The 130,547-nt window shown below is 41.3% G+C and overlaps 2 protein-coding genes across 3 annotated transcripts; one reads left to right on the top strand and one right to left on the bottom strand.

Moving 5' to 3' along the window:
- The first annotated feature begins 9,078 nt into the window (after nucleotides 1-9,078).
- On the top strand, nucleotides 9,079-47,953 carry ACO1 (aconitase 1). The gene is made up of 21 exons (XM_030512763.1): nucleotides 9,079-9,185; nucleotides 20,965-21,085; nucleotides 22,811-22,979; nucleotides 25,937-26,074; nucleotides 29,224-29,293; nucleotides 29,402-29,585; nucleotides 31,514-31,653; nucleotides 32,691-32,862; nucleotides 33,330-33,430; nucleotides 34,428-34,544; nucleotides 35,859-36,018; nucleotides 39,511-39,646; nucleotides 40,161-40,245; nucleotides 40,514-40,670; nucleotides 41,229-41,353; nucleotides 41,780-41,884; nucleotides 42,576-42,718; nucleotides 44,127-44,274; nucleotides 44,682-44,804; nucleotides 45,808-45,993; nucleotides 47,244-47,953. The coding sequence occupies exons 2-21, from the start codon at nucleotides 20,989-20,991 to the stop codon at nucleotides 47,355-47,357; spliced, it is 2,670 nt and encodes an 889-aa protein (XP_030368623.1). The 5' UTR covers nucleotides 9,079-9,185; nucleotides 20,965-20,988; the 3' UTR covers nucleotides 47,358-47,953.
- A 993-nt stretch (nucleotides 47,954-48,946) lies between these two features.
- On the bottom strand, nucleotides 48,947-71,520 carry DDX58 (DExD/H-box helicase 58). Of its 2 annotated transcripts, none has more exons than XR_003995136.1 (18): nucleotides 71,332-71,520; nucleotides 71,099-71,230; nucleotides 69,466-69,644; nucleotides 67,464-67,614; nucleotides 67,150-67,275; nucleotides 66,258-66,371; nucleotides 65,136-65,289; nucleotides 63,981-64,239; nucleotides 63,311-63,473; nucleotides 62,792-62,893; nucleotides 60,544-60,701; nucleotides 60,122-60,257; nucleotides 59,153-59,301; nucleotides 57,831-57,921; nucleotides 56,963-57,133; nucleotides 55,408-55,559; nucleotides 52,378-52,712; nucleotides 48,947-48,956 (listed from the first exon to the last, which is right to left on the bottom strand). XR_003995136.1 is itself a non-coding variant. In XM_030512762.1 (18 exons), exons 1-18 carry the CDS (start codon nucleotides 71,435-71,437, stop codon nucleotides 50,537-50,539), a joined length of 2,790 nt encoding a protein of 929 aa, XP_030368622.1. In that variant the 5' UTR covers nucleotides 71,438-71,520; the 3' UTR covers nucleotides 49,365-50,536. The 2 variants fall into 2 exon arrangements, 1 of the variants encoding a protein (XP_030368622.1); XM_030512762.1 differs by lacking the exon at nucleotides 48,947-48,956 and adding an exon at nucleotides 49,365-50,836 and having other exon boundaries at nucleotides 52,566-52,712.
- Between the last annotated feature and the right edge of the window lie 59,027 nt (nucleotides 71,521-130,547).

Genomic DNA, 130,547 nt, shown 5'->3' with positions numbered 1-130,547 from the left:
CCCAAGATAGCTCACTTTAAAAATCTCGGAAAGCATTTAGAAACATTCTGGGAAAAGGCAGTATTTATCAAAATAATTTATCTATAATAACCTCTATCTTCTCACAAATCTTGATATTTTCACTGAAATCGCTGTTATTGATTTTCGTTTTTTCCAGCGCTAACAAGAATGAAAGATGAACTGTAATATAAAGTCACTTCTCTTTGTTAGTTACATTGATGCAATATTAGGTATTTTGAAAACCTGTCTAACGATACATACTCTTTCCAAGATAAAACCACTCTAAAGCTCGGTGTTCAAAGGACTTTAAAAAGGAGCCTTTTCTCACCCTTGTTTTCAATGCTCTCATGACACCGTCAGGAAATTCTTAGGAAACTTCTCAGATCTTCCACATTTATTCAATTTCATTTTAGATCCTCGTCTCATAAAACAGAGTGAAAAGTTCTCGGGCAGTTTACAGCACTATTAAAAACTGAACTAACTTTATTATTCACTTAATCTCCTCCATTATTTATCCCTCTTGATTTGAAAGTAGGACTCGCAACTGCAGCACTAGGAGTTTGCTGCGAGTCCCTGGAACGCAGCCCCGCCACAGTTAGCCATTGATCCAGCTTCTTGCACCACGACAAGGGAACGCAAACTCCCTCCTCCCTGAGGCTACAGCTCCACAGAGAAACCCTTCACACCACAGCCTTCTACCACTGCATTTCTTCACTCACTGAACAGCACCGGCCTAGCGGGACGGCGCGAAGTCACCTGACGGCAAGCAGGGGCGGAGCCAAGCAGTTCCCTCCCGTGCCCGCCGACCCGCCCCCCCCCCCCGCGAGGGCCAATGGCGGTGGCGCGGCGGGCTGCCCGGCAAAATGGCAGCGCCGGCTTGGGGTGTGAGGTGGTGCTGCTGTAACGCGCGTCGTCCTCGGTAGTCCGCGCAGCGGCTCCTGCCTCAGGCCCGCTGCCCAGGCAGACCCCTCCGCGGAGAACGCGGCTGCGGCCGGCGGCGCGGAAGGCGGTGCGGACCCGGGCCTCCCGTGGGTGAGGCGGTGCGCGGCGCTGCAGGTACGGCGGGAGCGGCCCCGGGACCCTGGCTCGGCCGCCACCCCAGCAGCCGAGGGGGAGGCGGGCCCTGCCCGTGAGGAGCGGGCCGGCGCTGTGAGCCCCCCGCCGTCTCCCGCCTGTGTGCCTTGGGAAGGGGCTCTTGGCAAGGAGTGATGAAGAGTATCTTCACGCGGCAGATCCTTAGAGCTGACGGAGGACGCTAATCCACTCGAGGAGAGGATAAAGCCTGTCCGTGCTAAGTGCTGAAGTGCAAAGCGTCTCCTAAAATGCTTCTCACGTAGCAATTGCATCTTTTAAAATTATTTCTGTAGGCTTCCACATCTGCAACGTCATTTCTAAAGGGCTGGGGTCTCAAGCTGAGCTTGAGACAGTGCGTTCAGTTCACTTAGCAATATCAAACACCCACAGGCTGGTTCGGAATAGCTATATTCCTGCTTTTAACAGTCCTAGATGGAAAGGCCCAGTGGGGGAAACAAAGACAAAGGGAGGTTGGAGGCCCATTAAACTTGTGACCCAAATCAGGATCTGGGTGAAAGATATAGAGCAAGCAAGAACACAAAAGATTCTCCTATATAGGTATACATATTTTATGTCTTAATGTAAGCTGAAATCAATATTCTCTCAAGTAGTAGGATTGACAGTTCTCACCCTTATATCAGGTGTTGAATGTATAGCTGTCAGAGCTGTAATGCTCTTATCTCTGTGGTGATGTAACTGTCAGATAAGAGTCATACGCTACATTAGATGTACAGTTGTGAACAATATTCCTGTTGAAAGTAGTGTTAATGTGAACTTGATTTTCCTAACTTAAAGTTCCTAAAGCATCTTATGCCTCCTCCTGTTGTATGTTCTAAGTTATGTTGGCCTTTTATTTGTTGTTTTTAATGAGAATCATCTCCCTGTTCACACAGTCATGTTTACATAAAACACCAAAGAGATCGCTGAGTAGGAAATCCTGAATACCTGCTTTCATCTCTCCTGTTAATGACACCGATGTACAGCAAGAAATCTTTTGGGATCCTCATTCACCAATTGCACACAGACTAGTAATGTTAACAGAATCCAGACTTCAGCGCACCTATTTGAGGCATGCAGCGGGAGTTCACTAAAAGTTACCAAATTTCTTGAAAAAGTCCCTTTCTGTTATCATGGGTAGGTTGTTTGGTGTTACTTTTGTTAAAAATCCATTAATAACCCATATTTTTTTTAATGTAGTGCTGAATCAAGCTCTGATTTTAACACATATATTTGAATTATTTTACATATACTGCACTTTATAAATTGAATTGTTTTGCAGTTTTTAATAAGGTTTTTTGTTTGCTTTCATAAGCAATGGAAAAACCAAACAGTCTACCAGTAGATGCACAGTAGAAATCTCAAGACACACTTAATCGTATTGCTCCTCAGGTAATTGTTACTTCCTAAAACAATGCTCTGCATATGCAGTCATCAGACAGAATAGTGCAACAGCCTTAGTGAAGGCTCAGGTTTAGTTACAGTAGTGTGTTTATTTATCCATAATCACTCATCTGTTAAAAGGTAAGAGTTTCTTCCCATACTAGATTTACTTGGCAGTTGTTTTTAAGAATTTTGAATGGCCTTGAATGCTGAAGTACAAGAACAAGACTCAGATGAGAGAGAGACTTCACAATAATATAAACATAGTAACATTGCTTTGTTATTCTACATAATTTGCCTTTTTACCTTAAATCTATGTTCTTGGTGTCTCCCTTTTGCTGTGAACCTGATGTCCACAGCCTGGAAAGTGAAAATAAGAGTGTTGGCTTATTCTTTGCTTTTTATTAAGTGGAAGAAGAGAACATGTCATTCCTATTTTCCTGTTCGATTGGGCCATTTAAAATGTGTTCACTATTTGGCATATTTGTGAGAAATTACACTTAAGAATTAGAAAATCACTGGTAAGGGATGCTACTTCCTTCCTTTTACATGATTACAGCCCTGTCATAAATGTAAATAATACCAGGATTTCCAACTATCTGTTGCTTGATTTTTTTTTCTTAACAATAATAATAAAAAAGAAAATTATAAAGAAAAAGAAAACCTATCCCAAACTACCATGGTAGTTAGTAAAGTTAAAATTACTTCTGCCTGCTTATATGCAGTAATTTCCTACATCCCACGGCTCTGGCACTCTAGACAATTTACCACTGCACTATTGTATCTCTTTAGGTTTCAAAATTCAAATCCAAGGCTCAAATTTGAAGTGGTGAAACAACTTCATTTAATTTCTAAACTTAATTTATTCCTGTTTAAAGGCTCCTTGTATAAATGAGTTGTAATGGAAGAAGTCAGATTTTTTTTCCTGGAAGCATACAGAATATGATTTCCTTGAAATTCTCTGATCTGTTAATGCTGCTTTAAGTGGATAGAGACCATGTATTTGAACCAGCTCCTTAGTAGTATACTAAACTAGATCACAGCTTGTAACATGAATATTGCAGATTATCTGTGAACTTGAAGTAAATAGAGTATTAGATTTGAGCACCAAAGTAAAATTCAGTTATTTTAATTGAGGTTCCTGTCTTCACTGAACTTGTATGGGTTTAGCTCCTATCTGTGGCTTTCAAAAGATTAGATCCAGTTTAATTGGTGTAGCAACTTTAATGCAGGGTGTGTGTCTAGTCAAATCTTTATCTGAAATCAAATTGCTAAACATTACAAATCTAATCATTGAGGATGAAAGAGCAGCCTGTAATGAAGGCTCCCTTTTAGGGACATGGATTGGTGAGGATGCTATTCCCTGTGCACCTGGAGTAGTAAAAGTGTGAGCTAGGACAAAGTTCAGTTGTACAAGGTAAGTTACAGCTTTGTCTTGCCCATCACTGCTGGGCTTTCATTAGAAAAAGGTTATGTGGTGTTCTTTTATGTATAGTGAACCATGTAACTGTACATTAGCATACAGAATGTTTTTAACTTTGGGCTTGTTATCTCTTCTTAATGGTCATTTCTTGGGAATTATCACAAAGATTGCATGTTGACTGTGCATTGAAAGTGGTGGGATTTAGTCATGTTCTCTGTGGTGGTTAAAACTAGAGAAGGAACAGCTCATACAGTCATTCTGTTGAGCTTAGCTAAACCTTTTCAGAAGTTCTGACTTTCTTTCTGTTTTGTTTTGTTTTTTAATCTAGAGATCTTAAAATAAAAAATCCTGAAGAGGAACTCATGAAATTGGCTAAGGAATTTGATAAAAATCTAGTAGACGAGATGCTATTCAGGAACAAGAGAAGCTTGGTCATGACTTCACCCAGACTGCCTCAGAGTCTTTAAATCATTCTAAACATGAAGTAAATAGGAAGAACCTGAAATTGCTCCTTGGTGAAGTTTCTGAAACAGATACTGCTCTCTCCTTGAAACCAGGTGAACAGAGCACTGGCATCCCTGCTGCAGAGCCCTGTCAATCTAGCAGTCAAAAGTCTGTAGACCTTGAGGCTGAAGTAGGCCTTCATGCTCTTTTTGACTGCTCTATCCAGAAGTGTAGTGAACAGTTGAGCCAAGGACTATCAGATATTTCTTTAAATAATAGCTACCATGAAAATAAAAGCACCTTGGAGGAGAAACACCTTCCTGAGCAAATTAAAGACACCCAACATTGTAATTCAGAGGCATAGAAAGAAAATATTCCATGTGCACTTGGAAGCATAAAACACACACACACTTTCACATACACACTATCATCAAGTCCAGAATTTTGGATATCAAGTTGTTACCACATTGCAGCAAAAATGTAAATGAAAGCAAAGACAGTGTTATTGTTTCTCCTTTCTATTTTTATAAGAAACCTCCCTGCTATTTAAGTGGAGTAACTCCTGAATTGTGAGCTATGAAAAAAAAATTCACCATCAACTTGCTTCTTGTAAGTGAGCGCACTCACTGGAATACGCCCCAGGGGATGTGAGTAAACCAAGTTCTGGATGTTAGGGCAACTACAGATAATTACTAGTCAGTACAGGGAATGGTAGGTTAGTGCTGTAGCGAATGCTCAAGGCTGTAAGTTTACTAGTCACCAAATGCATGACAGGGAGCATGTAGTAGGAAACATACCTCTCAGGTAGAAGTTAGCAACTGTGTGCAAGTTCTGTAGGCTGGTACAGCTGCAAAGTGAAAACAGGAGCCTTAGACCGGCCTCGTAATATATAGTACAGCAGCCTGGGCTCCAGAGTTTGTTTCTTCTGCAAACTTTTTGCATTGTTTATCCCCTGCTTCATCAGATTAATAACATTTTCTGCAGAGTCTTGAGCTCAGTAACAGAGCAACTGCAATACAAACTGTGAACAGCACAGATCCAGCGTAACTGTGTGCAAGGGTATTGTACATTGCATATACACCAACAGTTTAAAGTATGTTCTGAATGTGGGGTGTTTTAGGGTGAGCATGCCCAATAATTTAGTCCAGGTAAAATCCTCTACACCATTCCAGCTATGCAGAGAAATACACTGGTGGCCAGCAAAGACTTCTGCATTTACTGCACATTACTGTCAACAGGGACAGGAACTGCCCTCTGACTTCTGTAGTGCACACAGTTTTTCTGGTGGTCAGTACAGTGACTATAAACTGATCAGAGATTATCCACGTCTGAAGAAATTCTGCAGACCTGTAATGTAGTCTGGTGTTGAAGGCACAGTGCTGATGGTCAAGTGTCAGCAGTTTTACTAGTCTCAGTCTAAGTTTATGCTTTGATTTTGGGTACATAATCTAGTTCTAAGCTCCCTTTTCTTCAGTTCGTGTGGCAGAGTCAGACAAGTGCTTTTACTGAGCAAGAGAACTGTGTGATTCCCATGTAACCTGTGTGAATTCTAACTCAGGATCAGAATCGGGATCTGAACTCCCAAGCCAATGCACTCTTACTGGTAGTGAATGACACGAAGCCTCCGCAAAAACCCCATTTAACCAGTAGATGGCAGAACTTTGTTTTGATACTGAAACTGAACTATGAAGTTCGATAAGCATTTCTCCAATTACGTGTATTGAAGACTCATTTAAAGAAAGGCATTTAAGTAAATCAGTGCTAAGACCAAAAGAAAATTATATTTTTTATAATAATAAATTATAATTTATAATTATTTATTAAAATATGCTGACTACAGCATTTCCTTTACAGGATGCACAATTATTTAATTAAAGATATAGAAGCAGTAGGCCCCCACTTATTTAAATAACCAGAACCCACTTTGGTATTTTTAACCAGTCTTCTTAGAGACGCTACTACTGTTACAAATGACAATTCAAACAGCTTGAAACACCTGGGCGTATGTGACGAGTGATGAAATCTGAGCATGAACTCTTTGTGAGCTGCCAAACAAATTTATTTTCCTGTACTCAGAACAAGCTGTAGCCCATAGCCTGAAAGCTACCACCTCACCAGTTCCCAAACCTGTTCACAGATGGCTTCCTGGAGTGAAACACTTTTACTGAGTGCTGAATTCATTTGAAAATATTAATTTATATAATGTTCTGCAGAACATAGTATGTTATATAATGTACCCTTAGATGCTGCTTGCGGGGGCACAGCACTCCAGAGCAAAAATGAAATGAGGTGATTTCATTATACTGCAGATAGCCAGGAAAAGCAGGACATGTGCAGACTGTGCTATGGGAGGACACTTCTTTGGGATGATTACTTCAAATGGGAAATAGCTTTGGGTGCTCTAGGCTGACAACTGTAGTTTATTGTCTCCCCCTGACCTCAGTCCTAGCTCAGTTTAAGGCCAATTGCAGCAATCACAGGATTGCTGCAACCTCAGTGATCAGCTGAGGCTTCATGGAAGATTACCACAACACAGAAGTCTACTAACTACTGTATAAGGCTTTACTGACTGTAATGAGCTGAAAGCGTCCCTTGGAAATCCAAAGTATTTGTAACTTCTTGATAGGATCAGAATGACTAAAATGTCTTCAGAGAGAGGACAGTAAAGTCAGCTGGCGACTGAACAGACATGACAGACTCCCTGGATTTCTAGGGCACTGCTTGGTGATAACCTCAAAGTACACTCTGGAAGGAATTTGAGGTTAGACCAAGTCTCTTGTAAATGGATTTCCCCAGTAAGGCAGAAAGGACAAAGGGCTGACACACAGTTCCTCCTCTACGGTGAAATAATTTAATCTAAAACTCTAGAAAACAGGAAGTCACAAGCCCTGGGACACTCATGACTGCAACATGAAAGGCATTGTTATTCTAATTTGCATCCATCTTCGGTGCAAGAACTGAAAGTCATTTCCTTTATCCCTGATTCAGCACAATGCACGATTGCCCAATAAAGCTGTTGGACATTCTCGTAAGCCAATATTAAAACTAAAAACTCATTTCATTAAACATCTTCCCTAAAAACAATGGATCTACTGTAGTACTGCTTGCAGTCTTGGGAAAGACACAAACCAACAAACTTAATCATCTGCTAAGTAAACCATGTTATTGTAAACTCAGCCCTGTTGAGAAGAATGACAGCCTCAAGTACTCGTGCTGCAAGCACCAGCCTGCGATAACTTTCAGACAGCATTACCATAAACTTTTGAACGAGCAGCCTATCTTCCAATCCCATCACGGCCTCTGTGCCCTTACATATCTCATGGAGATTTTTACGCTAAACAGAAAACAGGCCAGCCAGGGAAAGATTTTTAATGGTAATACAAAAGTAATGTATTTTGTAAATAACAGGACATATAGAGGCATCAAGTCAGAGAATAGTATGTTTAACTACAGAGGGGCCCTAGAAGTCTTAATTGTACTAGTGAAATCAGTAAGTGTGCCAAAGCCAGGATCTCAGTATTTAGTTAAAAAATAGCGCCCTACGCAATGTATTTTGTTTGCTAGACCCTGACATCTTACCACTGATTTCCCTTGGTCTGCAAGTTCCAGCTGGACATTGTGTAGGCCGGAGGATATGCCAGCACAGGTCAGTGTGCCGGGATCCAACCTGCCAGGGGAGTCATCTTGGGCATTTTCTAGGTTTCATCCTTCACTCCTAGCAGAGCAAAGCACTTCCATTTTCACTCCTTCCTTTGACTTGCTCGCCTGAGACCTGCTCCTCTGCAGCAAAGCCAGCAAGCAGCCATTTGCTCTTAGCGTGAGCTTTCTTTAGGGAAAAAACCGAAACATTACTGGTATTCCATTTCTGAAGTTCCAACTTTTAGTGGTCAGCAAGTCTCTGAGCCACTGTTCTCTGAGACCTTCTCCAGCCTTGTAAGACACATCTACATTCTTTCCAAGCATCTCCCCCTTCCTACTTATATAATGATTTTCCTAGAATTTGATACTTTTTCGTGTATTCAGGCCCAAACCGTACACTGTCACGGGCACACTAGACATTGTCACACATCCCATAGCACTCCACTGCAGCCGTGATGTTCATTACGTTCTCTAGGACATCCTGTACTCTGACGTCGTTCTTCAATATTGGCGTCATGATATTGACCTTGACCAGTTTATAAGTAACAGGGTGTTTTTAACAACAGCCAGGGTAGTGGGCTGTCCCCAGCCCCAAGATGCAACCCGAGGTCCCTCTCCCACCGCACTGTGTAAGGAAGCAGCCCTGTGTGTCAGGCCATGTCCTGAGGCAGACCCATTTGTTTCCCCATCCTGGCCTCAGTGACGGGATGCTGGGACCCCTCCGAAGCAGAGCAGGTGCATGGCTGGGAGCGTGCAGAGTACAGGTCAAGGCACACCACAGCCCGTGCACCGCCGCCCGTCGTACAGGGCTCAGCTCTGCCATGGCTCTGCCTGCGGCAGAGGTCTGACCTGACCTAGCCCGGCCTCGGCCCCGCTGCCACCACGTTGCCCACCCCTGACCTGGCACCACCCCTTTGCACCGAGCACAGCTCCCTTGCTTCGCCTCGTCCCCCCGGGGAGAGGCGCAGCCCCACAACGGCAGCGGCTCCCCGCGGAGCGAGCCTGGGCCAGCGCTGCGGGCAGGAAGCCCGGCCCGGCTCGCTGGATGGCCAGCTTGGCTGCCCTCCCTCGCTCGCTTCCCGCCTCCCCTCTCGGCGGCCAGTCTCCACGCCGCCACGGCCGGCCTCGAGCGATGGGGCGGAGCCACGCCGCTCCCACCCCTTCCCTCCGTGGGCCCGGCAGCCCGTGACGGCAGGCAGCGGCGGTCGGTTCTTTCTCGCTCCCGGTGAGTGCAGGCCCCTGCTGCCACCGCCCAGCTCGGCGGCAGCGGCTCGGGCGCCTTAAAGCGGCTTCCCCCTGTCCGGCGGCCCCTTTCCCCGGCAGCGCCGAGGCCTGCCAATAGTGGGGAAAGGTGCGGGGTTGAGGGGCACCCGTTGGGAGAGAGCTGAGGCGGGTGCGGGCCCGGGCGGAGGGCGGGGATCGGCGCCAAGGCCAGGCCAGGCCGGAGTTGCGCCGGGACGGGGGATCCTCAGGCGGTGGCGCGGGCGGCCCCGGCTCCCGGGGAGGGGAACGGAAGGGCGCGCTGGTGTTGCGGGGCAGGCGGCTTCGTGACACCGGCCCCAGGCAGCGGCCGCGGCAGCAGGAGGCTGGTTGGCCCCGCTGCCTGGAGGCAGGGAGCGAGCGGCTGGACAGGCCCCCGCTGTTAAAGTCTGGGTTTTGAACCCGCGGACACCAAGTAGAGGAATCGGCTTTTGCAGAGCTGAGGAAGAAGAATGACTAAACTAACTAAAGGAAAAGAGCGGGAATGGGAGGGAAGTTGTGCTGCCCTATCTTCACCTGGGCAAAGCTTTTTCATTAATTTCCCTACAGGCACAGCTCCAGCTTTATCTATTGGTATTTCTGTAGTAACTAAATAGTAGAGGAGAGCGCATAGTGTGCATATCAAGCACAGAGCAACCCTGCAGTGTTGCAAAAACCCAATAAAACTGCAGCATAATTAAGAGAAGAGGTGGAAGAGAAGCATTAGAACTTGAAGCCTGTGTTAAGGTAAAGTGACAGGGTTTTAATAGTTTTGTTTTGGGTGACAAAATCATCTGGTTTACATTCATGGCACAGAGAGCAGGTGCGGGTGCTTCGTAACGGTAACAGTCGTGGAGGTTGTAGCATATATGCAGGTATTTGCCTTGTCATCTAACCTGGCTGACGACTGGGGCTGTGGAGATGCCTGGTTTCAGAGTCTGGTTTAGGTATATGTCCGGATTAATCCCTGTGGATCTCTTCAGTGCGTTGCCATGTTTCATAACACTACCATAGTTTCCTCTTATTTTTCAGCTGGAGGTTGCACTTTGAAACTTGGCTTCCACCTCTAAAGCTAGCTAGGTTGGGAGTGGGGGGTGGGGAAGACAGAGAGGTCTGGATTTCGGTATTCTTCAGTATCAGCAGGAAACTTGGTCTAAAACAGATGATTCTCTCTCCAAACAATTGGAATTGAATTAATATCTCTGAACATTCAGTGCTATTCTTATTGTTCAGACTGGCTCTATCAATCCACAATACTGAAGTAAAGGAAGACCACCCTAGAGAAATATTAACATTGGAATGTTTGTTTAGTATTGCTTTGCTTAAAAGCAATTGTGCTCCATCAGAATGTCCCAATCAACTTCTGGGGATTGTTACTGCTTCAAAGAAAATAAGAGGAATTTAATGGGTAGAATGTAGGAAGTGCAGCTGACTCTCATGCCCCCCAGGATCTGTGGGGCATGTGTGAGGAGTTACTTGGAAAATTGTCTACTTTTCTCATTCTGGTCTTTGTAAGATAGAGGAAATTCCTGAAGAGGTTTTCGGTATATGAAGGAGTCTGATTACTTAGTGGTGCTTTGTAGCATGTATCATGCAGACTGCTGTATCATTTGGACTGTAGGGCTTTCAAACTGAATTTTTTGTTTTATCATGTTTGTAATTTAACACCTTTCTTTCTCTCTGATTCCCTTTAGCCAGAGGATAATACACTTCCACTTTGATATTATTCAGTGAAATTTTTATAATAGTGGTGGAAGAACTGAAGCAACGATTGCAGAAAAGCACGGAAGAAATATTATTAACATTTAAATAGTAAGAGTAGCAGCAGATCTCTTGATATTTTTTCCAACATAGATGTTCACTATAGGATTTCACCATATATAATAGCTGGAAATTTTCTCCCTCCCTGGGGTAATGATCCATTTAAGATCACTGAAAGGATATTGAAGAGTTGAAGATAATTGAAGATTGGTCCCTTTTTTCTTTTGAGACAGAGAAAAGGTAGGCAAGAATCATAATTTCCAGTCTGCTCTGTTTGTCTGAATAGGAGGTAAGAATTTTTTAGGGTTTTTGCCTTCAGTGCTGCCTTAAGGGAGTGGTTAGTTCAGAAGATTTCCTCTAGGTATTTTGCACTTCCTTGCAGGAACTGGGACATCCCGCAATTCTAGGGTGAGGACTCCAGAAGCTTGTGAAAGAGGGTGTTCAGTTTTGGTTATTTTTTATTGTTGTTATGGGGGGTTGTTTGTGTTCAGTTCCCCCCCAGTCTTTTTGTTGAAAACTATTCTGAAGATGCCAGTTGAACTAAAAATGTTTTGTGACAACTAAACTTGCCTCCCCACAGAGCTTGGCCTGTGAACTCTGGTTATCAGCTAGTTGGAATTGTCAGATATGCACTTGTTCCACTTACAGACTGAAGCCATGGGTGTTTGAAAACTGGATTCATCTGCTTGAACAGTTGAATAGCTACTGAGATTGTAGGCAGCAATTTTTGTTGTGATAAAATTATCTTTCATTATTTCCAGAGCACAAATTCAGAATTAGTCTTGAAATGGCATGAAAAGTTAGGACTTTTTCCCCATGATGGCAGATTAATTTCACAACCGTAGTAATCCTCTCAGCAGTTTTTCATTCTGAAAGGACTCCTTCCATCTACATATCAAAGATAGCTCTGAAACAGTTCAGATGGAAAGTTGCACAAAGGTGCAGAGACAGCAGTTTACAGAGCTGGCACAGTGGTAATGGCATGAGTAGAGAGCTGATTCACAATACTCCCGCTTTTTTTTCCCTTTCCCATGCACCTCTGCAGTGTTCCTTCTCCTCTTCACATGAGCCTTGTGAAACAAACAGACCAATATGGAGATGTCTTTTAATCCTGCCTGCTGAAGTTGAAACCAAATTTCAGACCCAGCCTATGTACACGCTTACAGCACTCTCCGTATTTCAGACTTCTTGCAGCACTTACATGTTAACTTGTCAGTGGGAACATGTTTCTGTGTGTTACGCTGGATTTTATTTTACTTTTTCTTACTAACACTGAAAGCTGGTTCTTTAAAACTTGTCTATGCTGCATATTTGTTAATGAACAGTCTAAGACTGCTAACACAGGGGAAATGAGCAGCAAGTTTGTGCAGAGGTAGGAAGTAGGTTTGTCTGAATACCTCCTATTCAGACAAACAGAGCAGACTGGAAATTATGATTCTTGCCTACCTTTTCTCTGTCTCAAAAGAAAAAAGGGACCAATCTTCAATTATCTTCAACTCTTCAATATCCTTTCAGTGATCTTAAATGGATCATTACCCCAGGGAGGGAGAAAATTTCCAGCTATTATATATGGTGAAATCCTATAGTGAACATCTATGTTGGAAAGTTCACTGTTGCTCTTTAACAGGGAAAAAAAAATTCAAAGCTTAATTTTTCAGTGGTCTGTAGCCTCCAAATAAGCTTCCCTGTATTCTCAGGCATAACACTGCTCATTTTCCTGCAGCAAAAAGAAAATTAGTCTCTACTTTTTAACTAGGATGTGCAGCAGTGAGTCTGCTGATGTAGTGTTCCCTTAACAGTTACTTACGCCTGTTTAATTAGGACCTGGACTTTGTTAACTGTAAGGCCTTTGTGTTCCAAAGGCTGTCTGAGGATACTAGATGTGTGTGCTTGCCTGAGTCACCAAGAGCTAGTGAGATGTATACAAGAGAAGTGTTTTGACTGTCTCTTAAACAGTAAGTGCACTAAGCGTGTTGAAGTGAGGGAGGAGGTAGAAATTGGCTTTCCAGAGGGATGACTTGAGGAAGTTTAATATCTGCATCTTGGAACTGGGTACACATCTAAACTTCCAGCTCATTTAGAGCTGGAGTTACTTTAAGACCTAAAGGTTTGATTTGACAAGCTTTATCTGTGAACTAATCTTCAGTTCCTTTATGTGAATACAGTGCTGCTAACAAAGTGAAATAGTAGAATCACAGAATGGTTAGGGTTGGAAAGGACCTTCAGATCATCTAGTTCCAACCCCCCTGCCATGGACAGGGACACCTCACACTAAACCATGTCGCCCAAGGATCTGTCCAACCTGGTCTTGAACACTGCCAGGGATGGAGCATTTACAACTTCTTTGGGCAACCCATTCCAGTGCCTCACCACCCTCACTGTAAAGAACTTCTTCCTTATATCTAACCTGAACTTCCCCTGTTTAAGTTTAAACCTGTTACGCCTTGTCCTATCACTATAGTCCCCGATGAAGAATCCCTCTCCAGCACCCTTGTAGGCCCCCTTCAGATACTGGAAGGCTGCTATGAGGTCTCCACACAGCTTCTCTTCTCCAGGCTGAACAGCCCCAACTTTCTCCACCTGTCTTCATATGGGAGGTGCTCCAGCCCTCTTATCATCCTCGTGGCCCTCCTCTGGACTCACTCCAACAGCTCCATGTCCTCATCATGTTGAGGACACCAGGACTGTACACAATACCCCAAGTGAGGTCTCACGAGAGCAGAGTAGAGGGGCAGGATCACCTCCTTTGACCTGCTGGTCACGCTTCTTTTGATGCAGCCCAGGGTACGGTTGGTTTCTGGGCTGCAAGCGCACACTGAAGCCAGCTCATGTTCAGTTTCTCATCAGCCAACACCCCCAAGTCCTTCTCCTCAGGGCTGCTCTGAATCTCTTCTCTGCCCAACTATAGCAGTGCCTGGGATTGCCCCAACCCAGGTGCAGGATCTTGCACTTGGCTTGGTTGAACTTCATGAGGTTGGCACTGGCCCACCTCTCAAGCGTGTCAAGGTCCCTCTGGATGGCATCCCTTCCCTCCAGCCTATCAACCGAACCACACAGCTTGGTGTCGTCAGCAAACTTGCTGAGGGCGCACTCAATCCCACTCTCCATGTCTCCGACAAAGACGTTGAACGAGATCGGTCCCAACACCGATCCCTGAGGGACACCACTCATTACTGATTTCCAACTGGACATTGAGCCGTTGAGCACAACTCTTTGTGTGCGGCCATCCAGCCAGTTCTTTATCCACTGAGTAATGGTCAGAATGCTTATGACAGCCTGTGAAATATACAGATTATAAGAACATGCACTTAATAACCTGTCCAGTGCACTGGAAGTGTACCACATTATGGCTCTGAATAAATAAATATTTTAGCATGGCAGTTGAAGTTTCAGGCCTCAGGAGGAAGCAGTAAAGTCTGCAATCCAGAGTCCCATTTGTGTTCCAGTACAGAGTTCCTCTTGAATGTTCAAGTTGAAAGGGGCTTTTTGAAAGCTTAGAGAGTGTTTAAAAGAAAACCTTCCTTTACGTATTACTGCATTTTCTTCGAGTGTGTGGTAATGTGTACTTTATACCAGCAGAATAGTAGCTCAGTCATCAAATTCTAAGTAGACTTCTCTTTAAGTATCTCTATGTAATGATAGACTTCTCTGTATAACTGAGAAACACAAAAGGTTCTTAAATCTCTGTTAGCACTGAAATCTCAGCACTGACTGCTTACAGCACTGTTTATTCTTACAAAGTGGCCTTATCTGTCACAGATAGAGTAAGTGTTAAATAGTGAGAGCTTCTCTTAATGAAAACAAGAAACCTGTGTTTATTGCAGCAGTAGGTGTCCTCATCTGTTCTGCTTGCATCCAAAAGTAATTATGTTTAGATACATTATAAAGTAAGACTCTGCTTGTTGTGGTAGTGTTGAACCCTATCCAAATACTGGGGCCAGTTGTGGATTGGGGAGTGGTGGTGTTTTTTGGTTGTTTTCTTGCCAGTTTTTTCTTACGTGTGTGTGTTTGTTATTGTGTTGTGCTTGTTTACCACACAAATATCTGTATTAATTGTTTTTTTTCTAAACTGATGTGAGTTACGGATTGATTCACTTACTAAAGGCTTATTACTGCAGACACTTGACTAATATTGGAGAAAGTTGTCTTTCCATATTAAAAATGCAGACTTCTGGCAACATGTTGAACATGGATATTTTCCTCCTTGCTTTTCAAGCAAAGTAGGCATACCTTGCAGCATGCTTTATTTCTGATAGCACGGAAGTTCCTACATGTTGGATCTGCTTAGAGATCTTTGTGGCTAAGTGATCTATAACTTCAGTAAATTGGAAGCAGGTGTCAATGTCTTTAATTATGCCCATTGCTGAGTAGAATGTGAAGCCATGAGAAAAGCTGTGTTAGTTGCAGACACTCATTTTCTGTTGGGGAACTGGGCAATAGCTCTCGGTTTAAGTGCTGTTCAGCTATATATAACTCTTAGTAATGTCACAAAATGCATGCTCAGTATTGTCTTCTTGAATTTATAACTCGGTAGTCTGACGCTCTGCTGCAGCTCCCCTTGGATTTTCTAGTTACTTGCTTTTGCTATTTAGAGGTGCTTGTCACACACATACTTGGCAGCTAAGTACGGATATGTATACACACATATGCACATATAACGCATCAGTCAGTTGAGTGGACAAAACTAGGGGAAATAATTTTGGGGAGTAGGAGGAGTTATGGTAATTGCAGTGGAAGATGGTAAGATCAGATTCAGCATGGGTGGAAAATGCTGTATTTTCCAGGCAAGGCCATGAGTGTTCCCTGTGTCCTCTGCCTTACCACCAGGTGAGGGCTTTTGTTATCGCAGTCCTGCCGGCTCACCCTTCCTTTTCCCAGTTTTCAGTCGGAAACTTCTTCACAAATTTCCTTCAAGGACTGGCAAATTTGAGCCTTCCCCCTTTTCTTGATGGCTGACGAAATACCATCTTTGCTTTGGCTGAGTGTAACCTTTTCTATTATTTCTAGCATCTGTTAGAGTGTTGGAATTAAACTGCTTCTTTTCTGAGTGTGTGCTTCCCAGTGGTGGTTGAGAATTTACTGACTCTCCACGAAAAAGAGCTTTTACTACTACTACTGCATTTTAGTCAAGCTATGAGGTACTTTGTTTTATGAATAGATGCTTAAAATGAACTCTTCCTGTTAATAATGTAGACATCCTTCCATAATTTGGACGACAGCTACTAAGAAACCAAAGATGGAATAGAAAAGACAGTGGTGGAGACCTGTTCTTTTTCCCTGAGGGAAGTTAATGTCTACTTAAATGACTGTGCCTGTTCTGTTCCTACTTTGTGGCCTGAAGCTTAGACAGAAATTGTCTCATACAGAGGCCTTTCTTTTTCTTTTTTTTTTTTTTTTCTTTTGTGCAGGTCAGACAAGATGAATCTGTGTCCTTGGTTTGTCCTCAGGCACTTCTGTAATAAATATGGTTATTACTTATCAGGAATCTTTGTCAACATACATGTCACGTAATACAGAAAGAGCATGATTTACTACCATGTATTTTAGCAGAAAAGTACTCTTTGTGCTAAGGTTTACTATTACTCTGGATAGTTAGAGTTGAGTGGGCTCCCTAAAAAAACCAAAACAATATTGTTGCTGGTATTGATCTGATACAACAAATGAAAATAAGAGCAGTTTGATGTTGTTTTTTTGGTTTTTTGGGGTTTTTTTAGTGGCGTGAAAGAGATTGTTGCTTTTAGCCTGATTAGCTATATTCATTTTCACCTTCAGCCTTTCCTGCAGTTCTAAAAAGAGTAGATTAATATGTTAAAGTGCTGTCTAGAACAGCTCTGGTGTCTTCAGGTTCTCTCTTAGGTGTAGTGAGAGGCTAAACAGCATATCTTTTCCCTCTCTACAGTCTGCATGAGGTAATTTCTGCAAGTGCAGAACTACAGGATATATCAGGATGCTTTCCTAATTCCGTTCATTTTTGGTAAAATTTCAGCTTGTTGCTGTTGTTCCAGGTCACACTGCTGCTTTTAAAGGGGTCTGAAGTACAGTCTAGGACGCATAGCCAATCAAGAAGGTGCTTTAAATAGTACTTCAATTACTGAACTGAGTCCTTTTCTAATAGAAGGTGTTGTGATGTGACTAGTACTGAATTCATGTTGGATACTCAGAAAAGTTACATCAGCTTAAGATTTGGAATGAACACATGCAACATATGTTTAAATCTCCAGTGAATGCTCTTTTTTTTTTTTTTTTTCTTAAGAGAAAAATAAAACCTATTTTAAGTTACATACTTTAATCCTTTTTGTGGAGATCTGCAGAAGACTTTAATATGCTTTGAGTGTATTTGATTAAGTTGCTTAACTTTTAAGAGAAGGCAAGGACAGAGAAGGGTACAGGCATCTTTTTCCTTCTGTCCCCTTAGGCTTGTGCATACTTCCTGTGTCATCAGATGCTTTGCAAATTCGTGTACCATCAAATGGTGTGGTCTTCAGGCTGCCATAAAGACCCCAAGCCCCAGTAAGCATTTTTACACTGATCTTTTGTTGCTAGTAAACATCTGAGCTCTCATGGTAAAAGCTGAGTTTACTGACCCGCTCAGTACAGATGAAGCAAGGAATGGTGTTGTACTTGGTTTTTGCTAGTGCACATGCTTTTATAGAGTATCGAAGTGTAAAACTCATGTTCCCAGAGGAAGTTGAACCCTCCTGTGTTAACATCTAGGGTATGGATCAGCTATTACAGCCAAGAGTTCATTCTCTACTCTGAAGAGCAAATGTTGCATGCACAAAAACCAGCTTCTTTTTTTTATATTTGGAAAGTTATGACCTTATCCAGGTAAATTTGCCATGCTGGTATTCATGGTTAGAATCCCTCTGCTCTTTTGCTTCTCTGGGTGAGGAGAGAAGTGGAGCTGCAAGAATGGAAAGCAACAAATCAGGCTCTCTGTGATGAGCTGATATGCAGCCTGTGGGTGCATTCAAGGCATGCTCTCGTAAGAGATAGAGCTAGGTGACAGAGTGCCAAGCAACTGCATTGATGTAACAAGGTGAGTGGAAAACAATATTGGTAGTTAGGCAGTATAGATCTAAAGATGGTCAGTATTAGTGTTAGACAAATTATCAATGTTCACAGAATTGTGTTAGTAGGCACAGGAAGGGGTAAAATAAAGCTATTGTTTGTCTGATACACTTTAGACATGTCATGTAACCAAGTAACTCTTTAAGAAGGTTCCAGTAATGCGATTCTCTTCTTTTTTGCCTTTTTTTTTTTTTTTTTATATATATATTAACTCCCTAGTTCAACCTTTTTCATACATTTCAGTCAGCTGAAACCCCTGGTGTCCTTGAGCTGTTTCCAGAATTGCACAATGAAGAATGCGTGTCTGGATAATGGGAGAAAAAGAATAGCTCAGGCATGCGTTGCTGCTGTGTTCCAAGGCCGGGATGAGCGCAGTTCATGTGGGTGGCTGGTGGCCGTTACCATTAGAAACCTCTTAATCTCTGCTTCAGTCTTCCTGAGGGCCATTGTGTGGAATGCTATTTCAGATGTGACCTCCACACAAACAGTTTTGAGGTTGTTAGGCGAAAGATGAAGTGCTGTCTTGGGTACATGTGATCAGCTATTACAGTCGTCATGTGGCACTGGCCATGGTCGGTGTGACCCTGCGTACTGCACCAATCCCAGGCAGGCAGATATTGTCTCCCCTGCAAGCTAGCCTGTTTTCATATTTACATTTCTGAGTCTGTAGGTCTTGGATAAATGTTCTGTGCTGCAGTCACAAGTTAATCTGTCCATGCTGGACAGAGCCTTGGGTGGCATGGTCTAGGGTGAGGCATCCCTGCCCTTGGCAGGTGCTTGGAACTGGGTGATCTTAAGGTTCTTTCCAACCCAAACCATTCCCTGAGTCTATAATTTACTGTCTGGAAACAGCAGTTGGGATGACTGAGGCTTCACTTGCTCTGTGGAATTTGCTGCAGCAATGCAGTGAGTTGGGTTGTTTGCTACATTCATTACCCCTTTTCAGGGAATTCTAAATGGCTTACAAGATTGTAACAGAGTTCTTCACAACACTGTGACCAGGTAGGTGAAAAGAACATGTGTTTAGGCCTTGGTAACCCCACAGTTTGGCTTATTTGTTTAAATCACTGATGAAAGCAGGTTTGTACTGAAGTGTCTCATACTGTGAACTAAAAGAGCTGTGTTCAGGGAAGAGAGTGATGTCTGGCAAAGAAGTGGTAGCAAGTAGATAATGTGTGATAGCATCTTGAATTGCTGCGGTGGTTTGCCAAGACACTGACTTGGATGGGAAATGTTACAATTGCAATTTATACTAAGATAAAAATATGTGAACTGTGTGCATCATTATCAAAGTAATGATCTGCTTTATCTGTCAGGGGATATCCCAGCATTCTCTATCTTCAGCTACCCTTAGACTTTCCCATGAGAAGTGATTATGCACAAAACATAGTTTTGAAAACAAAGTTTTCAGCTTGGAAGGCAGAAAATAAAGCTCATTGGGAGCATAGCTGCAAGGAGAGAGGACACAGTTTATTTTGATCATGGTCAGTCATAGAAGCACTGAGTTTGCTTAGAAGAGGAATATCTGTGTAGTTCATGCTGTTTAAAGAAGATGATACTTAAAACTTGCTGTGCATGTGTGCAGAATGGGTATCTGTAAAGCTGGGAAGAGCAATCTCAGGAAATAACTTGTAGATGGGAATGTGAGAAGTGGTATGTTTGGGGGGTGGCAGTGTTTGCAGTCTGTTGGTATGCCTGCCTTTCTGCCTTCCCTGAGCATTCAAATGTTTATCTAGAAACTTCCGGGGTTTTGTTTGACAGAATTCTTGAAAATTTTCTTTGTTTTACAGTATCTTGCTGCTTTATACCCTGAATCTTCCTTTGTCACCATTTCTGCTCTCTCCTTATCTCAATTTAACCTCTAACTTGGTCAACGTCTCAAATCAAATGTGATTTGTGCTGGAATAGTTTAAAAATTCCCCATAAATATATTCCACATAATAGTATTCCCTAAGCAGTCAATGAGACTGATAGGTGAGATAAACGAATTCACTCTTTGGTCTTGCATTAACTGTTAACAAATACTGGACTTTGCGCATCCCTTTGCACCAAACAGGAAGATAATGTTACTTGAATGGAGACAGGAACACCGCTGTGGGAAAACAACAGATCTGGAAATCAGGCCAGTGATTGTCTTCCTTCTAAAAACATTTTAATCATGACTGGGAATGTTGCCAGGCACTGGAAGAGAATTGTCCTTACTGTTAAATCTTTAGCTTGCTCCTTCGCATGTGTTGGCCTAAACTAGTGCTCCCAAAAGAGCCCTGGGCAGAGTTCAGGCCTTAAGAGTGCCCTAGGAACTGTTCCATTTGCATGCAGTTAACCTGTTCCGGAGATTGAGATACCTGCCTAGGGTGAATCCGGGCCCTGCTGTGCTACTTGGCATTGATATTGGGAATATCTTGGGGTACTTTAACTTGTATAAGTGAATCCTAAAAGTCCAAGGTCCCAGTGGAATGCTTTATCTAATAAGCCATTAGGATAGCCACAAAAAAGAAAATATCTCAAACTAAAATGATGTTTACAATAGCATCTACTTTTAATGAAAATTTTTTTTTTTTTTTTTTTAATGTCAACCATAATGAATCTTCTGAAATCAGAAAAGTTCCTCGTGTCTCTGATAGTCAAGGTTTGTAGTCTTAGTCTGTAACACTTTCTGGCTCAAGTAAAACTATAGTGTTTTCTGGTTTGAATCGGTGTATCCATATTTTTCACAATGCTCTTATCTTCCTGCAGACCTTTTATCTCTGAGGATGGGTTACAAGTATGTTTGTAGGGGAAAGGTCATTACTAACACAGCCTGTGCAGTACCATTTTGTCTGGTACAGGCCTTGTATGTGGGACAGATACATTGTGGGAGGCTGTCAGACATGTACTTTGTATGCGGAACAGATGTCATGAAAAAGCTTTGATTTTTTTCTTCTGTGTTTTAGGGACAGTAAGGGTCTTGAGTAACCATGAGCAACCCTTTTGTACGGATTGTGGAGCCACTGGACCCTAAACAGCCTCTGAAGAAGTTCTTCAATCTAAGCAAATTGGAAGATGCGAGATATGGTATGTTGGCAACATAAGGGAAGCATTTCATTAACATTGAACAAAACCTGAAAAGACCTTGCAACATTGGCTAATACTTGGTCTCTGGAGGAAACTATGAATTCAAAAGGTGGTTTTTGAAAATGAAATATTAACAGAATTTAATTATGGAAATTTGGAACTACAGAAAACCTGGCAAGATCACAGTTTCATTTCTCAACATGCTGTGCACACAGCAGTTGTTTCTCTTGAGTGGATGAGGAGGACTAGGCAAAACTAAGAGCAAAAGTTTTCTCAAATACTGCTATGCCGCTGTGAAAAGCTGGAAAGGACCTAACACTAATATGACTGAATCATCTGTAGAAATTGCTCTGCTTTAAAAAGAGTAATGGCTTGAAAATCCTTTCTTAGGAGGCTTTTTCTTTTGTTCCTGTGATGCTTCCTGAATGTACTTGGGCATCTTCCATGTGGCACAGGTGAAAATCTTACAGTCTGTGCCACTGACTTAGAAAGCAAGTATCTGTAGCTTAGAGCTGTCTTTTTTGGGTATTTTTCCTCTTTCAAAAAGGAAACAAGTGAGTAAGAATTCAAGAAGCAAGAGGAGGAATGTTTTCTCTGAACATCAGCAACACATATCCATTGCAGGCGCAGATAGTGTGTAAATGAGAAATCTATTAATGTCAGACTTGATGTATGAAAAGCAGAGATGAGTCTTAAGAAATAGACAAATACATGTATGGTATTACCAGTTGATCCATTCCAGGATTCCAAGAATGAGAAACTCCAGAGTCTTTAAAGAAAAAACAGTTAAATTCTCACTGTCCCACAGAAAAATGGGTAACTGAGCAACAGAAGAACTGGGGGTAGGGGTCAGGGGTTAGAAAAAACGAAAACAAAACCCAAACACAAAACCAAAACCTCCTCCCCCCTCCGCAAATGATTCTGAATGACTTTGTCCTGAATAGGGTGTTTTTATGATAGCAGCAATGAGGTGTGATTTTGATTAAGTGATTTTTGTGTCTTGGGGGCCCTGTGTAGAAAGTTGGGACAAACTTCTTAAAAGAGTTTTGACTGTAAATATTCTGAGAGGAAATCCAACAGCTATGGTTACAGTGGACCACGGGAGGAAGGACAGAGAAACTTTTATTGTGGGGTTTTTTTTCACATCTATTGCTTGCAATAAAGCTGTCAGGACTGCTTTAATAATATTTTGTGTCATCTTCTATAAGTATTTCTATCTTGAAGTAAAAGAAGGTTAGCAGGTGCCCAGTCTTAATGTTGTTCAGTTTCATTCTCCACTTCTTGAGAAGAAGAGACTGCCGCGACCACTAAAGCTATGCCTTTCAACATGTCACGTAGAAAATTGAGTGTTTCTAGTGCATTTATATGACTATGTTCAGTGGTAAGAGTGAGAGGAAAGTGCAGAGAAACAGGGTGAGCACAGCATCTTCTCAGAATAGTATTGCTGTTGAGGATGGAATAGCTGTGGAAAAGACTCTGTTCAGCAGAGATGTCTACTGTCTCACAGGGGCTGAGATAATAAATCTGCTCAAAGAAGTAAGTGAAACAGGCCCGTTACCGCTGACCTCCGGACAAAGCTGAAGGCTAGAAAAGGGTGTCTGGTAATTTATGAGACTACAAGGACAGCACTTGAGGACCCATCTGCCCCAGGTGTCAAACTTTTTGATTGCTGACATATGCCTTACAGTAAAAACTGAATTTGTTTCTTGCCTCTTACCCATGCAGCACACCTGCCATTTTCTGTTCGAGTCCTCTTGGAAGCAGCAATCCGTAACTGTGATGAATTCCTAGTGAAGAAGGCAGATGTTGAGAATATTCTCAACTGGAAAGTGGTGCAACACAAGAACATTGAAGTGCCGTTTAAGCCTGCAAGAGTTATTCTGCAAGACTTCACGTGAGTGTGATGCTCTCCAAAGCTTGGAAGAGGGGATTTTGAAAGTGTAGCAATGCTCAGCTTCGGCTGGATGGGTGACCTGAGGGAAAAAGTAGCAGAGAAATGTGTGGAAAGACCTTTTTCACCTTTCCTGGATGTCATGATACAAACGTCTGTTGTAAAGGCAAACACTTGTGATGAAAACGTTAAATGAAGTGCTTCTGGGATGGAGAAATCAGTATCTTTATGAAACTTGTTTTAGAACAGAGGGAAAGAAAACGGGATGGATAAATTGCATCCAAATGAATGAATTCAGAGTTTAGAAGTTTTGTTGTTGTTTGGAGGTGGAAGGGTGGCAGGGTGGTGTCTTCCACCCCCACCTCAGGACTTTTGCTTTCAATTGTCTACCTTTTTCAATTCTCATTTGTAACCCACATCATTACTTTCTCTTCCAAGTAAACACTGTTCCAAATATATTTTTAAAGACTTCTCTGATACTGAAAAAGTGAGTGTCTACTTTTTCCCAGAAATGCAGATTGAGATTCCTACATAATAGCCTCTGAAAACTGGGCCTTGTTTTTGCAGTGTGGTTAGTCCCCATGTGTCAGCGTGTAAGACTCCCTAGTAGATGTTGAAAGTGAATTTTCAGGTGGAATAGTAGATTCTAAGTGGTTTTAATACAGCATTTGATTTGCAAGTGCACTCTCCTTTGTAAGAGAGTTTAAGTTTAGCTCATCCCTGGTAAGCACCATGCTGCTGAGATGTCAGTTGATATCATTTCTCAGAGCAGTAAAGTGTCTTAGCTTCCTTCTGTTCTGCGTTTTCCCAGAGGTTGGCCAGGTGCTAGAGACCCAGCACAGCTCAATTCCTAAAAGAAGTTTTGGGGGTTTTTTTGAGGCTTTGCCAATGTGGCAAAACGTCAACTGAAAAATGTGCTAATTTTCTAGCTATCTTCTACCTGCTCACTGTTGTTAACATTGTAAAAAGCTGGAGCACAGAGGAAGTTGAGCTTTCAAGCAGAGGTTGTTCCCTTTGCTGCTGCACTGTCCTGCTGAGTTTTAAAAATTTGCATGTAAATCTGTAGAGTAGCTGCATTCATGAAAAATGAGCTCTTGAACAGGCTCCTGAGTGGGATCTTTTGGAAAAGGCGGCTTTGGCAACTTTCCAGAAGCTGTACGGTTATGTTTTCATGTCCTGGATTAGAATTACTGAATTTCCTAGATCTGATCATTTTGTAATTATCCTGAGTTTTTCTAAGACAGTAAATGGATGTTGAATCTGTTCCTTTTCAATGGTATAACATTTGTAGGCTGGCAAAATAACTCTTATGCTCCCTTTCTCTTACCCCTGCCGTTCCCAAATGCACCTAAGTAGTATAACATGGTGTTTGCTGTTGTCCTTGGAAAATGCATATCCTAGGACAATGATCTGCTTCAAACATCTGAACAACATCACTTAATTCTGTTAAGTTTAGATAATGTGGACCCTTTTCTTCTGTTTGTTTTGGTGAACAGGATTTTCCAGGTAAAATTCTGTGGTAATTATAGAGCTTTTTCTCTTCTTCTTTATTGTTTCTGATAACATTTTAAAATCGTGGTAGCTTCCTTATAAACAGAGTTGCAAACATAAACTCTTACTGCTTTTCGCTGCTCTTGTGGCAACATAGTGTTCTGAGTGGGTTACTGAATTAAGCCAGATCCCTATGAGCACATCACAGACAGCTCAGCAGTCAGCAAAATCAGATAGGCTAGTGTGCAAGAGGGTTTGCCAAACTGATTGAAAAAATGTCATGGAGTATGTACCTCTGTAGAAGCTGAGAAGGTATGTGCTGAGAAGCACCAGAAGCTTTGTTAAGATAAATACGGGAACATGTATGATATGTTAGGTAAGATGGGTGTTGAAGTGCCAGAACTTTTGGTTACTACTCTGTGTTTGCCTAAGGCTAAACTTGGGTTGGAAGTGGAAAATGGACTCTGCATTACTTTGACGCTCTGCATAGTTTACCTACCTTACTTAGGAAGGAAGTCTTAATTTAGGGGTTTAAAAATCCTTTTGATTGATTGAAACATACATAAAGAAAAAGGCCTGTTAACCTTTTTTCTGAGTCACTTAGAGTTCAAAGGCATGCAGGATTGTCACAAGATTCATGAGAAGGCAGAAATGTGAACATTGGCTTATAGCCCGAAAGCATGCTGTTTGAATGTCATTTGTGATATAAGGTCTTTTGTCTGTTGTAAGTAGAATTTGTTAGTTAAGATGAACAGTACACCTCATTTTTGCCTTTCATGTGTGTCCAGTGATCTGCCAGGCCAGTTAAATCCAGTTCTGAAAATACAGTTATTCTGAAAATGTGTTTCGCAGTCATGTCCTTTGTAATTTAAGAAATCGAATGCCCTGCTCTGCCAGTTTCACTTGAAGCATTGAAGATACCAAACAGGCTGAATTATAAAGAAAATTCTCCCATGCTTTGCAAAACTTGGAAGAGACGACTCTTGCCTTAAAATCAGCTAAATAAACGTAGCAAGAAATCAAGGAAAGGACATTGTCATTTTCCCCCTCCCCGCTTCTTTCTTAAAACAGAATGGAGAGGAGAGAGAGGAAAAGAGCAAAAGAAGAGAAAGCTGTTCAAAGTCCCAGAGGAATGGTGACTAATTTTAAGTTTTCAGATTCCCAGCCAAGCATGTTAAACTGTATCTGTTACTTGATGAATTTTGGTTTTACTTTTTCATTCCTACTGTGCTCAGGATATAGATATAGCTCTGTTCCTTCTGCTCTCTTGGCGTTTTCTTCCCAAGGGTTCTGTCTCTGCCACAGAGTAATGATCTCAAGACTCTGGTAAGGCTGTTGTTTGCTTTGTATGTGACTGTAGGTGTCTGTTCCATATCTCAGGGTCTTAGTTATGTTTTCTTTCTTGGTTTTGAGTTTGGTTTGGTTTTTTTCTTTTCCAAATTGCTTCACCTTGCCTATTTCTCTCCTAGTGGGGTACCTGCTGTGGTTGACTTTGCTGCAATGCGTGACGCTGTGAAGAAACTTGGTGGGGACCCCGAAAAAATCAATCCTGTCTGTCCTGCTGACCTGGTGATAGATCATTCCATCCAGGTTGATTTTAACAGGCGGTAAGGATACAAAATAACTCTTACTTCTTAATAGTGATAGGTAAGCTGGATCCAGTTACTGAGAGTAGAGGTAGTTCCATTGGTGATATTTTTAGCATTTGGACTACAACGTCCTAGACTCTAAGACTTTTAAAGTTAGACTGTTATATCAGTTGCTGTGAATTAGGTGGGGGAATTTTGATTTTTTTCTGTTGTGCATCTCTCAGCAGCACAAGCCTGGATTAAATGTTAATAGAAACAGGCTCAGCCCAGACCTGTGGTGATCATAATTTTCCATAATAGTACTGCATTATTATTAGTTGCTCAGAAATAGTTTTTTTCCACATGCACTTCTTTGACCCTGGAAGGCTTTTTGGAAGTGACAAGCAAGAATGTCTCCTTTCTTCTTTATTTGTATAAGGCAAGCTTAGCTGAGCTCTGACAAACTGTTTGCTGGTTCACTGCCTCCACACAGAAGAGCACAAGTGATTAATATGGCCTGTATGCATACAGGAAAGAAGCGTAACGCTGTTCAACCCTTAGCATGCTACAAAAAGATGAGCACTCACTAGACCCACAATGAAATACAAGACCTCTGCATAGGGGTCATCCTACCCTCTGTGATATCTAAACATGAGCCTACTTCCATCTTCCAAACTCCTGAAGTTTTTTAGTCTGCAGTTACCTTGCCTGCTAAAATACTCTGCATATATTATCCTCTATAGGACATAGTTTTGAAGTGAGCTGCTAAGGTTATAGCATTACAAAGAATAAAATTCCAAGAAGGTGGAAATTGAAGAACATAAAGTGCACTTTCTCAGTGCCAGTATTTAGAGGCTTCTTTAGAATGAAAATACTGAACTTCTGAGCAGAAATGTATTGCTAAGTCTGCGTCAAAGAAGAATGTTGCCAGGCAGTTTTCAAATATAACTCTTTTCCTACTTTTTTTTTTAACTGTAGGCTAGTAAGGATACAAATTCTTGCTGATGCCATTTCATAGTTCTCAGGGGAGAAAAAAGGCCAAAAAATTTTACGCATGTAGCTGTCGAAATTCAGCTGATGAATACAGAACTGATGGACAGGCAGAGCAGTTGATGTCATCTGCCTGGACGTGTGCAGAGTGTTCGACACTGTTCCACACGACATCCTTGTCTCTAAATTGGAGAGACATCAATTTGATAGATGGACCAGTCAGTGGATAAAGAACTGGCTGGATGGCCGCACACAAAGAGTTGTGCTCAACGGCTCAATGTCCAGTTGGAAGCCAGTAACGAGTGGTGTCCCTCAGGGATCGGTGTTGGGACCGATCTCGTTCAACGTCTTTGTCGGCGACATGGACAGTGGGATTGAGTGCACCCTCAGCAAGTTTGCTGATGACACCAAGCTGTGTGGTTCGGTTGATACGCTGGAGGGAAGGGATGCCATCCAGAGGGACCTTGACACGCTTGAGAGGTGGGCCAGTGCCAACCTCATGAAGTTTAACCAAGCCAAGTGTGAGGTCCTACACCTGGGTCAGGGCAATCCCAGGCACAGCTACAGGTTGGGCAGAGAAGAGATTCAGAGCAGCCCTGAGGAGAAGGACTTGGGGGTGTTGGTTGATGAGAAACTGAACATGAGCCGGCTTCAGTGTGCGCTCACAGCCCAGAAACCAACCGTATCCTGGGCTGCATCAAAAGAAGCGTGACCAGCAGGTCAAAGGAGGTGATCCTGCCCCTCTACTCTGCTCTCGTGAGACCCCACTTGGAGTACTGTGTGCAATTCTGGTGTCCTCAACATGATGAGGACGTGGAGCTGTTGGAGTGAGTCCAGAGGAGGGCCACGAGGATGATAAGAGGGCTGGAGCACCTCCCGTATGAAGACAGGCAGAGAAAGTTGGGGCTGTTCAGCCTGGAGAAGAGAAGCTGTGTGGAGACCTCATAGCAGCCTTCCAGTATCTGAAGGGGGCCTATAAGGATGCTGGGGAGGGACTCTTCCTTAGGGACTGTAGTAGTAGGACAAGGGGGAACGGCTTCAGACTTAAACAGGGGAAGTTCAGGTTAGATATAAGGAAGAAGTTCTTTACAGTGAGGGTGGTGAAGCACTGGAATGGGTTGCCCAGAGAAGTTGTGAATGCTCCATCCCTGGCAGTGTTCAAGGCCAGGCTGGACAGAGCCTTAGGTGACATGGTTTAGTGCGAGGTGTCCCTGCCCATGGCAGGGAGATTGGAACTAGACGATCTTAAGGTCCTTTCCAACCCAAACCATTCTGTGATTCTGTGAATTTTTTTTTTTTTTTTTTTCCCTCTAGTCTTGCTGCATCTATTCTTAATCTTCACGTAACACAAAAGTAGAAATAATAATCTAGAAACTGGTTTTTGGGGCAGTGGGTGTTCTAGCACCAATTTAGTAAGCTGAAAAGCTAAACTTTTATATTTTTGATTTGCATCACATAATTTTTTGCAATCTTTGGGAAACAGTGTATTTCTTTGTAAACAAGGTATTTCATCTTTACCATGGGACAAAATAAACTACCATGATTCTTTTTCTGTCTTATTTTAATACCATTCATTTTGTGTTATCAGTAGTATCCAGGACTTCATTTAGAGAATTTTTTGCTAATAACTACTTTTTGTCACAGCCTTATTTTATTTCTGTAAGGCTATATACATCAAGATCATTGGCCAGCCCTATGCTTCAGTTCTTTCAAACTCTTTAGGCTCAATTTAGGCAGCTGTTTCAAGTGAAAAGTTTGTTAGTCCTGTCTGCTTTGAAACACAAGGGCATCAGGTAGTGCTGTATCATCAGTAAGAACCTCTTCAAAAATAAATTTGCAGGGCAGTTGTGTTCTGCAATCGCTTTGCTGATTGCTACTGGTTTAGGTGTTGGAAGTTTCACATTGCTCTAACATGTAGTGTAGCTTTTCTCAGGCTACGAGTTATAGGCCTGCCACGTATGTAATATGCAGACTGGCACTCACACTTGAACTAGGCATTAGTTATTATCTCTTAAGATGTCTTAAATCCTTGTCATTGATTGCCTGCAGTTTACAGCTGCAGTGAGATTAAAAATCTGAGATTGATCAGCATTAACATTGGCTAATAATTCTTTTCTTTCAACCTTTGGGTATATCTGACCAGACATAAATTTCAGGTGGATACTTTTGTTCTGACAGCAGATTATTTTCACTTGCAGTTCAGACAGCTTGCAAAAAAATCAGGACCTGGAATTTGAAAGGAACAAAGAAAGATTTGAATTCTTAAAGGTACCGAAAGAATTAATCCTATTTGCATGGAGAATAGTGCAATGAATAAAAATTCTTCTAGTGCTCACATGCATTGAAAATTGTTTATTCCAATTCCTTCTGTTTCAGTGGGGCTCTCAGGCTTTTAAAAACATGAGAATTATTCCACCAGGCTCTGGGATCATCCATCAAGTGAACTTGGAGTACTTGGCAAGAGTGGTGATGGATCAGGATGGCTACTACTATCCAGACAGTGTGGTGGGCACTGACTCACACACCACCATGATAGATGGCTTGGGAGTGCTTGGCTGGGGTATGTGCAGTAGTGTGTCGTGAGCAATCTGTTGTCTGACTAAGCTGTGTTTTAGACTGGTGAGCTGAGCCTGGCTGGCAGGCTAGCCCCCACCCAGTTGCTCGCAAACTTCTCCTGCCAGCAGGATGAGCATATAGAATCAGAAGGGCAAATGCAAGAAGCAAATCATGGGTTGAGATAAAGACAGTTTAGTAAGATAAGGAGGAGGACACAAGGGAAGGCAATGAGAGCAAGTGGTGCAGAGACAATCAGTAGCCACCTCCCACCAGCACACCAAAGCTCAGCCAGTCCCTGTGCAACAGCTACTTTGGAAAAATTCCCCCACCCACTGTCTCCCAGTTTTAATGCTGAGTGAGCATGATGTTATATGGCGTGGTGTATCAGTTCATCCAGTTTGGGTCAGCTGTCCTGCCTGTGTCCCTTCCCAATGTCTTGCCCACCCCAGCTTACCTGCTGAGGAGCAGAGTGAGAAAACAGAAAAGAGCTTGACACTGTATAAGCACAGCTGAGCAATAGCTAAAACACTGGTGTGTTATCAACAGTGGTTTGGTCACAGATGGCACTATATATGGGCTGCTGTGAAAAAAAAAAAAAGTTATTTCCCTGACAGCCATACACAGTACACAGACTAACCTCAAATTCAAAGAACCTGATAAGGCCTCTTACAGTTATTTAAGACTTTGTAACTAAGTTCCCTGTTCTGATAACAGCCTTAGATGGTTTCTGGTGCGTGTACTGTTTTGGGTTTTTTCCTCTTATATTTTTTTTATTCTGCATTTAAATCACCAGGAAGCAGGCAAGAAAAATACTAACTTAGACTTCTGGAAACATCATAGTCATTTAGGAAAGCAAAGGAGTTGAAGCATCAGTGAACATCCATTTTTTTCTTAGTCACTTAGCTACTTTCAAAGTGTTTCCTTATCTGAAAGTACTTCAGATAGTCTATTAGATTGAAAATGCTTAAAGTTGAATCTGAGTGAGTTAAATATGGCCAGAGAGGCTATTGTGAAAAACAGCACTATGAAGCGTATTCTAATACCAGTAGTCTTCAGAACACTTGTTACAGGAATAAATACAAGTAATTCTTTTTCTGCTTGTAGTGGCAAACCGCAGTGTTTGAATTATTGACTGAATAAATAGGTATGAAATGAAAGTGTTTGCAGTCATCCCACACGTGGCAGCACAAACTTTAGTTGAGCTTTTTATCTTCCTGTGACATGGTGATAGGAGTCCTATTGAAAGATAGGTGCAAATACAGAATGCATTGTGTTTATTAAATTAAACTTCACCTTGTTAAATTAGCAAAATGAAGTAGTCATTTGACTTCCATTTCTCTAGTACTGAAGGATGCTTACACATAGGTTCCCGCCTGCACATGCCTAAGCCTGTTTGAAACTTAATAGATAGAAGGAAGATATTTCTGTCTTAACAAGTAGCTTTTCTGTTAGTATTCTTTAGAACAGTCTGTGCTCTTGACTCTGATCTTTCCTTCCTTCAAAATAACTTCTTAAATTTTTGTTTAGTGACCAGCAGTCACGGTCTGCACACGTTTCACAGCACAGCACATTCAATTGCATGTCTTTGGTTACGCACTGAATGCTTAAGTTGTTAAATAAAACTTCTACATCTGTTACTGTAAAAGTCAAACGTGCTCAGAGTAAGTTACTTAGAATTACCTAATATCCTAGCTAATGGCTGAGGAACAAAGACGAAAGTATGAAATAGAAAGAAATTAAAAAGCCCAACCTTGCAGAAACAGAAGCAAGATGAGGAGTGCCACTTAGCAAAAGGCTAAGCCCTCTGACTGTCTGCCTTCTCTCTCCTTTCACACCTTAAATCAAATCATCATCAGTTAATTGTACTTTGTGGGTCTATAGTTGATATATTACTAACTGAAGAGTTGGATTATATACTTCTGTTGTGTACAGGTGTTGGTGGCATTGAAGCAGAAGCAGTGATGTTGGGCCAGCCGATCAGCATGGTGCTTCCTGAGGTGGTTGGCTATAAGCTGCTAGGTAACCCTCAGCCACTGGTAACGTCCACTGACATTGTGCTCACCATTACTAAGGTAATTAACATCACTTCTTTGCCATTACTGCTGGAAGCTATGTGTGTTCTGTAGGACAGAGCCACTGTACTGCATGCTTAGGAGCCCTGTGTGTGCTTCCATGTAGTCATTTTTGACTTTTCTTTAAGCTTTATCACTCTGTGTGGGTTGGAATCAGGTGCCCAAGGACAACCACAACTTTGCTAGACAAACATGATTCTCAGAAGCCAGACAAAATAGAACAGAGAGCTGGTATCTTATAGCTTGTTCAAATCCTCATGTGCACACCTGTTTTGGAACACACTGCTTGTAAAAGGATCTTGTTTCTCTACTGCCTCAAAAAACCCCACACTGACTTTCTTTTTTGAAGTCCCCATTTAAGATAAGGCAGTGTAAAACCTGAAAACAGACAGTAAGCGCTGCAGTCTGATTTCTTTGATCTGCAGCTGTTTGGCTCACGTATCGTGTTCATGATATGTTTATTCACTCTGTGGACTGTGACTGAATTAAGAGCATTACTGGGTCAGCATTAATGTTGTTGGAGCTCAGAAATTTGATACACACGTTCATCATGGGGTGAGCATGAGGTCTCTAGAGAGAGCTTCCAAATGGGGAAAACCAACATTTTGGGTTTTTTTTTAATGAGTTGGTCCAGATGTTGTGTGTTTTCAGTCATTTACAGTTTGATTCATGTACCTGTGCAGTTATTTCTTTCTTTTTCCTCATCTTCCTAGGTTTGCTGGCTAAAGACCCCACATTGTTCTCCTCTCCTTAGAACATCATGTTGAGAAAAATATTTGTTCTAAGACAGACTCTGGTTTAAATGAGAGGAAGAGCAAGTTTATAAGGAATAAGTCCCCGTGTTGTACCTTATTATTAAAACTTTACATCTCTGTGTCCTCATCTTTGTGATTTAGTTTACCAAAGCTTCCTGGTTTCAAATGGCTGTAGAAACCTTTGAAAAAGGTTTCTCTGAAGTTGAAAGCTGGATTTCGTAACATACATGCTCAGGTCGTTTGACACCTAGCAGTGACACAGACAATGTATTTTTATAACAGCACCTTCGCCAAGTTGGAGTCGTGGGTAAATTCGTGGAGTTTTTTGGTCCTGGTGTAGCCCAGCTGTCAATTGCTGACCGAGCCACCATTGCCAATATGTGTCCCGAGTATGGAGCAACAGCTGCCTTTTTCCCAGTGGATGATATTAGCATTGGGTACCTGATACAAACTGGTGAGTGTAAGAAGATAACCATGGGTTAAAGGTGTAGTTGAAAGCAAGGACTCCAGGTCTATATGGTGTAGTCAGCAATGGGGTTGAACCACGTGGAGCGTGAGTGCTTTTTTTTATCCATGCTTGCTTATTCAGGCTGTTTCTTGCTTTTAGGGTCCATGTTTTTTAGGAAGAGCCAAGTTTTAGACTGTTTTGCATCTAACTGCCTGCTTAGACCCACCCAAACCTAGCTTGTCCAGATGAAAAAAGCAGGAACCCAAGTTTTTGTTCTGCAAAAGCCACTAAGTCTGTTCATTTGCTTTGTTTCTAGCGAGTTTCTAATGTTTGTGCTGAAAGGGTTTTGTAAAGCAGTGTATACAGTGTGAACAGTGAAATAGCTTGTTACACATTTTTTTATTTTTCTGTCACATGGTAGCGCCTCAGTTTCATTTGTGTTTTGTTTTTGCTATATCTGTCTTTCATCTTAGGCCGTGATAAAGAGAAAGTTATGTGCACAAAAAAGTATCTTGAGGCTGTGGGAATGCTAAGAGATTTCAAGAACTCCTCTCAGGATCCAGACTTCACACAGGTTAGAAACTACTCTGTCTTCTGGCTCCTTTCTTTATGCCCTGACCTGTTTTAGTGTGACAATTGCCTGTTTTGCATAGAAACTCAGAAATAGACATGGGACTCCTTATTGGCTTGGTCCACACAGCTTAGGGCACAGTGGAATGAGTCAGCTGGCTCTCATGAAAACTGTGGCATAGGTATAGATTTGCTCTCAATTGAGCTGTAGCTGGTGCAGATTCTGCGATTTGATCCATGTAGTTTTGAGAAGTCCAGTCCAGACTCAGAGCTATGAAGGTAATGTGGATGGTGTATGTGCAAGCTTTGTCCCAGTTTTACCCTTCTTTTCAGTAACTTATTTTGTTGTGTGAATCAGGACACTTAGAAGCACTGTGTGGTAACTGCAGACCACACAAGCTGTTCTGTGTGCAAGAAAATCAAGATCTTACTCAGTGTCCAGGAAAATCAAGGATATTCCTGGTTTTCTCTACAGAAAGAATTTACCTTCTAACTTATGTTCAGGTTTGCATGATTATTCAAAAACCTTAATAAATATAGGAAGGAAGATGCAGCAAGAAAGTTGAAACATGGGTGAGGAACAGGAAATATGATAATCTCTTTTAGAATAGACGGAATATTTTCCCCAAGGCCAAGATGAATAGTCTGCTTTGGTTTATGCCAATTCCAGGATTTCTTCACATCATTGTTTTCTGAAGAGGACCCTGCTGCTAGCATGTGAAAGGACATAATTTTTGAAATTGTCTATATTGTTTAGATGCTTTAGTCACACTTTGGATTTTCAATAACAAGGGTACTTCTGGCAGCCATACCTGGGAGCTGGCAGGGTTTAAAAGTAGAATAGTTTCTTTTCTTAGGATCTTTCTCTTCTCATGTATCTTTAATTTCTGCAAACAAACAAAGATATGCAGACTTAGCCCTGGTTCAGCAGCAGAGGTAGCTTAACTGGCTTTAACTTGTCGTGGAGTGCTGAACCACTCTCTCTTCCTCTTACTGAACAGGTTGTTGAGTTGGATCTCAGTACTGTTGTGCCTTGCTGCAGTGGACCAAAAAGACCCCAGGACAAAGTTGCTGTTTCGGATATGAAGAAGGACTTTGAGACTTGTCTGGGAGCCAAGGTAGAGACTAGGAACCTTTGGGCGTACAAACTAATGCATGTTTCTAGAAGTTGTTCAGTATTCAGGAACTACATTCTGGTAAATGTCTGTGTTGTTTATTTGCATATGGAAAGTAAATGAGGATGTTTGAATACAGTTTCGAAGATTACATCAACAATGGGTAGTTTAAAAGTGGGGTGATGCTTCTCTCATAGGAAGTTGGTTGTGTCCTGTTGAAATAGTAGTTATTTCTGATTTTAGATCAGTCTTAGGCCTAATATGGTTTTGATATACACTAGGAATTTAGGAACTAGCCTCGGTGGATATTGTTAGAGTGGACCATGGTGGGTATTGTTAGAAGCAGCTATTGCACTGAGCTCTGTGCTAACTACCCAGATCATCTTTCCAGGCAGGTTACGCCCTGAGCTCCGCAACATAGTTTTGCATTCAGTACTCAATCTTTTGTCAGATCAGAACTGCATGTGTGTCTGTGGCTCTTTAATGTTGGTGGTAAAGATAGGAAAAAAGACTTCTGCCTACGTTATCCAGTCATTGAAAGAAGAGCAAGATTTTAATTTGAATTAATATAGCCGGATGCTTAAGTTTCCAAAATCAGCTTGAATCCTTACTTGATACAGTAACTGCCCTTGTTAAAGGCAGTACAGAAATCTAGTGATGTGAATCAAAATAAGCAATTCCCAATAATTCTTGTTTTGATACACATTCCAAACGCCATTTAATGACCTTGTGCTTTCACATCTATAAGTGTAATTTTTCATATCATGAACGGTGCTTTCTGGCTCTTTGTTTTTGGTTTGTAGGTTTTGGTTTGGGTTTGGGTTTTTTTGTTGGGTTTTTTTTTTTTGTTTTTCAACTGTCAGGCTTTTGCCTGTCAAGTCAGCTCTTAGTATATACTAAGTTTGAACTGTTTTATATTCGTGGCTTAAAAAAATCTTACGTGTTATGTCTAAAATCTCAGGACTAGGTTGTGTAACAAGACTATATGTGGTCAGGAATCTAGAGCATCTGGAAGCAAGAAGCATCTGAGCAATCTGGAGAAGGATATATTCATGCAGGAAGAAAACACAAATACATTCTACTGCAAAAGCTGCCTCTTTTACCAGTAAACAGAGAATAGGATAGACCCTAGAAAAATAATTTTTGACCCAATTTGACTGCCGAGAAATGCAAGCCTTCACCACCAGACCTAAAAGTGCAAGCATGGATGTGATTGGCAGATGCTTCTCATTTGTGAAGTTCCCAGCCCATACTAATATCCAGTCAAAATATTGATATTAACCACATCCTTTTGATTCTCACTTTCTCCTCTTACAGCAAGGATTTAAGGGATTTCAAATTGCCCCAGATCAACACAACAGCATAGTCAAGTTCAATTTTGAGGGCTGTGACTTCGAGCTTGCTCACGGTTCAGTAGTGATTGCTGCCATTACAAGCTGTACAAACACCAGTAATCCCTCAGTTATGCTGGGAGCAGGTAAGCTTATTTCCTTAATGTGCAGTAGTTTCTTTATGGCTCTGGCTGTGTGTCCTAAAGACAAATACAATACTGATGTAATTCTACATGCACAGTGTTGTTTGTTATTTGAAGTGCTAAAACTGAACTTAGTCCCTAAGGATAGCAGAATGAATTCTGGAATTGTAGCTAGAAATGTGGGTTGAAGAAAATGTATACTTCTTGCACTGTCTTCTCCACGGGGCAAGCTGGAACTGAGTTAACTGGCGCCTCTGACACTTGTTCAAATGCAAAGAAGCTGTTATATAGACCTGAGAAGAGGCTATTGAAAGTCAGAGCCACAAGAAGAGGGACAGTGAAGAACAGTCTCTGAATTTTAAGTCTGAAGGTGCTCTGACCTAGCAGCAGAGTACAAAACACATGTTTTGCTAGAGGTGTAGTGAGTTGTTACAGCAAGAGTCTGAGAGTATGGAGGGGGATGGGTAAAATTAGGTTGTGTTAAATTTCAGGTCAGGAGGTTGTTCGTTTTTAACCTGGCTCGTCTGGGCAGAAAATTTCTCATTCCAAATGTGTTCTTCTGGCAGCAAAATATGAATTAAGAGAGTCAGCTCAAAGGGTTCAATCTGTACTAGACCAGTTCAGCCCTCTTTCACAGTGCTTGTCTGCATGCTCACATATTTCTTTCTGTCACAAACATATCCATAGACCCTGTCACTTTAAGGGCTGCATTAGGGCTTACTGTTTATAAGTGACTTGCGTGATGGGATAGAGTGCCTCGCCAGCAAGTTTGCTGGTGATACAAAAGTGGGAGAAGTGTCTGATACTCCATAGTGCTGTGCTGTGCTGTTATTCAGAAGGATCTGGACAGGCTGAAGACAAGGGTAAAGAGGAACCTTTTGAAATTCAACAAAGACAGGTGCAGGATCCTGCACCTGGGGAGGAGCAACCCTGTGCATCAGTACAGGCTGGGGGCTGAATGCGGAAAAATAGCTCTGTGGAGAGGGACCTGGGAATCATGGTGGACAAGTTGTCCGTGAGCCAGCAGTGTGCCCCTATAGCCATGAATGCAAATGGTATCCTGGGCTGACTTAGGAAGAGCATTGCCAGCAGGTTCAGGGAGGTGATCCTCCCTTTCTGCTCAGCCCTGGTGCAGCCTCACCTGTACGGTGTCCAGTTGTGGTCTCTGTACAAAAGAAACATGGAACTCCTGGAGCAAGTCCAGTGAAGGGCTTCTAGAATGATTAAGGGTCTGGAGCATCTCCTATGAGGAATGGCTAAGGGAGCTGGGCCTGTTCAGCCCAGAGAAGGCTTGGGGTGACCTGATCAGTGTGTTTAAGTATGTGAAGGGAGGGTGCCAAGAGGATGAGGCCAGACTTGGTTGTGCCAAATGATAAGATGAGAGGCAAAAGGTGTATTGGCAGCTCACCTCTTCCCACGTACAAAACGTCTTTAATTCCTAGCAACATGTCAAAGCCCATCATCAACTAGGATGTGGGGTGGAAAAGGAAGTGGAGGAGAGACCTGCTCTATTCTTTAAGCCTTCGAGAAGAGCAGAATTGAACAAAGTCTCCCAATTCACTTGCCCTTGACAGAACATCCAAATCAGCATGCTTCTTTCCTCAGTTCCATCCTGATCATGATCACAGAAATAGAGCTGTATTTCTTTCTTCCAAGGATCAAGAAGTAGGTTTCCTCCACATAGTCTCTTTGCTCTGTCTGATACCTTAGTTGTAGATGGGCGCATGCTACAGTTGTGCTACCTGCTTAGCATATAGTTTCCCCAAGTGTTTGGCTCCCAGGCTAATAGCATGCATTTTTAACACTCTCTGTGGCAGTGGGGATCCTGATCTTTCAGCCTGTTTAGCTTAACAGCCAGGTTTTCAAGTGCAGAATACACTGCAAGGTACAAGTAAAGTAGGTACTTTGAACACATTCACTACTACTTAACACACAGCAGCCTGAAGAACAAGGATCTTAGCATGTGCGCTCAGATTTAGTGGGTACTCATACCTTTGTGGCTTTTTGGAGTAGCAGTGCTTGTGCTTTGACCTTGTCAAGGAAAGAAAAAGTAATCGTCAGTCTCCAGCAACTGTTTATACATTACAGTGTTGAGAGCCTCCAAGATAACCACAAGAAACATGTTTATTTGGCTTTCAGAGTAGGGTTTGAAATGAAAGTAAATAAAACATACAGTGATCTCACACTAACCAAGCTGAAAGAAGTCCCAAATAGGAATAGTTGTTTCAAACTGCCACTGTATATCCTGTGCACTAAATGATGTGCCAGGGTTGTGTGTCTGTCGGAATAGTGAGCGTATGCTGAAGTAGCCTTAACAGCCTGATCTGCGTTGGATTAAGGTTTTGTTGTAACTTAAATTCTGGCATTTACTTGCCAGTTTTTAGTTTGTCTTTGCATTCTTTTCAGAACTGGTATTGGCAGGAAAGCAGAAGCCAACACTTTCAAACAGGTTGTCCTGGGATGGCCTAGGATGATCATTTGTTCATGTCACATTTTGCAGAGGTATCTAAGAGTTTCAGTTTCCACAGCTCTCTCTGGCAGCTAAGGAGCCTCAGCAATTTCAGCAATAGAACAGCTTTTTTAAATTAATGTATCTACCTTTAGGCCTCCGAATCTATCAGTGTAGGCCTTTTCACACACCACTTACAAGTGGAGGTCTCCAGATAATATCTAATACAGTTGCCAAACAGCTGGCAGACAGAACAGTCTGACTTCTAACTGTTGGAGATCATGCTGGATCAAAGCAGAGCTTCTGTATATTTTCTTATCTAAGTGAATGTGTGAGGGAGAATGTGGCATGGTAATGTGAAGTTTTGCATAGCTGCGGCTTCTTTGCGTCCATCCTGGGAAAGGGCTGGAGAGAGCTTGTTTTCTGAACACTTATGTGTGTGTGGACAATTTGTTTAAAAGGTAGAAATCCAGGATAAATGTGTTTCTGGTAACATATGCTATACTACAGCATCTCTATGCGTGTTACAAATCCAGGGGTGCTAAAACAGCACTCCTGCAAAAAGCTGTAGATTGTGAGGTTGGTTGGTAGTGATAAGGGCCAGAGCTGGTGCTCTCACAGCCATCTGCTTCTGAGGACAGCAGATCATATGTTGGCAGTTACATCAGTACTGGGTCACTAGCCCACCATAAGTGGGAAGTTAACAATTCTTCATTGCGTTTTATTGTGAGACACTTGTCTTACAAATAGCGTCCTGAGTTTTGAATTGTCTACATGCTGTCTGAGTGCGAGTGTATCTTGTTGAATGCAATTTCCAGCTGCTTTCCAGTGAAGCAGAAATTGGAGGCTGGATCTACAACTCAAGTGAGCACTGGAGGTCTAGCTGGTTATTCTGGGATTTGTGCTGTTGGCTCACTGTACTATTTCATTGCTGGAAATGGAGCCTTTTCTATTTTCCAGTTATTTAATGGTACTTCCTTTAATCTGCTGATCCACCAAACTGTCCCACTTCCAGGAAAACTGCAACTATCCTTTGCATTTTTCAGGATTGCTTGCTAAGAAAGCTGTTGAAGCTGGTTTGACAGTGAAGCCATACATTAAAACTAGCCTGTCCCCAGGAAGCGGGGTTGTCACTTACTATCTGAGGGAGAGTGGAGTTATGAGTTACCTTTCCCAACTAGGGTAAGAGTGCTTTTCCTACTGTTGTCCTATGGCTTCTTAACTAAAAGCATTGGCAACAAGCAATGCAATAGAGTAAGTATTTCTCTGTACAGCTTAAAGGATATGGCAGGTACTCTGCCGCATTATCCTGCCTGAGTTAGTGCATTGCTGTTGTGCTGGCTGACTGCGCCAGTGAGGGAGAGGGCCCTGATGCCTGCTGTAGCTTCTGGAAGACTCATGTTCTTAAGCAGGAGAATGGGTTATTTTTCAAGATTAATGGTTTTAAAATAACATAAATGACTTTACATTGTTGTTCATCTTGTTAGATAACACATTTCCTAGCTCTTTATTCTGCGTGCGTAGCAAGTTACTGCAACAATAAGAATTGAGCATTCTCAAAAATGCTGGTTTCGGCAACAGTTCGCTTCTTAAAGCAGTACATCTTCTGAAAGTAACCCTAGCCAACTGCTGAGGGGTTGAATGTCTCGCTCCAAAATAGCTTTTTGTTCACTAATGCTTTTTGTGCTCTGTCTAGGTTTGATGTGGTAGGTTATGGCTGTATGACATGTATTGGCAATAGTGGACCCCTACCAGAGCCTGTTGTCCGGGCCATTACACAGGTATGCGGTTTTTCCTGTGCAGCTTATTTAGGTAAGCTGTTCTCTGTTGTGTGCTGTTCTGAGCTCTCTTATACTATGCAAAGTAGTATACATGTGTGTGAAGTCTATATTCTGTTTTCCATGGGAAGTGTTTTGGAATTGTTTGGAAGGAGACAGTTCTATGACTGTCCAGTCATTGATGCTGCACCACAGCACAGCTCTACAGATCTGCTGGTGTATGGAGTCTGCAAGCATCTCAGATACCGTTGTCTCAAATTCTGTCTTTCAGGGAGACCTGGTAGCAGTGGGCGTGTTGTCTGGCAATAGGAATTTCGAAGGACGTGTCCATCCCAACACCCGTGCTAACTACCTGGCTTCCCCACCATTGGTGATAGCCTATGCAATTGCAGGGACCGTCCGGATCGACTTTGAGAAAGAGTGTTTGGGTAAGACAGTGTCAGGATGCTTCTTCTCACAGCTTATAAACTAAACTGGTTTGAATTAAGCTCTTCAGAAATATTTGTGCTAGGGAGACGCTTCAAATGTGCGAGTATGTCAGGGATAGAAAGCATGGAATTGTTAACAAACAGAGCAACAAGGAGTCTGCATGATGGAGAAAGGGGGAAGCCAAGCCAGTATTCTAATTCCACAGGGGCATCTTTTGGGTTGTATCTGGGTGTAACAGTCTTTCATGACTAAACTGACCTAGTAGACTATCTTTGAGCAGGTAGTGCAGCTAGACAACCCTCAAAGATCCTTTCCAGCCTGAATTATTCTATAAATTATTCTGGAAGGTCATCAGAAATGGCAAAAGAAGGTGTATATGTACAGGAATCATCAAGTTTATGAGGCCCTCTTCTGTCAGACCCTTGTAAGTGGAAAAGTGTGTCTCATGAATGTTGACAAGATTAGAAGAAACATACAACTAGAGGACACCATGGTAAACTTTTCTTTTTTTAAATGAAAAATTTATGCAAAAAACATAACAATACCATTTTCTACAGGAACAAATGCTTCGGGGAAGAAGATTTTTCTGAAAGATATCTGGCCAACAAGAAATGAGATTCAGGCTGTTGAGCGTCAGTTTGTTATTCCTGGAATGTTCAAGGAGGTCTACCAAAAAATAGAGGTGAATTAATCCCCTGGGCAGTACGCTGATTGATGTACTGTGCTATTCTGAATGTGTTAAATAAGCTGGTCTTGATAATGAAATTAACCTTTTCTTGCTATTGCTGTTGCTCCTGTTCTGATAAGTATTCAAATGAGTTTTGGTCTGGGTTTTTTTGTTGGGGTTTTTTTTTTGGTTTTTTTGTTTTTTTTTAATGGCTTCTGGTTAATTAATTGGCTCTTACAGACAGTTCTGTCCTCAAAATTGCTTCTTCATGACATTTTTTAATGTAATGTATAGGTGATGTGTTTTAAACAGTAGGCTGATACTAGAAAGTGAGATGTTCCAGCTTCACAGATAAAATTTGTAATTTTACCTGGATTCTGAAGTAATTCTGTTGCTTCTGAAAACTTAGAAATCAGAGAGATATTTTTGTTTGTTTTTCAGACAGTAAATGAATCTTGGAATGCCTTAGAAGCTCCTTCAGATAAACTATATACTTGGAATCCCAAGTCAACTTACATCAAGTCTCCACCTTTCTTTGATGGTCTGGTATGTGCATGCTTTCCCTTTGAGTCGAGCGAAAGTGTGTTACCTTGACTAATGTTAAAGGTGAGGCAAAGCCACTTCAAGGGGCCTGGGAGCATCCATCATAGCCTGTTGAGGCCTTGCTTCTCAAATGTTAGAATTGAGCTATTCCATTCATTTTAATACAAAGTCATGAGTGAATATGAAGATTGTAAGGATTCGCAGTCACTTCAGGGCTTTTGAAAAGTCTTGTTTTCCTTTTAAGTTTATATACTTCAAAATAGTCACAAAGCAAGTGAGGGAAAAGGACAGGAAACAAACCCCACAATTCTGCCTGCCTGCCTTTTGCATCAAGTAGTTCAGTGTTCACATTGCTATTTCAGTACCATTTAAAAGAAAATGCAGATTTCAATGCATGCAGATGTCTAGGAATCCTGGGTTTTCATCTACTTTCATGCGTACGCCACAGGAAGCATAGTTAATGTTGTGGGGTTTTTTTGCTTCAACTATTTTCTTCACCCATGAACTTGCTGGCAGACAGCCAGGACATTGTATTTTGTTCAAGAATGCAATAGTTTTTAATAGTGTTGGGGTCTTTTCTTTCTTCCAACTTACATAAAAAGGCAGACTTTATTTTGCAATTTGCACTTTTGAGAAAGATAAAGGAGTTCTGTTTCATATTTTAATGATCTTGTTTATATTTATGATGGTTTAGACTTTGGCTCTTCAGATTCCGAAAACGATAGAAGATGCTTATGTCCTGTTGCATTTTGGGGATTCTGTGACAACGGACCACATCTCTCCAGCTGGGAATATAGCAAGAAATAGTCCTGCAGCCCGTTATTTGACCAGCAGAGGGTAAGCTCTACTTCCTGATCTTGTTATAAATTGGAAAGAGGAAACAAGCCACAACTACTCTACCATGTTACAGGCTCACATATATGCTTGTATACCTTGACGAATGCCTGGAGAATACATAAAAGAACAAAGAAAAGCATTTTTTTTCTCTGCTGTTTTCAGCAGCTCTCACCAAGTGTAAGAACTTGGATATAGTGTGCACATCTGTAACACTGGAGAGCTGAAGACCTTTGGAGGAGGGGAAAAAGATAACTTTCAGGTTAGGTTTTGCAGTAAGTCTGTTCATGAATAAGGGAATCAGGATTTTTCTCCCTGATAGAAGCAAAATTCTCATGGTCCTTAATGCCAGAAATTTGTTTTATGCTAGTTTCTTCTGGCATGTGCAACTGTTTCATAGATCTAGGCTATCACGAGCTACAGAACATCCAGAAGTTTAGGTTTCAGTGCAGCTGCAAAAACTGGCAAAGCTATTGTGGTTGAAGTCCAAACTGCTGTCTTTTCCTATGGCCAGTCTGTCAGTCTAACAAGGGGTTCAACTTAACGCAAGACTAGGACTTGCTGAGTTGCCCTATTCGGTTTTCACAGATAATATAATACTTCTATTGTTTGGTTTAGCACTTCTCACAATTTCAGTGGTGTTTTGAGGAACAGCACTGACATTATTAAAAGAAAAAAATAGTTCAGTAGACCTAATAGTTCTGAAGAGGAAATTTATTAGAACAATGTGATCTACTGAAATCTACTGCTTTTAACTCTTTGGCCCTCTGCTATCAGTCACTTTGAAATCTACAGAGTCCTGCGGACATTACAAAACAGCTGTTGTATGTCATAGCTGCTGTTTGGAGGTAGCCCAGTGCAAACAGTCCAATTTTTTGTCACATTCCAGTACATTTTTTGTTTACTGGTTAGGCTGAAGTGTCCCTTCATTCCCATATCTCTGTTTATAAATGAACATTTTCTTCTGGAGTTCTAACTTGCATCTCTGTGCCTTTTAGATGTTTTAGCACAGTGGTGTCTCTACCGTTGTTCTGTATGCTATGGTAATATAAATAGTAAGGAGTATTTACAGTAGCCAGCTATTACGAATCCTATTGCATCTTCTGACTTAATGTGATCAATATCTTTGAATCATTATCAGATACTGCTTTCTAAGGCAAGGGATAAGAATACTATAGAAGCTGCTTTCTGTGACCAAGCTGTAGGTATGCTTCTGATTGGTTTATTTTTTTGTTGTTTGGGGTTTTCTTATTCCCTTCAAAATCAGCTAACTGGACGCCACTGCCATGGTGGGAACTATGTAGATACCTGCCTCAGAAACACCAGATCATTTCTTTTTTTAAAGCACAGAGTGCTTCAGTCTAAAACCAACAAGTTTACTTTTTTTATTTGTTTTCTTTTCCCTAAATAGCTTGACTCCTCGAGAGTTCAATTCTTACGGCTCCCGCAGAGGGAATGATGCTGTCATGGCCAGAGGAACATTTGCAAACATTCGCTTGGTGAACAAATTTATTGATAAACAAGGACCTCAGACTGTCCATTTCCCTTCTGGGGAAACTGTAAGTACGCATGCTAATCTAAACTGGGGCTTATTGACAATAGAGTGGATTAGTACTGGCTTTCCTTCTTACAACTGGGGTCATTTACTTAAGTACCTTTAAAGTAAAGCTAATGAGAGGAGAGGAGCTTCATTGACCGAGGGAAGCAGGTCACACATGTGGTGCTATCAGGTGTATCAGTGGAGAGTATAACCACTGTAGAAATGGTAGTGGGAAGTGCAGGTTTGTGTTAGGAGTGAGATCAGGCTAGAAGCCACGAAGCACTGTATGGTCAATACCCCGAAAGTGCTGCTTGGTGGAAAGTGTGGGCTTGAGCTGTTTATGTGGGGATGCTTTTTCTCCTTGTTTCCCTGGAACTGTGCTTCTGCCCCCAGAAAGCATGTAAGTGTTTGGCATTTTTATTCCAGCTGGATGTATTTGATGCTGCACAAAGATACAAGCAGGCTGGCCATCCTCTGATTGTGCTGGCTGGGAAGGAATATGGTGCAGGAAGTTCCAGAGACTGGGCAGCTAAAGGACCATTCCTCTTGGTGAGTGACTACAGTAAACTAGGAGGAGGACAGTTCTTAAAAGTGCATTAATTTGTTGGGAAGACTAGCTTATGACCAACATCCTGGGTAGCTCATTCTCTCTTTTGGTAGCAAGAGCTATTTTGAAATCTCAGCTGTCTCCAAAAGCCACAGTAGAGTTAAAAAACTATTTAAATATTAATATATTTATTAGACTGGAAGCCTTTCCTGATCTTCAGCTAGAAATCCAAAAAGCTACACCAGAAAGGTAGCTTACCGCAAGCCAGGAAACCTTGGGTCTGCTTCCAGTTGCCTCCTTCAACTCACTTAGCAGGGAAGATAGAAAGTGTAAAAGAAATGTAGCATTAGTGAAAATGAAATTTAGCATGGCTTCACCATGCAGATTGAAGGGGTGCTTAGCAGTACTGTTATAGGAGCCTAATAGAAATCCACATACAGTGAAATACCTGCTTCTTTCTTTGTCTTGTCTTGCACTTATTTACCAGGCTGAAGTCTGATTCAGGCTTTTTTGGTGTGGAATTCGCGAAGGCAATAGTGTATTATTAAACAAAGATTTGTAAGAGTTGATGTTTAAGATTACATTTGTCTAAGTTTTTGAGGGTTTTATCCAGTGGTAATATTTTTTTGTCTTAACTGTATTAATATGTAGAAATTTAGAAATTAATTGAACTGCATCCTGGAGCTTGTAGTGTAGGAGGGCAGCACTGAATTAGCAAGAGTTATGGAAATGACTAATGGTGGTCTATGTAAGATATGTTAAAGAAGTATGCAGGATTCCTTAGAAAGCGTATGTAATTTTTTGACAATCAATCACACTTCTTTTAAAGATACTTGAAAGTTAATATATAATCAAGATAGTCCACTGTCAGACCAACCTGCTAACTGTAACAGTAGCTGATAAATGAAATGGAGAGGGACTGCAAATGTACCATTTTCCTTCCTATGAGCATAGAAAGGCTACCCTGAACCATGAAGATAACTATAGCTGTTGTGTATTTCCCAGGGTGTCAAGGCCGTGCTTGCTGAAAGCTATGAGAGAATTCATCGGAGCAACCTAGTAGGAATGGGAGTGATTCCTCTGCAGTATTTGCCTGGAGAGGATGCAGGGACTTTAGGTCTCACTGGACGGGAGCGTTACACGATTGTAATTCCTGAAAACCTAAAACCGCAGATGAATGTCCAGATTAAGGTATGGGATACCTAGGGGCTGAATTTTCTGAATCACTGTAATGTATCTCAGAAATAACTGTCTCTTCAAACAATGTGCTTTCATATGGCAGTAAGTTTCTCTTGCTTGAGAGAGGGGGAATTGAGATAGTGAGAGAGATGAAAACAGTCATTCTAAGAGGGATTTGCTATGATGGGATATAAAAGCAGCATGCCCAAACTGTTTTATTTAGCACAAAGCAGTCCTGTATTTTGGACCAGTCATTCAAGCCCACTATAGTTTTTTCTGTCTCCGTTAAATGTTTGAAGCAAAATAGAAAGTGAACTGTAAGTATTAAATAAATTAAACTAATCTATTTAAATGAATTTAAAATAATTAATTGATAACTGACAAAATATTGTACACTGTAGCATTCAAAGTGAAGTCTAAAGGATAGCCAGCATAAAATGTAGTTAAATTTCAGGCCCTATATTTGAAAGACTACTTTTTGTCTAGCTTTGCCTCTGAAGCTATGCCCCTTCTTGAAAAATATTAGCATCTATGATGAAAAATTTGGTTTATTCTTGATTGGAACATTTGTAAAACTGATTTAACCTGATAGCATTGAAGTCTGCTCTTTTACTGCAGTTAGCAAAACAATCTACTTATTGCACGTTTGTTTAATGCAGGCCTCCCTGGATTAGTTTCTAACAATAGGTTTTTACATGTGCCTCATCAACTGTCCTGAAATGGAGAAAATATAGATCCCAAAGAGCTGGTCAGCTTACCAGCCACAGATTAATGTTGTGCATTCATCTGGAGGTACCTGACTAGGGACTCTTCAGTAAAACACATTGGCTTTATTCACTTCATGTACTTGTCTTTGTGCTAATCCAATTCCCAAGCACTAGGCCACAGAGGAGCTAATGAAATTAGTATTGCTGTTGAACCTAAGCCAGAAGAATGACCACTTAGAAGAACATCAAGAATTAGTATAACCACTTGAAAGGATGCTCAGCTTTATGCCTCTAGGCTTATATCAACAATAAATCTAAATGAGCCAGCAAATGCAATGCAAGGACAGTGTTAATTATGGTTTGTTTTAAACCACTTTCCTCTTAAGCAGCTGGCTATAGCCTGTGGAAAGAAATACTGATGTCAAGTGCCTGTTTACTTTAGCTTTCTATCACAATTTCTTCAGAAGGCAAAACTATCGTAATGGTCCTTTTACTATGATGTCATGTAATGTGTAAGTGTTCTGCTGCTTGAATGACTTTGTTTGATCCCAACAGCTGGATACTGGGAAAACCTTTCACGCCATCATGAGATTTGACACTGACGTGGAGCTCACTTACTTCCACAATGGCGGCATTCTGAACTACATGATCCGTAAAATGGCATCCTAATGTAAAATATTAAGCAAAAACGTCCAGGTACAAGCCTGCTTCTGGTGAGCAAAGTAAAATGATGGTAATCATAAATTTGAAAGTGTGAATCATAAAGTGAACAGGTTTTTTGTGGATTGTACTAGAAGGCTTGTTTACAATGCTGCATTATTCTGTGTATCAGGAAACTGGACACGCCCAATTAAACAGCATTTACTATTTGTTTTGTATGGTGGTTGGCTTGACTTACATTAGAATACAGTGCAAAAGTCATTAAAATACTGCTCGAATATGTGGAACTGTTGAAGATAATGTGCTGATTTCATATATTTGGTCAATTTAGTATGTCTCTGAATTTAAGTTCTATGCTTATATCAGTGGTCCAGAAATTAACTGACAGTATAAAAAAGTTGTTATTCCTTTCTGATTACCTGATATTGACTTGCTTTCTTACTCAGTTTACCAGAATCTAAATCTAATACTGAAATGAATTATTTAGCTGTTTATTAATTCTTAAAAATGTGAACTTTGTTGTTTAAAATCTAAGCCTTTGTGGAAAGGTGGACTTATTGGGGATAATATTTCTAATAGATAAAAATTAAATTTATTTTCAAAAAGTTTGGTGTTTTTTGTCATATTATCCTCAGTACCAAGATGCAGAACAAAGCTTTGACTTTAAACTCTTCTCATTGTCCCTGTTGGAGCAGAGTTGTACAAATCTTGACTTCTTATGTTTTAATTCTTGTTTCATTGAATAATCTGCATGAGACCAGATGAATACAAATACTGTCAGATACTGGCAGTCTTCTGTAACCCAACAGAATATTGTTGTGATGTACTTCCTTCTGTTCTGTGTCCTCAAAAGACAACCTACCATCATTTCAAGATCCTTTTTCATGGCACTTAGCTACCAGTGATTACACTGGGTTCACTGAAGTGACTGCCCAATCCACAATACCACATGAATCTAGTTACAGTGATAACAAATATCCTCTTCCCCAGAGATAAACAAGGTTATAGTACTAATTCTTACTCTTCACTATCTAGTATTTAGAGCAACTGCTGCAACAATTAACAGTGGAGAAATTCTTTTCAAAGTAATCTCCTAATGTTTTTTTATTGCTGTTAGCTCCAGCTGTATCTTGAAAAAAACCCCAAATGCAATGAGGATAGTTCTGAAAGAAGTCAAGAGGCTTAAGGAGGTGATAGAGACTGCACTGTACTTACAACAGGCTGTTTGTGCTTGATTACAACAAACAGCAAATCTCTAGCAAATCCAGCAGAGCCCCACTGACATGTTGCACAGAGCATCTCTCAGAACAAGTTGAGAGAACCAGGACTGTTCAGCCTGGTGAAGAGAAGGCTCAGGGACATCTCTGCTGTTTGTGTACAAATACCTGAATGGCGGCCACAAAGAAGATGCAGCCAAGCTCTTTTCAGTGGTGGCTAATGACAGGGCAGGAGGCTATGGGCACAAACTGAAACACAGGAGGTTCCCTCCGAACATCAGGAAATACTTTTTTACTGTGAGGGTGACCAAGCGCTGACTTGAAGAGATTGCCCAGAGAGGTTGTGATGTCTTCATCTTTGGAATTGTTCAGAGGCTGTCAGGACATGATCCTGGGCAAACTGCTGTAGGTTACAAGATGACCTCTAGAGGTCCCTCCCATCCTCAGCCTTTCTGTGGAACTTCTTAACATATGCTCATCATCTTGAGCATTATTTGGTAATAAATATGCAACTTTGGGTTCAATGGCAAAAAAAAATCCAGATATTCTCAAATTCCAAGTAGTGTGCTAGTGTTCTTCCCCACCTTCCCATCTCCGCTGTGTACTGGAGGTAGTTTTGTATCAAGTTGAATTCTTATGAATGTGTTACCTTGACAACCTTTATTACACTCATTTAGGCTGAACTGAAGAGTTGTTGTAGTCTGCAATCCTTGTGATCAAACAAGAGGAAAAGACTAAAACTCCTCAAATTCCTTAACTTCTCAGTAGTTATTACTATGTGCTGTGAAAATTAAGACTAATATTTTTTTATGCAAAGAGTCCTTAAAGTAGATGATCCTTTCACACAACAAACTGATACTCAAGGACTATGATTTTTCCATGTACTTTAATTTGAATGTGCTAGCCAGCCTTTTTCAGAATCTTTGTTCCTAGTATTTTTGGAGGAATGGCATTATCCAACCATATGTTGCCTTTTCCATTGTTCTGTGTTTCCGCTTTGGAAACAGATATAAGAACAGCGAAGAACTAGGTAAAAACTAAATACAGAGTAAGTTTCTATAAGCCTGAGATTCAGGCTTCCTATATAGTGCATACAGCTTTCACAGTAAAAAGCACTGACTCGGAATGTGAAACAGTGCTTATAAAGTTGGTTTACTCTTAAATGCCATGTAACATTTTAAAAGAACACAAGTCTCGCTAGGGTTCAGGCAGTTAAATAATTTTTAGACTCCTACTTAGGTTCCTGTTCAAGGTGGTTTTCTTCAGGATTCAGGTATTTCAGACACATAATTCTTCTACATACATAAAACATGCAATGGCAACTTGATGAACATGCAGTGATGGAAGGAAATTGCTACCACTTTAATCCAGAAGATGCCTCTTCCAAGAGGGCTCCATGAAGCCCTGCTGCTTTTCTCAGACTGTTGCAAAGCATTCTCTATTAAAGATGGATTAAAAGATGCAATATCTGCCTTACAGAAAAGTTACTGCACATTTTCTCTCAATTTTCTATACACCAAGATGCCTAGAGCATTAAAAGTTGCTAAAGTATCAGTATGCATAAGCCATGTTGTCTGCATGGAGGTTCAATCCAACCAGAAGTCACTGGTAACAAGTTCTGATTCACACAGAAATGCTTGAAGTTGTGGCCTGTCACCTGACATTTAGATGTTTAGTTACTCATTCAAATTGATTTTGTTTTTTTCAGAGTAACCTCTTCATAGCAGCAGGGATTAAGATCTAGATGCTTAGGCACATGTCTGGCTATGCTTATATTAAACCTTCTAGTGAAACATTTCATTAGATAGCAATTTTTTTCAGTGGCCATACTAGTATTTTTTTTGTTCTAGCCAGATGCTGATATGGGGCCTAGCATATCAGGTGGCATAAAGAACAAAAATTTTTTATTCGTAGATCATCCCCTATTTCAACTTAGTGCAGTAGGTTGATAAATGTATTAAAATGCTGAGTTCAGCTGGACATTTCTTCAGCATCAAAATTCTTCAGAGAAAAATTAAGATCTTTCCATTTCTGAAAATCCATTTGTGTCCCAGTTTCAATGTTCTCTACTACAAAGCTTTTGATTTTGATCACTGGTAGATTATCAAATGTCCTGTACTTCACTATGATTCCCCAGTCATGCTGGCAGTTAGTATTTTGGCAATGCATCTTGCTTTTTTTCTCAAAACAATCAAACTGGATTGGTTTATGGTGAGGCTTTGTTATATATCGCTCCTTGAATGCATCTCCTAGGACAGTGTGATGAGATTCCTGAAACAACACATGCCAGAAGTGATTAGTAGTAGAAACACCATTCCTTATTTTTTCCTGACATTCCCCGTCCCCTAACAAATACCATTTCCCTGGTAGGGTGGTTGCTGTCATTCAGGAGAGTCACCTTCCAGCCCCCTTGGCTCATTGCGCTTCCTCCCCCCCCATTCATTAAATACCAGGTAATAGAAAGGCCCAGGCTTGGGCTTATCAAAACCAGAACTGCTATGTATCAGCAGCAGCAGCTTATGCATATTTGAACTTAAGCTTCTTTAAAACCCGTGCTTGCAGTATTACAGCCTTGTGCATAAAACTTAAGAGAGTCATCCAGACACCAGGTATCTTGAGAGACTCCTGCTTCCCACTCATTTTAGCTGTATGACCTCAGCTTTCCATGAAGGCAAGTGCAATTCCTTTGGAGTGGTAGAAAAAGTAACCCTAACAAGGTAAGGGAGTTAGTTACACTTGTTGCTTTTAACACATATAATCAAAGACTTAAAAAAATTATCAGCTTAATGTGAAAAAAAATACGTACAATTTGAGCTGAAGTCAGAAAATGCTCGTTCCTCCTGGAAGAGCAATTTCCATTAAATATATAGGCTGAACTAAGAGAGAACTCAGTTTTTAGGGATTATTTAAAATATTGTGAGGGGTTATTTGCAGGCTACTAAGCAAAAACTCTTTTTGAAGAGTTTTTTGAACTCTCAGATCTATTTGCGTAGGTATAGGTGATCATCCAGCAGCACAGAATGGAGTAACAGAGGCATCAGAGATATGTTATTTGTCATATGTTTTCAAAGGCTGAGCTATTGGCCTTTGCTCCTCGCCTGTGGACCTTCCCTGTGCAGAGCAGTAGTGAACTCCATCTACGTTAGAAAAACAGCTAGTAAAAAACAAAACGAAGATTTTCTTGATTAAAAATTGAAGTGCCTGAAGGCAAGCACTCTGCAGTTCCCAGCTGTGGCCCAAAGGCCCTTGTCACATCACGACTGTGCTTTTCAGAGCAGCACAAATAGAAGCAGCTTCAGAAGAACAAATTTCAGAGCAAGAAAGGCTTGAAGTGCCCAGAAGAGTCTCTTTTCACGATCACCACTTTCCATGTGTAGACTATTGGCTTCTTGGGCCAAGTCTACAGAGAAATTCTTCAGAAAAAGTATGGTAAAAATGTCCCCATAAGATACATAGAAGCAATGTGAACTACCTAAAAAATTAAAAACAAAGTAATATTGAAAAATAAAGGGCTCCTCTTTTAAAACCATGGTTTGCCTTTTAAAATTGAAAACTGGCCCATAACACAGTGAGCTAATCTCAGTACTTTGTATTGCTAATTTTCAGTCAACAGAAATGGTGGGAGAAGTCTCAACTGCAGGAATATTTCCAACCTTACGCTAATTGGGAAGTTAAATATCCAGCAGTTCCACTAATAGGTTATGTCACTGAAGATCACATGGTTTTCCACAAAATTAATAAATTTCTAACAGAAGGAGATTCAGGAAAATTGAAGTGATTTCTGTCATATTATGTATTTACACTCCTTGGACAGCTACCATCATAATATGCTATAGAAGTACTTATGACTGGTCCTGTGGCCTACCAATTTACTCAGATTTTTTTTCTGCTCCAGTTTGCACAAAATAGCCTACTTCCCACACTGATAAACAATGCTGTTAGTTCAATAATGCTGACTTCCCTAGTGTTCAAGGATGTAGGTTTCCATACAGAGACATACCTTTATAATTCTGATGTCATCTGTACTGCAGGCATATGCTTTGCATTTTCCACACAGAAGATTTTTTTTCCCTTCCACTACCTTATATCGCGTTTCTTTCTTCCTGGAATCTCGTAATACCTTTTCCTTCATTTGCACATCATGTATCTTTAATAAATAAATAAAAATCAAGGTCATTATGAAGTTAAGAGAAGCCCCCAGTATCTGCCTAAACATGACTGAGGATATGTAACATCTAGAAACCTATTACTTCTTCAAAACAAACAAACAAAACGTCCTGTTCTAGCAACTCATACTAAAGAAATATCATGGTACATTTGTCAGGTTAAGTATTTAAGACTAGAATAACACCAATGACAATTGAATTGAACAAGGAAATATAAGGAAAAATATTACATCATGGACAGCATTTATGCTGTCTGCTCCTTTCTCCCCTCTACTCCCCTATAGCCTCTTTGGTCATAACAATATTAAGTCCTTGTGAAGGACTTGTGAAGTCATCTGAAACTCCCTACTGCATAAGTAGCACTGCAGCTCTGGAAAGCTCAGTTTGGAAAGAAGGCTCCACAGACCACAGAAATTGCAGCATTCCAGTTTTGTGAGTCATCCCAGCATGTTTCTGTTATGGCAACTATATCATAGTTTTCCACATGCACAGTGGCTTCCAGCTCCTCTTGTTTTTTGTCATGGGGCATGCATTGGTGTAAATGCACTTCAACTGGCCTAGTAATCGTGCCACCTTTTTGGGGGGAGAAACCCTCATTCCTAGGTGATCATTCTCAGGAGCCCCTGTGTTTTCTAACCCATCATAGCCCTTGTTCCTTTGCTGCCATATGGATCTCCATCCCCTACCACTGCAATGGCAGACTGAAAGACCTCGCTAATGCACTCGTCCCTCAGACGCTGGCTTACCTGTAGTTACTCTGGTTTTATTGCTTTCCTCCTTCAAATCTAGTTAAAGCTCTTTCAGTGAGCCCTGCCCACTCCTGTGCAAAGGTCTTTTTTCCCTTTGAGACACTTGCACCCTGTCTGTTCCCAGCAGGCTGCTGTTGTGTAGATGGATGCATGATCAAAAACCACAGATCATGCCATGATACTACTCTCAGACCAGGTACTGATCTGCTGGCTCTTCCTGTTTATTCCCTCATCATTCCCTGCCACTGGAAGGGTAGAGAAGAACACTAACTGTGCTCCCGATCCCTTAACCAATCATCTCAAGGCCCTGAAGTCTCTCGTTTGCCCTCAGACTTCTTGTTGCAACTTCATTGCTGCCTACATGAAAAATTCAGTAACGCATAATAATCTGAGGACTGTACCAGGGTAGGAAGTTTTCACATCTTTGACATGGGTCCCAGGGAGGCAGAAGAAGTGGGTCTGGTTGACATTTTGGGCTTTTTTCTCCACTCAGGAGAGAGTCTCATGTAACAATGACCCAGCTCTTTATGGAGGTGGTTTTGATGCAGGGTGTAGGCCAACTTAAACTTGGCAACACCTCCAAGCCAGATGGAGGTGTTGCCAAGTTAACCTTGTACCTATTATGCCCGACCACCATGGGCTGGTCATGGAGGAGACATGCCTGCTGCACCTGCCTGACCGAAAGTCCGTCATTGGCTTAGCCTGAGGCACCTCAGCACCACAAATGCTTGACAATAATTTCTACCCTCATGATGTTTTCTGATCTGGTAAGTGCACAGCACACAGCAGGATTAATGTAAAGCACTGAATGTATACTGAGTTAACTAGACTTGTTGATCTGCCAGACACTGCTTGAAGCAAAGATGAACACTACTGTAAGCAGTACAAAATAAGTCACCAGCAGAAGAGCACGTACAAACCCAAATGTCATCCTGTTAATGTCCCTGGCAGTGGTTTCTTGGAATGTCTCAAAAACCGCTGCTCTGAAATCAACAAGCACTTGGCATGACAACACACAGAAGCACTTGTACTGGCCTGCAGCAAAGATAAAGTGCTTCCAAACACGAAGTAATGCATTCAGCTCTGCACCCCCAAATACATGAGGGACGTGGACCTGTTGGAGCTGGTCCAGAGGAGGCCACAAAGATTATAAGAGAGTTGGAGCACCTCTGCTATGGAGACAGGCTGAGAGAGCTGGGTTTGTTCAGCCTGGAGAAGAGGAGGCTCCAAGGAGACCTTAGAAGAGCTTCCAGTGCCTAAAGGGGCTGATAAGAAATCTGGAAAGGGACTTTTGACAAGGGCCTGTAGTGACAGGACAAGGGAGAATGGCTTTAAACTGACAGAGGGGAGATTTAGATTAGACATTAGGAAAAAATTCTTCCCTGTGAGGCGGTGAGGCCCTGGCACAGGGTGCCCAGAGAAGCTGTGGCTGCCCCATCCCTGGCAGTGTTCAAGGCCAGGTTGAACGGGGCTTTGAGCAATCTGGTCCAGTGGGAGCTGTCCCTGCCCATGGCAGGGGATTAGAACTGGATGATCTTGAAGGTTCCTTCCAACCCAAACCATGTTCTAGTTCTATGAATATGGATAGACGTACTACGACCATCTGCAACTTCCCATCTCCCTGTCCACTATCCTAAGTAGACACAGCAGTATTTTTGCTCCAGTGGATTGAATAATTTATATTTTATTTCTAAAATGAGAAGCTTATATAAATTATACCTCAACTTCTAAGTTTTTTACATTTACAGTACAGATGACATTCTGCAAGCTAGCAGTACACACTATGTCTTATTTACTGACTTAGCCTTGGTCTAAGACCAAATACACTTTCCTCAGGTTATTGCTTGGTCTTAGAGCCCTAGTACATGAAGGCCGATACAGATTATGCCTGTAGATTTGAGTATGAAAATTTCACAGAAGCACAAACCTTTCTTGCAAATGTTCTTTCATCCCAATTCTGTAGCTTTTCAACAGCTTCATTCATCATTTCTTCCTTGTAACGGCTGTGTTTCTCTTTCTCAACCATTTCTGTTTTGTTTGTCACGAGGATGCACTTGCTGTCTTTAGCCCTTCCACGACCTATACAGCAACACATTTAACCTCTTTAGTTACTCTTAACAAAATGTGCAAAAGCGGCGGGTATGCCATAAAACAACACTTAGGCCCTTCTGTGTGGCTGCTTTTGTTTCCAATGTTTAGATTCAGATAGGGGTGCTTCTAAAGAGCATTCTCTCAGCTCTTTCTTCTTCAACCACAAACCAGGACAAAGTGCCCCCTTCCAGGTATCCTCATGGATATCTCCAGCTGCTGTGGCCTGCCTTGGTTAAGCTCAGGCATGCTTGAAACTTTAGTTATTGTATAGCACCTTGCTGTCTGCTTGTGGGGAAAAAAAAAAAAAAGAGCAGAAAAGGTCATCTTACTAGTTTTCTGCCATGCTAATTGGTGTCTATAAAAAAAAACACCCCAAAATAGTCCATCACAAAAAAAGTGAGGAACTGGAAATACAGTTCTGGCAAGAAAAGAGACAACAGCAAGCACAATCTCTTCCACCTACTATGCTGCCTGACTGCTTTTTGCTGCTGTGACACAGGCAGCTAAGAACTGCAGGGATCTCCTACCAGTTTAGAAGTATTACAGTTAGAAAAAATGTTCACATTTGCTTTTGAGCTCTCCTTCCCCCAAAATCGTGATTTTTTGTGGTTTAAAACTGATGCAACCTATTTCCTTTGCATCTTTAATAGCTTGTAAATAATAAACACTATCCTTTCACTCATAAACGTGAGTTCTGGGCCAATTACTTTATTATAAGACAAAAAATAAGAAAAATCACAAGACATAAACCCTGAAAGCAGAGGACTATGTACAGTGGAGATCACTTGCCATCAAATAATTAAGTTATTTGATGTTTTATTAAGTTATTATACACCCTCGAAAGACGTTTCATCATTTAGGAATGTTAACAGAAACCAGTATTTAGTGTGGCTCTTCATTCCCCTCTACTGGCCATCTTGTAAAATCAGCAAGATTCAAGACCGAAGTAACTTAGATTTCTTTAGACTTCGGGTACCTGTAAGTAGCTGGGTTGGTAAAAAGCCACTGGGCAGGGCAAGGTCTTCAGAAGCCAAAACAGTACATGAAACTCCACTGCAGCAGTCCTTTGTAAATAGGCAGAATGATTTGCACTATTTCTGACTACAGCTCTTTTAGCAATACTTCTGTTTATATGTATAATTATCCACTTCAGGGATCAGTCCTCAACAGTTCAATAACCTTGAGCAGCACCGGTAATTTGCATGGCAAAAGAAAAGTAACACAACATGAAAGACTCAGTTCTGTGAACAAATTTGTCGTGTCTGGTTCCATCATTCATCTGACTTCACTCAGGGGAACAGAGGAACAGCAGCAAGACATGCATATATTACTGTAGTATTTCCAAAGTTTCCAAAATAGGTTTCTAAGGTAATAGCTCTGAAATTCCGTACCTCTGACTTGGATCATTTTGGTGACATTACCGAAGTATTCATAGAGCACAACAAGGTTGCACTCAGAAATATCAATGCCTTCATCAGCAACAGAAGTAGCAATTAGCAATCTGGTGTCTTTGTTGGTTTTGAATGCATCCAGTACATCCTTCTGCATCGGGAGGGTCATACCTACAATACCAAGAAACTGTGTCAGGAAAAAGACACCAAAGAGTTCCTTGAGCAAGACGCCTACATTTGCTCTTACTTGACCGATTAGACATAAGCACATCCTCTTGATCTGGAAAAGTACTTTAAGTCTTCTGGCTGCATACTATACCCACTGAGCAGGAATTCCTGCTGATGTGCCACAGGAATTGTCATCCTGGGAAACACCATTTCAGACAAAACACCTAGCTGATCTTTATTAGAGACCCATGCAGCTTAGTTATTTTAAGCCCAAGATAACTCTCAACTTAGGCCATACGTAATTTATTCCAGCTGTAATTTCCATTCTACCTTAAAATGTCTTTGTGCCACTAAACACAAAATAAGAGAGGGCTCTGTGAAAGGAACAGGAAAAATACCACTAGAAGTAATCACAAGAAGCCATGATAGTGAACAGTTTCTAAATTTCTTTTGAACTAGCAGAAGAATCCTGCAGCAAAGGGTCACTGCTACTTTAACCGAAGATTCTGGTCAGAAATAGCAAGCATCTCCTTAGGACTGGTAGCAGGTTTTCTAGATATATAAAAAAGCATAGTGCAAACTTGCATGACCTTTCTCTGTTTAAGAGCAGAGAAGATGAACACAGGAAGAGTAGAACAATTTTAGCCCTGTAGCCACCAGAGGTCTAGCAACTGGTAATCCTCATTGCAAACCTGCATACCTGTTTTTTGATCTCTTCTTCCATGACCCATCAATATACCTGGCTGTATGTGGCTAAATAGAGGGTTTGCTTCTATCCACTTCTTCAAAGCCTGGAAAGCAAATCAGGAAGTTAGATCCCTGCCCGGATGAAATGCTAGTTTGTGGTAGATAGGTAGATCCTGCCCATGCTTATCTAGATAATTAATGCTTCCAAGAACCACAAGCAGAAAAGGTGGATGTTTTGTGGTGGGGGGACATCTACTGATAGGTAAGAAAGCAAAAGTCACAGCCATGATGCCAGATAGAACCATGCCACAGCTGATTTCCACTTTTCCCATTCCTGCAACTTAAAGGCTGGCTAGAGAGCAATCAGCCTTTCACTGCTAAAAAGTATGTCTTTTGCTCTTATAAACGAACAGATCACTGATACTACGCCTCTGGAATCCAAAGGCAATGAGCTATTTACAAACTGCACTTTCTCACTGCACAGTGAAAGTAGCACCTTCAAACTGCTCTTACTTAAGAACAAGATTCAGCCAAGCTACAGTAGACTTTTACATCTATAATGGAAAGTGGCCAACAGATGCTTGGTGTTGGTAGTTTGGACCTTAGTCTGCCTTTAATTTTTTTCTGGTTTGCAATTCATCCAGCATGTCTATACCCAAGGATAAAATGAAGGTTGGGATACCTTGCAGTAAATGTTTAAGAGCTACCGAAGCTAATGATTATCGGCACGCTTGCTTCACACATGAACTTTTTTTGGGAACAAGGTATTGGAAGGCAGGAAAAAAAGATTGTCCAGCCTAGATCCTTGATTCTGGGCAAGCATGAAATAGACCAGTGAATCAGAGGGTCCAGAGAATATCTGCTCCCCATATCTTTCCTTTTTCTTGATCAGGAACACATGTTAGGGCACAGGCCTCCTTTGGGCCTACAGGAATCCTCTGGGAAACCTATAAATACCTCCTGATGTGCAGGAGGTAATAGAGCAGAGCTGCTGGTTAATAACTCTGCTACATTAAAGCCTAAACCCTTCTAACACATCCTGTTAAAACTGACTTCAGACCTAAAGTAAAAATCTGACAGCTTAATGATCAACTGTGACATGTGGCAAGAAGAACTGATGAAAGACACCAACCCTGTACTGTAGTTTTTAGAAAAAGGAAGAAAAAAACCAAACCAAACAAAGAAAAACCCCTCATCCTGTCTCAGAGCATCAATGCTTAGGAAGATACAGAAAGATAAATATTTTCTTGGGAAGATCAAAATGGGAAGGATAGTAGATAAGGCATTGTATTTTCTCACTTCCCATTTTAGGAGCTTTAAAAATAAGTGTCTTACAGCTACTAAGGCTCTTGTCTTAGCAAAGAGAATAGTGCGAGTCTGTGGGTTATAGTGGTATGCTTCATCCAGGATGCAGGCAAGCTCTTCCAGCTTGGGATTCTCATTTGATTCGTCTTTTGAAAGGGCAGTCAGTTTTGGTTCTTTCTCTGGAAGAAAACAGCAGTGTCTTTAATAATTTACCTTCTTTAATGCAGAAAATAGAGTTCTTACACAAACCTATTTTCAAATGCCACCCGCATTCTCTTTAGCATCTGTTTTTATTTTCTATACCATTATTTCAGATGCAAGCAAAGAACGCTATTGGTTAAATGCAACAAATGGAAATAAAAGTAGTTCTGAATCTCTCCATCTTGTAGCAAACTGACAGGAGAACATCTGTGACATACTGTGCAGCAGAAGACAACAACAAAACAAACTCAGTTCTTGCAGAGAGCTGCTATTTCTTCTCAGGAAACCACTGACACCAGGAGGCAGACAACCCAGTGATTTAAAATTGTAGTCAACACTGCAACCCACCAGACCATAGGCTGGTTTATGGCACATTGCTACTAAACCAGAAGTTAGAGAACAGTGCAACCTCTAACTTGTAATCAGAAGTGTACAAGGACCACTGGCTTCTTCCCAGAAGTTTAGATTCATCCAGGAGCATTGGGCAGCAGGAGGTTAGGTAGTGCCCTGAGCAGTGCATGATGCCTTACCTAACACTGCCAGCATCCATGTTTGTAGACTACCCCCTTACTTGTGAGGTATACCCTTAAGGACACCACTGCCTTATCTCTAAGTCAGTCATGTAAGAACATACTACACTATCTAGCTACAATTAGTGCTACTTCCTTAGCTCCTGCACTAGAAGCTTGCAGTCCCAGAAAGTCCTCCTCCTCCTACCTCCCCTAACGGTAGGACTTGGATCATCCTACCACAAGTCCTCTTCTCCCTTGCAACCGTCACAGGCATTGTGTAAAATACCTTGAAATTTGGCTGTAAGTTGCTTCTCTAGCTCTGTATATGGTCCATTTCTGACATTTCTGAAAAAATCAGTTAGGTAGGCTAAAGCATCTTCAATGCGGGCATCTTCACTGATGATGAGAGCATCATTGAATTTCTGTGCAGAAAGACAGACATGTACATTTGAGACTCATTTTCTGGGTGACAGGGCATGAATGCAAATTTTATTCAGCTAGATTAAGTATTACAAACTTGTGTTATTCTTCCATCTGCATGACAACACAAGCTTTACAAAGTCTCCTCTGCACTATACTGTTCTTAGTATCTTAAGATGTAACTCTTATAAGCTATGCTTTAGAATGTGTCAAATAAAATTATTAGGTTCAAAACCTGCTCCTAGATGAACATGCTAGTATCAGAAGGAAGAGGATGGTTCCACTTACCCGCAGGTGTTCAGTGCAAATGAAAAGGTCTCTACAAATGCTGCTCTCCTTCTCCTTATCTGCCAGTTTCAACAGTCTGCATTTCTTCTGAGTGGCAACTATCCACTGTTCACATTTCTGTGTTCCAAAATCACTCTTGTTGATCTGGGAGATAGTATCTAGTCAAGAAGGACAAAACAAACATTTGTTCATCTTGACTAACAAATAACCAGAACAGTTAGCTTGAAGATAACACATTTTCCATTAATGTTATGCTTAAAAAGCCTATGCAGAAGAACACTGAATGATACAGTCACAGAACCAGTGAGGCTGGAAGGCACCTGTGGAGGTCTTTAGTCCAACTCTCTGCTCAAAGCAGGGTCACCTAGAGCCAGTCGCTTAGGATCATGTCCAAATGATCTGAGTACTTCTAAGGATGGAAACTCCACTTTTCTGGGCAACCTGTTCCGGTGTTTGACCATCCTTACAGCAAAGGAGTTCTTCCTGTTATTTAAGTATTTCTGTTTGTGCCCACTGACTCTTGTCCTGCCTCTGGGAACCATCTGAGAAGAGTCTGGCTCTGTTTTCTTCACTCCCTGTGTTTTAAAATATACCCAGATATTAGGCTAAAATCAACCCAGTACAATTCAATGGAGGATGTGTGTACATACACACATCTGCAGTCTTTAACAATAAAATTAGAGACCATTTATCCTACAAGAAGCCTACAGTATTCAAGAAACTGCATGTGCATTGCTTCTTGAATTACCAGCTACTCGATAGTTAGGTATTCATTTGCAGTACTTAAGGCATATTATCCAAGGGCCCTTCCTTGAGGCAGAACAAGTCAGTACTCTGAGTGCTTCACAAACTTCAGTAATCAGAGGGTCCACAGAAGGGAAACCAATGGCATTCATGCAAGAAGAACTGTGATGCAGAAATAAGCTTCAGAAGTGTTTTAATTTAGCATACATTTTGAAAATCTCACTGTATTTGTTGACTGTTGGGGTTTCTTGGGGTTTGGGTTGGTTTATTCTTGGTTGTGTGGGATGTTTGGTTTGGTTGTTGTTGTTTTGGTGGGTTGTTTTTAATTCTCTCTTCCTGCCGCAGAATACAGTTCACTCTCCAATATCTGGAAAGTGGGGCAGGAGGAAACTAGAAAGTATAGAACTGAGGCATATAGGCTTAAGATGCCCTGATCAGTTTGCAAAAGCCGGTCTAAGCACAGACAAAATCCTTTAATTCAGACCTGGATAGACCGAGGCTGATACTGAGCATAGCCATCCACGGGTCTCTGCTTTGTACTCCCTGTAGCTCTCAAATTTGTTGACAACAGCCACTTACTGGAGACCATTTATGAACTCTGCAAAAGCAGAAAAATCAGCTGAATTATGGAGGTCTGCAGAAGTAGGTCTCATGACCATGAGACCCATTCTCTTCTCACAGCCATGCATCTCCCTCTCTGCAAACCACACCACTGTGGCTCCTAAGGCTGGAACCCTACTGACAAGTGTTTACTTTCTTAGGCAGCCTTACCCCCTCTCTGGTGGTGTTCATGTTCCACATATCTTCCTTTGTAAAATTACCTTAAATGCTTTTCAATAGGAAATAATGGATACATGGTAAACAGGGGAAACAGGTGTACCCAGAGGTATAAAGAGGACAAAATCCTGACAAGAAAAGGTGGTACCTAGCGCCCCTAGTCTGAGTGCAGAGAGGCCAGAGAAAATATGACAGGAAGTGACAGAGCAGCAAGTGAAAGTAAACTTTTGCTGAAAGGAAGAAATTACAACATTCAGAGTTACTCATAACTGAGTTACTCTCATAACTGAGACCCTTCTTGTTTGCCTTAACAGCAACAGACTGAGGTATGAAGAATTTGGAGAAATGCTTAAATAAGAACAGGTATCTCTCATCAATGAAATCCATCTCATTGCATTTTGAAAGCAAGACCTTTGGTTGTTTTGTTCCAAATTCTTTAAACATTCAAACTGATTTGAGAGTGTTAAAAGCACACCATCCTTAGCTGCACAAAACACGGGTTGAAATCCAAGCAAAAATGCTTACGATTATCAAACTAATCACATAAAACAGGAAAATTATTGACTCTTCTACCTGTAATCTCTTATTTAGGAAATACTGGTTAAAGGCAAGTAAAAAGGAAGGAGGAGAAAGGAAGTGGAAAAAGAGTGTTCCAGCAGCCATGAGGATTCACGCATGTAATCAAAGATTGAATCCCAGTTATAGGCAAGTTATTACAATATCTTACCCACGGAGTAATTGTTCCTCATCAATGCCTCTGTCTCAGACATCAGGCCTGAGACAATGTCTGCAAAGTGATTTCGAGCTCTCATTTTCACCCATCTGACATCTAGAGAGAAGAAATGGAAGACAGTGGCCTGATTAAGTAAAGTATTTCCCTGGGCAGTACAGAACAACTTCTTGTCTAAAAGAACGCTACATGTGGTGCTCTATGCAACCATAATGATGTTTATTTTTAATGAGCATTATAGTTGCACAGAAAAAAACACCCTCCAATCTTCACTGGCAGAACTGAATAAAAACCAGAGATTGTGGATCTCAGCAAAGAGAAAATTTGCCCAAAAGGGCACTGCCTTACTGTGGGGCAGCAATGAAGTGTTTGCTTAAGCTGCTTACAAGCTAGCAGGAAGCCAAGTTCCAACTTAGTTTTAAGCTTTTAACTTTACCTGACCAAAGGGGAATTGGACAGCTGCCTTAATTATGTGCTTTGCATCTCACAGGAAAACCAAAAAGGAAGCGTGCTTACCTATTTCTGGCTTGTTTCCAAATTTCTGCAGATCTTGTTTGTTCTCTCTGACAGTAGATATGGCCTGTATGTCAAGGTTGGCGCAGACGGTACAGATATACTCTATTGTTTCCTTGATGGTCTTGGCATTACCTACTCCAACAGAAGCAGTTAAACCTACAATCTGAGCACACACATGAATAGCAGTGGTTGGTCCCTTGTCACAGATAAATAACCAAGAGACACTGTCATCAAGTACCAAGCCGCCACCATCTTCAAAAACAAGGAAACAAAACAGGCAGCTGAACTAAACATGAGTGCAAGCACTAAACCTTGAGAGCCAAACCTTTTCCCCCTCCAAGGCACCCAAGCTTAAAGTATCCAGACTGAAAATAAATTATCCACCCACTTAAATCCATAACCAGCTGTATTTGTCAGTGCTCATCATGCACAGAAACAGCAAATCCAATCCCAAAACTGTCCTCTTCATTCATTCAGAAGAGATGTCTTCTCAGCTGGACCAAAACTTTCTGCCAGCTGAGGCAGTGACCTCATTTTATTGTTGCAGAAGACAGCAACAGAGAGTTGACAAGAAGATTACTAAGTTCTGGGGCACATGCTTACTTCCAAGACCAGCAATCCTGTTTGATCTCAAGTTCTCCAGCCTCTGTCATGCTTGGCTGGACCTTACCTGAGGTAGCTGGTTTGAAGAGGAGTCAAATTTTTGTTCCAGGTATCTGGTCATTAACACGTTGTAAGGGTGGTTGCCCATAGTGTTGTGACACTCATCAAATATCATCAGAGTGAAGACGGAGAGGGAGCTAAGGATCCCTTCTTCGATGCTATTCACAAGAATCTGGGGTGTTAGCACAACGATGTCGCTATCCTGTATAACCTTTTCTACAGAGACATTTGCAACTGTTTCACCACAAATTCCTTGAACAGAATATCTAGGAAGAAGAGGCAAACAATAGGGTACGAAAAAGCATGTCTTGCAAGGAAAAAAAAAATCTAGAAGAATGGAGTTTTCAGCAAGCCTGAAGGGTAGTGACTAAGTTCAAAATACCAAATTGTTGGGGCTGGCAGTTTTACCCACACACTGTGAGAAAAAATAAATTCTGAGGGTAAACAACTAGATTTTCAACTCCCATTAACTAAAATCTATTGAATGTGAGGGGTGATGAATTTGTACATTTAAGATGTATCTGTCAGTTCACATGTAAGCTGTATTTGGAGATCCTGTCCTCCATCCCTTTTCTGTACATATCTGGCAGCACAGAACTGTTTTCTGTCCAGCAGCCTCATTTTCCCATGGCTATAAGGATTCATATGTGGATGTTCAGTAATCAGAATCAGAAGCTATAAATTGTCAATAGCTACCTAAGCAATTTTCAGTTCCATTGGAGAGGAAGGTTGTCATTTTATGATTAGAGCTTGGAAAAAACCAAAGAAGCTTGGGTCCTTCCATTTGGAAAATAAAAAGAGGCTCTGCCATGTGAGAATGGTGAGAGGAATCCCACTGCTGCTGCCTGGAACTGCCTCACCTTTGAAAGCAGGGCTGAGAGGGGTCTCAAGAGAGAACACACTTCACTCTTTTACAGAGGTAAACACAAGTATACTTTGGCCATTTCCACAGATGCTGCACAAGCAGTGCTTAAACTCTCCAAAAGCAGATTTCAGACTCTCCAAACAAAGTCCACCGTGGTAACTTGACATTCTTACTATTAGGCATCATCCTTCTGTTAAAGCCAAACACTTTTGTCGCCAGTAAACCCATTACATTTTGCCCTAGCCACAGCTAACCTAGAGGGTAGTTTATTTTCTATGGAGGAAGAATTACACTTACCCACTTCTTTCAAAGTGCTGCTTGAATACATTTTTCTGTTGTTCATACACTGGCACTTTGGTTGCAAGAAAGACAACTTTTGCCTTTCGTTCTGAGGGCATGTTTTGGAAATGGTGTTCACAAATCATCAGTGCCACAAAAGTTTTTCCAGATCCTTTAAACAAAGAACATGAAAGGTAAAGCATTAACATGAAAACATGTACTTGAAAGCAGGAGCCTGTCTCATCTGGATGCCCTGTAACAATGGCAAGCTGACAAGGGGTCTGTTAAACTTCCAGACTCTGAGGACAGACTGGAATATGTGCAAGCTGCTTACCCAGTTGGGTAACCATCCCTTTCCCTCTCACAGTCTCAGTCTGCAAAGACCATGTAGCAGTCACTGGGAGGGAAAATCCATTTGCAGTTTTGAGTTCTTTGAAATCACCAAGCCTATTTCTACTCTTAGCACATGCTTCCACATCAAATCAGACTATGATACAGGCACAAGGCACTTTCACCTTCTATCCCTCCCCATGCAGCCTTGCTCCTCTCACTTTTCCTTCAGCACTCAGGCTCACTGTGCAGGTCACCCAGAGCTCTTCAGTGTCCCTGCCTCTGCTATCCCACTGCTTCTCCAGGGCCCAGGGGAGAATCAGGCTAACACAGAAAACACAGATGGAGAGAAAGAGCTGATTGATCTCTCTGCTGAACTTCAGTCATCTTAATTCTGTCCTGAGCTACTCCAAAGGTTCCCTGTGCTGTTCTAATGTTGTTGACATTGCAGTACAGAGACACGGGAGCCTCAGGGCAACTCATTCTATTTTTTTTTTTCAACTTGCAAGCCAAATTTCTTAAAGATCTGTAAAAATTTTAACTCAAAAATCTGTGCCAGGAAGTGAGAAAGCAGAGGTCACAACGTGGAAATCTGAATACAAGCACTGAAGTGCCAAGAGACACGTCTGTCTTTCTCAGCCTCTGTGCTGCCCTTGGCCATTAATTTCAGCTTAGATCTGGACCTACTCTTGCAAGGAAGACTGCTTTTAAAGGAAGAGCTGGAAAAGTTCGACTCAACATTTAGACTTCCCTATCCTTCACAGCCCTCTCCACCAAAAGAATTTTTTTAAGAAACATGTGTTTTCTTACCTGTGGGGGCACATATCAATGTGTTATACCCATTGATAGCAGGCTGTGCAAGTTCAGTCTGGTAGCTCCGAGCCCTCTTCGGTTCATAAAGAGATGAAGACTGATAGACCTCTTCTAGGAGAGAATTATGGTTTTGTGAAGAGCATTGCAACATAAATGTATAAAATACAGTTGCTATCTAAAATGATAGAGGTAAAGGCCCCGCAATCTACACAGAGAATTTGTGTAGATAAGCCATTTAACAGGACGTACACACCAGACAAGAATCTTGTGTAGTTTGATGGCATACTTTCGTTACCACTCACCTATGCTTCCTAAAATGAATTAATTTCAAGGTCTTGGCTGACAACTTTCACCTCAACTGGTCTTTTTTCAACTCAGAAAGCAAACACGAGGGCTTATTTTCTCCCAGATATATGCACAGTATTCCTTCTAGCCTTCTGCTCTACAGATTTTTGACGCTGTGGTCTTGTGAGAGGGTTTGCACTTATAGAATACGAACTAGAAATCACTGATGGAGCAAAATTTGCCACGAGACATGACAACCACCGCACAGATCCTTTACAGAACACATTCAGCTCTCTAAAACGGCTAACTAATTCACGTGTGAATTAGTTATATCCGATAAGAGATGCATCAACAACTGTCTAGTGTTTGGAGACATTTTTGATAATGTGCTGACAGAACAACTTTGCACTAGAAATGTGGTAAATGAGGGGCAACCCCTACCATGTGCAATGCCTAGCACAAGATCCTTTAAACATTAAACCAGAAGACAGCTAAATCAAGTCACCGATTTGTACTAGTTCCTCAGTACCTCACTTTCTGGCACACCACATCTGGTGTCTAAGAGAATTCCAGCCTCACACTGTCTTAAGTTCCTAAGTCTTACCTGAACCTGAACAGAGGTTTTCACTGAGAATATTATCACATTCTGCCTCTTCAGAAAACGTCATTGTGGTTTCAAAGCTGTTCTTACAGGCATCTGTCATTTCACCATCAACATCTTTGCCATTATCTGTACATTCACAAAAAAAAAGCATGTTATTGATCCTTCTGATTTTAAAATGTATTTGCTGTGATGACAAGGTGAAGGAGTTAGTTCCAACCCTAACCATTCTATGATTCTATTTTAAAAAAAAGGAGAAAATTACTGTCTGGTACAAGAATAGGAAAAAAGCATCATAAAAACAATTCACAGTTTACCTTCTCTCATATCCCACAGTTCACTTGCATTGTAATATCCTGTATTATCCAGTGCCAGCTGAAGTCTTTTTGGCCAGTTTTCCTTATCCGATCGACAGAGACATTCAATGAGTTTAGTTATCCCGGCTGCTTTGCTTCTGTATTCACTAATCTGCACACACAACACACAGAAGTTGCTGTAGCTTCCAAGTGATCAAAACCACTGTGCTTTGATTGACAATTTTTATTTGTTTGATGTTCAGTTGAAAACTGCATTTTCCTACACAGAATAAAAGGTCTCAAATAAAATTGAGTCATTTACTTACTACTACTGCAATTCTGTACCCTAAACTTAGCTGGACTCCAACAACAGGTGGCCTATTTGCCTAAATATTCACAGGGTCTGAAACACAGAAATTCACAAATTCTGTGAATTTCCATCTGGCAAGGCCCTTGTAATAAGCTTTCCAAATGTTACATATCTCCATAAAGAAGTACTGCTTTAAAAATAAAATAGCTGAAAAAAGTCCTTCTCAGGAGTCACAGGGAGTGAGAACACTTAACAGACTCCTTCACACAGCATCAATAACTTATTATTAAGGACTTGTAAATGATGGGTGATTGGTAGTATCACTTATTAGCAGTCATCAATAACAACACAGAGCTAGAACTGAGTAATAGCACAGCAGCTTCACACCTAAAGGCAATGAAAATGTTGTTGACTTCTGTGACACAGCACTTCTCTAATGACTTCAGACTAGAAGTTTCATTTCACCCTACAACCGTGCCTTTGGGCACTGACTGCAGGAATGAGGCCTGAGGCCTTGAGATGTATTGTGAAGGGAATAACAAGTTGCAAGACCCTGGTAAGGCCAGAGGGTCTTACCAGGAGGCCAGATGGACCGCCTCAGCAGGGCGGAAGAGGGAGTGATCGAACATGTCGTGGTTCTGTTCAGCCCTTGCACAAGACCCACAGCTTTTGAGCAGCCTGACCAAAGGTAATCAAAACTCTTGTTATCCCTCACTTACATATAAAAAACACACCAAAGTGAGATAGTGGATGACTCCGACTATGTCGGATGATACCTGGGTGAAACTGAGGTCAACGAGTTACCAATTGGTTATTTTTATCATACAAGCTCAATTAATATTTGGCTAGCTTTGGATTACAGTGCTAATGAAGTAAGTGAATTTATCAATGGCAATTCCAAATCTGTGTTCATGTTGTTTCAGTAAACTGCACTATTTGTGGATCTGTAACTGTGAAAGTTCTTAATGAACACAACAGGAGGTTATGTGTTGAATTAGTGATAATGAGAAATGAGCCCAGCCATCCCCAGCTCCTCTGACCTCTGAGCACTGGCTGGAACACAGCAGGGGCATTTTCTGCCAAATTTCTCTACTCATAACATAACATTGACAAAACTCAAGAGCCACATGAAGTTTACAGGGGTTATAGAAAGTAAGGGGTTATCTAAGGTAATAGACTATGTCAAATCCCATGACAAGCAGAAATCAGTTTCGGAAGCATTTAAATGTCACTTTGTCTACTTCCATCTGTATTTTCAGAAGCATTAATGTGTGAGCGCTCCAGAAAGTGGTCTATTCCAAAGGCATAGCAAGATACTCATTTCACCGTAGTGTGGCAACTTCCAGAACCACGGAGGTCTCTCCGTGGGAGGCTGGCATCCACAAAGGCACACAGCTGAAAAAACCCAAAGCCACCCGATCCTGCTTCTCTGCCTGCAATCCTTTCGCACACCACCATATCCACCAAGCTGGAAAGGTAAGGAATGAGACATGGAGGCATTGCAGGCAGTGCTGCTGTGGGAAGCTGCAGCTGCACAGCAAAGCCTCCTTTAAGCAGAAGAAAGTAGTCAAGTCCCTATTCAGGAGACTGTTGCTGGCCATCCTCCTTACTCTGCAGCCTGACAGATGAGCACCAATTCACCCCACAAGTGAGGGAGCCAGCACTTCTCCACAGCAAAACAACGCAAATACAGGATTCTACCATTAACTGTACCTGCAGGATCTCATCACACTCCCTTTCTATCAGGCATGTGTTTATGTAAGGCATGAGTGCTACTGGATCAATTTCTAGCATAGTTGCTTCTATCCGCTTCAACAGCTGTCTGTGCAACTCCAGTTTTTCCAGTTTGCTGAAGTCCCAGTTTTCAATTGCTTCTGCCAGCCCAGTGTAACCTTTCAGAAGAAGAGACAGATTGTTACTATGAACTCAATCTCTAGCTATAATAGGTGGGAACAAGCGGAAAATACACTTTCTCAGCCACACTGAAGAAATTAAAATTATCTTGGTCTGTAACTGCCAAAAATCTTGGTGAACCACAAATAATTTTTATAGATTCACTGACTGTTTTCCTTTACAACACTTGTAATGTATAATAGAATCAGATTTAGACGAAATGTGTGATTTGCTGTGTTGGCTCTAGAGGTGGAACAAAGCAGTTCAGGATCCCAGAGGAACTGTGGGCAAACAGAAGGGATTTGCCTAACTTTTTATTTTCTTTTGTCGGAGCAGGAGAGTGGTGTAGATACTTACCACCACAATGTCTTTAATTATCACCTATCTCTGCATCTGCCAAATACAACAGTAATGCTAAATTGATAAGTACTTTGGACAGTGCTTGGAGTCAGGAGGTTAACTTTTTCAGTTTTCTGCTGAAGATACACCAAACTGAACTCTACCAACATGTTCTAAGAAGATATTTTTGCAGTTCAGAAATTAGGACTATCATAGGCTGGTCAAAAGTTGCTCTGGATCTAGCATTTGTTTTAAGGGAAGAATGGGCTACATCCAAGTGACAAGAAATCTTGTAATAAATGCTCACTTGAGATACTGTAACTATCTGTAGTTAGTAGTGAATGAGTAAATGAAAACAAAAGTGGCTTATGGCATGAGATTTTGGAGTTCAAGGTATCTGACAAATTACCAACAAGAATCTATGGTAGAACGTGTAGAGGAAAGCTTACAAATCCTGGTGGTTTTACACCTTCACAATCTCTACTGTCAAATTTTGGAAAGGAATTGTATTCGGACCTCACACATCAAGCAATCATAGCCATCAAGGAACAGCCATCTCATTTATAAACTATTAATGGCTACTTACTTCTTTAAACATAAGATTTTTCAGACCTATGAATAATTTTTAAAAATCAGTTCCTAATATAAGACACTCCCTAATGTAAGTCCTTGAATGAAGTTATCCCATGCTATTGGATAACTCACATCCTGAAACTCAATTAGCTTTCTCTTTCAGAGGATTTAGCTTCATCTGATTGTATCTGGAAGGAACAATGGCTGTCTTAATTTTTCTCTAAAGGCTCTGAGACAAACAAGTCTCCTAGCAATGAGGCTTTATCCTGCATCCCTTCATCTCTCATTGACTCTCTCTGTAACTGAAATTGACCCAGCTGCTTCTCAGGCGGGTGTTTCCCCATGCCTTGAAGAGTTTTATTTCCAGTGTCTGTCAGCCTAGTTTCTCCCTACGCTTATCATCGGATGGACAAGACCTGGCAGCAGATGCCCGAGGATAACGGGTCCCGGTTGCACTGGGCTGCTAGGCTGATCGACGGCTGCGGCTCTGGCAGGGAAACGCAGAAGCGGAGGAAACGCTCGCTTGCGAGGGGGAACCGACCTGCTGCAATCAGGGCATCCAGGAAGCCCCGAAGCCAGCCGTCCGCCTCCAGCAGCAGGATGGTATCCAGGAAGAGCGCGGCGGCCGCAGTCACCCCCTTCTCCTCCTCCTTACGGACTCGCTCCTTCTCCTCTGAAAAAAACCCCGAAGCAGGTAAAGAAGTGAGGAGGGACCAAGAGAGGCGGCAGGACAGGGAGGGATGCGGGGAGAAGCAGCCGCTGCCGGCCCCTCACCGTCCGACAGCCAGGCCGTCATGTTGCTCAGGATGTAGACGGGGTTCAGGCTTTTCTCGATGTACCGCCTGTAGCACTGCAGGTTCCTCTTCTCCTCCGCCGTCATGACAAGGCCGGCTTCGCACCAGCGCCAGCACCGGCTGCGTGCGGGGCGGCGGCGGCTCGGAGCTCGCTCTTGCCGTGCACCGGGAGAGCCGGCGAGCAGCGAGAGGAAGTCTCCGTGAGCACGGAGGGGGCGGGAAATAGAAACTTCAGGCCAGCGGGGGAATGGAAACCGAAACCGGCCCAGCGTGGGGTGGGAGAGGTGGGGCCGGCGGCGAAGGGGGCTGGCGACTGCCCTTAGCGAGAGAACAGGGAAAAAGCGGGGAACAAAAGCTAGCATTTGCGCGTGCACCCGGTTGGAAAGCCTGTGACCAGCAGTTTGAGTATGCCAGGGAGAGGGATAGCACAGCGAGGTAACAGGAAGACAGACATCGCTCTACCTGCTCCTTCCCCTTTGCCCCTAGAAAACGCTGTACTGTTGGGGGTTTTGTGGGGTTTTTTGCTTGGTTTGTTTTTTGGTTTTTTTTTTTTTTTTTTTTTTTTTTTGGTGTGTATCCCGTTTGTTAGAAGACTGAAAAATAATTGAAATAATTTTCTACAGCAAGGCAAGACTCCAACATGCTCTGAGCAAGCGCCTGCTGAGCCGCTAGCATTAGTATAGCTTGGGAACATCAAAATGAGAAGGTCTGACTGCTTTGCAGCGGGGAAGTGAGCATCAAAGGACAAGGCTCACAAAGGGGACCAGGAGGCTGCAGAGCTGAAAACACCCATAGTTCAGAAGTGCTGCTAAACATGACAACTCCATATGCAAATATCCCTTTAACCATTAGTATATAGAGTGGATGTATGCAGCTTTGTGCAGCTTCATAAATCTCATATGCAAGTAGATGACTAACAGGTACTGGCCCAGGAGAAGATAACTGCTTTCTAAAGCGATGGCAGCACAAGACCACTGAGTGATGGGCTTACACTAAGGAAGGATGGGGGGAGGGGAGGGGGAGGCAGAAGGAAATGCTACTACTAGCATCATATTTTCTATTCTGTTCTAGTCCATCTTTATTCTCAAGTAAATTCTTTCTTTTCTTTCTCTTTAATCTTCTCTTTTTACTATTCCACCCAGTTTTAAAGGGGTTACGGGAAATCTCATTTGTACCACCATCATGTGCTACCATGATGTAGTGTCATTAACCATTGCCCTCTCAAAGAGCCCTAGTTTAGGAACGATTTGCATTAGTATTAACCCTATGCACAGAAATTTGGACCAGGGAAGTTTCACTCGGCTGAAGGTAATCCACCCCTAGCTGGGGAAATGTCAAACAACAGAGAGGACAGCTTCTACAGCCAGAAGGAAACAGATAAATAAGCCCTAAATAGCACCATCAGTCACCTCTCCATTCTTTGTACATCCCTCCTGTGAGTCCCTCCTGTGCTGTAAACAAAGCAGCCGTTCCTAACCTCGTTGTGCTTGAGCTCAGCTTCTACAGAACGGCATTTCAGCCCTCAGTTACAGAAGAGAAGTAACAATTGGTGAATTCAGTATTAAAATGAGCAAACAGGTGGGTTAAACTTTTCCCCTTGATCATGCCTTGTGCCCTCCAAGGGGAGCCCATTTTCCCTAGAACTGAGAACTAAAACCTTCTCTTCCAAAATCCTCACAATTATTCTCCTCCCTCCAACCACCTGCAAAGTAAGTATTTCCAAGCAGAGACCCAGGCCACCCTGCTCCTTAGTTCTGTGCATACCCCAAAGCACCACATCCATACCTGAAGAGCACATAAATAGTTCAAAATAAACATATCATATACCCAGTTAAAGAATTGGTCCAGTAACGACTCTGGGATTCTGACATTGTACCTTCCAGCTCCTTGTTTGGCATGGAAAGGAAGGACACTGACTGTACCTGTTCACCTCTATAAAATAAACGAAGTTGGTTAATTTGCAGCCTAATGATGTGGCAAACAGCCTGATATGATTTCTCAGGGATCACATTTGGTTTTGTTTATCCAGTCTGCTGCAGTGAGAAGATCCCTAAGGGCTTAATTTGTTTGTGTGTAACAGTGTAGAAGTGTCAGCCTTCAGGCTAGTCACCCCGCTCACCCTACAGAGTGCAGCTATCAGATGGGCCAGTAACAGACATAGCAGAGCGCATTTCCTGCACAGCAGCTAACCTCACTAGTGCTTGTTACAGCTCAGTCTACCAGTGGCAAGTGATTTTAGCACTCAAGCTCCTTCTGGCACAGAGGGAGTGTGCTCAGGGACTCAAAAATCAGTGTTGCAGCTGGGCAGGAAACACCCTGCTGTGCACAATTGCATTCCCATGCTTTGTCTGAGAGCAAGAGGGAAATAAGCTCCTTGCCTGTCACTTCTCCAGCCTGGCAGATTGACATGCTGCTGTTAAACAAAGCTGGCACAAGGAAAATCACCCAGGAGGTGGGATGGCACCTACTGAACAGGGTGTGAGGACCAGTCCCACCAGGCTGGAGATGCTCCTGGTGAGAGCAGGCAGCTCTCCCAGGGTTATGACTGCCTTTACGTTTGCAGGGCAGAAGTACAGACAGCCAGGCTGTGGCCTGTTGAACCTCTCATGCTCATGTCCATGGTGGCTGTTTCATGCTGCTTTTGCACTGGGTGTCTGGGTACTGCAGTGCAAGCAGTGGTTTGTGATGGCTGGGACGGTGCTGCATTGTGTTGTGTGAGAACAAGCCGTGGTGCTGGGAATGCCTTAACCTCCTCATGCTGCTGCAAGTCATGGTGCTGAGTAGTTTATTGGAGATCTTTCTAAGTCAGGATGAGGGAAAAGTGTTAGTTTTCCTCTCTGAAACTCTTGTGGAGCTTGGAAGGATCCTCAGGTGAGCCTCCAAATCCTGCTTTAGAGTGCAGTCCAGCAGCTGATGCAGGGAATGCAGCTGTGAGTCACATTTTTTCAGCCATTTTCAGCTTCAGTGGTCCTCAGATCCAACATTTTGCAGGTCACCAACTGTAGATTTTCCCCCACCTGTGAGTGCCAAAGAATTGTCTACATGGCAGAGAGTGAAGCATCAAAGGTGGTCTTGAGACCAGCGGCCAGCCTAAAGGTAAACTAATGGGAGGACAAGGAAAGAAACTACCAGGCGTGGCAAACAGGTAGTGAAAAAGTGTTTGCAAACCCTGACTTGCTCCCAGAATAGTAAGGCAGTAATGAGAGAAACTACCAGAGAAAAGGTGTGGAAGGAGTCTATGGGGGAGTCCAAGGGTGACAAAAGAGAGAAGATGCTGGAAGGGGGAAGTGCTGATTTACTGGTGTCCCTGAGCATGGGTGTAAGAGTCAGCGAATAAGGGTGCTGAGTCAGCAGGATGGGGGCAAATGAGGAAAACATGAACAGGGCAGGTTGTTTATTTCAGAGGGGGAAAGGTCAGGGGGAGGGAATTACCAGGCCAATGTCATTTACTGGTTAGACTGAGCATGTAAGGCCAGTTATTGTAGGGACCTACAGAGTGTGAGTGTGTACACAATGATCTTTAGCCCAGCCACAGATGCCCACACATGCACGTTTAACTACATTTCTGAATCCTAGTGGTTCCTAAAACATCAGAAAATTAAGTAAAAACATCTACTGAATCAACTTAGAAAGTTTTCACCAGAAGATCACCCCTCATCCCTAAAGCATACTCAAGCCTTCCACCGCAAATAAATTGCTCTATACTTCAGTAAAAAAGAAATATTTTTTAAAATGCAATTTAACAAGTGTTGTTAAATATACTGTTTTTCATAACCCATTAATGCTTTCCTTTTGCTTGACTGAATCCTCTGAGCACTTGCAAAATCCACAACCCTTGGTAGAAACGCTAACTAGCCAACTGTTACAAACAAACAAACAAACAAAGTCCTAGTGTGTCTGGAGCTTTTTAAATACTCACACATATGCATTCACATATTTTCCTCTATTTGGAACAACAAATGCAGCTTGGAAGTGCAGTGGCTGTTGAATGCTTAGCAGCCCTGAGGAGGACATAGCTTTCTGTCTCCAATCTTGTAACACCTAATGGGCACACAACTTTGGCCACACAAATGCTTCCTTGGAAGAGCATGACTGAACATGCCCAAAGCAAAGTATTCACAGGACACATGTCAAAGCACCCTACTTAAGAGGCATTTCCACTAGTTACAGGGGTCTCACCCAAGAGCCTCCATTCAATGGTATGTTATGGAGAAAAAAGAAAAGACAGGAGACATAAATCCATTGTGTCAGCCTTGTTTGCTGATAACTACGCTCCATGACACACGGTTTTGTATGTAGCACAACCAGTTGCAGTAGGGACCTTCATAACTTAATCATGGAAGAAAAATTTCTAGTATCCGTGTAGAAGAAACACCTTCCGTTCTGCAGGTAGAACAATCCTTATAAACCAACATACCTAACTGGAGTGAACTAGCATGGACAGGAGATGGCGCTCACTTTCTGTAGTTCTTTCCAAGGTTTGACTAGCGTCAGGTGCACAACAGGAAGCCTATGAAGAGAAATGCTTTAAAATGGTGTACCAGCTAATGTTATTTAACAGGCAAGAAAAAACCCCAGAGCAGACCTCACTGTATGACTCTTAACCAGACCAAATATCATGGCTGTTCTTCAGAAACTAAGGTTTCTGCTGAATATCTGCTACATCTGTCTTAGGTCTCAAATATGGAATATTCTTGCTCAGAACTCCAGTTACCCCTTGCAGGACTTGTCTGAAGCAGTCAGTTTTGTAGTTAACCGCTTCCTGACACCTTTTTTTCCCCTCCATGTACCCTGGTAAAGTTCCATTGATTTATCAGAAATGAGGACATGCCTCATGATATTCTAGTACATTGCCTCTTCTCATTGGAATTGAGGTCAGAACCAGTCCTGAAATGACAATAGTTAGGTTTTGGGGTTTATTTTTCCCAACTAGACCTCAGACAGCAACAAAACTGTGATGAAACCCACTAATATATTTCTATTATGACCAATACAAACCTTAATAAAGAATGGAAGTAAGAATTAAATATTGAATCAGAAAGAAATATTTGGAACATTTTCTCTTTGTAGATAAAATATGACAAGTTGGTAGTTATATACAAGGAAACTTGCAACACAAGGCACAGTTCAGTCAGTTCAGTGCTAGAAGGGGTTAAGTAAGTTCTGCAAGTTGCACACACTGTTTAAAATGAGGGGAAAAATACATCTTGATTTATAAATTTCTAGATCAGGTGGTTTTGAATAATGAAGGAGATGGTTCTGTTCAGAAATGGTATATACAAAGGAATGGATGTAATCTCTGAGGAACAAGTACTTAAAGTGGCATAAAGGAATTCACTACTTGGAAATATAACTCACATAATTTTATACATTTGGAAAAGTTAAAATCTCAATAGAGAGGCAATACTAGGAACACACAGCAGAAATGAGAACTAAAATGCTATCTTCTAAATTAGAAACTTTCAGGTGTCGTTCTGATACTTCAAATTTAACAAGCTAAACAGAATTTGTATCCTGGTGTTGAGACAATACACCTTCAGAGCTTTGTGAAATCTCTTCCAATGGACACCCAAATCATGGCAACCAACCTTCCTAATACCTTCTTTTAGTCTAGTCTTCACTCCTGTTCCTCAGCCTTGAGGTTAGCTGTGTTTCCTCTTCTCAGCACCTCTGGTTATTCCTGTGGACAGGCCAGGTCGGATGGGGCTTTGAGCAGCCTGGTCTAGCAGAAGGCACCCCTGCAATTGGCAGGGAGGCTGGAACTAGATGAGCTTTAAGGTCCCTTCTAACCCAAAGCATTCTATGATTCTATGAGTCTACGATTTTTAAAAGACAGCACTTAAAAATGGAAACTCGGGTTTGAAGAAATACGTGGGTTTTTTTCAGCTTACCATTAAAACTGAAAGAAAGCGAGGATTTGAGAAACTGGTGTGAACTAGGTTAACTTAGTTCAACTCGCTTAGTGAACAAATGTGTCTCAATAAAACTGAAGAAAATATTGACAGGAATCTGTGAAATGTAGCCTGAAAATTAATCCTGATCTGCCCAAATAGTTTAAAGAGAACTGCATTTTAATACATGAACTGTTCAGCTTTTTGAAAAAGACTGGCTTGAACTAGTACTTAAAATCTCTGTTGATCAGTAGTGAAGATGATGATAAAAATATTCCAATATGCACTTATGGAACACACCCACTGGAAAAAGGGCCAGGAAAACAATAACAAAACAAACAAACAAAAAAACACAAACAATACAGAAACAGATTAGATCTGAGACAAAATCTGTTAAACAAAACAAAAAACAAAACAAAACAAGACAACATACTAAAACTTACTGATTTCTTGTGGGAAAATAGACTGCTTTCTTGCTCTCTAATATCTTAGGTATACTAGGCATTTAAAAATGTCACTATTCGAAAAACTATACATCTGAAATGTTTGAACTTCGGAGTGGGAAGTAGGAGTTTTACAAGTTCTGCAGCCCAGCACTTGCCTGCAGATGCTTATCACTTGTTTATTCATCACACCACAAATGTGCCATCATCGTTTGAATTCCAGCTTTTTGCATCAACATAATACCTGCTCAGGAAGTCCCTGTTCACTTCAGTGTTCGTGTTGACAGCAGCCCCTGCAGAGAGCACCCAGAGTCCTTGTCCATCCTCAGCTGAGAGAACCAGTCATTCTTCTGGTTTTGTAAACCCAAAGGTAGAAAACACCTGTTCAGCAATGGAAATATTCTATTGGAAGGAAAAAATTCCTCCTCCAGCTCTCTACCCTGCCAGCAGATCATTCATATGAACAAAGCATGAGGCAGTTTGAGGAAAGTAGCTCTTATAAAGCTTGCAGTATAAGAAAATTGTTTTCTTACTGAACAGTGAACCTACATCCCAGTCAGTGTTTTTCAGGGGAAGCATCTTCTGAAAAAAGAAACTATCACCATTTCTATCAGCTTCCACCTAGAAAAAGCACATAAAACTACCTGTAATATTTCCATGTTACAACCTTCTTTCCTTTTCAGTAAGAATTTTAATTAGTGTAAAAATTGAGAGACATTTTCAATCTAAGGACATGAGCACATTTAGAAAGTTATATCATAGAATCATAGAATCACAGAATGATTTGGGTTGGAAAGGACCTTAAGATCATCTAGTTCCAACACCCCTGCCACGAGCAGGAGCACCTCACACTAAACCATGTTACCCAAGACTCCATCCAACCTGGCCTTGAACACTGCCAGGGATGGAGCATTCACGACTTCTTTGGGCAACCCATTCCAGTGCCTTCTCTTGCAGTCAGACTCAGAGAGAGATGCAACAAGGAGCAGCCTGAATCCTGTGGCTTGATGGGTGCTCAATTTTTTAAATAAATCCTAACATATAGGCTGTCATATTTTCAACTTTCAGACTGATGTCCCTTCTGCACAGTCTTGCTTACCACATAGGTGCATTTAGGCTAAGCTTCTTGCAGATCAAGTGTTTTCACAATACTGAAGCCCACCTTGTGAATACTTGGTTCCTACAGACACCATAGGTAGGGCAGATGTTCAGCCAACAAACAGATTTCGGGTGTACTGCAGTGCCACAACCATTACTGTCATGCATAGCCACAGTTTTGTTTGCATCCAAGTGTTGTTCACACAATAATCTGGCTGGATTCAGCGGGTAATAGCTGCTGCTACAGAAGTCAGTAGGAGCTCTACCATCCTTCTCAAGGGCAGCAACACTTCACACCATATGACTGTTCGTGTCAGTAAGTTTGTCTGTATACAAACATAACTGCCTGGTTGACCCTCCTTTGAGTTCATCTTCAAGTGAAGGAACGAAAAATGCTTACTTTCAGCAAGCGTAGTACTTACATGTAAGTAAGTACATGCTTACTCAAACACCAATGGCTCCAGAAAAGTTAGATTATTTCTGTTGCTACTGAATCAAAAAAGAAAGAAATATTGGCAAGTATATTATTAACTGCATAATTGCTTTCTTTCATAGCCCTTTTTAAAAAAAAAAAAAATGCACCCTACTTTTGTTCACTAAATATTTCTTCTGTGAATACTTTAAAATCAATAACGACTGATTTGATTGCAGAATTCATAAAACCCCCTATTTTTAATCCATTTTCTGACTTGTATCCTGTAAGAGAGTAATTGGATAATTAGAATGAAGTGGCTTTCAGGAGGGACACAGGTTTGACACACAGCAAGAACAAAATATACAGCTTCTGTTATGAGGAGATGGAAGCATAAAACTGCAGCTGTCAGTGTAGTCAGCTTCTTTCATTATGCAAATGGAAGAAGTGTTTTTCATTTCCACGTGAAGGTCAAAAGACATTTTTTTGATGATCAAGCATCCTCAGTCTACTGTGAAATATTTAAAGTTGGGGGAAAGCTGGTCATATGTCAACAATATGTTGGACCTTCAATTTTAGTACATACCCTAAACTGTGAAGTTCACTACATTTTGTTCAACTGACTGATGTATGCACACACATATTTTAGTCTCAAAATACAGTTTTCCTCTTCTAGTGGTGTGTAAAAAAGAAATCTATTCACATTGCCAATTTTTACAGGAAACTCTTAATTCCAATCACAGATTATGGTAATAAGTTATTTTTCTTAGAATCCTGGAATATCTCAAGTTGGAAGGGACCGGTAAGGGTCATTGAGTCCAACTCCCTGCTTCTCACAGGACTACCTAAAACTAAACCATATGACTGAGAGCATCATCCAGGCACTCCTTGAGCTGTGACAGTCTTGCTGCCACCTCCCTGGGGAGCCAGTAACCAACCACCCTCCCAGTGAAAAACCTTGTCCTGTTGTCCCATCTGATCTTCCTCTGAGCTTTGTTCCATTTCCGCATGTCCTATAGGTGGTCACCAGAGAGATCAGCACCTCTCCCTCTGCTGCACCCATGAGGAAGTTGTTGGTTGTGATGAGGTCACTCCTGAGCCTTCTGTTCTCTAAGCTGAACAAACCAAGTGACCACAGCCACTCCTCATAAGTCTTCTTAATTCCTTTTCCTTTAATCTACATACAATTTCCCACTTACCTTTCCCATTCTCTGATCTATGCCTTAGTTGAAACCAGTTCAAGCAAACTATATGATACATTTCACCCCATGATACCTTCAAAACTCAGGTATTGAGGAAAGCTATACTGGGAAGGGACGATATAATTCTATTCTTGCCAGAAACCATTAACAGATTTATGGAAAATGAAAATTAATCGTATTATTTAAAACAACAACAGTAGCCATTTAATACAGTTAAGCAGATGCTCATTTGTTAACTGAGCTAGTGGCTTCTGATTCAGGTCATTGGGTAGTGACCTGAATCAGAAACCAAACTTAACTGCATGCTACGCTATTCAAATGTGACTGATTATTCCTTCAGACGTTACGCTATCTAACTTCTCCCTTCAATATTTATCACAGGATGGTAACTTTATTTCCAAACTGCAAAGGAAAAAACCCTCAGTATGTCCAGAGCTGTAGTCAAGCTTTGTGACTTATTCAGTGCCAAGAATTTCTACAAAAGTGGGAACTGTTGTCTCAGCATCTCTGTTTAAAGCAGGAATGAGTCAGTGGACTAAGCACAGGATGACTCATGTGGGTCTGACAAGTCCTTTAACCTCTGCCTATCCTCTCAAGCTACCTTTCCACTGATGTGACACCACTGACCTCTGTGGATGTACCCCTGACCTGCAACCCAAGCAGCAAGCTGAGAAGCAGTTCCAGGGTCCCTCAGCAATGACCAGCACTGTGGTCTTACTACCCTGAGAGTGTATGTTGTTATCCTCCAATAAAATTTCTCTCTGTAAGCACAAATGCACAGTTCTCATTAAGTGAACATACCCAGCAACTCTTCATATTTCCTACTGTCCATTCACTGAAAGGTGGCTTACAGAAATGACACAGCATGAATGCTAACTTCCCTGTGAAAAGCAGAGTGCCAGTCTACTAAAACGTGGAATTTTGGTTTTGCCGACATGGAATTGTACTTATTAACCCAATTCTGCTTTTTGATGCATTTTAGAAATAGCTAATAATTTAATTCATTTTTACAGTGGTCTGCTGGACAGGAATCTATGATATGTCATGGATTATGGGCTTGGAAACTAGGAAACCAATGGTATCTGCTGGTTTCAGCAGCTTCACACAACTGATTTTAATGTATCTGCTCGGCAAGGTCCTCCCCCCAGAAAACAATAAATTGGCTGTGAACATGGAAGATTTGAAAGACCTGGGAGGGAAGAAGAGGCAGCAGTTTCCACGCTGTCCTGCTCCCACAGTCCAGGTACTGCCTGCCCACGTCTCACCTGGCTGAGGGCCAGGAGCACACCTGCACTGTTTGGCAAAGGCATTGCCTGAGGACATGCCTGCCTGCAGGTGGAAAACCTCCCTCCACTGGGAACAGGAATGAAACAACAAAATACTTCTAAAATTTTCATGTTAAAGGTACAGTGTTGTTTATACTGACACTGCTGGTGATCTTAAGATCCTTTCCAACCCAAAACATTCTATGATTCCATGCTTCCCAGTTGGCTTTTCTTCCATTTGGGAATCCATTGTAATGATCTCAGAGTGCTTAATATTTCTCTTTCTTGCTTGTTCAACTAACTCTTTGAAATCCAGATGGTAAAGCCTTTCAAGCCTTTAAATGAGTCAATGCCTTTTGCATGGTTGCATTTAGAGAAACACACATACAATTTCTGATCAGTCTTTGATGATTTTTTAGAATATACATCTATCCTCTGTTATTAAGCTACACACTGACAAGCCAAATCCACAAAAATGTAGACTTAAGAGGCAGAAAATTAGTGTAAATCCTATTTAGATTTGTCTCACTCAACAAAAAAAGGAGACCACCTCTGACTCTGGAGGAATGTTTAACTAGGAAAATATCACTCATTATTTCAGTTTGTCTATAGCTGTTCAGCTTGTCTTTGCGGATCTCCACCAAGAACAACCCAAGAGTTCAAAAGACAAGAAGTGAAGTTAGTTCCAGTAACTTAGGCTTGGAACTGTGTTTTCCCAGAGTGTGAGGGGAATGTAAGGGGAAATTTCCAGCACAGCAGAGGAGACCCATTTTGCAAATATACCTAAAGCACTTCCTTGAGCCCCATTACTATGAGGTGTCAGACAGGAAAGATATACTGTTTCCAGTCTCTTGAGCAAAGAAAGCAAATGATGCTGCTATGATTTACAGCCTGAGTTTGGCCCGGCTGTAGCCAGCAACTGCAGAAGGAGACAGCAGCCAGCAAACTCTTTTAGGGAACAGGTGTTAAAAAGAGCTGCTCACCCTTTTTGACTACAGCACAGACCTTACTTATCAATGTCCAATGCTCACTTAAAGTCAGCTTTGGCAAAAACATCATTGAGGGCCTGCTCAGTTGGCCCACCCCAGAGAATACCATGAAGACCTTTTTTGGTGCCACCCCTAAAAATGTCTGTGTCCATCTTTGCAAACACAGCATATACTATCTCCCTGTTTTTTTCCCATTTCTAAACCCTAAACCTACCCTAAGTTTAACCCACCAAGGAACCTGTTAACTCCAGCAGCGAACACAGTGATCTGTTAAGAGTCATAAAAGAGACATAGCTCCCCTGCCCCCACCACGCCACCACTACCAGGATACCTTCCAGCCCTTTCTTGTTTCTCCTCATGGTCCTCCCTTTCAAAGGAGATATAGTTCACATATAGTGACCTATTTCATCACAGGTCTGACCATTGTAATTACCATCAGTAATCTTAACTAGAAACAGTCCTGAACTAGGGTTGCCTCTACTTTCAGAGCACTTTAGTAACCCAGACTGTAATCCCAGCATTAGAGTTTACCTACCATGCCTACTCAATTGGAAAAGTAGGAAATAAGGAAACAGCTTTTTAGTGGGAAATGTAGGTGGAACCTACTATCCCCTTCAAGCTTTCCCCTCCCTAAGGTGGCTTACTAACATCTTGGCATACTCACCTCCTCCAACAAGACATCAACAACTTCCAATTCCAAGTGTGCTATGATCGAATCGCACAGCTTTCCAACCTTACTCTGACTCCACTTTCTAAAACTTAAATAAATTACCCGGGTTCATGCACTTTGTCTTACCAAAAATCTAACCTTAAAGCTCACCATGTCCTTAGTCTTAGGATATAAACTGGCTGTAGTTGCTAACACCAGCAGTGAATGCTGTCAGGGAAAGCAGCTGCACAGCCCTTAGCCTCCTCTCCATATAGCAGTTTACTTCACCTCCCCTTAAGGTCCAGAACAATTATCTCATTCAAGTAGCACTCATGGTTGGCATTTAACCCTGGCGTTTAACCCAAGAGAGAGACTGTACAAACAGCATGAGGGTTGAACTCAGCTGGCACCAGCCCTGGCCTCAGCACAGCTCACCTTTTGACCACAAGCAGCTGGGGAATTAACCACCCTTTGAAGCACCTGGCACAGGCACGTGGAAGGCCACAGTGTGCGGGAATGGGAGAGGGAGCCCTCAGCACGCCAACCAGTGCAAGATACACACAGGGGCAAAACCAAACCAAAACACACCTGACCCGACTGCTGAGCACTGTGTTTTGTGGGCACTGGAGGCACAGCTCTGGCCACTCGTCTGAAGCTGTCATCCAGCCCCACCACTACACAGTCAGCAGGTGATGCCCTGCAGTCTGCAAGACAACTACAGAAAACCCTGTGAAGATCCTAAAGAAAGTACAGATGTGCTGCCTACTGTGCTAGCAATAGTGAACCACTGCTCAGGACCTACCTGTGCTTTAATCCCTGTCCATCTCTCTCCATCACTTCCTTCAAGGTCCTGTGGGCAGCAGAGAATGCTCCTGGATGAACCAGCCAGACTCTCAGTGTGGTCCTGGGCTAATCCAGCCTCAGGATGAGAGCTTGCAGAGTGCTACAGGAGGTGTGCAGGGCCATTTGGCAAAGGTGGGGTGAGGTGTTCGCAGCGTAGCAGGCTGCGAGGGGATGTGAAGCTATACAGTGTTCACAGTACATTAGCTGGCAGCTCCCATCTTTCACATATTGAGGCCTTCCAAATCAATCATGAAAACCTGAAATTATCCCTTTCTTTCTAGAAATTAACTAAATAGGAAAAAAAGGAATTATGTCACACTGTCCCTTTTGCAGGAAGTAAGGCTTGAAGAAAACCTCTAAGTACAACATGTCTTCCAAAAAACCTGAAATGTTTGGCCACAAGGCAATGCCAGTTACAGTCCTACTGTGCTAGAAGACAGTACAAATATGCTCTGTGATGAGTAATTGGGTGAGTAGCAGTCATTTCACCTTGATTTACACACCCACTGAGTTACTTCATGCCAGCTAACTACTTATACTACTAAGCCAGCTAAGAAACTTGTCTTCCTGGGGCTCCCCCTCGTACTCAGAGGCATTAAGCTTCTCCTTGAGATCACTTACTGGAAATGCCTGTCTTTCCCAACTCATTATCTATGCAAGGAAATCAGCCAGCTGATTTTACTGGCTGGACCAGGTGAGTGCCTTGAGTTACAGAGAATGGATTTTTGCAAGCACTTAGGATTGTACTGGCTCCTCTTTAAAAGATGCTGTGCTCTAAGGAAAGATGCAACAAGAGTGCAAGCTAAGTGTCTATTTCTCATTAATCTACACTGCAACCTCATGTCTTCCTGCAATTTCCATGCTGCTTGCTGAATGCCAAAAGAAACCCCCACAACAAAAGCCATAACACCCTAAGCACTATAAAACCAGGGTGAAAAATCCTTCATATCTAATTTTCAGACACCAGCATGCCTGCAGATTTTTCTCTCACAAATGAAGTTACACATGTTTTTCTCAGGTACGAGAGAATCAAGCCTTAAGTGTGTATTGGCATGAGATTCAGCATGGTGTGCAGAAAACATTGTATTGGAGAGACATTTCTGGAAATGCAGGTCCCAGTCTGGCAAAGATACATGCACACAAACCCTGCCATGCAATTCAAGGAGGCAACTTGCATTAGGAGAGCCCCTTGCACAGAGAGTACTCTCTTGATTGGAACCAGCACAACTAACATCTGTCCTGTCTCATGGAAATATCATCAACGTGCCCTCAGATCAACTGTCCTCCAGTTCCGTGTGGGTGTTTGGAGAAAACAGGAAAGGAAAGGCATGTGCCTGCATAATTATTACCAGGGACTAACGGAGAAAATAGTTTTGTATGTCATTAGCTAAGCACATAAATAACGCGTGGGGATTAAAACACACAGATGCAGACACACACGCATAATCACATCACGTCACTCCACTCTTTTAACCATTTCTGGGATTTCCAAGCTGAGACCAGGCTGAATGTTTTTTTGGGAGGTTTAGGGACACCAACTAGTGCTGGCATTTGGAAAACGCATGATGTGACCCAGCCCCATAAACCACTGTCCCACCACTGTGGGACAGGTAGAAAGGTGGCAGGAGGAGTTACCAAATCTGTTACTACATTGTTCATTGGGACAAAGAGTAACAACCTGAATATTGATAAATAACACATCCTGGAACCCATCTTTCCAGGAAACTAGGTACAATGCTATGACAATTTTAGTGCTCACCTCTTGGTAAATCAGGCAGCTGCCAGGCTTCAACAGCTTTGCTTTGCTAAGCTTTGTGCTTACTGTCCAGACTGGTCTTGATGAAGCCTTTGGTTTAAGGATAAGATTTTTTTCTCCCCTTTGTTTGTATGATTTAGGCAAAAAGAAGTGAGGAGGTTTGTTTCCATAATTTCTGAAGACTACACATTAGAACAACATATGAACATATGATATTTCACAGATAAGTCTCAAACAAGCTATATATGTAATATGTGCATTTGTGTACAGAGCAACCACCATTAGAGCAAGATCGAGGCGTTTTCCCAGCTGTAGTCCCCCTCACAGCAGATAACAAATCTGGCAATATCACTGCTGTTCACTACACTGACCTCAGAGGGTGCCACCTGGAAGAGGCAGTCCTACAGCATCATTACTGTATTAGCACAGGCGGCTGAGGATCTAAATAACTCAGTTAGGAAGGGAAATGAGGCAAAGCAGGGAGCCCTCTGCTTCTGTGGCATTTCTGGATAGAAGCCCTTGAGGTAACTCGTTCCAGTATCTCTCTGCAGCCTGGAAATATGCTATGTAGTTTGATTTCTTAGACATCTTTGACCCAAGCAGTCTTGTACAAAGGCACAGAAAGGCTCAAAATCACACCATAATTCATACTTTCTGTGGGTTTATTTCATTTGTTGATAGAGGTGCATCAGGAGACAGTACTGTTGCACATAGGAGAAGACAATACCAACCCAAATAGGAAAGTCAATGAAAAATGTATGAACAAGAATTCTTTGCAGCTAGATTAAATAAATCATAAATTGGCATTATTTTAAGCCCTCACATTCCCTAGATATATATAATTAGCTCCTGTATAATTCCACTAATACTTGAGCACAGAACTTTAATCTTTTCTTACTTAAACATATAGAACTTGGGACTCAAACATAAGAGAAAAAAGCTTATCATATTATTAACTCCATTCAAGTCTGACTTGTTAAGGTTAAGTTGGCCCATTATTGTCAAAATATGCCAAAACCTCAGTCATTTAATATTTGCTATTTTTAATCCTAAACATGTAAGCATTTCTTTTCTAACATTTAATTATACATATTTCAAGCAGGCTGCAGTGAATCCCAGCCATTATGAAGACAGATTTTCATCTAAAGTCAAAGTTGCTATCTTTCCTCTATTTTCAAATCCCTCATGTTTTAAAATTTATGTATGATTATTGACATGTATGTGTTATTCAAGGTCAAACAAGTGAGGTTTTGTACAGTTCTCAAATGGAGAGCATCCTTACACTGCTGAAAAACTGAAACATAATGGTTATGATCAATTACGTATTTATGCAAGATTTATTGTTTTTTAACTTGATATCAAAATACTATGAGATTCATTGAAAAAAGGCCAAGTTTGAAGCAGGGAGTAAAACCAGCGTAGTACTATACATATGCTTATTTTTGGAGTTGTGGTCAGTCCCATTCACATCATACTTTGATGGCAAATGGACTTCTCCTTTCATCATTATATCACTTTTGTTCTAAAAGCATATGCAAATAAGTTGTACACCTGCATTTTGCCTGAAAGTGTTCCCATCCCTACTGGATTGTAAAAACACCGATGCATTTATTAATTTAAATGTTAATTTACTTTTACTGTAACTAATACTTGTCTCAAATATAGGTTGAATAGGTAATTAATTTGAAATCCAGAAATATCATGGACTGGTTAATGGTATGCAAGATATGTTTTGGTAAAGTTTATGCCGATTTCCTTTTCCACCCTAGTATTTCTAAGACAGATACACTTTTGGTTTTGGCAATGATTGGAACTCAGCATTTCTAACATAGATGTTGTTGGAAAACAAACTAGCAATTACCCACAGCATGTGAAAATAATCTTCTCTGAGTATGGCATTCTTTTCTACTACATTTTGGGGAATCTTCCACTAGACCAGGTTGCTCAAAGCCCCATCCAGCCTGGCGTTGAGTATTTCCAGGGATTGGGTATGTTGTTGAACTCTTTGTGCTTAAACAGGCTAATCACAGAGATAGATCTCAAACAGCATACTCACACCTATCTCTAATTCATTTTGGTTAAAGACATCTCATGTTATTCTCTGCCTCCCAATTATCTTGCTAAAAGAAGTACAGTTATAAAACTACAGATTCACTTTCTTTTGTTTTCCGGTACTCCCTGTTGTATAGTAAAAACTACAGCCTTAAGCTGTCTTATAAATGCTATCCTAGTAAAACAGTTCGTATAATATGCTTGTGTTCCTCCCACTTCTATTGTTTCAATAATTCTATTTATGGTCACTCACTTCCTTAAGCTTTTAAGTATGATGAAGGAGTAGGAGACATCCGACAGCATGTAAAACACTTTGATCCTTGTTTTTCTGCAGCAGACTGGGAAATCCCCATGAATAATAGGAAAGGAAATCTAGGGGTTTCCCTAAAGATCAACAGACTGCCTGAGCATCTTCTAAAGCACTGTGCAGCAGGAATAGTAACGATCAAGCTGGGAATGGTACATACAAGTAGGAGTGGTTCAGTGGATATGCTTAGGCTAAGCTTTTGCAGGAATTTAGTAATAACTAAGATGATTTCTTGTTTCTTGTTCTTCATGACATCCAAGGAACAAGGAACCGCAGATAACACTCAAGTGTCTTTCAGCTCTGCAAGTGGCAAGCAAGTGGCTGGAACACAGCTGGACAAAACATTCAAATAAATTGTCACTTCACTGGAGAAAGAAGTAACACAGGGAGAAAAGCTATTCACCAATCATGATCAAAATAAAAATGTATCTTAAAAAAACAAAAAAGCAAAGGAGAATTTTTAAAACTTCACAACAAATTGCTTTCCAGCATGTATTCCATTTGGAAAAGGCCCACATTTTTTCCCCTTTTTCAAAACAGAACACTTTCAGGTTTGAAAATGTTTGGGTTTTGGTTTTTTTTTTATTTGTAATGGAACCTAATTTAAGAAGAAGTTAAAAAAAAGAGGAATTGGGTTAATTAATGTAGCAATAACAAGAGGTGTTAGTGAGGGGTATGCAAAATGTTTGGTTTAAGGGAGAACCAAATAAATCTGGGGACAGTTCTTGGTTTGGTTTGCAGGAAGTAGTTCTGTTTCAGCCAGACTTTAGTTAATTTCTAGACCTTTTTCAGTCAGCAGTTCCTCCCATTCAGTCAGCATGACAAAGGTGAATCAATCACCCAGCCCTAGCCTGGAATAACCTGGAATAGCCTGGAATATCTAGTTACAACTGATTTTCTTTTTTTTTTTTTTTTGGTCAAACCCAAACTTGGGAATCCGTGTCCTGAAGAGGTGATAACTAATTTTGCTGCATCTCCCTGCATCATGCATTCCAGTGCTGCGAGTTCTGGATGCACTTCAGAACTCACTGAATGCAGTTCAGGTTGCCACTGAAATCCTACAGAGCTGTCACACAGCCTCAGCCACTCCACATGCATCTGCATTTCAAGCAAACATTGTCTTTTCCCTTACTGAGCAGGTTAAAATGTTGCTGCGTAAGAGGAAGAGATGTTGTTGCCTCATACTGCTGCCAGGCAGACAGTATCTGATAAGAGCAATAAAAACCCCTATATGTTTCAGACAAGCTGGCATGAACACAAGAACAGGTGATAAAGCAAAGTATGGCATTGTACAAAAGACTATTTGTTATATAGCTATTTGAGGACTTGGGCCAGTAAATGCTGCCAATAGCAAAACAAATGTGACGCGTGAGAAAGAGTTCAGTGTGTTTTGCCCAGCACAGCCCACACCAAACACAGGTCAAAGACAGATGACACAACATTTCAGTCATGAACATTGGAATATTGCAGTATCTTATTTTTCTAGTGCGTCCACCATTTTAGTGAAAATGCATCTTCAAAACAGTTCTAGTGGAAAATAAAGAGTACATACCTGGCTAGTCATAACTGTGTCTCAGCCCCAATGCAATGACTATTTTCTTACCCTACAGTAAACAGATTTGGAATAAAATGTAGAGAAACTTATAGAAGAAGGATATGCCTTCTTACTCTGTCTGAAGGCAACAACTCATCATGTCCCTTTCCCTCTCTGTCCTCGTACATGCCCTTTTGTGCAACGGCACATGTACCAGTGCGGTTTGAGAACAGCTTTGAATCAGGATCCCCTAGGAAAGTAGACATGTCTCATTTCTGGACTTGAGTGAGGTGTGAAATACATGGAAAACTGCCCCCTTCACACTTAGGCTGCTCAGAGATGCAACCCCCGGTTTCTAATAACTTTCAGGTAAAAATATACAAGCAACTTGCAGCCTCAGTGCTAGAGGACAGGACAAAGTGACATCTGGTTCTCACTTTAGCAACTGTCAAGTCTTCCATCTTTTCTTCGGGAGGGCTTGGAGTGACCGAAAATGGGGAGACTGAGGCAGAATCAACAGTAAAATTTGAGGACAAAGAGATTAAAAAACATTAAAGGTTTAATGTTTATTGAAGCAAGGCTCTTTTTTATACTGCAAAATTTAGTGCTTCACAACACAACAAAAAAAGATAAAGTTATACAGTTTTAGGCTGACACAAAAGAAGACAATAAATAGTTATTAATCTAACACACTGAACGTAGTTTTCCAGTATTTGGCAACCTTCTTTTTTGTACTGCCCTCCTGAAAATTTCTTTAATGAAGTATTTCTTTTATGTTCTTTTCACTTGAGTGTGTCTGTGCTGAACTTATCTACATGAAAGTCATCTACATTTTCCAAGCTTCCAGGGATTGTGGTCACTAACACCTAAATTAGTGATAAGATTTTAAACCTGCTAAAGTTTATTTAGTCATCTGTTGCACCAACTAACACAACATTAATACTGTCATCGTGAATGTTAGAAGTTCATACATTTAAAGGACACATGCCCTGCATTTTTAAGCCAAGTGACTGATCTAATTAGTATCATCTTTATACACTTCAAATCCTTCTCTTAAATACCTTTCATGGTTTTTCTCACAAGAATTATTTTCCACAAAAATCTACTGCTGTTTACCAAGCAGCCCATGATCATCCACTTTCATAGTCACCAGACTACATTTGTTTCTCTGTGATTCGTTTACTCTCCCATAACCTTGTATCTCATTCTTTACAAGGAAATTGATCCATAATTTCAAGGCATTTACATCCGTACGTGCAGAAATAAGCTTGCCTTGATGTTGTTGTTGGGCCTCCTCAACGTGGAGGAATTCGGGTCTTGGGGTATTGTTATCTTACACTATGCAGTGGGAATTTACAAACTAACCGCAACAGACTCTGATTCATCTTTCTACTGCTGAATTTCACATTCCTCTCTCAAACACCTGAAAGGAACATTCTTAATCATAAAGTAAACTGATTTTCACTCAGACACCCAGGGTAAAGTAGGAACTTAACTGTTTACTTTCCTTCATAACAACTGTGTTGTCTTGGCTTCTCATTTTACACTCAGTTTGCACTTTGCTGAATTTCCTTTCTTCCTTTCCATGATCTTACAGAGTGTACATGGTGCTGTCTCTGCTCGTCTCCCTGCGCATTGCATGTTGCAAGCAGCATTGAACAGTAAGCCCTGCCCAGCACACAAATTAACAGGTTGAAGATGGCTTTTTACTGAGAAAGGCTGGTGCTTTGGGAAGGCTGAAGCTAAGGTAGCACTAGCTGCATTCTGTCAGATGTCTGAGCTACCAGCACAGATAATGAAGTGAAGGGCCAGGGGAAAAAAAAAAAAAGACACATATTTTTGCACTGGTTGAGAATCTTTCAAAATTAGTGGGATTTACTTATTCCTACATGCTGTTTATGTTTAAAAAATATGAAATTTAGCTTTTAAGCAACACTCACAATCTCTGTTGTGAAAAACACCTTTATTGGTAACCGGAATCTCATTATGAAGGAAATACTCCAAAAGAAATGACACTTAGTATGTTACAGGATCACAAAATGGTATACATAAAAGTGAGCATATCACAACTACCAAAAAATGTACTGTCCTTCTAAACACCTATAAAGACTTCTCCAGAAGCTTTGCATCTGCTGGCAATTGGTAGCACTGCTAACAATAAACCTCTATATGGTGGGTTGCATCATCTTATCAGCCAACAGAAGGCCTGTGCAATCATGCCATTCACTATGGGCACCTTTTGCACCTTATGTCACCTTGCTTATAACTAAAGAAAGAGCTTGGAGTCAAATCTCATTTTCCCAATTTCAGCAAGAAGCTTGATGTCTGTAACTTGCCTTGTGAGATTTTTCACTGGGAGAAAATTTACAGAAGTACATCCTCCACAGATATTTCCAAGTGAAACGAGAAGTCTTAAAAATATATGGTAGAGGTGGGTACAGAAAAGAACCCCACCAATATGTGTCAGCTGTTTTGGAGGGACCAGATGAGGAGTAGTTCTCACTAATCTTTGAGGCTTTCAATAAGGAGACTAGTTTAGATAAAACATCATGACTTGATCTGATGCTTCCTGAATTTGAATCAAATGTCTCCTCACTCGGATCAGCCCACAAACAGGTTTTCTAATTCTTCTGAGTCATTCTGTTCTTTCATTTTCTACAATGAAACAAGTTCCATGTAGTGAAGAAAATATCAGTTGTGCTTTTCTCCTGACTTCACTCAATACTAGAAAGAGAATGTGGGAAAATACTTTGCGCAAAATAAGAAGGAACTCTGTGTTTTGTGATTCAGAATGAATTACATGGCAATAAAATATGACAAGATCAACCACAGTCCTTTACACCCATAACAAAGGCCTTCATTTTCTAGGGCTGTCATTTTGCTTGTAACTTCAAATTTCTCCAAAATGTAACATAGATTGCAAACCACCTCATGTCAAATTCCTGACCAATGCATGTGACACAGGTGATTAACAATGGCACAGTATTTCCAAATTGTTTATAAGATTGCTAAAGCAAGACTTGTATTTTTAGAAGAACAATGAACAACTAAACCACTGCTAATGTTACTGAAGAAGACTCTAACACAGCACGTGAACACTCTTCTGTGCATGCCTTGGGACGTTTATGGGAAGTAGAAATCTGTACGGTCCTCTGTAATGGATCCCAATTACACAAGATCCTGGGTTAAACAGAGTTCAACTTCATCCTCCTGGGTAATGCTTCATACAAATTTTCTTCTTTTTCCAAATTAACTATCTTTTATGTTTCTCTTCCCTAAATTGCTGGGTTCAGAATTGAAGGGAAACACTGCCCAAATGAAAATCAAAGGGTAGTCTGCCATTTTTACCTCAGCAGAGAAGAATTTCACCAACTATACTTAACTATGTTATTACTAGTATTTTGTTGGCTGCAAGTCTCTTCTTCACTGTAATTCTATTTAACCAAAGACTTTGGATATCACCCAGATGTACACATAAGTTATATTTTGCTTTATTTGAGACTGACCTCATTTATATCCTATGGCCTATGGCCATTATAAAAAGACTTCGCAGTCTTGTATAATCCTCTCTTCTTTCTTAGATCAGTAGAATCTCTAATCATATTTTCTAGAAGTGATGTGCATTCTTATTGATAAAGTGACTATCAAGATAAAGGTTATGTGGAGAATAAGCATCTTCTAAGGCACAGCACGCAAAAAACCGCAGTTATTTCAAACTACAACACACTTTACTACACTGGGTAGAGTATTGGTCTTATTCATATGCTAAGAGACTCCTACTTAAATAATATAGCACACTATAGATTTGATCCAAGCTTAAATGTCATGGACTTAGTTATGTTGCTCTGAATTCCGGTATAGGTGTTTCTTACAAGACACAACAGACTGGTTGTGTGGTCCATACCATGCAACACTGTTCCATTTGTCAGGTCCTTCACAAAGTTTTTATTAATGCCAGTGTGACTATGTGCTTGGGTAGGGGAGAAGAGGGTGCAAGCACACATTCTATAGTGAAATAGCAACTTGCTTGCTATCTATAAAGAATCCTTTTAAACACAGTAAAAGGATCATAAGAACATCAGCTTCAGACTGTAACTCATCCTTCAAATATTACACAAGTCCCGGTGTTCCAGGCGCTTCCTAGAATTCGGATTTTCTAAATTTTTAGAAGGTCTGTTTCTGTGGGATGAAAGATAATTGAGAAGGTTACAGGACTGTTAAATTTTGCTAAATAAACTCACATACCACAGTTCTCCAACGTATAGTCCAGTTTTATGGGCTTGCTCGACTAGTTAGCAATAATTAATTCCATGAAGTTATTTTATGCCTTTTTTTATCTTTTTCTTTTTTTTTTTCATTCCCAGGAAGAAGAGACTTCTCAAACAGCATTTCTGTTCCCTCAATGAGCAGCCGCTTAGGCAAATACACCCCAAATATGTCAGAGAGAGCATTCTCCTAACGCTCTTTTGTGAAATAGTTTTGTAAAATGCTGAAGATCCCACATAGTGATAGCTTCACTCTGGACATAACAGGAGATTTTTAAAAAAATAGGTTTCATTCTGCATCCCATTTGCCTGTTTTGTTAACATGATCTGTCACAACACTCTGACACAATGACAGGACCATTAATGACCTGGTTCCAGCAGGGTATCAAGACAAATAAATCAATGGCAATTGCTGATAACCATCTTGAGAAAGCACCACAGGAAATCTCTATCACTCTGGGGAAACGTATATCTTTAATTCACTTATGTGTCACTGGGACGCTAATAGAAAGTCTTTAACAATGGACATCTTCCCATCATGTCTTGTGAGGTAAGATGCACCTTGACAGCTACCGAACAGTATCCCTTAGTGGCACAGGTCTGCACATCAGTGCAGCACATGGGCAACCAACCATTCAGCATGACTCCCTTGTTTCAAGGAGTCTTACTTTCTAAATCAGCTCATAAGGAAAGCCCCCTCCTAGCAGCCAGTGGCACTTCCAAAGAAGGATACATGCCTGTGAAGCAAAACCACAGAGGACCCTGTACACTCACAAGACCTCCACACAAAACAGCAAATCTATGGGAGAAGAAAAAAAAGCCATCATCAATAATTTCCTATGAAATAATGAACTTCCTTATCATCTTATTTTCAAACTGCTACTTTTTCATGGTGTCTGATAATCACAGAGAGCCCTTCTCCTCTCAGGATACACAAACCACAGGATTCTGATGACTCACACCAAAAGAGCTTTCAAACACACAGAGGACGGAAGGGCATGCTGTTTCTACATTAAAGCTTCCTGCCAAAGCCCAAAACTAAGCATACATAAATATATTTGGACAAAGTTTTAGCAACAACAAGAAATTCACCTCACTGTAACCCTTCCGGTGAGACAGTCTTGCCCATCTTATGAACTGGCTGATTGCATCCTGTTTGCCATATACTTCCTTCTTGACAATCACAGCTGAAAGCGAAATACTTGTGAAACTGTTGTTTACACACAAAGGTACAATATTGACTTTTTGATGCAAGGATGTAATACCTCTTTTGACTGAGCAGAAAAGGTGACTGGGATGAAATTTTGAGTGTTCTTTGAACAGGACCTGAAATTTATTATTTCTCTATCTGACCTTTATCACAATAAGCTCCTAATTGGTCAAGCTTGTGGTCTAACATCAAAATTATTTTAAAAAGTAAGTGAAGTTCTCTCTTTTTGGAACTGTAAAGATAAATCCTACAGCTGTGGCAGCATCTGCTCTCCAAAGTAGAAGTACAGAGCTCAGTGCTCTCTACAGTACAAGAATTCTTATGGAGAAACCTTAAAGAAAAATGATCTGGTGAGAACATGTACATGGCGTGGAAGTACAGTCTGATGCTGTTGCTGGAAGTAAAACCATTTTGCCTCTTCGACAGTGCTTCTCTGGAGACATGCCATTAGAATCACCTGCTGCTTAACACCTGCATAGCCAGGGAAATAATTAAGTCTGTCCAGCCACATCTTCTCAAAGCAAAGGCTGAATACCCCTGTAGTGTCCGTTTCACTGAACTTAGGTAATTTCTCTGGTCATAGCTTTGAGTTAGATGGAAATGAGTCAGCAGAAAATCAAGCAAAATAGAGCAGATAAGTGTGTATGGCTTGAAAAACAGTAGATTTCACATTTAAACAAACACCAGGGGCCAGCAAAAGACCTGCATTGTCAAATTCTTAATCTAAATTTAGAGTATGTCGTGTGCAAGAGTGAATGCATGCCTTGGGAGAAAGGCATGGATGAAAGACATGCAAAGCTCTGAGCTGCTGAGCTAACCCAAGAAATGTAAAACGAGACACCAATGGGCTTACTGAGGACCTCAAGTTTTGCAACCAGAATGACATTCTCTGCAGCTGCAAGTGCACTGCTGTCCTAATTTGAAGGATATGCTGCAGTCCCCAAATTCCAGGTGCCCACCCCTAACTAACTGCAGCTCCACTAATGAGGACAGAGGTAGGTGCTATAGGACCCAGATTCAACCATTCATGTAGGCAAAATTTCCTAACAGGGACAGAGCAGTAGGGATTCTAAGCAAGGGGAATTGGTGATTTGTGGGGTGGGATGATACATATTGTTGGGAACCTCTAGATGGCTGACAGAAAAACTGGGTAAAATAGAATCATTGCAAGGGTACAGTGAGGACAAGAGACAGGCGGCCTCACACTTTAGGAGGATTATAACCATCTTTATCCACCCAATTCACAGCCCCATTATTATCAGTGAGTGGAAAACAGATGACAGCAATTTCTCTGGGGGGATGAGTACCTCCAGCAGTTCATGTTTTTGTCACTCCCACAGAAAATTGCTGTGCTCATTCCCCTCCTTCTATCAGTTGTATTTGCAACCAATGGAACTACAAATGGTACAAGTTTTTATTATTGTGAGATATCAATGTAAAATTCAGGCAATATATAAAATCATACATGAAAGATTTAATGGGTTTTTCCTGATGCCATTCTTGCCTAGGTTAGATGTGATGGAGAACAAGGATAGAGTTCAGATAATTTTAAGACATTAAAGAAAAGGTCTGGAAACACTGAGTTCAATTTTCAGCAATGACAAATGTGAAATTCTAGACAAATAATGACAAACAAATGCAATCAAATGCAGGGTGAAAAATGATGGGAGCATTTAGCCCTGCAAGAAGGGCTTCTGGGGGAAGGTGGTTTCTAAATCGAACATGCCAAAGTCTTATATTATGGCAAGAAAGGCAAAAAGCTCACGCAAACATATGATCAGGTGTCTAACTTGAGAGACCCAGGGAGAAATTGCTTGTGCTCCACTGATATATCTTCAAATTATTTTTGTGCTCAACTTTAGGCATCATATCTTAAGAAAGGTGAAATATACCTACAATTACATACATTACAGCTGGACATCCAGAAGATGATCCTCAAACAAGACCAAAAAAATCAATTAAAGTGAGAAAAGCTTAGTTTTAATAGAACTAAAGTTAGAACATGTTATTAATTGGGAAATTTCTAAGCAATCAGATCAGACAGTCTAGAAATAGAAAGGTTTATATCAATTTCTTCCCCTGCCCACTGTCTGTACAGGCAGATCCTCATGTTCGTGGCTCAGTGATCAGCCAACTGATTGACTTTTTGAGTAGCAGTAGATTCTTCACACTACTTTCTAGGAAATTCCCTTTTCCAACCCTCTGTCACTTGGAGGTCTGGTCCCTACCTAGGCAACAGCAAGCTACACTCCATTTCTTTCCATGCTGTTGAAGCCAAACTCTTCACTTCCTAATGGAATGTAATATATCACTGAAAACACCCAAGCAACACAAACACCACCCATCACACCTTCATGGTGAAAAGCATACCTAATTAAGATAACAGATGACAAGGACTAAGCATTTCTAGAGCATAAGGCCAAAGGGAATCACTCCTGTCATCCGGGCTAACCTGTTAAGTAACAAATCACCAAATTTCTCTGCATTATTTTTTATCACATTTCTTAATGCATTGTTTCAGTGATTAGTTAGCCTCACTGCTGAAAATTTGCACTTCATTTCTAATCTTAAATTGTCTTTCTTCAGTTCATTCACTGGTTCCTGTGATATTTTCTTCTGCCAGGTTTTAGAGATAGAAGTCAAAGGCTTGCTCACTGTATGAGCGCTGACAGACTGTGATCAAAGTATCTCTTAACTTCCTCTCTGGTAAACCAACTGTTTTAAGTCTTCTCATACAGGACATATTTTTCAGACCATTACTCATCCCTGTGGCTCCTGCATGAACCGTCTGTACTTTATCAACATCTTTAATAGTATTGCAGAAATACTTGCATCAATACACATATAGAAAAAGTAAGGAGAAAAAAACCCAAACCCAAAAACAAAAACAAAAGCCAAAGCTTCATTTCCACTTAACAGTTCCTAAGAGATTTCTTAAGCTATTTTGGCATTGGTGTTACAGGGGGAACTTGCATACCACCCACAAATATCTTGTCATTGGTTCCCATTCAGGCAACGTTACCTACATTCTCATCCTTAGCTAACATATGCTGTTGCTTATATCTGCATATCTAAATCATACTGCTAAATGCACACTGCAGTCTCTTCACAGTTCAGCAATTCTCAGATATTTGTCTTACGGAAACTTTAAATATTAGCCATTTTACTTATTTTTCTTCCAAGTAATCGACAGAATTGTCAAATGTGTTAGACTTAAGCTTAATGGAATGAAAATGGGAAAAGCATTTCAATATCTGCTCCAAAATTTGTAAAACTGTGATAATCCTCAGTTTGCATGAGTAAGTTTCTGAATTTTCATCTTCTGTTTCTGACAAGTTTTTGTGTTTTCATATCTCTGCGTGTATGCATTTTTATACAGAGAATTAGGCCCAGATTTTTTTTATAATCCTTTTTGACAGAAATAATGATTTCAAAGTAGGGTGTTTTGGTAGTGTCAAAACTTGCTACTGACATTTTAATAAAGGAAACTCTGTTTTTTCAGCTCAAGCAATTTTCAGTGTTTATTTAAGAGATGTTTAGAAATCTTGAAACAGCTAATATTGGAATACAAACATTATAGTGTCAAAAGTGCCTCTAAATTTTTAAAAAAGCAGTTGACCAAAGGTGCTTTCAAAGTGTTCATTCCTGCAGGGTATTTCAAAGGTTTATTTTATTTCATTCTCATTTGAAACAGACTGAAATTGTGACATTTCCTGGGAAGCAAAATATATTGTACCAAGCCAAGCCTTAACATTTGCACCTCAGTTTTCAAAGTGCTTTGGATAGATCACAAGGATAACAAACCCCCAAATGCTGCAAAACAGGAAGGAATTGTAAAACGTGGTAGCAAAACAATGACTCATGCAGATGCCAAGCGCTTGGGATGGTGTGATTCACACGCCTTATCATGCCTGCTTGCAGAACACTACCATTTCATGAGGGCAGAGAAACTCACTCAGAAACTCACAGAGAAGCTCAGCTGCCCACTTCCAGTTGCAAACAGGACATATCCACTAATAGCAATTGCAAATAACTCTTGCAGAAGAAAAGCACCATTGAACATACATTGCACAGCCCTGTGTAATCTGTAGTAACCCTCACTCTGCCTAAGTCTCCCTCTGGAGCCTTTCCATCACCTTACAGAAACACCACGCAGCAGACCTGTGCTGCTCTCTCAACACCAAGTGCTGTCAGGGCATTGTGAAGACCCTACCAGATCCTTTCCCTTACCTGGGGTCTGCCTGGAGAGTCCATAACTAGCTTGCAGAAACCAAAGTAAAACTCAACAGCAACTTTTTTCATCCCCACAGTACCAGCAGCCTTGCCCCAGCCCTTCACATCTGCAGCCAGCATTTTGCATGGATGAACCAGCATTTTGCATGTGTGAGTGAGAAAGCCAAGGGGCACAGACTAGGTGGGGAAGTCTGAACAGCTCCCAACACTCTGTACTTTCTGCATAGCCAACAGTGCTTTTGGTTTGTTTTCCACCTTTCTTATTTCAGAGGTCCCTTTTCCACCCCATAGCATACTCAGAGATAGCACAGTCACCTCTAAGTCTTCCCATGAATTCCCCCCTTCATCAACACAGGAGACCTGAGCTCCTTCCTCCTCCTCCTGCTCCTTACACATGCCTGCTTGTGTCTTCCTGACTGACAGTATCTTGGTAACACCCAGCAAAGACTGAGGTTTTTAGACTGAGGTCACCTCAGTTTGTGCATGCAAGTCATGCAAAACTGCAGAGCAAGACTTTCCTCCTGCTAGAATTTTCCCTGCAGCTTGTACGTAGCCCTGTAGGCAGAAAGCGCAGGTGTGATATGCCAGTGTGGTGGGAGATTTATATGGTCTATGTTTCCCAAAGGTATAGATAGTGTTGGAGGTAGAGGATCCTTGTATGATCAACGTGATATCCCATGCCAGCTCATGCTCAGCCCACTGTTCCCCCAAGCCTCAGGAGACCCTTTTCCTTTGCCCTCACCACTGACAGCACAAAGAAACATAAGCCACCAGAGGGCTGGATTATTTTTTCCAACTTCAACTGCTTTTTCAGGTAAGGTTTGTATCTACTTTCTGCATACAGGACAGGCATCAGTTCTCCACAGCAAAAAGAAATCATTGCCAAGGATGGGTGAGGCAGAGGGGGTTTGCCCAGACGACTCCAGGAGCAAAGCAGATCTTCATGGGGTTTGCAGAGCGCAGTGCTGGGTACGGTGTATGTGCTATTATCAGCAAGGGTTCAGGGAAGACAGCAGTCTTTTACAGACCATGTTATCAAGTTCAGTGCTGATGAGGAAGTGTGTGGGTAGCAAGGGGTAGCAAAAGTTCCTCTTTTCACAGTTGGCCAATCCCACCAACCTCATGAAGACAGAACTGTCCCATTAATGTAATACCACAGAAGTTCTACTTGTTCTCACCAGACCCCAAACACTTCCTTCGCCCCAAAATTTTAACCTTAAGCCTTTTTGGGGGGTTTTTTTGTGAATGGCAATACGTTTTCTTGCATTTTTCACTGTCTGTAGACTGTGCTTCCTCCTCCTTCTTTCAAGGTTCCTGTATCCACAGAGATCTGTGGGAATAAGCTCCATTAGTATTGTCATGGGCTTGAAGCAATTGCAAAAAATTATGCAATAAGCAGCTCCATGAACTATTACGCAAACAACAAGCCTAGAGACCCACTTGACTTTCCCCTGTGCATCACTGCAAATTGTTTGGCTTCAGATGCATGTTTCTTCAGCTCAAAGGAAGAAGGAATATATTGAAATACATAAGTAAGGCTCGCTGTTATCAGATCATACACCTCTCTACACATGCAAATAATTGCTAAATATTAAAAACTTTTGCTAGTCATAAAAGCACCATCCTTCACATAATTCCCTTATAAGCACCTTCTGAAGGTCTTTTTTTCATTTTCCTTAGATGCTTTTTGCATTCATCCAAATATTTGGATGTTGGCAAAGAATGAAACTCTTCCAGATGTGAAGTTTTCCTTTAGTTACACAAAATTATTGATTCAGATAAATTTTGCAACAATAGGTTAGCTCAAGTGTCAGACAGCACTTGCATGACTGACTTTCCAAATCTGCTTCTGGAAAAGCCAGAAAATAATGCAAGAAATGGTGCTGAAATAAAATTAACCAAACATCTATAAAAACATTGAGTTTCAGTCACTTTAACATTTGGCTGAGCATCTAACTCTATGCATATATATGAAGAGCTTCTTAATTAGTAGTTCCTGTTTTCAAAATAAATGTTGTCTGGCATCTACATTTTCCATAAATAGATGAGCCATGGGTGATTTTAAGATATCCTTTCCAAGATCTCAGGAAATAGCCCCTGCATTTCAGAAGATAGGTGGTTTCAGAAGCATTACAAATTAATTAGGATGTCTACCTCTTGTCTCTCATAGTAAGATTCGAAGAATTACCTCAATAAATCAGGCACAAAGGAAACTGAAGACAATGTCAAAAAAGCCCAGTTAATTCACATAATCCATACTTAGAGACGGGCCTCGCTTCTTATGGGCTTTTTCGATCAGAGCAATAGACCCGGGAATATGTTAGATGTTCTGACAAGTCAGAAAAACATATTAAAAAGCATTATCTTGGAAACTCCCAGAAAAAAACTAACATCTGCCTTACTTGGCAATTTGTGCTGAGACTTCTCCTCACGGCATAGGTCTATTTTATTGGTAACTGCTGGTAACTACCTTTTACTAATTGCACTGAAGCACTGTGTGCCCTGTAGGAAACGCATGTGTAAAAAATACCAAGGCTTAACATTTGCTTAGATTGGCATAAAACCAGTAAAACAGCATCAGGGCCTCAGCTGATCTGTATTAGATTAAATTCTGGACTACACAATATTTTACACCATCTCTCTCACTCGTGATCAGACAAGGTGGGTGCCTTCAAGGAATGTCATTAAACATGACCATGTCTAGGACACAGGGTGGCTGGCCTGTGACTCATCTTAAACTGTGCCTTTTCCTTACAAAATCAAGACTTACAGGTTGCTGGCGGTGAATGGGCACACTGGCAAGGGGCTTCATTTTTTTATAAAAACAACTATAGTGACACAGAAAAACTTTACACTGTCTGATCCTTGGCTCACTGTAGTCTGCACCAAGCTTTCCACAACCACTAGCCTTCTGACTAGCCTTTATTTCTCCTTCTTCTCCCTCAATATCTGCACCCTGTAGTAAAAGCTGCCACACCTTCTTCTAACCAAGTGCCTCATCAATGACCATCACTGGTTTGAAACTGGAGTGTCTCCTCCCAGTATGGAGAGGGACAGGAGTTGTGGCGGGAGCTGTTCCTCCAGTTATAGTTTCCCATGCTCAGGAGTTCTTGTTACTGATGTGGTGATGGGCATGCTGCCATGTTGCCAAGAGCCACAGACACTCTCTTCCCCTTGGCACCCACTTTCCATTGCACCTGAGCTTTAGAAAAATGAGCTTTGTTGAATTTGCAAGGTTATCATGTCTATAATCAACTCCCAGAAGTCAAGCTTCTGCATAAGAGGCTGGAGTAAATGACAGTCATCATAAGTATTAACCACAATAACCACTTCCCCAACTAATCACACACATGAAAGCTGATTTATCAAACACCTGCCCATTTTTAGCTGCTGGAATACATGCAGTGCTCTTTCTACCACTCCGGGTTCTCAGAAGAATTTTTCATTGGTACTAGTATATAAAAGCTGTGTCATTTGAACATCTGCATTTGGGGCAAATGTACTGAGCTGAATTCAGTTGTCTGCTACTAACTTGCTGTCCTTGGGTGAAATTCAGAGTCAAATATATACCCAAACAGACACAAAGACATTCAAGAGCAAGTACAGACATGACAGGAATATACAGCATTTCTGTGAATGGCACACTTCTGTGATCGGAGAGCAAGTACAGCAGGGAGGAAGGTCAAGTAAACACCAGCTAGCTAGCTCTCAGGCTGAATAAAAAGCATAATATGCACTATCCAAATTCAATTGATTCAAACAAATGCCTTGTTGCACTCAATGTATCTCATGGGTCTTGTTTTTACTACTTTAGGAAACAATATTGTACATGCTTTCTTCCTCTTCCTATGTTTTGGATTTGCAATCTATTTTGGATTTAAAGAGAGTCATGGGATTTTTCTTCCTGTTACTCACAATAATTAAATACTGTTCATGTACTTCAGAGTGGAAAGCTTTCCAATTTTTTTTTTTTTTCCTTTTATTATCAGTCATTACCTGCTGGATATTTTAGGTTTGATTTTGGGGTTTTGGTTTTTGGGTTTTTTTAATTTTGGCTTTTGTGACTGAGTCCTTTCTTTGTGTACATCTGGTTGCTCATTCCTAACTTACATGGCAAGCTTTCTTTTCACTTCTACAATTTTTGGTGTTTGTCCTTCAGAGCTTGTATTTTCTCCCTGTGTTTCTGCCTTCTCGTTGGATAATACAATCAGTTCTTTCATCCTGTTGATTCATAAGCACCTCTCACTTAGCCTCTGCTCCAGACAGATTGAGTTTTGTTTCCTTTTTGATCTTGTTACTTACACTCTTCTCAACCATTGTTAGTATCTTTACCCCCTCTCATATCAAAGATGATATCTTTGGCTTCTTCTGCTCTGATTATAAAAGCCATTGCTTCCTGTCGTCTGTTTTCACGTAATCCATTGCCCTGCATCCTCTCCCTTGTTGGGGCTTTAAGTCTTAATTTGAATACTGAAGTGCCCTTCTATGTGATTTTCTCTGGATCTCCAAGGCCTTTCAAAATGCTAAGTCAAGGTAATATTCCAGGCTTACAATTTTCCCCAAGTCTGTTCTGTTAGTTCTAACCCTCCTATAAAATTTTCATGGCTTTATGTTCTGAGAGTTTTCCCAACACTGATATTTCTCTGCTTTTCTTTCTTATTCTGACATTTCTCACCCAATGTACCTAGCCTCTCTGTGATGCAAAACTGCCTTGCTCATTTATCCACAAATATCTTTCACAGTTTTGTCCCATGTAGCTTCCTCATTAGGATGAGATCTGAGAAGGTAAAAGCATTTCGTACATGACTTGTGGACATACATACCATTAAAATCTTGTACCATTTTTGGGTGAATCCTTTGTCTTGATTTTCCATTTGTTCTCTGGCTGTTTGGGCTACGAGGGCTTAGCTTTCATCAGCCTCCAGGGGTGCCACTTGTCCAGAGCCCGCAGCAGTGTGAATCGCTTGTATAACCACAAGGGGTGGGCAGCACCCATTTACACACCAAAACAGTTATGTGCCTGTTGCCATTCAGTTCTGCAGTGCCAGGTGCACAGGTTCCATACCTGTGCAGAGCTATTGTAATCCAGCTAATGAAGAATAAATATAAATAATTCAGACTACTTAACAACTCTCCAACTCAAACCTGTGCACATTTTGCTTAGGTGTCATTGTACCCTATTCATTTTGGAAAAATATTCATGTGATGCAAATTGTAGGCAGCTGCAGAATTAGCTTTTATTTAGGTCATTCAGTCATTAAATAGATTTGTATAATCTGTTTCATTTTCATGAGTTAAAAGAGCGCATAAGGCTAGATAGAGATCATGACCCATTTTTCTCCCTGCTGGTGTTCAACAGCCAAGTGGAAAACATTGTTTATTTACTGGGTATCAGAAAACATTTTTAACTGAACTGCTGAACACAGATACTTTGGCTGTTTATGCCAATTCATACAACTCTAAGCCTTATACAAACACATGGGGAAAGGGTTTCCTTGAGATTCAAGAAACCAGGACCCTGGCATAAAGTGTAATTGCTCATAAAATGTCTTAAATCTTCTGTCCTTCCTAAAAGATCATGCACCCAGGGGCAGACCCAAGGAAACCCAGACCTGGAAAGACAAAATTTCTGAAACCAGAAGTAGCCAAAACCTCTTTATATATAATAATACTAATAATTTAAAAAATATATATCCTGAAATAAGTACCTTAAAGTTAATGTTTTATACGACAAACCACAGAACACCACTTAAAATCTCCAAATTATTCTCATTTCCCCCATTTATTACCTGTTTGGAGGATCATTCCTTTACAATTTTTGAGGATGTAGCAGATCTTTTAAATACATTAAACTTCCTCTCCCCTCCTGGCTGTTTTTTTCCACTGAAGACTCTGGATATTTCTCTCTCAATAATGATACAAATGGATGCAGCCACTGCCTTGTGGTCAGTACTTCAGAGCCATTCTTGTCTTCTATGAATGGCTACATGTTAGGAACCCTTTCCAATCCTGTTTCCTAATTAATTTCAATGTCTGATTAGAAGGGCACTGTTAAGATTAGCCAAGGAGAGATTATGAAACATTCAAAAAGGAGAAAAGTGACAGTTGATGCCAAAAGTCAGAAGTTGCAATGTTGGTAGCTGAAGAAGCAGTGTTAACAGGAAAAAAAAATTTGCCTACAGATTTTCTGTATGCAAATGTCTATCTTGTTTGGCCTTATATATCTCAGCTTGGCTGTGTCACCTAACACTAGAAGGCTTCATTAGGTCATGTAGTAGTAATGAATATCAGATTTCTCGTTAGTGGCGACCAAAAATATACTCAGTCCTACTAACACACATGGGAGCTGCAAGTTTTTAGTGCCTTTGAAAGAAAGGGCCATCCACTTCAAACTAAAGCTTGATAGATGAGGCCACTAATTATGTGCTGATTACTTTTATACTTATTTCACTAATTAAAGAGCATAAATAGCTAGAAATGCCTATAGAAAATGCATAGAGATTGCATTCCCAGACCAATAGTCTTTGGTTAAGACTGGGCAGACTTCAGTAGCACATGCATAAATACCACTGCCAACTCTGGGATGAGATCTGGAGAAGCAGAGGTGAGTATGCCACATGCTGTTTGCTACCTCACTATCAGCCACCAGTCACTCTTCTCCTCAACATGATCTTGACCTAGACTCATGCCACCTCTGTCCGCCTCTGTCTCCCCTTCAGAGGTTTCTGCTGAAAATTCTTGAATCTCTACATGAGACGTGCTGGGTGCAGAGATTCAGGCTGAAAACCTTGTGCTCATAGACAAAACCAGAACATCAAGTGAGAAAGTCGCTTATTATGCAATGTTCACCTCCGATACTTGAATATACAAGGTTCCCCACTCCTTTTGAACAGACTCCACTTCAGCCTCTCTACCCTCTGGAAGGTGAAATGCAGCAGAAGCAGGAAGACTCTCAACTGTCCTGCACATCCCAGTTCACTAAAGTCTGAACAAACCAGGTGCTTTGTGAGACACTCTCACCCTTCATGGCTGACAGCATGTACAAAGGCAGCTACTGTGGAAATCCCCCTATTCCTTGCCCAGAGGCACTGCAATGCTCACACCAAAGGTATTGCAAATCTAGAGGATGCAATGTGTGCTGAGGTCATTTGGAAAATCCTTACCCTCCTACTCAAAGGCAGTATGATAACTAGCTGTCAGAAGGAAGGCTGGGGGTGGGCAGGGGGGCATCTTCTGCAGAAGTAACAGCATGCCAGAAAGACTGTCTGTTCTAGAGCAACAGACATCACTGGAGTGAGAATGGTGATTTCAATGTTGAGAAGAGCTGAGGAACAGCTTAGGTCTGGTTCATGGAAGGCCTTAAAAGCATGCAGGAGAGGATTTGAACAGGCATTTGCTTATAAAGGTACAGACGAAACAAAGCTGGCAAGAATTCAGATTGTGCATGGCTGGAGGCATAATCACTTGTCTGCATGGTAATCTTATTATTTGTGTTATAAAACCATGCAGCAGTCCTGGTTAGCTTTAACTTACATTTGCTCTGGGTGTTATTACATATTCTCCGAGTGCTATTGTATATTCTTGGTAAGAAGCAGTCCCTGCCTTGAAGAGATGATAGCACTATTAATATATTTTTACTGGATGAGAACCAGTCCTCCCAAAGCATGTCAACAACAAAATGAACACAGAAAACATTTATTCAAATAAAAGCATACAGTTTCACTCTTGAGATATTCCTGACATCTTTTAGATGCTGTTCAAAAATGTCCAAAGGAGGATGCTCACAGAGCACACAGAGAGCACACAGCCAAAGGGCAGGACTGTGGATGCAGTATAAATTCAAATTTAGATGTCTTGCAATCTACATTTTATGTGTCATTTATTCCAGTAGAATGCATTTAGGTGCCTAGGACACTTCAAAGTATTGTAAATAGCATAGTTGTTAACTATGCCTTGAATGTAAATGATTAATAAAGTTTTAATTTTACACCAGTTTTGACACAGTAAGTTTTCTGTATATTTTGTGACATATGATTAACTGCTGCTATGTAGTATACCAGCACTGAAAACGGAGAAGGCAGCAGAAATTAAATAGATGCATAGTATGCTGTTTATACATTTTTCCCACATGCCAAGTGGCAAGATTAATGCAATGCTTCGGTTGTTTTCTGAAGTATCCTCCCTCTTTGGTTCCTTTCTCAGCATTGACCTGCCAGTAGAATTCTGTGTGAACAGCTGTGTCCTTAACTTTCGTTATTTTGCTTTGGGTTTTTTTATACAATGAAAGAGAATAGCCAATTGCAAGACTGTGATTGTACAGGCCCACAAAACATCAATGCTTAAATGTTTTCGTACCATTTCTCAGAGCTGAAACACTTGAGGTGATAAAGGCTCAGCATTCTTTAAAAAGCAAGGAGAGGGTGTTGTGCCATACAAGAATCAGTATTACTTTAAATTTGCACCTTTATAATTTGTTATTCATACTTTTTAAAATCACCTTCTCACTTAGGCACTCCGAAATTCAGTGAGTCTTTCTCTATTCAGACAACTTCAAATCCCAGGTTATTCCCACATGTTACATGTTCACATTGTTTGAACAATTTATTTCTCCAACTACTCCAGGTGGACTTCAACCTTCTGAAAAAGAACTCTTTAGTTTACTTCTGAAAGGCTTTTCTGGTTTCTTTCGTTCAAGTTAAAAGATTTATCTGCAGAGAAATGACACACCATTTGCAGACTTCTACTTCCCCCTGGCACATGTGGGCCTAACCACAGTTACTCGTCCTATTACCTCCTGTGACTTTCCCCACTTTGGCTTGGAAATAACTGCTGCAGACATGATCCAATGGTGCATTTCAACAGACCAAATCAGCAACCTGGGCCAGTGTGGGAATATCACATCTCTTCCAAGGGGAGCAACCTCCCCTTCTCATGCACTCTGCATGCAACCCAAGTCCTACCTTTGCCCAACAAACGTCTTAGCTTTCGTGAGACCACTGCACTCTACAATCACACCATGCTCCAAGAGGTGACAGTTGGGATTTCTGCCAATTAAAGGCTGCTGTCACTACTCTCAGGGAAGACAGAATGAGACCAAATGTGCAGATTGCTTCAACAGGCAGTCACAAACGGCTTAAAATGCCCTGCGCGTTTAACAAGAGTCAGTCTTGTTAAGAATTAATTGGCTTGGTTCTGCTGACCAGTTATTGATTTATGCAATGAGAGGAAACTCTCCAGAATAAAAGGATTGATATCTTGGAAGAAACTCAGTATTTGCAAGATGTTTTGGATCACTCTTCTGGTTGCTTACTTCTGGTCTCTGTGTGTGTTTTTTTCTCCTTTTTAAACCTGAAATCTCAAGAGGGAAATAGTTCCTGCCTCCAAATCAAGTTTTCAACAGAGAATACAAAGTCCCAAACCTAGTCAGGACAAAAGGTCAAAAATTAAGAAAAAAATTAGAAGTGGAAATTTGGAGATTCCAACGTCATGATGAGTTTTGGCTTGATTTTGACCATAGACTTACTCTCAATAGTCTTTAACATCTAAATGATCAACCATAGACTTAATTTTCAACGATCTTTAAATGAAAATTAATTTATTTTTTTTTTTAATTGTCAACTAAAAAGAAAAATAAATTGTTTTGAATTGAAACATTTTCTTATAACTAACTTTCCCTTATGAAAAGCTTTGGTTAGAATGTATGGTATCTTTTTGATGAAGGATCAAAAACCATCAACCAGTTTGCTTTACTGAGAATAGGCACAGTGTAAACTTTCACACTCCATAAGTAGTTTGAGACGCCTTCTGTCACAAATCTTTACTCCTGATGAATAACTGGGGCTTTTACTCTGTAAAAGTGACTCAAAATAACATCTACTGCCATGGTCAAATAGAAAGAATGGTATGAACCTTTTTGTTCTCAATATTGATGTCACTTACTCAAGAGTATTATAGAAAATCCTTACCAAGAGAGCAGGAGGAGATAGAGATTAAAATATTAACTTTGAAAGCTCTCAGGATGTCAGTTTGAAGAGTGCATGTGGGGTTTAGTTTTTGTATGAAACTTCATGTGAGCAACAAACAGTCAGTGGAATATACATATAGAACTGCATCCCAGGATATGTCTGTCTTTTTATGTGCTCTTTTATGTAAAACCAGAGATATACACTGTAAAGCTCTTATCTGCTTTTTTCTTGGTTATAGTTATACACTCCTGTGTCACTGAGGACATGTCATACAATTCATGATGAATCAGGTGGAGAAAGGTTAGGTAAACATTTCTATTTATTACAATAACCTTGAATTGCATTGAACTGTCTGACAGATTAAATAATAAAATGTACTCACCTTTGTCCTCTAACGCATCAAGTTACAGACTACTTTTAAACCTCCAGCCAATATTTCCTGGAGAAATTTCTTTTACACATCTGCACATGAGCACGGCCACAAAGCAATGGCTAGCGGAGCTCTTTGCTCTGCTGCCAGCAGCACCAGTGCCTTGCACAGAGGCAGGCTCTGGAAGGGAAGTGGGGCAAAGTCTGTGGCTGGCTTTCTTCATCCTACTGCTAAGGGAAAGCCACAGCACTTGGGGGTAAATCTGCTAGAGCAGGATGCACAAGAAAGTCTCAGTGAGAGAAGGGGAATTCCCTGCACAAGGCCATCTGGCACTTTGTGCCATTACCCATCTCTGGCCTCCTCTCAAGGCACTGCTGCCCCTCTTGGTCCATTTGCTCACACCACAAGCAGGCTGCTGGGGAGCAAGCTGCTTGCAGTATACATGCTGTATAGAGGACTTCTGCTAAACAGCATGCAGGGGCTCGGGGATTGCAGGATCAGCTGGCTACTTGACCTAGTATGCTGATGTTTATTTCTTTTTCTCAGAAGCTGGAGCTTCTTTCCTTTTGTCATGTGCTATGGAGTGGAAGAGGGCAAGGACACTGGGGAATTTGCTGTTTAATTTGAAGGTGTGTATTAGGTTTCCCACAGCAGAGAGACATGCAGCTGAGCTTCTGCTGCAGCTTCCTTCTGCTCTCTGGCCTTCATGCTGCATACATGGGAGAGGACAGAGGAATTAAGAAATCATTCTCCCTTCAGCTGTTTACTTATAAAATCTCATCTGCTCTTCAAAATAGAGAATTGGTCAGGTCAACCAGAGGCACTCTACCATCCATACACACAGACTTCTCTTGCCTTCTTTTTTTTGTATGCGTAGCAGTAACTTCTAGCTAGAGGACAGAAAATAGCAAAGCAAACAGGCCGAGTAAAAGTTCGTAAGAAAGTGTAAAAGCCTTTTAAAAATTTGAATTAAAAATTCCACTCCCTTATTTTTTAGATTAAACAATTCACAAGAGTTACACTAGCTCTTCTTTTACCATTAAAAAGAAATAATACAAACAATCCCCCATAAAATAGGTTGAGAGTCCTCTGCCTGATAACAGCAGAACAACTGAAACTCCTGATAAACAAGTATCTGCTTTCACTGAGTCTCGAGTTCAGGCTCACTAGGAAGTAAAATTTCCCCTTACACAGGATGAAATAAGGAAATCATCAGTTACCTTAGCAACCCTTCAAAAAAAAAAAAAAAGCATGTGCACCTATCCAAAGGGCAACTAGTCTAATTATAAATTATTATAAAGGTTATGTGAACGACAGTAGCAAGGGGAAGCTATGATTCATTATTTTAGTCTATGGGAAACAGTATTGCCATTGTGTTCCTGCATGGGCTGTTCTGCTGCCTTCTGTGAACTATCTGCCAAGGCCTCCTATTTATCCCCCAGGACTGACCAAAACTCAGGTACTGAAAAACCTGGCCCAGGCTGCTGGGGGTCCAACCCTTTACCTCTGCTGGCTTGCAAGTTTCTCACAGTGTAGCAGCTGGAGCCCAAATCAAGCATTTGCTTGTTCAGTTCTGTACGTTGCTCCTGGCACGAAACCTTTCAAAAACGCTTAAAATCCCTCCACTCAAGCACTGCTAAGGGCTGCCTCCCCTTGAAACCACCATTTGAATTTTAATAGCCACAGAGGTGATGGGCAGCAATGTATATTTATACCATAGCTGCCATTTAATACCACTTACTTTACAGTGTGGTTTCACCTAGCATTTCATTACATGTTGGACATGTGAGACCAAGGATAGAGTCTTGTCCCCCAGCACTGTTCTGAAAACACCATATACTGCTCATGAGCAGTTTTACCCTCTATTTATCCCACAGTCAGTGTGAGCACTTTGGGGGTTGTGTTTCCTGGAGCAGAAGAGGTCTCACCAAAGACTTCAGCTTTCAGCTTTGCTACACATTTTACTGGAAAGATACAGGTCCATATGTGCCACTGTTTAAGCCGTGGAGAGCAGACATGGTGAAGCATTGGGATGGGTGGCACGGAGAAGGACATCAGGTTTCACAGATGAGCCCTCCGGCAGGAGAAGCAATCTGTTCCCTTCAGCAGCAACATGGTTTAAAATAGGTGAAGCAGAACTTCAGCTTCATTGTTTTCTAAACATGATCCTTACTTAACAGGAAGAAACACATAAACTTACAGGTTACATCTTCCTTAATCTGTTTCCTGTACTTCTGAATTAATGCAGAAAATCCTTTCCTTGCCAGGTTGGTTAAAACGGCTAAGAGTTGCTGTGAAGGAGCTGGACGTCTTCATCCTTCTTGAAGGGTGCCTTTTTCTGCCTGCCCTTCTTGAAAAGTCATGAATGCAAACGGTAACACTAGTAGAGGGGTGGTGGGCATGCATGCGGCATTAGGTTTTATTTGTAATGACTTTTGTTCTCCTGAGACAGCACAGGTTGTGCAAGCCACCCCCAGTTTCCAAGGTGCCAAGGAGCACCTGCTGTTCCCTAAATCAGGCAGTTGATGTGCCCTCAGCCTCAGGTCCTCCACAGGGTACCCCATGCTGCTGAGCATGGGAAGGACCCCAGCCCGGTCCCAGTGGGATGCTGGATGCACTCACCAACCTCCACTCAACCTGCTGTCCTTTAGCAGGAAATCCCAGAGGCTCTGAGAAACACTGGTTTTCCTACGTCTAGATGCCACCAGCTGTGAGCCAGCCATGTGTTTCCTCTGTTGAGTGTCACTTGGAATCTGCCACTGTATTGTCTTTGGCATATATGTCACAGAATGCCAAACTTGCTGCAGGAGACACTTTCTGAGCTCCTTTCTTTTCTGTGAAATCCATGGCATCCCACCAGGTTTGCTGCATTGCACCAGTACAGCCAGGCACACACCCTGGTTAGAAGCTGGGAGAACATCTGTTGAGAAGGAGAAGTTGAAAGGATGGCTTTCTCTTGCCTTCATGTAGGAGTGAGCTGGTTTTGCCTGAGCGAAATGAAGGCAAAAAGCATGTTGTGCTGATGGAGTAGAATTTTGCACTGGTTTTCACAGGTCTGTATGGACATCAAGGTATCATCCCTGAAAATGCAGTTCAGAGGAAGCAAACTAAACAAGACATAAAGGCAGTATGCTTGTCTGTCTCCAGGGAAAAGCAAAAGGGTCTTGTCAGTAAGAGCCTAAAAAGGAAACCTGAGCTGGGAAGGACCCAGTAATTTTCAGTTTCAGGGGCTTCGGGACTGCGTCCTTCTGTCACCTCCCACTCCTGGAAGGCAATTTGTGACACCTTCTCCCTCCTCTGGGTTTCCTTAGCCCCCCTCTGGGAGAGACAGAAAGACCATACTCCCTCCAAAGCAGCCTCCCGAATTCAGTGAAAAAGAGTGGCACACTCTTCCTCCCACAGCATAAGTGAGGATCACAGGATCCCCTGTGAAGACTGGATGTCTAGTTTCTGCAAGCAGAGGATCAGCCTTTCTTCACCAAGATATTTATTATCCAACATTACAAACGGGAAACGGAGGTACGGGGGAGTTGCAAGGTCACACAGGAAACGTGCAGCTCAGCTGGAAATGAAAACATGGGTCTCCTGACTACTGTGACCAACAAGCTCTTTCCTTTTTGCAATAACAAAGGCTACCCTGCAAAATGTCTTTCATTTCTCTGACAGGACATGAGTGTTTTGCCTGCAGAAATTTAAATTACATTATTATTGTTGTTGTTATCAACCTTATCATTATTATTGCTGTTATTATTATGCCTTTTTACAAAAGCTGTTCAGTAAGCGTGCAAAAAGAAAAACCTTAGCTGTATCATTTTGTCTCTGCCCTAATTTTCTCTGTAAAGAAAAAGTTGTTAAATATTCACTGGAGGTATATTTCAGTATGTCTCAGTTGTACTTCAAACAACCAGATCTCTAATTTCTTCAAACTGTTTTAACCTTCTGTTTTGATGTCTCAATATTAGCAGTAATTTAACTGATAGCCAGCAGGAGGAGAAACAGACCGATGTGTGATCTTCCACATATGAAGTATAGCTTAAATATTTTTTACGGGAAGACGAGGTTAATGGGACCTTGAGGTGGAACAAGGACATGGAATTGCCCTCTCCAGAAGTTTTGAAGTGGAGTGCTGTCTGAGCTTCAGGACTCTGCTGATATCTCCACCACTCTCCTAAAGCGCAACGTGACCTGGCCTGCCACCCACGGCTTTTAGATTTGTTAGGCTGCACATACATCCTCCACTCTGGCTTTGCAAAGTGCACGTTAAGGAGCAAATATATGCAAGTGCTGTTACAGCTGTCCGCACAAGTTTTATTTTGCCTTTACACCCACTTGGCTGCTCTGCAGTGCTGCAATGCTTCTAATTGCATGTCATAATTCCCAATCTCTCTCAGCCCAAGTGACATCAGAAAAAAGGGCCTGCAAAGAGGAAAGCTGCAGGAAACCACATGTGTTTTCAGATGTATGAAAGTCATGCAGGAGCTGAAAGACTTGGGAGTTTCACTCCCAAGAGAAAAAGAGATTGCCACCCTTGTTTTTGAGAAGACTGCTGTGATTCAACCATCAAAGCCAGCAGCTGTACAATCTGCTGCTGTATAGGAGCACACAGCAAATTCCTTTAAAAGGGTGGGGCCAGGCAACAGGGATGGAGGTTACTTTCTTGTCAAGTCAGGACTGCAGCAGCAGGGTCAGGTGAAAACCCTGCAGAGGCATAGAGAGCCCTCACCTTCCCTGGCATCCCATGATGGGGATGGGGAAACCAGCCAGCCTGTGAGGCGGGGGAGAGTGGCCCCATCCAGAGGGAACCAGCAGTGAGTCAACACCACTCGCTCCCATTCAAAGTCCTTCCAAAACCTCAAATCAACTGTGCATGAAGTACATCCCTTTGCAGAAATGGGAGAGACAACCATCTCCCCTTGGCATAGCTTGGTCTTAAAGAAAGATGTTTCATTTCGGGTTACCAGTTTCCTTCAATGCAGGGTTGTGTTTTGGGGTGGGGGTTTTTTTTCAGTTGCTTCACATCAGGATAGCTTTCTGTGGCAAGATAAAAAAATTAAATAGGACAAGGATATGTTTTATCATTGTGAAATCAGTCTGGAGAGTTCAGCAAAGGCCATGAAGGCACATCTTGAAACTGCTGCGCAAAATCAAGGTAAGAACATGCACTAAGCTGAAAAAGCAGATCTTCACACTTCACAAATTTAACAATGAAACCTCTCCTCCAAATTGTAATTAAGATAGGTTGATAGGATGTGAGAGGAAATACGTACTTGTGCTCCCAATGCCTTGTCCGAAACTTCACTTCAAACAAGAGTATTTGCTGCTGAAGAGTATTTATACTAAAATAATTTTGAGACTGATGTGCCTTTAGTGCTATACAGTAATATGCAGCACTATGCCAATATGTGACTTCTAAAGACAAGAATAATGGAGTAATGTCATGTGAAAGGAAATGAGAAAGAGCATACGCCCTGATCCACTTTGCTGCAAGAAAGACTTGGACTTGCATGTTTACTGGCATACTTCTTTTCAAGTCTGTGGTTCTGTGTGCACAGCAACGTCACTGAGCCAGTGCTGAGTACCTCAATGACCATCGCACAGTACCAGTCCTTAAACTACAGACCGTTTGATATAAGCACACGGAGAGGCTCAACACATATCCGCAGGGCACAGATACAGCAGGAAATACAGCACGAGTCATTAATCACTTAAAAACAAGGAAGATAGGATAAACTCACTAGTATAAATTTTAATATACAGCAGTGGTCACAGCCATCACACAGGAAGACCAATTTCCAGGTTTGCCTCCAGGAGAGGTTCAGACATCTGTTCCCAGTGCCATGGAAAGGGTAGGGAAGGGATCAAGCCCAGCTGATCCCTACTTCATTGCCATTGAAACCTTAGTTGAGGGAGCCACAGAAGAGACCTCCTCTCTACCAGCTGTTGCAATGACAACTTTTCACTTACTTTTCCTCCAGGCTGTTCTCTGCATCATAACCACTTGAAAATCTTTCCTTTCCCTTACAAGGAAAGAGAGATAGTGCCCAGCTGTGGGCATTTTCCCAAAGCCTCTTCTCTTAGCCAGCCCTTCCCATTCCCCCTTCAGTCTAAGCAAAGCAGAGTGAAGCTTCATGAAGCTGTCCTGTCATCCTCAGTTACATTACTTTGCTGCTCTGGAGACCCCACTTCAGGCCGCTAAAGGGGAGTGGTACATTCCTCTTATGCAGACGAATTTCAGACAATCTCTAAACATTCATAAGGAAATCATTAATTGTTCCTCCTTATGTAGCTGGCATATATTCATGGCTTGAAATAGTTATCAGAGACATGTGGGTGGAATTCTGAAGTTTAGTATTTTCTGTTCAGCTAGGCAGGTGAACCTGCTTTTCTTAGTAGGCAGAATTTATATTAAAAGCAGAAATCCAGCATCACCTTTTGCCCACCTGGCTTCATTGTCAAAAGCTACCTCAATTCTCTAGGCATCTTTATGTAGCACAGATCCCAGTGTCTTCCTAAAGGGCAACACTGCTGTTAGCTGAAATCTACTGTTCTAGCAAAAAGTATCATCCCAAGAGCAGAGCAAGCTTCTGTACCTAAAAGTATCATCACATTTATTTGGTCTGATACATTTAAAACAGTTCTCCCAAAACATTTGTCAAATTTATTCTTATTGGTTGGAACTTACATCAAAAGAATTAATTTTCCTCTGAATTTATTCTCCAAAGAAGTTGAGCTTTAGCTGAAGTAATTCACCATTAAAATGTAATTACAGGATAATTTCGGTTGTCTGCTCCAACTTCCTGCTTGAAGCAGGTCCAGTTAGATCTGGTTGCTCCAGGACTTTGTCCATTTGAGGTTTGAATATCTCCAAGGACTACCCTGGGCTTTGTTCCAATATTGTTACCATCCTCATGTGACAAAAGTTTTTCCTGGTGCCTAATGGGGATTTCCCACATTCCAGCCATGTGCCGGTTACCTCTCATCCTGTTGCTGTGCATCTCTGAGCAGAGAATGGCTTTCTCTTCTCTATACCCTCCCACCAAGCAGTTGCAACAGCAGTGAGTTCTCTCCTTTCCCACCTCCTCCCAAGGCTGAATGAGCCCATTGTCCTCTACCTTGCCCTCCTTGTGCTCCAATTCCAGCCATCACAGGGACCCTCCACTGGACTTACTCCCATATGTCAGCATTTGTCCTCTGCTGGGAGCCCAAACAGAGGCAGAGCACACCAGGCGTGGTCTCACCAGTGCTGAGCATCCGGGAAGGATTCCTTCCCCTTGCTGGTGCAGCTCTGAGTGTGGGGACTGCGTTGCTGCATGAATGCACTCCTGCCTTCTGGCCGTGTTGTGTCCACCAGGATCTTATGATACCATCCTGGTTCAGCAGAGCTGCTCCCAGGTGGTTGGCCCCAGCCTCTCCTACTCCAGGGCTTTGTCCATCCAAGAGGCCCAGCTTTGCATCGGCCTCTGATCAACAAATTCTGTGAAGTTCCCATCAACCGATTTCTTAAGCCTGTCCTGTTTGAAGAGTAGCCCTGCATTTTGACATTGAACATGACCCCCAGTGTCATCTTCAAACACTGCAGTAGTGCTGTCCAACCCATCATCCTCGTCATTAATGAGGGCATTAAACTGTAGCAGTTCCCCTGCCATACCACTACTAACTGGCCACCAGCTGGACCTCATGCCACCATCACCAACCTTTGAACCTAGCAGTCCAGCCAGTTTTCCACCTGCCTAATTGTCTACATAGCCAACCTATATCTCACTGGTTTGGCTGTAAGGAGTCTACAGGAGATCATGGCAAAGTCATGCAAGCACCTTGCAAAAGTCAAAGTGCACAGCATGTGCTGCCCTCCCTTTTTTCATACAGCCACTCATGTCACTGTAGAAAACAATCAAGTTGATTGGGCAGAATTTGCCCATGGCATACGTGTCTGACTGGGCTATTCCCAGTTACTTTCTTGCCTTTTCATGGCTGGAAGTGGCTTCAAGGAGGATTTTCACCATCACCTTTCCAGGGACCGAGCTGTGGCTAACCAGCCTGCAGAGCCCTGAATCCTTCATTGCCCTTCTTGAGGATGCATGCAACATTTGTCTTTCTGTCATCATCAGGAATCAAAGTAATCAAAGATGATAGAGATAAAGTTGGTTGAACTGAAGATGCTAGAGAGCAAAGCTTGCAATGACACTGGCCAGCTCTTTCCACACTCTTGGGTGCATCACGTCTGGTCCCACGGACCTGTGTGGTGCTAATTGGCTTAATATTTCACTCCCATGAACTGTGCTAGTGTGCTCATGGAAATGGGTGGCCTGATGACAAACATTTCCAGTGAGAAGTGATCCTAATCCTCTGGGTGAAATAACCTAGGATGGAATATTTAATCTGAAATGATTATGATTTGGTCAAGTAACTGGTAAACAAGCTCCTCTAAAGGGAGCTGAATGACTGTTTAAAAAGGGTTAAAAAGTCAGTGTATATGAGAGATGTTCTTTTCTTTTGAAGATTACTCAACTAGAGATTTTGCAGGAATGTGGCTGAGGTAAGGCCTCTTGGAGCCACTTAATGTGATGGTAGCAATGTGATCTGTGTATACACTGTCGGATTTACCACTTTGCCTAGCAGGCTCCTATGAAAGAAATTATGAGCTTGACTTGTGAAGTTCCTCCTTCTTGAAGTTGGTAGGAAGGCATTTTATTTAGTCTAGAAAAGATAAATACATTATGCATAATGTAATGTGATCCTTATCTGTTGAGATGTCTTCTAATTTAGAGCACTGAAGTTTGAAAGAATAGCAAAGGCAAAATCTTAATATCTTTGCACATGTTGTTCCTAAATACGTGTGCTGGAAGCACGTGAGTCCCAGAAGCACACATGCCTATGTATATTTTAATAGTAGGACAGATGGACACATCAATAAAACAGGCATATGACTCACACCTAAATCATTGTCTATTCTTTAAATCAGCTAAAGGGCATCTCGAGTTGAACACTGAAAATTCCTGTGGTTTTCTGATTTCTTTTGTGTTATCAAGTTGAGATTTTAAAAACTTTATTTTATTTTTAGAATAACATGTGCTATGGATGGGACTGATGACTTGCTATTCTGGTCAACAGAACAGAAAAAGAAGTTCATTTCTTCTTGCAAATGCTTCATACATTCCTGAAATTTTCCTCTTCTAACCACAGTGTTTTATTTGGAACTGAGAAGTATGAAAAGAATGCTTATAAAGCCATTGCTTATCAATCAGGAAGTCAATGGATCTAATTAAATTTATATAATAGGTACCCTAAATTCTAAATCTAGAAGACTATCAAATATTGCCAGTAGTTTACAAGGTGAAAAAAACTGGACAAATACTGCCAGAAAACTTTACAGTAATTTTAGTGACTAAAGAGGAATAATTTCAATGGATCAAATGTAAATAACAGCAACAAGAATAATAATAATAACAATAATAATACAACAATAATAATCCCCTTAATTTGGACAAGAGCGGATTTTTTTGTCATAAAAATTGCTGTGAAATGCAGCTGAATTGTCCTTAGGTTGGAGTACGTTTCTGTTTTCATACCACACAAGACCAATGCAACCTGATTTGTTTATCCTCAGACTATCCATCAATATGAGGATATAGTATGGTCTCCACCTTTTGGATATGAGAAAGAAGAAGAAGTGCGGAAGCTTACAAGGATATCTAACGAAAAGTGCAGAACTGAGCCCTAGTCTTGTAACTCCCAGAACAGTGCTTAAATGATCCTTCCCAAACAAACAAGAGGAGACATACTCCAGGAAGGAGGTTGACTTTAAAATGAATGTGAACATTGCATGTCTAGGACAAAGTGAGGCTTATCTGTGTTTTATGACACCATCCTGTACATCTGACTATATTTTTTTCTCACAGAGCTGAGGCACAAATCACTGGCAAACTCAGTACAGATTCAGTAACTCCTGAATTATTGACTTGCTTTATCCTAATTCTCAGTTTGGCCTTTATCAATCAGTTTTACAGTCCTACGCAAAACTCATTTAAGTCATCAAGCTTAAATCACATTGAATTTTTGCACCATACACTTAGATATAAGGCTTGTTCCCTTAGCTCATCTATCATGTCTTAGTTGTCTCCACTAACATGCCTCACAGATCAAACCTAGAAATGGTTTTCTCTATGTAATGTAAGAGCAGGCAAAATCCAGTTCCACAGAGTGAGGGTGTTTAGCAGCTATCTTCATTAGTGAAATCAATGTGAAATCACATTGAAATCACTTGTGAAATCAATGATAAACTCCCTTTGATAAGAGTGGGCTAGAACAGCACCATAGGGAAAACTTAAATCATCAGGGTGCAAATTCATCCATAGACATAAACTGGACTGCCTTCCTTCTTGTACTCAGCTGTTTACTGTCTTCAAATGTGTGCATTTATGTCCTGGTTCAGTTTTGCAAGACTTACCCTTAAAAATACTTTGTTTCTCATGCAGTCAAGCTTATTTTGTGAAGTCATTGCCAAAACAGTAAATACTGGTCTCTGTAACAGACCCTTTTCATTATCAAGTATTATGAGAATAACTTTAATACATTTAAGTCCAGTACATGTTGTCTTTCTGAAGGCAATAATCACATTGCAGGACAGAGTCTAAGACTGAGAACCAACAAGCTCTTGCCCATGCAACAGTCACTGAGCGGTCAACACATGAAGCACATGCAGCACGAAATGGTCCATTGCCTTCTCTCTCCTACATCATTAGACTAGAACCAGGAGATGGTTGAGTGAAGATGAATTCTTTCTTCTATATGTAGAAACATGATAAACTCCAGCATTGATTAGAGCTATGAATCAAGCTGTTTACAAGTTTGTTTTGCAACAAATGCACACATTTGAAGACAGTAAACAGCTGAGTACAAGAAGGAAGGCAGTCCAGTTTATGTCTATGGATGAATTTGCACCCTGATGATTTAAGAAGTCTATATGCCTTCTTGCAGTCAGAAAGGCATATATCCATTGTGAATATAACACTGCAATTTCCAGCTGCCTTCCCTTTTGTTGCTTTCTGTGTTCCTTGGCATCTTAATACATCTCCACAGTTCCTCCTTGGCCACGGGAAAGGTCCATTCCTTTATCCGTTCCAGAGCAGAAAAACCATTTTAATATTTTATTCTATTTAACATCTAGAGATAGGTGTCAAAAAATATATTAACCACTTAATTGACAATATCTCTGGCAAGCACCCTGACTTCTCTATTGAGCATCAAAACATAAGGTACTTTAGATAACAGAAGTACACCTACCCATCTTCAGGTGATCAGCAACAGAAATTCTGTCTTTCCTACTAGCAAATATATAGTAGTCTCCTATGTGAGATCAGGAGAGCATGTAACTGGGAAACAAGCACAATCTCCAGCCATGCACTGCTGCCCCACACTTAACAACTGCAGCCAGGTTCAGTGGTATTGAGGCTAAGCAGCAATTGTGCCAGTAAAATCTAGACTGTGATACTGTTCTTCACTGACTCAACTTTATCAGTTGATTGACTTTAACAGTCAATTATCTCACCTTTGGAGAAGCTGATAATTGACACTGAGTCTCAGAGCCCCTGTGCTTCTCAGGAAGGAAAATAACCTCACGGAGTGAAGCAACATACTACTGTATTGGCATACTTCAGAAAAGCCTCGGTCCTGCCTCTGCTCTTCCTCCTTCCAGCCTTATACAAGACCCCCACGAGGCCTGCAGCTCTGGTCTTGGGAGGTCATGGGACAGACATTTCTTTGATGCAAGCAGACAGGGAATGGGCTTTGTACAGCTGAGCTGTGCTGCTCTTGACAGTGGTTTTGTATTCCCCGCTATTTCATAGATTACAGGACAGCAAATAATTAAATACATACTGCCAATCATTACTGTAGTCTCCTAGAATGTCCCTGACAGTAAATGGACACTTCAGTGTCTGTGGGCTGGCTAGAAGTTACCTCTTTATACCAGGGCTCGCATGTGGTGGATATTAGCCAGGCTCATCTCTGCTTTTTGGCCTGTCCAATGGCCAGCTTTTTGATTGCCTATTATAAATTAAGTATTAAGTTTTTGCTGGCTTCCTCCCTCCTTGCAAAAAGATGTTACACTCATATACTATCCTCAGCTGCTCTTAAGTCACAACTCAATAAAACAACTCAAAGCTGGTTGACTTCAAAAGCTTAACCCCTGCTTTCAGGTACTGCTTTTTTTCAGCTGACCATCATTGCTCCTTGGAATCAGCTGTTTTACATCAAGCTATTTATCATTTAACGTTTGCCAATAGATGTTGAAGTTTTTACGCCTGTCCTGAAGCCTTTCAATCCTCCAAGGCACTGGTGAGCCCCTGGAGAATCCTGTGTGAACAGCCACCATGAGCTCCATGAAGGCAAGCTCGTCTTTGCTCTTGAACTAAAGCACAATCATAAGCCTCTGCCTCCAGAAAGAATAGGCCCATGACATGTGCTAGGGTTGGAGGATCCCAGCCTTTCCTCTATCCCCGTGAAAAACAGGTGTGAGGACCCTTCAAATTGCATGCCAGCTTGGTTCGTACTTGCAAGAGCTCACCCAAGATCTCTTAACTAGCCCTGGCCAGAGCAAAATGACAATGGTAGTCAGATATTAGACGTGTTCTGAAAATGGAGGATAGGAAAACAAGGGGTCTTGTAGTCCCTATCAAAATTAGTGGAAAATATACCTGAACCCATTGAAGTCTAGTACATATAAACTTTCTTTAGTGAGGATCTACTTCAAGTCTTCAATAGATAAAATAGATTTTTCTAGAGTTGTACAAATTAGAAAGTCTTACAGCTTTACTGCAGAGTGAAGTAGCTTTTTACCCTGTTATGACACAGAAGGGCAGGTTCTCCAGTACCTTTCTGGCAGGACATACCCAAGGTGTATTAGGAAATTCTGAAAGGAGGCATACAGTCCATGCATGGGTGAGAGACTGGCAGTTTTCGTTAGGTCATGGGATAAAACCAAGAGCATGTGAGCCCTGAATAAATTTAAAGCTAATAGATTACTCATAAAAAAAGGAAAACGTGGCAGATTGCAACAAGTCGTCTCCTATTCATCTTTTTTTTTTTCATGTTCCATCCATAATTTTCCAAATGTGTGACTTAGAGAGAAATCATTTCACTTTCCCTATATTCTTCTGCTTTTTCATTTTGTTATGATGGGAAGAGACAGAACTTTTTCTGTAACACTGTCTGAGAAGTTACCACCTAGACTGTGTCTGTAAATAATGTGTCTGTAAAGAACGATATCTATTTTTGCTGATTTTACTGTATGATTAAATCCAGAAGGATAAGTTTAAGAATAATTCAGCAAACTAAAATCAGGTAACATTCACTGCAGCTTTTCTTTTTTTTTGCATTATGTAAATTTAAAAAAGACATGGAGGCATTTTTCTACCTCTTTCGAATAGACACTGGCCCTTGGGGGCAACAGAGAATTTGAGACTGGAACTTTGTGCAGGAGCAAGGTGTCTGTTAGAGCCTGTTCAAGTGATCTGCTTTCCATATGGTAGGTCTGAGCAAGCTGCTCCCATAAACTTTTTCATTTCAGGTCCATTCTCTGTTGTCACTCACCACTGTGAATAAAATGGAAAATAACCCCAGCAGTGCTATTAAGATTGTGTGTGCAGGGCAGATCTGGGGAAAGGGAGCGGCAGGATTGGTGGTGAAGCTGTGCCAATTTAGCAGGAACTGAATGACTGAAATCTACGACGTGCTCGTTATCATAATGCTTTTAGATCTTGTACTAATCACCAGAACACTGCCATAGTCCCAAGTCTAAGTAGAACACGTTTTATCACAAGGCTATTTCATATTATGATAGAAGATTTGCTTTGGAAGATTTTTGTTTCAAAGACGAATCAAACTCTAGTTAGTTCTGCAGTATCCGTACAGTGTAAAAGGTTGAGACTGCTTGAATACAAAGGCTGATGGGTGTGATTCAGACCAAAGTGCACCAGGAGCTTACAAACTAAGGTAGCATTCATGCTGCCTCACATTTTCGCTCAGAGATAGATTTACTTTCAGCTTTCCATTTACATACACGTATGCAGTTAGTCCACTTGCATAGATATGCAACGTATTTCCATCTTTTTGTGTGTCCAGTTGCAGACTTTCACTTTTAAGTGGATTTCTAAAGGTACCAGTGAGAACATTCTAAGTCCAATTACTAAAACCGCTAAAGATCTTTGATACTGTTGGCATAGGATTTGTAATTGAATAGTCATAGAAAACACATAAAATTCTTTTAGTTATACTTCAAATGAATTATGGACTTGTGTAAGGCGAACAGGAAGTTATGCAGAATGTAGATATACCTATCTGTATTTTTCACTTGTGCCAACAGAAGTAATGTTAAATGCACTTGAAAAGACTCATCTTCTGGTCCCGCCTTACACTTTTAAATGCTTTCACTACTAGTTATCTAGTTAAAAGTAGATTGGGATTTTTCAGGCAACTGGAGAAGGCCAGGTCACAGAAACTTCCTTCTGAAATTCATATACCACTTCCAAGAGGAGCCACTCCTCCAGGTCTGAGTCAGGCTTCTGCTTGTGCTTCTGCACAAAAAGTTCTGCAGTATATTGTAACTTAATTTTTATCAACATTGAAGTTACCTAGGCTTCCCTGCCCTGAAAGACTCAAAAAAATCAACTCACCTAAATAACAGACAACAAATACTATTGTGACGAGAAGCTTAACATGAGCCGGCAGTGTGCGCTTGCAGCCCAGAAAGCCAACCGTATCCTGGGCTGCATCAAAAGAAGCGTGACCAGCAGGTCGAAGGAGGTGATCCTGCCCCTCTACTCTGCTCTCGTGAGACCTCACTTGGAGTACTGTGTACAGTTCTGGTGTCCTCAACATAAAAAGGACATGGAGCTGTTGGAGCGAGTCCAGAGGAGGGCCACGAGGATGATAAGAGGGCTGGAGCACCTCCCGTATGAAGACAGGCTGAGAAAGTTGGGGCTGTTCAGCCTGGAGAAGAGAAGGCTGCGTGGTGACCTCATAGCAGCCTTCCAGTACCTGAAGGGGGTCTACAAGGATGCTGGGGAGGGACTCTTCCTTAGGGACTGTAGTGATAGGACAAGGGGTAATGTGTTCAAACTTAAACAGGGGAAGTTTAGACTAGATATAAGGAAGAAGTTCGTTACAGTGAGGGTGGTGAAGCACTGGAATGGGTTGCCCAGGGAGGTTGTGGATGCTCCATCCCTGGCGGTGTTCAAGGCCAGGTTGGACAGAGCCTTGAGCCACGTGGTTTAGGGCAAGGTGTCCCTGGGTTGGAACTAGATGATCTTAAGGTCCTTTCCAACCCTTACGATTCTATGATTCTATGATTCTAAAACCTGGTTTGCAGCACCTTAGATTAATTACACGTTCATCAGAATCGATTCATGTGGTGAATTTGATTAGTGCTTGATGTTTGAGATGCAGAGGAGTCCTAACATGTAACTTTTCATACAGCTTTACTCTCACACAGCACTAATGACAAAAGTGTGACACCACCCCCCAATCAACCTAGTGCTCTCTCACACCATAAAGTCACATCTTTAATATATGTTCTCTATTGCTTCATACCCATGAAGCATTTTTCTCATGCAAGACACCTGCACGCCTCTGGATGAAACCAGACTTCCAGCTTCACACCCAAAGCCCAGCTAAGCAACCTCTGAAATTATTCCCTTCACAGATTCCCACTGGCCAGAAAGTGCTGCTGCTGCTGCCTGTTCCTATTAGTCAGTGGCACCTTTGCCTTTCTTTTGGAGCAGAATGAATTGTCTCTTCAGAAAAAATCACAGTCAGTGTTAATACTTATGTAGACTTTGTAAGCAGTAGCACTATGTAAGTAGTAGCCCTGAGAAAAAGACTGAAGAAGCAGCCTCCATCCAGAAAGCAGTTTCAGACACAGTGAGCAGGAGAAGGCCCTACCTCTCCATCTACTGTTTAATGTCTCAATCAGAAATCATGTCCTCCTTCCTGTCACTCATGTTTAATTCCTCTTTGTGGAATGGGAATCCTCTCAGAGTAACAGCTCTGGAGAATCACCTTATGCAATGGAACAGAACTAAGCCACATTACAGACACTTCCTACAAATGTCATGCAATTTAGTAGACTATTTTTTTCTTTGAAGACCCCTACGAACTTATGGGACTGTGATTATTGAATCTGGAGGAACAGGTATACAAAACAACTGAAAGGCCCTTTCTGATTGCACAGAATAGGAATTTTCCATCAGCTATCTGTATATTGAAAGGAAGTATCATAGACAGCACCAGGCTGATCTGGTTAATCCTTTTTAACATGCCCCTTTCAGGAATGAGCAGGAAGTAAACACACATTGTATTCAGACTCATCATTTATTAGAGATTAAAGAGAAAATATTATTTTCCAGATACCTCTTAATACCAAACATGACTCAAAGTGATGCTTTCAAACATCCCAGGGCCAAGAGAGCAGGCTGCACTTTTACTATAAAGGCTCATTCATTCAGGAAGATACTTCATATTTTAAGGAAAGAGATGAAATGGTGCCTCACTCAAAGCATCTTATTATTTTCTGTGGAATGTTTTCCCTCCAAGGCAATTCTAACCTGGAAGGTAATGATCTGACTCACACTGTCTAGCCAGACAGGGACACAATGCTATCAAGCAATGGGTGGAGGGGAGGGAATTAAAACCTATGTTTTAATGGATGTTTCATGGTATTGGTGTTGTACCTGATTGAAGAAAAAACACCTAGTAACAAAACTAACATCTTGTCTGGGTCAAATAAAATTCCCAAACACCCTCTTCAGGTGCAGAGGAACAGAAATGTAAACCTGGACTCCATTCAAATATGCAAAATATCTCCTTCCTAGTGGCAGAGCAAACATCCCGTTATGGTTGTACACCCACTAACACAGAGGGCTGGAAGGAATTGCTGCAGACAAGTGATAGACCTGGCCTATGGTACATAAAATTCACAGCTGAATTTCTCTAATGAAGATCTTTCCTAATCTGTAATGGGGAAAAGTTATTTTCATTCCATTAGAGGTCTTGCATTTTGTGCTGAAAACACCTCTTTAGTTCAGCTAGCTTATCACAGAAAAGCTAGTCATAAAACAGCACAACTACAACTGACTTTACCAGATATCTCACACATACATTCAAGGATATAAACAAACATCAGACAAATAGTTGTCATTTAATTTATACTGTAGTTGTCGAAGTTGTTCTTTATCCTTCAGCAGTTTGAAGTATTTTTATCTAATTTGTCTGGAGCACCTTTGTTTCTAAGAATATCTTCTAAGATAAATAGTAATAAACATCTTTGGTTATAAAACTACTGAGAAGATATTTAAAAAACCCCAAACCCACATTTTCATACATAAGATAGGAATTAAAAACAAAACAAAACAAACCCCAAAACAAAGGAACAAAGAAACAAAGACACATACGCACAAATATTCATAAGCACGCATGCCTAAGAAGTTCTCTAACCATTATTTCAGTCATTATTTCAATTATGTTGTAAATGCAGTGATGGCATCTAAGACATGAGAAATATCTGCAAAGCAAACTCCATTGACAAACATGACTGTTCCTTCCACACATGGTAACTGTTTGCATGTACAAATACAGAAATTAGTGTGATGGCAGCTGTTTGTGTCATTTATTTCTACTGCTCTAAGATGTAAATATGGCCCTGTCAAGGACAAGGAAGGTGGAAGTGCATTTTTCTTCATGTATGCTTCCTAACTGGTAGATGAAGTTGCATTTAGTTGGCTTAGATCCTATAAACAACACGCAACTTTGTAAAAATTCTGAGAATTATCTGCTGTGGCCACACACATAATCACAATGTTAAATACACCCTAGTCCCCTAGCTATCATCTCCTTTTCTTTGAATTGTGACTGCTGCTATAGACAAGCAGGTTGACAGAATTAAAGCTGTTTAGTCGACAGTGGAAAATATCCTTTTGTCCACATAAGGCAATCACCATTTCTTTGAGGTATCTAAACATTTTTACATATGTAATGCTGCAACCAGAGCCACAAGTTTTGGAGAAAAGCAAACCACTATCTTTCAAAATGCAGGCCTTGATTTTTAAAGAAATGTTTTGAAAAACAGAAGAAACTTTAAAATGTCTTTACTTAGTTACAAAACCACCCAATTAGGAGCACAAGAGCTAAGGGTTATTTTCTGCTCACAGATCTCCTTCTCCAAGACTTTCAGATCAAAGCAGCCCTGATAAAGCAGTAACATATAAAAGTCCCTCATGAAAGTCCTAATTTGGGATGAGGGCCATGAGGCCAAGTTAGCTGCAAATGCAACAACACAGATAAAGCACAGCTTCCGACGCTGGAGTTTGATTCAGCTGCACCTCTGGTAATCTAGCACTGTTCCTATGGAGGCAGTACAATTTGCAACCAGGCATGTTGTTCCTGGGGAGTGAACGAAGGATCTCGGGGAAGAACAACTTTGTTAAATATTTGGGCATGTTGTCTGCATCTGGTTTTCATCAGAGCCTTGCAACTGCAGCTGTATGAAGAAGATGAGTCAGACATCATAGAATCACAGAATCATAAAATGGTTTGGACTGGAAGGAACCTTAAAGCTCATCCAGTTCCAATCCCCTGCCATGGGCAGGGACAGCTCCCACTAGATCATGTTGCTCATAGCCCCATCCAACCTGGCCTTGAACACTGCCAGGTATGGGACAGACACAGCTTCCCTGGGCAACCTGTGCCAGTGTCTCAACACCCTCACAGGGAGGAACTTCTTCCTAATGTCTAATCTAAATCTCCCCTTTGTCAATTTAAAGCCATTTCGCCTTGTCCTATCACTGCATGCCTTTGTAAAACTTCCCTCTTCAGATTTCTTGCAGGCCTCTTTAGGTACTAGAAGACTGTTAAAACGTCTCCCTGGAGCCTTCTCTAGACTGAACAAGCCCAGTTCTCTCAGCCTGTATCCATAGGAGAGGTGCTCCACACCTCAGATCATCTTCATGGCCCTCCTCTGGATGTGCTCCAACACGTCCAGAGCATTGAGGGCCCTAGAGGTGGTGGCAGTACTGCAGGTGGGGTGTCATGAGAGCAGAGTAGGGGGGTAGAATCACCACCCTTGACCTGCTGGTCACACTCTTTCTGATGCAGCCCAGCGTATGGTTGGCTTTCTGGGCTGCAAGTGCACACTGACAGCTTATGCTGAGCTTTTTGTCAGCCAACAACCCCAAGTTCTTCTCATCAAGGCTGCTCTCAATCCACTCCCTTGGTGCTATGCGACAGGACAGTCTAGTTACAGAAAGAAGAACCAGTTTCTGGAATGCTGAATCACTTCACCTGAAAGGGTGAGTGCAAGCTATAGTTCAGAACAATCCCAGGCTGAACACAAAAGGGCAAAAATAAATCTTGTAAGTTGTTAGGTATGTCTTCTAGGTGAGTGGAAATAAAGAGGCAGAGGGGAGAGATGTTTAAAAGTAGGTGAGAGGCAGTAATGGTGAGAAGTATGACTTCCCTCCTTTTAGAGAGTACAGAAGAAAGTACATTGAAAGAAGGCTAGGCACCTGTTGAAGACACAGTCCATGAAAAAGTCAAAGTCTTACCTAGCTAGATAATGTCTGGTTTTAGTTATTTTTGAATTATGGTAGTTGCACTTCTTCCACTACTTTGCACTCTATTGTTCTGCTTCATGGTGTAATTAACCTATGTAATCTGAAACTTCAAAATTACTTTCTGGTCTCCTGTACTCAAGAAGTCTTCCCAACAGTTCGCTATGGCTTGCCTCCAGGAATGCTAGACTTTTGGATTTGTAGCTTAGTGATATAGGAAGTATTTTTACATTGGCTTTTCTAGAAGATGTCATATACTTAAGTCACTACCTCATGAACAGCAGAACACTTTACTTGCATGACTTTTTTTTACAAAAATAAGATTTTTCTTTTCTGTCTAGAGATGTACAATGAGCAAAGTTTCTCAGAACTGATTTTGTGTTGATATAGAAAGTTCATATATCTTTCTTTTTTGTGCTTTTATATCAGTTCTCCCTCTTGTTCTGGTACATGGCTAATGGTCCTAAATACTATGCCAATAAAAATGTCACAGTTTACTATCATACTTTAACTTAAGTGAAAAATTTTCACTGTATTTAAAAACATATAATAATAGCAATATATGTACAACTGTACAATAGTAATGATGGCCTTCCAATTTCTTTTATACACATGCATAGTTTAGAAAACTTGCCCAAATGGGCTTGGTAACATTTGTATTTTTAAAAGTACATAAAGAGCATTTAAATTTGCTTACAGAAATCTAGGGTAGCTGATTAATTACTTTTAAAATTCAATCATCTTTTCTTTCAAATTATTTTAATGAAATCTTAGAACAATTCAGAATGGAAGGGACCTCTGGAATTCATCTAATTCACTGTTTGAAGTAGGGTCCAGTTAGATGAGGCTGTGCTGACATATGTCAAGTCAAATTTTAATTTCTCCAAGGACAGAGATTCCGCATGTTCTCTGGGCCCTGTTCCAATGCCTGACCACTGTTCTAGTTTTCCGTAATATCTAATGGGAATTTCCCATGTTTGAGGTCATGCTCATTATGCTTGTCTTATTGCTGTTTACCACTGGTTAGAGTTTGGCTCCATTTTCCCTGCTACTTCCCACCATGCAGTTGCAGAGAGCAGGGAGATCTTTCCTTCCCCTCCTCTTCCATAAG

The sequence above is a fragment of the Strigops habroptila genome, chromosome Z (genome assembly GCF_004027225.2).
Source record: "Strigops habroptila isolate Jane chromosome Z, bStrHab1.2.pri, whole genome shotgun sequence".
NCBI classification, from domain to species: domain Eukaryota; kingdom Metazoa; phylum Chordata; class Aves; order Psittaciformes; family Psittacidae; genus Strigops; species Strigops habroptila.
This window is presented reverse-complemented; position numbering and strand designations above follow the sequence as displayed.

Bases quoted from the DNA above. Each gene is read 5' to 3' on its own strand.
- ACO1 (XM_030512763.1), top strand. From the start codon at position 20,989: ATGAGCAACCCTTTTGTACGGATTGTGGAGCCACTGGACCCTAAACAG. The intron at 34,545-35,858 runs GTAGAGACTAGG...CTCCTCTTACAG, and splicing joins AGACTTGTCTGGGAGCCAAG to CAAGGATTTAAGGGATTTCA. The intron at 44,805-45,807 runs GTGAGTGACTAC...TGTATTTCCCAG, and splicing joins CTAAAGGACCATTCCTCTTG to GGTGTCAAGGCCGTGCTTGC.
- DDX58 (XM_030512762.1), bottom strand. From the start codon at position 71,437: ATGACGGCGGAGGAGAAGAGGAACCTGCAGTGCTACAGGCGGTACATC. The intron at 62,894-63,310 runs GTAAGCACGCTT...TCTTCTCTCTAG, and splicing joins TGGAAACAAGCCAGAAATAG to ATGTCAGATGGGTGAAAATG. The intron at 59,302-60,121 runs GTATTTTACACA...GTTTTCTTCCAG, and splicing joins ACTTACAGCCAAATTTCAAG to AGAAAGAACCAAAACTGACT.